The sequence below is a fragment of the Emys orbicularis genome, chromosome 12, assembly GCF_028017835.1.
Source record: "Emys orbicularis isolate rEmyOrb1 chromosome 12, rEmyOrb1.hap1, whole genome shotgun sequence".
NCBI classification, from domain to species: Eukaryota; Metazoa; Chordata; order Testudines; family Emydidae; genus Emys; species Emys orbicularis.
The window spans coordinates 8341566-8457540 of NC_088694.1; the positions used below are offsets into that span (position 1 = coordinate 8341566).

A 115975-nucleotide genomic window follows, 5' to 3' on the forward strand; every position below is an offset into this window, starting at 1 on the left:
AATGGGTGACATTTTTCTGGAGTTTATTCTATAAAGACTGATACAATGCAGTTTGGATTAAGTGTGCCTCTATAGCCTTTTTCAAATAAAACACTGATTTTTGCATAATGGAAATATTTTTAGACCTAATGAACGTAAGTTGTGATTCAGAATTAAAAGATTTCCCACCTGTACATCTTATTTATAAATAGGATTTTTAAAAATCAATCATATTACTATAGCATTTTTTCATTCTGGTGACTTTCTATTTATATGCATGTGTATTAAAGCAGCACTGTTAACAATGAACAAACTTAAGTATTTAGCTTAAACAAGTTTTATTCATGAAACATTACAAAAATGGCTTAAAACTTGAATCCCTTCACTGATAGCTGAGTACAGTGCTCCTTATGTTAACATCTACTTGCAAGAAAATTGAAGGGGCTTAAAGTATGTGAAATATTAATCTTTTAGGTTTAATTTTACAAAAGAGCTGATCGGAAGTAGTTGAAGTTGTCCATATGCATTAGTTATGCCTTATAAAAATCAGAATTGCCAATGTACTTAAATCAGGAGTGAATATTTTTTTCTCTAGCACACCAATATAAACAAGATCATCAAGACTAGCCTGCATGTCCAAAAGACTTCAAGGTCAACAAAGTTGATTGCTGACAACAGGATACAGTGATATGAATTTATTTCAGAGTTGTGCCTTAATTGCCTTGAACCTTCACAGCTTACCTTCTTCACTGGAAAAATGAACAAAATGTAACAAATATCAAATATCTCCCATCTTTGGGTGCCTAATTTCACATAAAAGAAATAGGTTTCTCTTGGATTTTGTTTATTTTTCATTTTTCTTCTAGCTGGTAAATGCACTTCAAAACCTAGTCTGTGGATGACGTCACAAGTACACATCCTCAAATGCATTTGGAAATCACACTGATTTTCATGAATACTCAAAGAAATGCTGGTGTTTAATATCAGCAATCTCTGAATGACTGTAAACTTATCAGCAACATAGCCAGTTTCTATTGGTTACTAAATTGAGAGCTTTCATAAAAGAATGAGCAACTATTAAAACTGGTTTAATTTCTAAACCTAATTGTTTAAGCCCCCTCCCATTCTCAGAAATGTACCACTTTGACAATTAACTCCATACATTTATAGATATCGTCAACTGATTTGTAGTGCAAATCATTCCAACATTTCGATGCCAACAAAAATAAATCTATTTTCTGACTGCAAGTGGTTACAGAGATTATACCGAATACCAGTTTTAAAATAACTTTAGTTACGCCACTTAGCTTTAAATGGATTGGGTTTTTTTTTTTTTTTTTTTTTAAAACAACATACAACCAGATGTTACCAGTAATGCTTCAGAACATGCACAAAAAACAAAATAAAACTAAAAACAAATAAGACCATCTGTGGATATATACTGAGTGCTTCCAAAGAAAAGTCAGTCTAGAAGCATAAATAGTGCCTAAGCTGCTTAAAGTAGTGCTGGAGTCCCAAGCCTCCTAGTGGTAGCAAGCAATATCCAATATCTTTATCTTACGCTGGAACCACAACTTCTATGTTTCTACAAATCTCTCTGAAGCTTTCTGTATATTAAGAGTAACATTTTACTTTAGAAAAGCAGATGTTTGTTAATAAACCCTTCCCATCCCCCAACACACAAGGTTTTATGTAATTGTTATCATAGGTATATAGTTTAAGTAATGCTCACAGTGCCCAAAGACAGAGACAATTCAGAGTAGCAGTTTTTCAAACTGCAGTAAGCCTAACATTCTGTGTTTTGTGTTTTTTTTCAAGCCTTTGAATTACTGAATTGTACTGAGACAGACCCGGAGCTCCAATCTCTTCAGCTCTGCTTACCGTTTGAAAACGTCACATACATCTCTTCACAGGGAATGCTGACTCTGCCCGATTTGATCATGTTTGTACCGTACTAATTTACCATTGTTCCAAGTTCTGGATAGTTAGATTCTTTAATGCTGTACTAAGTGAAGTAACAAGGATATCACTGCTATTTTTTCTCAGTTATATAATTAAAAGGGTGCTGTAAACTCTATTGGCTACAGCATACCTTTGGATGAGAAACAAAGACAACTGACGTCCCTTTTAAAACTTAGTGAAAACATGATGATTTCAGATGAAAGCTTTATGGAAAGAATGTAACAGCATTTAAATATCTGGCCATCAAAATTAGTGACAAATCCTTGATTGGTGAATGATACAATTTTCATTAAAATTTACTTTAGAAAAGCTGTTTTTTGCTATTAACAAAACCAGAATAACTGGCATAGATTGAAATTTAACAACTAGATGTCCAGATGAGATGGAGTGATGGGTTCAGAGATTTCAATATATATCTGGACAGTCTGAGAAATTTCTATCAAAGTATCCGCCTGAATATAACCAGTCTGAGGTTCCAGTGTATGGGTTATTGCCTTGATGAAACCATCTGTGAAAAGCAAATGAAGTGGGTAAGGAAACATGTATTAAAGGGAAAACAATTTTTTGCTTCTTTTACAAACAAGTGTAAAAAGGCACCTGAATTTCTCAGTCTACCCTATTCTTTCCCATTAGATATTTGACAGGGGGAGGGGAAGAAATCTAGTTCTTAAGTTATGTTTATCAAAGACTTTTCTCCATCCTTGTTTATATACCCCTTTCTTCTTGACCTTAGAGTCCTGGTTTTATCATTCCTGTCCCAGTTCATCAAAGAGAAAAATCTAAACATCAACATTCTTTATATTTTAAAATTGCCAACTCAGTTTTTGGCATAAAATATTCTTCCTCTTTTAAGAGAGTTTCCACACACAGGAAAAACAGTTCTGTTCTGTATTGCTGCATTTTGTACAGCATATCAGTAGAAACTCAAGTTTAAGCTGTTCTGTGTATTAATTGGTAGCAATAGTTGAAATCAATTGTATGTTCTCTAGAACAGTGGTTCACAACCTGTGGTGTGCAGAGCCCGGGGGGTCCGCAGACTATGTCTAGGGGGTCCACCAAAGGTTATTGTTACCATAGAACAGTGGTTTTCAACCTCTGGTCCAAGATTTCCGAAGGGGTCCTGTAGTGGGGCGGCTGCCCCACTCCATGAGAAGAAGGGCTGGAACAGGCCAGAGGGGTTGTGCAGACCAGCAGCCAATCAGCAAAGGCCTGTGGAGAGCCAATCAGGGCCCTATATAAAGGCTGCCTAGCAAAGGAGAGGGCAGTCTCTCCCTGACTAGCAAGGGAGGAGGACTGGCTCCTGAGGCAAGGAGGTAACACCTTGGACAGAGCAGTGCTGGGCAGGCTCGGGGGAGCAGAGGAGAACTCCGGCCCATTACCTGCCAGGCTGCGGCCCCTGACTAGAAGGGCCGAGAAGGTGCAAGGGGCCCAAGGGGAAGCGGCCCAGGGAAAATAGTCGGACAAGAGGGGAGAGAGGGAGGGCAGAGAGGCTGTTGCTAGAGGGTCCCTGGGTTGGGACCCAGAGTAGCGAGTGGGCCTGGGTCCCCCCGCTCCCTCCTTGCACTGCACCTGGCCACAGAGTAGTGTGGCCGAGACAGACTGCAACTTGCCCTGAGGTGAGGGGCTAGACTTTGGGGTTGTGGTTGGCCACTGAGGCAGGTGCAAGTCGAAAGACTGTCGTTTCCCCCTCTCCCCCAGAAGGGGGTGAGAATGGAGTAGTGGGCGCTGCCGGAGGGCAGTGTCCTAAAGCGAACACGGCCGAGTGGGGAGCAAGGCGGTTCCCAAATCAGCAGAGCAGACAACGGGCGAGACACCACATGCAAAGGGCGCTCCACAGCTGAGCGGAGCTAATTCCCGGAGCAACCAACAGGAGGTGCCAGTAGTGGTGAGTCCTGACCCGTTTACAGGTCCCCACTGCCATTTGAAATTTTTTAGGGGTCTGCAAATGAACAGAGGTTGAAAACCACTGCTCTAGAAGAGATTTTCAAAGGTATGAATGGGAATTAGACACCATTTCCCACTGAGTTTCAATGGGAGTTGGGTGCTTAACTGCTCTTTCTACCTTTGAGAATCTCCTCCTGTTGCTTCAGAATTTAATTTTAGCTGCTTACTACAAAAAAACAAAAACCAAAAAAAACACAAAAAAGTGCAAGAATAGCCTGGTTTCTTTTTCCGGTGTGCCTGTAAGGCAAGATTGTGAATCAGACCAATATAACAACAGATGCACTGTATTTCAAGATGCTTCTATTTTTTGTTGTAATTTTTGACAAGTGTTTTATTACTGAACAAGAACAAGGTGGTGCTGCACTATCCAATAGTTAGGTAAATCATTTTCCAATCTAAAAAGTAATACCTTTCCACAACTAAGACTTGATTGTGGGTTAACAGTAGGAAAAGTAAATACCACCCAAATCTTTCAGTGCTTATGCCTGTTACTACACTGAAACATGCCTAAATAGTAATAATCATAATCCAAATGTTCCTTTTCTTCCTTACACAGATGTATTCTTAAACTTCATTATCAGTTTCTTTTCTGTGGCCATATAAAATCTTGATTTTTTTTCAATTAAAGATTTTTTCAGTGATTTTTGTTTAATATTTAAAATGTAACTGAAGTGTTTATGTATTACAAGGACATTAACAGAGTGAATTCATGAGTGGGAGCCAGGAGATCGCCATTCTGTTCCCAAGGATGCCACAGAGTCACCGTGTGACCTTCAGCAAGTTACTTCACCTCTCTGAGCCCTACTTACCCCACCTTTGTAAAGAACTTTAAAGTTACCTAGGGATGAAAACTGCTTTAGAATTTTAAAGTATTGTATTAGTATTTTTTGGCGTTTGGTTATTTTAGGAGATAACCATTTGGGTTACATGTTCTTTACAGCAATTTGTTTCCCAGTAACAATCTGCACCATTGGGTGATATGTGTTGGACACCATTTGGTTGGCCCCATTTATCCTTGGGATGGCTGCTTTTTTTTGGTGCTGGCAGTACTACACAGGGAAATATCCACTGAACTCCACCTTCCACAAAAATCTCCCTCTCTTAAAACAACTCCTTTGGGATAGTCCCAAGGTTTTATTCATCCTGTAGTAAAAAGGCCAACCCCAGTAGGCAAAAGACTTTGGTACTCCCGTGGTGTTCTTGTGACAAGTTTCAGCCTCAACTTATTTACAGCAGTATGGGTACTTTGGGATGAAATAATCTACAATTTTGACTTCATGTTGCATTTTTCAAATGTTCTTTCCCCAAAAGGGCTTTAAGTGACACTATAAATTGTTCTGTAGTGCAAAGAGGAATCAAACAGTAAAAACCAAACCATTCGCTAACCTTAACTACATGCCCAACTTTCTTCCCCTCCTCTAATAGTTACCTTGTCCTCCATTCCACTTCATCTTTTGCACGTTCTTTACGAGCGGCTCTTTGTTTCTCTTCTAGTCTCTCTTTTTCTTTGCTAGCCAGGTCTAACAAACATTTAAATAGGAACTGGTTACATTGCAAAATAAAGACAACAAGAACAAAACATGGGAAAGGCTGGAGAGAAATAAAATTGAATTCACTTTAAGCACAGGAAAGCATTTGTTGTACACATTCTCTTTAAACCAAAACAGTCACCTCTGACCCCTTCTAGGCAGCAGCACACCGGAGGAGTGGATGATCCAAACAAACATACTGGGAATCCTAAACTTGGTATTTCATTTGTCAGAAACACTGTACTGGATGGGGTAAGGACTCAAACCGAATACAGCCAGAAGCAGTACAGGATGCATTCTTGTTATTCCACCCTACATATTTTTCCAAGCAAACTCCAGAGCAACAGAGAATCTTTCTGACCAGTTTCCCAGTATGTGCTTCCAACTGTGCTGTAACACAGGATATCTGTATTCAGAATCTACCATGGCCTCTTACACTGCCAGACTCTGCTGGCAAGAATAGTCATGTACACTGTTCTGGAGGGAGTAACATTCATGATCGTTCACACTGTGGTGATAAAAACAAAGTTACCCTGGAAATACAATTATCGCCCAGAATTAAGAGGTGGGTAAAAACCTTAGGACAGCCACCTCACCCCAAACCAGTTCTCTTCCATATTCCCTATGGTCAGGGGAGTGGAGGGGTGTAAAGAGAAAGAATTAACAAATACCAAATCTCTAGCAAATACACATACCCAGCTCTCCATTTTCCATGCCTCTGATATCTGGACGTAGACGACAATCAGTGGGAGCTAAAACTGCTTCCATGCCAGTTTCCAGCTCATTGAGACTCACAGCAAAACTGGTGAAATTGTACATCTTAAGACAGAATAAAGATAATACATATATAGTAAAGTTTTTTGTTTTTTTTAAATCACAGTAAGTGACATTTGATTCCCTTTCCTGGGCTGTCACAATGCTATTTTCAAAAGCACTTATCATTGAACCAAATCTGCTCTCACTGACTGTAGTAAGAGCAGGGTTGGCTAATGCTGAGCACTTTTGAAATTACCACCTTTAATTGTGCTGTGGACTCAGGCAAATAAAAACATCATACTGCAGTGATTGAAGAGTCCTTGCTACAGAGGATCAAGAAAGCTTGTTGCTCATAGGTTCTCCGATTCTGAGCTGTCTCAAAGTTATCGTTTTTATAATTTATTGAAAAGGACACACAAAACAGACACACTCTAAAAGAAACTTGCCTATTTTTCCCTCATATCAAAGGATGATTTTCTGGGCGTTTTTCAAATCTAGCTATAAGTAGGGCCCTACCAAATTCACGGCCATGAAAAACAGGTCACAGGCCATGAAATCTGGTCTTTTGTATGCTTTTACCCTATACTACAGGGATTTCATGGGGGAGACCAGCGTTTCTCAAATTGGGAGTCCTGGCCCAAAAGGGAATTGCAGGGAGGGTCACAATTATTTTAGGGGGGCCATGGTATTGCCACCCTTACTTCTGCGCTGCCTTCAGAGCTGGGTGGCCAGAATGGCAGCTGTTGGCCGGGCGCCCAGCTCTGAAGGCAGCACCCTGCCAGCAGCAGCGCAGAAGTAAGGGTGGCAATACCATACCATGCCACCCCTACTTCAGCACTGCTGCCTTCAGATCTAGGCGGCCAGAGAGTGGCGGCTGCTGCTGACTGAGGGCCCAGCTTTGCAGGCAGCAGCGCAAAAGTAAGAGTAACAGTACCGCAACCCTCCCTACTAACCTTGCAACCCCCATCCCCACAACTCCTTTTTGAGTCAGGATTCCTACAATTACAACACCGTGAAATTTTAGGTTTAAATAGGTGAAATCATGAAACTTACGATTTTTAAAATCCTATGACCGTGAAATTAACCATAATGGACCGTGAATTGGGTGGGGCCCTACCTATAAGAATACCATGTACCTAAGATGAATTACCCTTGTCCATTACGATAACGTTCTTGGAAAAGCCACCATGACCAGAGAGTTCTAATTTATTGAACTAGTCACCTGTGATGAGTTTGGTGGTCTAGAATTTATCCTCCAAAGCAGCTTACTGCCTGGTATGACTTGCACAGTCTCTTGGATCTCTGGCATATCATCGGCCTCATCATTCCCAGCATCTTCGCTCTGAAACAAAAACACAATAATTGATAGTGGAATAGAGAGAAATTACATACAGCTCTTCTGCCTAGCATTCTCTGGAGAGGACATTAAAAATTCTATCAAATTCAAAACCTTCCATTATCTCACCCCACCTGTATCTCTGCTCTCCTTTCCTCCTCCTCCTCCTCATTTATGCTCTTCTTCATCCTCCATACTGCCCCTTCATCTCCTCCTACTCTCGACTTCATGCCTTCTTCCACGCTACCTACTATGCTTGGAACAGCACCTATTTTCTATCTAGCAAAAGCACCTTCTGTCATCAGCATTCATGTCTTCCAGAAATCTTTTCTTTCTTGTTTACTTCACCCTCCCTTTTCTCGACCCATATCCTATTTTTCCTGTCTTCAATTATTAGCTCTTCTGCTGTGGTAATGCATCCATACCTATATCCACACTACACACCACTTTTGGCAACACGTAAGGTATGTGTAGCTACAGGCCACAGTGAAAAGCAAGCTGCCTTCACTATGGCGTGTAGCTACATGCATCAGTGAAAGGCACTAGTACGGGGGTGGGGGGCAAGGAGGCAGCTACCAATTTCCAGAACCTTTTGCTGCAGCGAGGAAAACTCTGGCAGCAGGGAGGCAGCAGCTGCCACAGTTCTTCCCTGCCGTGGGGAAAGGCTCCATCAGCAGGGCATTGGCAGAGCCCTTCCTCGCACAAGAGCCTCTTCCCGCAACAGGGAGACAGAAGGACACTATGTGACTAAAAACAGCAGTGTAGACAGGAAGACATGGCCTGGGCGAATAGAGAGCACATACTTGGGTACAAACCCACAACTTCAGGCACGTTTGTACTCTATTTACCTAAGCCAGGCTTCACCATCTACACTGCTATTTAAACCCACGCAGGCAGGCGGAGTACATACTCTACTGAGCAGTGTAGACATAGCCTTACGCTGTTATGTAAAGTGCTGCATACATTGGGAGCACTAGGTAAGCAATAAGTCATAAGACATCTGTACTCCTGAGTCTTGTGTAGTCACATACCAGATTCTGAGGGTTGGTTAGCAAGCTGGTATGCTAATGTTCCTTATGCCTCAGTGAAGCACACCAAGCACATACTTTCAAGAGTCGAACATTTTAGATCCTCTGACTACTTCTTTTTTTACCTAAATCAATCTAAAACAAGCCATCATTTTAAACCAGGACTCATGTCTAATACAGTGCAATACTGGTGCTTTCTGCCATCTATGCTGGCTGCCTAGAGGTCATTAAAGATTTCATGATGCTTTTAAAAAAAAAGATTGAGAACTTTTCCAGGATTCTAACCAACATTCCCACTCTCCATACAAGACAGACAGGTACTGTTGAGGTGCATATAGCTGTTGCATTTGCCTACACAGCCACTGCACTACCAGTCTAAAACTGATTGAAGGGGTCCCATCATCTCTTACAATCTACAAAGAGGTGGTAAAAAAATTAATACCTTATTCCAACAAAATTAAAGAACCTAGTTTCAGATATTCTAGGAACAAAATGTAACAATTCCTCTCAGGACGAGATTAGAAAGATTGAAAAAGAACCAGGCTTCACGAAGTGTAAAATGCAGCGGGGGGGAAAAAAATTCTTAGTCTAAAGTGAAGCCAGCCCATCAGTTTTTCAATCATTAAAACACAGGGTGTATTGTATGTGCTGCTTGTGCATAAGCCCTACCATATCAGGTAGCTCGATGCCTCCCTAAACAGAAGGCATGAAACCCAACAGTGACTATCCTTAAAGGATCCTTTCCTTTGGAGAAGGTGACATTGCGTGGAATTTTGTTTCATTACCATAAATAATATGTTTTAATTTTTTGAAAAGCAAGAGTAAAATACAGAAAGACAGGCTGTTTCCTCTTTCCTTTGTCCAGATATTTTATTTTTTTCCATTTAGAATTGGAAATGGTATGATTGCAGGTTCCGGGAAACCACCAATCAGACAGACCTCATCTGCTGGCCAAATTGGAATTAAAATACTCTACTGCCTTATAATAACGTGAGAGAGGGGGTAAGTTTGTGCTGTCAGAGGTAGTGCCATTATTTCAGTATCAAACACTCCAAAATTGTAAACAGAGGAAATGCAAGAAGTATTTTAGAATCATTACAGTGAGCTTTGGCACTACTACTTAATGCTTTACTCTCAAGACATACAGAGGAAAGAGACATTCAGGAATGGTATTATAAATTTTCACCCATTTTAAAAACTGTATGCAAGTCTCACAAGCCACCAGCAACAGTCAACCAAAAATTTACAGCCAAGAAACATCTGGCTACAAAAATGTAATATTGCATCACTGCATCTTTCACACAATAAGAATGAAATTCACACTCCCAGGGTGAAGTCTGAATAAATGGGCTTTGCAATCTGGGGTGAGGAAATATTCTTCCTCCCAAATCTGAAAACAGGATGTGTGCAACTTAACCACAGTCTCTGCCACCACCATCTTTCAGCTATAAATGTAGCTCACCCAGTGCGACCTTGCCCCAGATACTGTCTGTATTCAGTAGATTTACACAAGTCATGGATCATTGGGTCACCCCCCCGCCCCGTCATTCCTCCCCTGGCCCACCTTCAACCCTGCACTCTCACTTCTTGCCACCAGTCCCCTCTATAGTGGAATCACTGTGAATTGGGCCTTCCAGAGCTAAATTGCAGAGAGGTCAAAAGGATTTCATCCCTGAGAGACTACCTGAAAAATAATAATGACCATCAATAGGGAAGTCCAGTACATTGACAACCTAGCTGAAAATGTCACACAATTAAAAAACAAAACAAGAAATTGTGTCTATCTAGATGATGTACATGTATTTAATCCAATAATGTGCTGTTTGGTTTGATATGCTTCAGTTTGTGTAATAGATGAGTAGTATTCTGAATTCAAATCAAGCTCAAGCTTACTTTTCAAGCTTCCTCTCTAAAAAAATCCTTGTGAATGCTTTCCATTGGCTTCCTGTTGGGCAACTCCCCTTCTAAATGTAAGTTAATCAGAAAGGGAAGATTAATTTGTTTTTTTAAAAACCTTATAGCCCTCATTTTTAAGCTCTTCTCTGCAACATGAACCCTAAAGGCTCAAAACGCAGAAGGAAAATAAAAAGCCAAACTTTTAAAATCTTATATTTTTAAGACAATCGAGTGATTTTTCGTGCAGATTTTTAAATGCTTGAGGTTGGCAATAATGCCATTTTCCTTACTAGCAGACAGCAAAATGTAACAATCTCTAACAGTAGTCACCAAATATCAACCCCAATCTCCATGACCAATCTCTCTGAGATGCTGAATGCCCTCAACTTTCACTGAAGTCAATGGGAGTTCAGAGCACTCATCACTTCCTGGTATCCGGGACCTAGTTATGAAAAATATCCACCATTATAGCTATCAGTTCACCACAACCACATCAACGGATGTTCTTCTAACAAGAAATTTTTCCTTTTCTGAAGATGCTTCCTTCAAATGGGAGAGATACAGCAACCCCAGCTCTCTCCTGAACAATTATACTAAAACCTTACCGGCTTCAATTTCTTCTGGTCACCACCTCTCTTTTCATTCTTTTTAGAAGCATCATATGTGGCAGGATTGATACACCATAAGCATTCTGTCCATTTGCCATAGATCACAGAGAGCTTCTTCTTGCTATTTATAGAGGAAAGGAGACTTATTTTTGCTGCCCAATTTCTATAACTTCCTAGCCTAAATTAAAATCAGCATGACTTAATCCAGATTATATTCAGGTTTTCCTGTTTCTTTTTTCCCCCCTGATTACTACAAACTTCTGGGAAGCCATTTATCAGAACATAAATGCAAAGATGAACATTTTCAGTTTATCCCAACATTTATGGTATTCAGTCCTGTGCTTTGAATGCTCCCTCACTATTTAGCCATCAGTCTTGTGCTTGTTAAACGGATTATAGAAGCAATGAAGCTGATATTGTAGTGTATAAAGACCAAGAGCTATAGAACAGGTTGCATTTGGGGAATACAGCTGTTAGCATTTTTCGGTAAATATTTTTAAATGAAGACTAGAAGTCCTAATACATTACTAAGGAAAGGACACAGTCAGCAATTGTATTATTCTCTATGTTGTCTCTGGATACCTCTCCTTTAAATCAAGATTGCTGCACTAAAGTCCAAGGTGCAAATGGCATTAAAGCTTTGTTAATAGTGACTGAAATGCTCACTCTAAAACCAGTAAGTGTAATGCTCACCCAGAAAATAGAAATGAATGAGAATGGGAGAGTCTGTACCAATGTAAAAATTTAGCAGTCATGTTGAGCATGTGTCAGTCCAATAAGCTAGTGCTATAAAGAAAGTACTAGATGCCCATATAGTATAAGACAGACAGATTTTCCACTTACTTTTTGTCCTGAACGTGACCCTCTACTCTGTGAAGCTCTTTCCCAAACAGTCCACATGGTTTAAAATTAAGGATACATTTATCTCCAGTACTGCAAAGGGAACAAGCGTACCATTTAGAAAGCCAGCATCTAAATGTCTGAAGTGCAGTGTTCACTAATGTATTTACTTTGCTAAAATGAAACTAACACTATTTAATGAAATCACTTAGACCTGTGTTTAATATTAGATATCAGGTAGTAAAAGCCACTAGATTATTGAAAGTCCTTGTTGCTCTTTTTTATTCTAAGACAGGCATAAAAGGTAACACTGAGAGCTTGTTCAAACCAAAGGAAGACTTTAATGGGTGATCTCTGCATAAAGTGTGCATATAAAACTCACTGGAGTCATTGGGAGTTAAAAGGAAAAGGAATATAGGACTGTCCCCTACACAGGGTATTTCTTATTATATCACTATCAATACCCTGATGGTGAGCTAATCACATGAAGTTGACAAAGCTACTAAAGGTAGCTCACACTGTAAATGTGCACTCAAGTGCTACTGCCAAACTACGTTACAGCCAGACATCAAGCCAGGATTCCTGGACTAAATTCAGGAAACTGAAATAACTGTGGCCATTATTGACTAGCGGGATGGTGATTTATGATGTGTATGTGTTAAACATAATTCACTGCAGAGCCATTAAATGGCAATTCACTATCAACTGTGCGGGGTTTGAACCGGTGACCTGGAGTTGAAAGATTCTGTATCCCATCCAGTCTTCTGCATAATCATGTGTTATCATAGAATATCAGGGTTGGAAGGGACCTCAGGAGGTCATCTAGTCCAACCCCCTGCTCAAAGCAGGACCAATTCCCAACTAAATCACCCCAGCCAGGGCTTTGTCAAGCCAGGCCTTAAAAACCTCCAAGGAAGGAGACTCCACCACCTCCCTAGGTAACGCATTCCAGTGCTTCACCACCCTCCTAGTGAAATAGTGTTTCCTAATATCCAACCTAGACCTCCCCCACTGCAACTTGAGACCATTGCTCCTTGTTCTGTCATCTGCCACCATTGAGAACAGCCGAGTTCCATCCTCTTTGGAACCCCCCTTCAGGTAGTTGAAGGCTGCTATCAAATCCCCCCTCATTCTTCTCTTCTGGAGACTAAATAATCCCAGTTCCCTCAGCCTCTCCTCATAAGTCATGCGCTCCAGACCCCTAATCATTTTTGTTGCCCTCCGCTGGACTCTTTCCAATTTTTCCACATCCTTCTTGTAGTGTGGGGCCCAAAACTGGACACAGTACTCCAGATGAGGCCTCACCAATGTCGAATAAAGGGGAACGATCACGTCCCTCGATCTGCTGGCAATGCCCCTACTTATACAGCCCAAAATGCCGTTAGCCTTCTTGGCAACAAGAGCACACTGTTGACTCATATCCAGCTTCTCGTCCACTGTGACCCCTAGGTCCTTTTCTGCAGAACTGCTACCTAGCCATTCGGTCCCTAGTCTGTAGCTGTGCATGGGATTCTTCCGTCCTAAGTGCAGGACTCTGCACTTGTCCTTGTTGAACCTCATCAGGTTTCTTTTGGCCCAATCCTCTAATTTGTCTAGGTCCCTCTGTATCCGATCCCTACCCTCTAGTGTATCTACCACGCCTCCCAGTTTAGTGTCATCGGCAAACTTGCTGAGAGTGCAGTCCACACCATCCTCCAGATCATTAATAAAGATATTAAACAAAACCGGCCCCAGGACCGACCCTTGGGGCACTCCGCTTGAAACTGGCTGCCAACTAGACATGGAGCCATTGATCACTACCCGTTGAGCCCGACGATCTAGCCAGCTTTCTATCCACCTTACAGTCCATTCATCCAGCCCATACTTCTTTAACTTGGCAGCAAGAATACTGTGGGACACCGTATCAAAAGCTTTGCTAAAGTCAAGGAATAACACATCCACTGCTTTCCCCTCCATCCACAGAGCCAGTTATCTCATCATAGAAGGCAATTAGGTTAGTCAGGCACGACTTCCCCTTGGTGAATCCATGCTGACTGTTCCTGATCACTTTCCTCTCCTCTAAGTGTTTCATAATTGATTCCTTGAGGACCTGCTCCATGATTTTTCCAGGGACTGAGGTGAGGCTGACTGGCCTGTAGTTCCCCGGATCCTCCTCCTTCCCTTTTTTAAAGATGGGCACTACATTAGCCTTTTTCCAGTCATCCGGGACCTCCCCCGATCGCCATGAGTTTTCAAAAATAATGGCTAATGGCTCTGCAATCTCATCCGCCAACTCCTTTAGCACCCTCGGATGCAGCGCATCCGGCCCCATGGACTTGTGCACGTCCAGTTTTTCTAAATAGTCCCGAACCACTTCTTTCTCCACAGAGGGCTGGTCACCTTCTCCCCATATTGTGCTGCCCAGTGCAGCAGTCTGGGAGCTGACCTTGTTTGTGAAGACAGAGGCAAAAAAATCATTGAGTACATTAGCTTTTTCCACATCCTCGGTCACTAGGTTGCCTCCCTCATTCAGTAAGGGGCCCACACTTTCCTTGACTTTCTTCTTGTTGCTAACATACCTGAAGAAACCCTTCTTGTTACTCTTAACATCTCTTGCTAGCTGCAACTCCAAGTGTGATTTGGCCTTCCTGATTTCACTCCTGCATGCCTGAGCAATATTTTTATACTCCTCCCTGGTCATTTGTCCAATCTTCCACTTCTTGTAAGCTTCTTTTTTGCGTTTAAGATCAGCAAGGATTTCACTGTTTAGCCAAGCTGGTCGTATATCACTGTTTTGATATTTGTGTCAAACACAAAAAACTACTTAACCAGTTCAGAAGAATAAATAATTTAGACAGTTTTCAGCAGATCAACAGGAGAGAACATTTTGGACCTACAAGACCCATTACAAAGGGGAAGCCTTTTGGATCTGTGATTACCATTTATCAGTCTCTATAATGGCCAATGCTCATAGCTTCATAATGAGTAATATTACCTGTGATTTACAATTTCTATTGTTCCATACTGTTCTATCCACAGTTTACCTATAATTATGTTATGTACACAACAGGTTGGGTTTGTCCACGTGTAAGCTTCATTATGTCTGTGAAAGAAGTCAGAAAAGTGAAGTCAGATGCCAGGAAACTAAATCCACTTCTTGAACTAAAGATAGAAAGTGAAACAGCATTAAACTCTTATTTGCCCTGAATCTTGTAGTGGGATGGAACACTTAGTACCCCACTGAACAGTATCTACTTAGCTTTATTTTATTTTATTTATTTTTTTAAAGTATACGGACTTTCTTTGTAACCAAGGCAGTGTGTTCTATCTGAATCTCACTAGACATTAATAAGTGATTTAAAAAAAAAGAGAGAGAGAGAGAAAAAAAGAGGAAATTGCCTATGGAATCATCTACAAATGTGTGCCCTTTGATAACATGTGCTCCGGAGCAGGGCATCAGTAGCAATCAAGACATTTTCAATATTTTAATTTGTCCTTTTAAAGTTGTGAGAGAATCTGATGCTCACAAGAGGGTTTTGACTGACAGCCCTAGACGCTGAAGTCTATTCAGCCACAGGAAGCCACACTGTAACCTTCCCCAAGTAGCCCCACCACAGGCCACAGCCATGACCCAGAGAGACCACTTTGAAAGACAAGAAAGCAGTTCCCTCTTCATGACTATTTAATATGAACATCTCTGCTGAGGCTGCCATCAAGGATACTGGTCACGACCAGTTTTGATAGAGACACGGACACCTCTCCACTGGGAACTAGGCAGACCAACCCACTCAGATAGATAGGTTTTCACACACGCATCTGATGGTAAATGCTTTTGGGCCTAGTTTCAGAGATGTGGAAGTCAATGGGCTCTGCAGGTGCAGAGTACCAGTTTGGGGAGAGGGGAGAAGGGGAGAGGGGGAGACACATCAGGCCCTTAATCTTAAGTGAGTTCTGGGGGAATGAACTGAAAAAAAAATTGCAATCTTCCCCCGCAAAAAAAAAAAAAAAATGAAAAAGAAAAAGAAAAAGCCCTCACAACATGGAGGGACCCTTGAGGCCTGCACCTGCTTCCACAGAAGTCAGTAGGAGTTGTGTCATTAGTCACTAGAGCTCATACCTCTTTGATTCTACAAGCTATGTAATTACTGACACCAGAAAAATAACCTTCTTGTGTAGGGCTTATACTTGAATAGAATGCCAGCTCACGATCTGAAAAAAGAGATTTTTGTCACTGAGTCCATGACACTATTTTCAGTCTTTTTTAACTATGTTCACAATCTAATTTAATCCTTAATTCCATCTTTCCACTTCATCCCTATTTTATTTTTTTTACTACCGAGTTACTCTGAAGAAAAAAATCCTAGCACTAAAATTCTCAGCTTAGTTTTGTATCAAACATGCTCTGTAGCACCAACTTTACAAAGACAGTATTTGTTGACTCAAGTCTCCCCCGCCCCCCCAAAAAAACAAAGTTTCTAAAAATGGTCAAACTGTTAATCTGTCAACAACTGGATTCCTATTTTCACTGGCTTGGCCAAGTCATATTTCTGCCATGAAGTCATCTTTTATCCCTCTTTCAACACTGATGAAGCAAATATTGTCTGGATTCAGCACTGTAAGCAATTAAGACATTTTAATAATATTGTAAGTCAAACTTTTCTCTCTCAATTCTGTTTACACAGAGAACACAAGAAAAAAAATATTTTGATATAATGGCAGCAAGAGCAAACAATTAAAGCACCAACCACTTTGTAACCTTCACCTTATATCAAGAAGTGACTGAACAAAACTTTGCTTAATGTATCCGACTGGTCTGTCATTTTCCAGTACTGCATAGACACAGCCTTAAAGTTTGACTCCTTTAGTGACAAACTGCCTCCCACTGAACTTTAGAACAATAGTTGCATTTTCATACAAGGCTCACGTGGCATAAGAAATTAGAGCACTTTAATATTTCTATTCATCCTGCGGTTTTTGGGATGGCAACATTTCTTTGGCCCACAAATATAACAAGTTGAAGCAGCACTCACCTGTCCTAGTTTACCACTTGAAATGTAATTTAATATTGGGGTTAGTGAAAGGTGGCTGCTAATCAAACTACGGATGTTTTGAAAGTGCAGTCATGACTAACACAAAAGCAGCATGTATGTTTACTTACAGCGTAGTTTATTAAACACATTGGTTTCTAATGAATTCTTGCCCAATACTGCTGGTATGCTTACAGATCTAGTTAGATCAATAGAGTCTCTAGTGTGTTCACAGGAGAAGTACAGCATCGAACAGTTCAGAACCCTAAAAAACCTTGAAGTGAATGGCACAAAACCTCAACTTGCTTTTTGACTGATCAAACCACAAGAGGTTAATGAAACACTTTTCTCAATAAAGGCAATTTTTCCATTACTAGCTTTTATTTTGGTTGAATGTTTGTAGTCTACATTTAAAAATGTATTAAAATAATTTATCTACATACCAAGGAATTGGGGTATAGAGGCAAGCTGCCCAATTACTCTGTTTTCATCACAACACAGTTCAGATACCAAGCAGCTCATGTTTTATATTCCCCAGAAAGATCAGATATCATAGCATCGAGTTACAGTTAGACAAGAATCTCCAATAGAAGTGAACCTGTTATAAGGTAAGCAAGTCACCACCTTATTAAAACCAAATGTCTATTTAAAGGTTTCACAAAAGCAGCAGATTTCAGAACCACTTCTCTAAATCTACATCTGTTTAAGAGCTCTTATGAAACCACCTCAAAGTGCTCAATTCCAGAATGACTTTTATTTCACTATCATCCTGAGTGCACTCATTAATTCCTTACCGAAAAGTCTAGGGAGGCTTTTTAATTTAATTATAGCTCGGCCATGCTACAAAACAACTTATGAAATCACTTGCTTCGTAAGATATGCTCTCAGTCAGACATGAGCCTGGGAGTAACCTGGAAATAGAGATTTGGTTTCAATAAAGAGGCCTCTGTACACAAATAGGCGAGTTATGTCTAACGGTAGGTAGAAATTTACCTGAATTCCTGGGGTTTACCATGGCATACAGTATCTGTTCTGGAGAAGTTATATATAGTTTACACATACACACTGTTGACATTATCAAAACCACCTGGGGAATTTAGAGGCAAAATTCCCAATGAAATTAACGTGGCATCGATTATCTCAGCCAAAGTATTTTTAGTTCTCTTTTTTTAAGGCACCTAACAATATTTAAAGAACAAGTAATTTTAAATAGCATTTGGTTTCAAGAAATGCCAGTTGCCTTTGAATAAAATCAGGCCAAATTGTTACAGCTGCAAGACCATGGCATTCTTCCAACAAAGCCCTGGAATTAACCGATGAGCAATACCCATGCTTAAATCCCTAGTATCCCCTCCTTCCACCCACTCCAAGAAAAGTTTCATAATTAGTTGAATGCTTCTTCAAGGCAGTCATGGCCCAGATATATATATTATGGTCCTTTAGAGCATTTACTATATATTTTTTAATATAGTTAAGGGATATATGTCCAACAGAGAAAAAAGGTTTTGGTTATACTTACTTTAGAAGCTCCAAAGTAATTGTTCCACGGGGCTCTGCTTCTACACTCTTCCCCCAGAACTTTAATTTGGGGTAGATTGATCCATGAAAAACAAAGTCCTTATTGAGGCCTTCAGAATAAAATGCACTAACAGGTGGGTGGTGACTGACCTGTTCAGATATCAACCTAAATCCTAAATCCTCCCTAGGCAGGGGAAAAAAAGAAAAAGAAGAAAGAAAAAAAAAAGGTTAGGTAGTCAACATTTATCAAGAAGGAACTTATTAAAATTGCAATAAGAGTCAGATCACACTTTTTTTTAAAACGTGTCTGAGGATTTTTAGACCAAACCTGAACTCAGATCCCATAGTCTCCATAGTGAATGTAGGGGATCAATAAATGCTTACACACGTCCCCCACCATGAAAACTACATCACAAACTGAACACTATCAACCCGGGAATGCATATGAAGTAATTTCACTTGGGCAACTCCTGGCAATTCCAAAGCTTGCTGGGCAATAGTAGTACACTTCTGGGAAATTGGGTTCAAATATGATTTACAGGACAATTGACCAGATGAAAGGGTCTCAATCTACTCTCACACTAGGTCATCAATAAGGCACTTGCTACAGGGCAGGTCTACACTAACCCCCCAATTCGAACTAAGGTACGCAACTTCAGCTACGTGAATAACGTAGCTGAAGTTCGAAGTACCTTAGTTCGAACTTACCTCAGTCCAGACGCGGCAGGCAGGCTCCCCCGTCGACTTTGCGTACTCCTCTCGCCGAGCTGGAGTACCGCAGTCGACAGCGAGCACTTCCGGGTTCGACTTATCGCGTCCAGACAAGACGCGATAAGTCGAACCCAGAAGTTCGATTTGCTTGCCGCCGAACTACTGGGTAAGTGTAGACCTACCCACAGTAATTAAGAGTCTCTGGTCAGGAGTGGCTCTTGGGAAGAATAGAATATACACTTCACTGCCCTTGTACAATTCAGAAAATATGAGTCTACAGATAGAAATAAAGTTCTTATTCTAAAAATCACTATCTTCTCAGATTCCATATTGATCACTGGGGTTTTCAGCTAATTGTGGCTATAGAGTTTAGATATATGACTGGTCAGAGTGAACTGATTTTATCTTAGGGAATAAACTATTTTCCAATTTGCCATGAAGTCAGTTTAAATCACTAACCACCAACCATCCCTCCTCTTGAACGACATTTAAAAGAATTCAGTGTCACCTGATTAATTCATACGTTTCTCCTAGTAGAGGGTTAAATGGTTTGCCAGTTCTCTCCCACTGCGAAGCTACTGCAGAAACTGCAAAAGCAGCTACAGCCTGTAAACAAACACAGCAGGATGCAGTCTTCAGAGAGAGAGCTCCAGTGAAACATGTGCTATAGCAATTTTTAAAAACCCTCTATGTTCAGGAACTCTACCAACTTCTTCTTGTACCCCTGAGGTTCCCCCCTTTCTCCACATGCACCCAAACACAAGAGTGTGTGTCATTTTTTAAATCAGCCAGAGCAGTTGCTGTGTGCTTCTTAAAGTTAACACATTCTCAGATCCTGACAAACCCAAACTAGGAATAATGATCTATGATAAGTAATACGTGTGTGTGCGCGAGATGATGAATATTTCACTCCCCAAAAGCAATCATTTTCTCTGACAAACTTTTCCAGATCACACTGAGTACTCTCTGTTCCTCTTCACGCAGCTCTAAGAAAGACCTGGACTGTTCCTTTCTGCCCATCTTCCCCTTCTTTTGCCCAGTGACTGTGAAGTGGAATCTAGTTTAACATAACAGCAACTAGGCATTTCCAATGTCACTACGGAGAGGTCATTTTCACCAGTGTCCCTTGCAAAGCAGCACAGTTTTTATTTTGTTATATTTAATAATCCTGCTGCCAGGTATAAAGGACAACTGTAGCATCACACAGATTGGGCCTAAACTGTATGTATTTATCATACACAGTTTACCATGTGCTTCTTGTTCTCTACATTTCATTTAAGTAGAAATAGAGTTCCAGAGTAACACCTAAACCCTGATGTACACTAGTTCAGGCCCACCATCAACAAGTCTTTTAGCATGTGACTAACCAGATACTTACTCCGCTCACTCCAAAGTATGTAGGGTTTGGGGTGAGAGGGAAGAATGGGAAATAAAGTCTGTCTCCACCACACCACTCTTAAAAACTCTCAAAATGCCAGTTAGCAAATGGATTTGTTTGAGGCTGTTCAAAGCCATAATCGGATCTTCACTAAAAATAGTGGGGTTTGTGCAATATTAAAAACAGCGATTAAAAAGGTGATGGGCCTGGGCATGTTCAGTTCCTGACTGTATTCTCCTCCTCTTCCACCCACTGCAGTGACCCCTTCAACTATCTCAAGGTGATGTATAGACCTACTGCAGGGGTGTTCATCCTCCTCCATAGCATCTGGTATTGGCCACTGTCAGAGACAAGAGACTGAACTAGATGGACCACAAGTCTGATCCTTTAGGGCAATTCTTGTATTTCCTATAACCAGTCCACAGAGTGCCATACCCATCTCTCATCAGATGGGATGTCATCTTAAAGAGAGGTTTCAGAGTAGCAGCCGTGTTAGTCTGTATCCACAAAAAGAACAGGAGTACTTGTGGCACCTTAGAGACTAAGAAATTTATTTGAGCATAAGCTTTTGTGGGCTACAGCCCACTTCTTCGGGGCTGTAGCCCACGAAAGCTTATGCTCAAATAAATTTGTTAGTCTCTAAGGTGCCACAAGTACTCCTGTTCTTTTTTCATCTTAAAGAGAGACTTTGAGGACACGAGGAATCCTTTCTAAAGCCAAAGAGGAGATGGAAAATGTCACTTGCCTGCATTCTTTCCAGGGGGTTCGCATGACTGCTAGCTTTATGAATGAGGTATATGTGTTCCATGTATTCGGTTAGCCGCTGGAGGAAGCTCAGTGGCTCATTGAAGACAATAGGCATTGTAATTTTAGACAGCTCCTAGATGATAAAAGGAGAAGTCATTCCCTTTGACACACTTCTAGATTACCAACAGGCCAGAACAAGTTTCCAAGATGATCTCTGGGGTGGGTTGGCAATAGTGGTCTTCACTGACACACGATATGGCCAGCTCAGACCCCTGGTTCTGGTCACTAAGTACCATGGCTGGAAGGGATTAGAAGTACAGCAGAGGCCTAATGAGTATTGATAAAGGACTCCAAATGGAGTCTTATCTAGAACTGCAGCCAAGAAAAGATGGTAACTGCAACTCAATGCCTTGTGATGGTGCAGAAGAGGTTAAACTTTCCTTCCAACAGATGATGCATTAGCCAGTCATTCATAGCATAATGAACTGGATCCCTTGAAAAATCATCACTGATCATCTAAACAGTATTATTGCTGTAACCACCAACACATTCTCTACTGTACTTCGAAACACCTTCAAGTTTGTCGAGGGAACAGGATTGAAGAGGTTTTCACAAATTTTAAGTGACCCTATTTGTTATCAGTGCCCTACAAACAAGGCTAAACAGTGTTTCTTATTCTACTTCCTAGTTAGCAAATCATTGATTTTTCTCTTCGGTGGCCAAACTTTTTTGGTTCGGCTCATTTCAAACAAAAAATTTTTCCCGATTTTTTCCTCAATGAAACGAAAATGGAAAAAAAATGGTTTAGAAAATGTTGAATCAAAACGATTCACTAAATTTGAGTTGAATTCGCAGATAGTTTCGGTGCCCTGAAAAATGCATTTTTCAGATAATTTAGTATTCGCCAAATAAGTTTCACCCTGCTCTACTGCTGATATGAAGAGACCCATTGCTTGAGCTTCAAACAAGCAGATGTATCAGGCCCCAGGCTCTTTTGCTATCCAATGCCTCTTTCTAGCCAAACAAAGACAGGCCATTTTTGAAAAAAGGTGCATTGATAAGACAAGGATTCTCTCCTCCCATTAAGATGCAAGCACTGCAATAAGTGACTGCAAATTTTTGAAAGGATTAAAGAAAATGTTAGTGACTGACCATTAAGATTGGAGACCAAGTGTCCTTTACATTGGTATCTACTGCTAATTAGAGTTCTTTAATTCTTAGTGTCAACAATAATCAGGTGACCCAATTCAGATCATGCCCACTAGCCTGAGTTTACACCATGAACTCTCTCAATAGAGAAACAGGGCATAGGATAGATTACAAATTCCCTTATTCTGTCATTCAGTTGAAAGTGAAATTTCCTGGTGTATCACATCCCTTTAAGCTATGTGAAAGCCAAAATAAACCTCAAATTATTATATTTTGACAACTGTTGTAATGACAAATAGAGCTATGTAATTTTATATTCTTCAACCCACGTTTGAAGAATATAAATTGAAGAATATACCAGTAAGTTTGAAGAAGTCTGAATATAAGTTTGAAGAAGTCTTTTAGGGCATTACTTGTAAAATGGTAAGAAATCATCAGTTCGACATACACAACTACTGGGTCAGATAATGAAAATATTTCTTTAATGAATCTTTTCAAGCCAATATGAACAGCTCTGACAAAAATGTCAAATACCATATTATTCAAAACTGTGTTTATCAATCCTCAGTTTACTAAAGGACACCAAGATTAAAAGTCAGAAGTTAAAGAGAGTTCTGACATAAATTGTTACCACCATCTTACCTTACAGAGAATTGTAAAATTTTTAAATTTATGCTGCTTACTTTTGGCATTTCTCAGCTTGAGCAATAAAACTAGTCAATTTCACTTTTGTCTACCATCACTTTCAAGTTCTTCAGCACCAGCAGAATACTCCACTGTTTGGGTGCCTTTGGTTTTGCATTTTTGTACTTCCAAACTTAATCTTCCTCCCTTTAAGATAAACATTTTACTAAGAATGCTGGGGAATCAAAGCTGGGTCTCCTCTGACTGCAGAGAATGACTTACCAGTCCAATGCATTTTTTTAATATACTCCACACACTGAAATCACTCCTAGAAAACATCGGTGCAGGTAATGATGTTCTGTAGGGTGAAAAAGCCATTAGAATAATTAACAAATACCTTATGTATAACAAATTTTTCATCTACAGATCTCAAAGCATCTTACAAAGGAAGGTAAGCCTCACATTGCAGAAGAGGCAAGGGAGGCAGGGAGGTGTAGTGACTTACCAAAGGTCACACAGTGACCGAGCTGGGAGTAGAACTCCGGTATCCTGCCTTGCAGCACATTGAACTATTCAGTGAACTAAGTAGCCTCCTTAGCTAGTGTATTTTATGTGTAACATGTACACCCACACAAACAGAATCCTCCTTTCAAACACACCAAAGGACAGACTGTGTTCCCTTCGGGTATGTCTACACCCAGCCGCTAGTTTGGCGGCTGGGAATCGAAGTTCTGGGTTCGACTTATCGCGTCTTGTCTGGACGCGATAAGTCGAACCAGGAAGTGATCACCGTCGACTGCGGTACTCCAGCTAGACGAGAGGAGTACCGTGGCGTCGACGGGGGAACCGCGGCGTCGACGGGGGAGCCTGCCTGCCGCACGTGGACCGAGGTAAGTTCGAACTAAGGTACTTCGAACTTCAGCTACGTTATTCACGTAGCTGAAGTTGCGTACCTTAGTTCGAATTGGGGGGTAAGTGTAGACCAAGCCTAGAGTCCCTCCCCTTAAAGCAGGATGATCCAGGCAGGAGAGAAAGGGAAGGGATGGGACCCAATGATAATGCGTTCAGTTACCAGGTTAATGAACATGCTACAAATACCAGGAAGCTATGCCCTGATTAACAGAATAAATTAGATTCAACCTTTCACTGGGCCAAGTCATCCCCACCCCCTTCCATAGAAAGACCTGCAGGAGATCTCGGAGAAAGTCTCCATGAAGATCCCCAAATCCTTCATATTGTCCTGCAGCCCCCCACATAATTCCCAGAGATCAATGGGATGCCCCACATCTCCGCAGTGAGTAAGTTCCCTGGAGGACACCCCCGCTTCCCAAACCCTGGCAACACAACTCCAATGAAGAACCACTATCAGACACACCTCAAAATCACAGCAACCTCCACATCAGGAGAGAATTGAGACAGCACTACAATGTAGGACTGTAGCATCTTTTCTAGGTATTCCTGACTGGGCCAGCTAAAAGGTAACATAAATCCTCCCTAGCCAGCACAGCTACCTCCCCCTTGCCCAGAATGGATCCTGTTCCCTTTTTTTGGGGGGGGGGGGGAGGAGGAGGAGAGAGAGGGTAAGAGGATGGAATGCTGCTGCAGGCGCATCTGACCTGACTTCCAGAAAGCAGCATACATGGCTCAGGCATGGACCTTGGGAAGGGGACAATCAAAGCCATTATTATATGGGCTGAAGTGCTACTCTGACGAAGCTCTGGAGTCTGTCAATTTTTATTTTCTTATAAGGGATGATGAGTAAGAGGGACGCATACTGAGGAGCCAGTCTGCCTAATGGAAAGGCTCTTGTACCAACTGGTTACAATCAGGCAAAGTGCTCTGTGAAATGCTGCACTTGAGCCAAGAAGTTAAGCTTTTGAAAGGCAGCTATTTAACAGGGTCAAAGGATTTCCTTCTCCTTCCTCAACAACCACCTGCAGGATGGGGGAATGCAAATGTATGCCAACAGCTATTGTGTGTATTGATTTTAAGGCTACTTGGGGCAAATGGGGATGGGGAGCGGTCCGGGATAGTCAATTCGAACACAGAAGAGCAAACTTGTTTCCAGAGCCGTGAGGGGAAAGGGAGATCTCTCTCTGGACACAGAAGGAAGGGGGTGACCAGGAAATGGTCAGAGAGGGGACTGGTTTCAAGAGATGCAAGTCTTTCTTTTCTCTGTAACTAAGCTAAGAGGCACCCCCCCTCACTGGGTTTTGTATAACATACCTCATCTGAATACACTGCAAACAGTTTATTTTGTTTTATTAAATTTAAAGACAGACTTATTGGATAATTTCACACAGACCATCCCAACGATACCTATTAGCACTTCTACATAGAGGTTCTGATAACTAAGTGCCTAACATTCCACTCAGTCTTGATCAACAGGCATGGCCAGAGGTGTCCTCTTCCACTGGGATGTGTTGCAAAGGGCTGAGGTCAGACGCGCACAAGGGGAGAAAACCAAAGATGTCAAGAGTTGGCAGGGGTGCAGGTGACAGGTTCTCTATAAAAGCAGACACTGTGATTAGCATCTGTCAGAGATACTGTATGGCAAAATCCTACAATATCCTTGAAAAACCTTATTGTATTAAATGTATGTATTACTGTGGGCTTGGATTGTATGCAACTTCTCTAGGTGGGAGATGTGAGAGATGTAAGACCTGGGAGTTGAAAAGCCTATACTGAAGATGTGCCAGACAAGTATGGACTTTTGGGACAACAAAGGTTAAGTGGATTTCTTGGGGAATCCCTAGGGAGAAGCTAATGCAAAGTCCCTAACTCTGGTGATGCAAAAAGCCAGCCTTTCAAAACTATTTACTAAAGAAAGGGCCATTGTCTGCTGATTACCTATTACAGAAGGCCAAGATCAAAGACTGAAGCTGTATAAAGCAGCAGCTAATCTGTCCAATCTGAGTTTTTGTTCTGGATCTAAGACGGATATGAACTTGTAATGATGGGAAAACCCAGCTGTGGGTTTTGAAGGACTAACCTATCAGAGCCCTAGGTTGGAATTGGGGGTGACCTCTGGTAAGTTTTTTAGCATGCTTGTAGGAATTTTTGTTGTTTTATTATGTTTTCTCTGTAATGCTTAAGAATAAAAAAGTGCTTGCTTAGAAGCAGCTGTGTGGTAACTTGTAAGTGCAGGCAATACACTGGTCATAGCCTTCACAGAGAAAGAAATGCGCAGACATAGGCCTGTTTAGGCAGTCTGGCTTGCTGGGGATATCACAGTGTAAGGCAGGGAGCCGTGCAGCCTTAAAATCCCCAGTCAGAAGGGAGTGAGATGCAGGTCTCCGCACAAGTGAGGTGACAGCTGGGAGCCAGGAACCTTTAAGTGCGTGCCCTCAAGCAACCACATAAGGGTAAAATACAGGTACAGTTACCCTGAAATTGTAACTGCATCTACTGGATAGGTTTCCTTTACCGGTTAGCATGCACTCTGACATACCTACCTGTGTTTCTTAATTCCATTCTCATGAAGCTGCCTCTCTCCATTATGTTTTCCAGTCCTATTGCTTTGGGGTGGATCCAGATCAAGCATTTCTGCAACTTTATGATTTGTTTCTGAAAAGTCTCCTGAAGAATTGTCGGACTCGAAGCCTGTTTACAACAAGTACAAGTCAGTAACTTTCTCAAGAACTTTAGGACTCGACATACAGTACCTGCTTACACTGCACACCTGTTAGTAATATACTAGCAGTATATACACTTACCTTAAAAACCTAGACATACACAATGCATTTTACTATGTAATATCACCAAGTCCAGAACCTTTGTTATATGATCTAGTTCCCAAGAGCATACAGAGCCAAGTATCACTTTAGTATCAAGCCCCCTCAACCAATTTTTTCATCCTACCAAACATAATACTGTGAATTGCTCAATAGCTTCTAATCTGATTAAGTCTACGGTCTTCCCTACTTCAGAGCTGCAATTATAATAATTTTGTTCAACTACATGATTTTGCATGTCCTGCCTTAAGTGCAGGGGACTGGACTAAATGACCTCTCGAGGTCCCTTCCAGTCCTACTCTTCTATGATTCTACTTTGTCATAGGTCTTCTAAAAGTGAAGATGACCTATTTATACAAACAGTTTTATTACTAAGAGACAATAGAGAAACAGACATTGCTAAGTCAGAGTGAACTGGCATATACAGAATTGAGTTTTAAGTCTATTGTGTACAGTTTCTTTATAAAATGAAATGATACAAAGAAACAAATGCTGAAATAAGGAATACACCATTTTTTTAAATCTAGTACGATGACATGAAAACAAGAAAAGCATAGCTCAGAGAAGACTGGATGGCTGACAGGCTGGTAGCATCAGGGAACTGATACCCAGTTATACACAAGCAAGTCTCTCTCTCGCTAGAAGCAGGGGGTAACAAGGTGACTCACAGACCTAGTCCTGGGCACCCTGAGAACCATCGCACCATACTGGAACGGAAATTGACCAGATTCCCCAATATGTGTTCCCACCTCACGCCCAACCTCTATGAATAAGCAAGCGACCTCTTTGGTGCCATCCACATCTATTACCAAGGGGCATATCCTCAGCTGTGGCTCAAGATGTCTCATACTGCAGGAGTGAATCCACTAACAAACACACACAATTTGCAGCAATATTTCACAAATTCAGGGTATATAGGATGCTGTGATGTAACAATTTTGAAAGAGTGCTTAAGGAAGTGCAATGAAGCAGTGTAAATTATACAGGGTCTTTTTAAAGACTTTTTAGACTTGGCTCTAAATTGTGAGATTGGGAAAAGTAGGTGCTCTAATAATGGGGAGGGGGGAAATCTGGATGTTGATCTCCATTTTACAGGGAAATAACAAAAAATGAAGGCACTTTAAGTGCATCCATTGATCCATACTCTACAAACGCAAGTCAGATAAAAACACCCAAAATAGAACTCCTGAATTTGCATGACAGCCTGTTCTACAGGATGTTTGCCAGCAGAAATGCTTCACCTATCAAGACTTTTACTTCCTTCAACTCACTAACCGATATTTAGGGCATCCGTATTAACAGAACCTCTCTCACATCCCAAATGCTTTCAAGATTAAAGCATCTGTCTTTTTCAGTGACTAGAAGAGCACACTTAACTGATCAAGCGTCCTTCTCCAGTTAGGGCCACCAGACCAGGAGCTCATTGGAGATGAAAACCAATCATGAAAACTAGAACCCATGCATCACCCAGTCTCCTTTCACCAGTCATGTGGTCTAGGACTAAAAAACCTGCATGGAGGAGTCAGCCAGAGACAGACGTTGGCAGGAGCAGCTGCAGAAGCAGTGCACTAATGCCAGAGTGCTTTTTGTAATTTCCCCCCTTGGCCTTCTCTCCCCTATGCCAAGTGGCTATTCATTCCTACCCTATCATGTTCCCCCTCCCTCTTTTGTCTCTTTTAGGTAACACAACTCCACCCACAAAATTTAAAAACAACACCACCACCACTAATATGACACTGGAAAGCTTCACTCTGCTTATATGAGAAAGAGTCCCATTAACTTTAGATCAGGCTTTAGGAATAAGAATCAGGTTATGACAAGGGTAATTCAGCTTTTAACTTGCTGAGTTTAGTCCAACAAGGGGTTTTAATACTAATAAACTAAGGGAGAGCTATTATTTTGATATTATTAAAGCAGAAGTTGTATTTTTAGCTCCCATGAAGTGCTTTCATTCTATTAGTGAAATTCCTTTCAGAAAGCTATACAATTCTGAAACAAAAAATTACATTCCCAGCATGCTAATTTTAAGCAATCTCAGAAGCAGAGGGAAGTATCGGTGGTGTGATATTATTTTATAATTAGCATAAGGCACAGAGGATGAGGTCACTCATTAATACCTTCTGCTACACCCCAATCTCCCAGGTGCGTAATTATGTAATGACAAACTCATCCCAATGGGATTTAACACTTAACTGGGAACAATAATAGATGTAATATACAGATGATTAAAATAAACACTACTTTGGAACACCTGTCTTGAACACATGCTTATCATTAGCCAGTCCACAGTAAAAGGGACATTCATTTATAATAAAAAAGTGTAGTTAAATCTCATGGAATACTATCATTCTTACCAGCTACTTCCAGTGAGTTAAACATGCCTTTAAAAAAACCCTGAAAGCTCCATAAAAGGCTGAGTCAGTCTACAAGGGTATGATTATCAGACAAGCATCTCACTGTGGAATTATAACCTTTGATTGTGCCTAGAACCTTGCAATTTCTTTGAGGGAATAATTATTTCAGAATAACTGGAAAAGTGTTCCAGTGTCTACATACCAATCATTCTATTTCACCTCAGTAAATGAGTCACTCATGCTGTTCTCATACGTCAACATGTATTTAGTTCAGATGGAAAGGGTGATTACACACAGAACAAAATATAATTTCATCCGGTCATCATCAATGACTATACAATACCAAAACAAATATATTCAAATTTTGAGGACAGGCAAAAAACCTTCAACCCCAACTCCGGTAGAACTTATCTTAAATACATCAGAAATAGGTAAATCTGCTCTGTTAGGAGCTTATTTTCACTTAATTTTATCTACATTTTAAAATAGGAAGCTCAGGTAGATAATCACTAAATATGGCAACGACTCCACGTGCACACTCTAAGCCAGTTCTCAGAAGCTGTTAAGCTTATCTACTGCAAGTCAGCTGAGAAAGTTTTACAATTGTTAGTTAGCCAAATTTTGTCTCTGCATGTAATTTTGAATTTTAAAAAGGGAGTAGAAGACTCTGTAGGACTGCTTAGAAAACCTAAAAGTGGCTTTTTAAAAAAATCCAGAACATGTTGCTGAGAGGGGAATGATAAACAACATTTGAGTGGGACTTTTTGAAAGAATAAGGTCTTCTAGGAAATCTCTCTTCTTTGGACATCACTAAGTAATGCCTCCAAAATATAGAGGCATTCACCAGATAAAGATTAGTTACAGGATAGTCACACCGTAGTAAAAAGGGTCTGAGGTATAAACCAGCTGTGGGGTTTCGGAGCGGGAAAAAAAAGAAGATTGTGAAGGCAGCAGTGGCAAAGTATCAACTTAATCCTCCAACACAACTCCCAAACTATATGTTTTAAAGGTGAACCAAATGCTTTTTTAAAAAGTACAGATCCAAAATCATTCACACAACATATATTTAGATGTGGTCATAAATTAATCCATTTCAAGAGTTTAACGAAAAATGACTTACCAGTGATTCTGTTTTTCATAGTTCTCTTCTTCCCCATCCTGCAAAGGAAAATCAGCCCATTCAAACTATGCTATACCTCTACCTAACAGGAAGCAAGGAGGTAAAGTATTCCATGAGTCACAGAGTATATACGACATAAGACCTCCCCTTTTATCAGTCATCAGCTTCCTAAGCTTAAACTCCAGGTACTAGTCACTAGACAGGAAGAAAATCAAATTCATGATGTAACCTATCAAGAGCCTACAGCCCTAGAGAGGGCAGGTGGGAGAGAACCTGACTGGCAGACCATGATAAATACAATTGATGGTAATTGTATTTTGTCAGAGGTCACCACTCCCCCATCCTTGGAAAGAAAACCAGTTTTTACAGACTGCAGTTGTATTGAGCCACTTTCAACAGGAGGCAGGGCTTACCTTTCACAAGACAATTTGAACACACAATCAGAGGCAGAAAGAGCGGATATAGTCAGATCCAGATGGTAAAAACCATGAATTAACCAGCAACGGAACAGCTAATGCTTCAGTTCCTCCCCCGCCCCCAAGAGAAATGACCTAAGTTGAACAACAATTAACAGTAAGAGGGGAAGAGCAACCTGCTCAGGTACATCCCAGGCTGAGAGATTAGTGCTTGCACGACAGCTGAAGGAGGAGATGTCATGGTATTCAGGATTAACCCTTGGAATAAAGGTAAGAGCCCATCAACAAGACCATTTTTGTTTTGGCAAAGATGGAATCATTGCAGCAACTAGCCAGGAACTCTCCTCTTTCTATGGCAATTCTTCCACTCAACACATCTGATCCATTCACCTGAAGTCTGGCAGAACTGATGAAGGGAACAGAGTCTCACCACAGCAGGTCCAGATGGCACAGAAGTCCTTAATGAGTCCAAGACAAGCTTGACAGAGCCAAGAAGCACAGTAACCCAGGCAAGAAGTGAGTGATCAAAGTAACCTGTTCCCTGACCTGCATAATTTTCCTGAAGAATCTCTGGGCTTGTCTACATGGTGCTTTAGTTTGCACTAGCAGGGATGTAAATTCTAATGTGCACCAGTGTGTTGTGCACTAACTAGCCCATGTGGATCCTACTGGTGTGCATAAAAGTTCCCTAATGTAGTCCCTGAATGCAAGGAAACTATTCTCCACCCAGAAACACAAGATAGAAAATTTGTGCTCCAAGTAACAAGCTCTGGGTTCCTTGATGCCTGCTCACATGTGCAACAACCATTCATTTAGTGAGGATGAATCAGGACACAGGTGCCACAAAGAGGAATTCTCAAAATATGCAAGGACAAGTAAGCAACACGCAGTTTTATCTCACAGGTCCCCGGTGAAGTGTCTGTTCCCCACTGAAAAAGCCTAGACAGAGAAGTAGATTCCCCACCCCAACAGATGGGCATCCATTCTTGCACAGAACAAGTGTCCACAGGGGAGAGGATAAGAGACAAGCACAGGCAGGATGTCACAGTCACCACTGCAGAGAGGCTCTTGCTTCCTGTGAGTTTAGTACTAGTTCCTCATATGAGGAGGAAGGACAACATAACTTGGGCTAGTGAGGAACTCAAGTGTATCCCAGTCCTCTTAGGCAGCAGAGTGGTCTACAAGATGGGCATCTGTACATCTGCAGGTCACATCTGCCCTTTTAGTGGCAAGATCAGTGGAGAAAGAGAGCATATCCATGGAAAAAGCAGACTGCTGGTTCTGCTAAGAGCATCCAGCTTTGAGGGCCTCAGGTCCTACAGAATCCAGAAATGATCACTTCAAACTCATCTCAGACTGGACACTCCACAGAAGGATCAAGATCCAGAATCTGACCATGCACTCCTTGGAATATAGATCTAAATCAGGGACATGTGGACCAACCAAGAACCCTGATAGGTTGGCTAGAATCAGGACCCACCAGAACCTAAAGAGGCCCAACAAGGGGAGTCTGTGGCAGGTGCATACTCTGCAGGGCTGGGAGCAGCAAAAAGAAGGGCAAGCACAAAGAGGTGAGGTAGACAACTGCAGAAAGACCTTAGGGCCTGTTCCAAACACTGGTGAGACACCACCACACCAGCCGGTGGCTCTAAATAGAAGTCCTGGGATTCACTCCAATGCACTACAGCAGTGGTTCTCAACCTACTTACCATTATGGGCCACATATGCAGCTCTCTATGCGTTATGTGGACCACATCCACCCAATAAATAGATAGATAGATAGATATTGTGCTGATTGGGCCACAAATGGCCTGCGGGGGGAGAACCACTGCTCTACAGGGTTTGGGACAGGCAGTACAGACTAGCAAGCTGGAAGGTTACCCTGAGAGGGCAGCAGGCTACAAACCACATGGCTAGATGGGGGAAGACAGTCTGCTACTGGTAAGATAACACTGGGGGGCGGAGTGGGAGGGGGAGCAGGAAAACCTGCCACAGAAAGTCAGCACTGAACAGGACTCCCTATCTAAACCATGCCAGAAGTCTAAGGACAGGGAAACTTATACCAGAACATTGTACTGGAGGGAAAGACAGCAGCCAGTGGGAGAAGAGATCTGGGAGCAGCAAAACCCACAACAGGAAAAGCCAGGCAGCCCCAGCTCCCTGAATCAAGAGAGGCAAACTTTGAAAGCACTGTGATTCCAAGCCCACACAAAAAAGCAGTTGGATTTGGAATGGGGCCTCATCCCTTTAAAGGGCCTAGGCCTGGCCTACGCTTAAAAATTAGATTGACCTGGCTACATCACTCAGCGCTGTGAAAAGTTTCATAACCTGTATGATGCAGTTAGCTCAACCTAACTCCTGGTGCAGACATGGCTAAGTCAACAGAAAAATTATTCCATTGACTTAGCTACCATTCCTCGGAGAGATGGATTAACTACAGATGGAAAAACCCTTTCCATTGATGTAGGCAGCGTCTACACCACAGCTGTGCTGCTGTATTGTAGACATATCTTAAGACCTGGAGCTTCCTTTGCCTAGACTTTTTCCTTCTCCTCCCTCCCATCATCTTTCTTTTTGCATAAGAATAAGATAAGCACAGGGTTAGAGGGGTTCTCAGGTCCAATGCATGACTCCACACTTCCAGCAAGGAGGGAGCAAATCACCGGAGTCAGCCAGCTTCCAATATTTCCCATTCCTCAACATTTGGAAAACCATTCAGGAAGTTGGAGGTTAATACCTTGGGATCTTTAAATGTTTTTTTAAAATATAAAATTTATTTTTGAAAAGCATTTCAGTTCACCTTTAAAACCATGTAAGGCTATCACAAACAACCAGTGTTCCTCATTAGTTCAAAGGAAAGTACTGTGACACAATGTTCAGGTGTCAAGAGGTTCATGTTTGCTTTTCTGAGGGCAACACAGGAGAGCAAAGATTTTGGCTCCTTACACTAGGAGTGTTGTTTTATATTAATGAATTTCTAACTAGAAAACACTTTCCACTTCAACACCGTGGGACAAGTTCTCCACTGAAGTTAAAACAACACTCAGCACTTACGTAACAGTTTTCATTTTCAAAATGCTTTATAAACATTAAGCCTCACCAGTCTAGTGAGTTTATCCCCATTTTATAGATCACGAAGCTGAGGCAGAGGGGCTAAACCATTTATTCAAGGCCATAGGGAGAGCCAGCATTAAGGAGTTCCTAGGCCAGGCTCAAACCAGCAATAAAAGGATTCCCTTTTCTTCTCTTCAAATGGTTTTCATCACAGATTGTAATAATGGTGCTTGATTTCCTAACAACAGATTTTATACTCTGGCTTGCCTCAAGCACATACAAACTGTAATTTTATTTTGCAGTTTGGCTTTTACTCACCCGTAACGGCATCAAAGAACTCCTCTTCACTATTCATCCTTCAGTATGAAATCTTTGAACCGCCAACTTGGCTTCCTCTAATGCATCATTTTGCTGAATTTAAAGATTAAACATTTTTGTGGAATGGAATCTTCCTTCATAAATACCAAGTCACTTTAGATGATCTATTTGAGAAGATGGGGGGAAAGACAGAATATTAGTGCTTTCACATTGCTTATTTTGGGGAAAAACCTTACAAAACCCATATCCTCCAGTTTCCCCATCCCCGACAAGTGAAAACCTAGGCACTTGAATCCTTATGTTTATATCCACTGGCATTTAATAACAGTGGGGGGGGGGGGGGGGAAAGAGATAATGAATATAAATCCAAAATAGGTTTCTTTGATAAAAAAAAAAAAAAATCAATCAAATCATTCCAAAGATGGGCAATACAGCATCATCTACTACTGTAAGGAATGGCAGAACAATTTATCCACACTATCATTTTCTATATATTTATACTATATACTGCCCACTGGCTTTAATTTGTAAAGCTTTTGGGGATTATAGTCTATACTGGAGACTTTATACTAAGAAAAATAATTGCGAAACTGTTTTTGAATTTACTTATACTTGTATTTAAAATGAGGCCTGCAGCAAAGCTAGGTGTCATACAGTGGATGGAAGCCAGGGCAGTCAAGTAGCAGCAAAGGGAGAGTGTTTGGTAGAGGAAAACTTGCCCTCTTAGAGGGCAAAACAGATTACCAGCACACTTACCACCTAGGGGGGAGGGATAGCTCAGTGGTTTGAGCATTGGCCAGCTAAACCCAGGGTTGGGAGTTCAATCCTTGAGGGGGCCACTTAGGGATCTGGGGCAAAATCAGTACTTGCTCCTGCTAGTGAAGGTAGGGGGCTGGACTCGATGACCTTTCAAGGTCCCTTCCAGTTCTAGGAGACAAATTAAATTAAAGGAGATATCCTATTTATTTAGGATCTACTCTGTATGGAGCCAGGGAGGGAAAGTGACTATCAACCCTGAATGTCACCTCTGCAGAAAAGCATGGCGGCACCACGTAGCTATTTCCATTCTGGAGACCTGGAAAGTCATACGCAGTGCAGGCACTCAGTTGTGTCAGCCACTGCCAGACTCAACTCTTGCACCAACTGGCTGCAAGCCAAGATAAAGCCAGCTGGTGGTTTTGTTTTTGGCAAGAGTGAATAAGGAAAAGAGATAGTGCCACTTTCTCACACACAGTGCAGCTAAATACACTACAAACAAATTGCATGAAATCACCAGGTAGGCTTGATGCACAGGCTAGATTTGATTTATTTCAGTTGCTTGGCATTTATGTATCGAAAACATTTACACTTGGTTCAGTTTCAATTTAGCCAAAGCAGAAAAACCAGATACTTAGTACTATATGCAGTTTCCAGAATACTGAAGGCTTAAAGATTCAATAATTAATCAACCATGCATTAAGTTAATACATTACACTAGCAATGAACAACAACAACATAATACAACTAAAACAGTACTAGAAGTCCTGACTATTCGCTGTCACTAAAGATCCCACTTCACCTGCAAGAGGAGGAGTTTTCTGGGGGGAAACTAACTCTGGCACTTCCACTTGGATTAACAAACACCATTGCCATTCTATCCTTCACCTGTAATGTCTTGGGATAGCTCTGTTTTTCTTATCCAGTTTAGCTTCTTGCTGAAGTGACTCCAGCTGTATTTCAAATCCCTTTAATTTTTCCTCCAGAACAAAAACCATGCGACTCCCGATACAAATGCAACCTTCCTGCTCTTCATTCAGACAGGAACTTCCACAGTGGAACATTTCAGTTTGTTTAGTACCATTCTATAGCCCACTTAAGTTATTACACCTCTACCCTGATATAACGCGACCCGATAGAACACGAATTCGGATAGAACGCGGTAAAGCAGTGGGGGTGGCGGGGCTGCGCGCTCCAGCGGATCAAAGTAAGTTCGATAGAACGCGGTTTCACCTAGAACGCGGTAAGATATTTGGGCTCCTGAGGACAGCGTTATATCAGGGTAGAGGTGTACTTCAAGGCAGGCTCCTAAGTCACAATCGGTCAAGTACATCTATACAGCCAATGGCTGCCCACAACAGCAAGCCTCCGAGCCCACGTCAACAGACTCAGGCTTGCGCTACCAGGCTGGACATAGGTGTCTAGACAGCACGGGCTGTGAAGCCCCTCCCTAGGCTTCAGAACCTGAGCTGCAACCTTGACACAGCTATTTTTAGAGCCCTAGACAAGACCGGCAATGCAAGTCTATTGACCCGGGCTCAGAGGCTCAGTGCTCCGGGTTGCGTAGGCATACCCTCAAAAACCAGGAACTTAAGTCTCTCCCTCCCAGAACTTCCTCCGAACTCCCCTTCTTTTTGCTGAGTTATATGCCTTGGTATTGGTCTCAGCACCGCCCCTTGTTCATAATCATTGCTCAGAGCCTCCACTCAGCCCTTAAGAGTAACACACCCATAGCAACAGTTCTTATTTACAGTCCCTCACCCCAAAGTCTAGAATTATTTGCCGCTGCTGCTCGTGAGATGTCTACAGGAATGTAGCAACAAACTCAGTTGGTTAATGTTTCCTTCCTTTTTTCCCTGGGCGCTACTAGAATCTGTGCAGTTATCGACCTTTATACCTGCTTCAGCTCCACTAGTTATCAATTGCTCACCGCTACCAGCTTGCTCATCTGACTCACACACACTTTTCAAACAAAGACACCCCACCCCCAGCAACTGTTCCCACTTTCAGTGTTGTGGAGGTGCAAGAAGGTACATAGAGGAACAAGACAGCTAGAACTTAAAAAAAAAAAAAAAAAATCAGAGGGCCACTTAAAAATAAAAATTTTGTTTCAAGCTAATCATCAATAAGTGTTCTGCCCTAGAGGAGGGGACAAATGAGTAGCAGGCTAACATAAGCTAAATATGGGCATTTGTCCCCGATACCATTCGGGATTACTTTCTAGTGTAACTTCGTGGGTCAAGATGAAGAACTGGCTCCCTCTCAAGTCCATGGCAGAGCTACCAATATTTCAAGAATACCCTGGCCATAATTCACCACCAGCAGAAGCAACATTGGAAGCAGTAGCACTAACAGTGCCACAGTTCAGGCCAACTGCACCTGAATTTCCCCTCCATGGTCCAGCAAAGGCACTCACTCTAGGCTCCCAGCTTCTCAGCCCAAAGCTTTCTTGGGTGGAGACCTGCATCTCTCTCCCCCCTCTGAGCAGGGTATTTCTAGGCAGCATAGTTCCCTGACTATACTATGATATTCCCAGCAAAAGACAGTCTGCCTAAACGCAGGCCTTGCTTCGCTTCTCTCCTCTGAGATGGTACACATTATTACGGCCACAGTCACAAATTACCACACAGTTCTTTCTAAGCAAGAACTTTTATTCTTAAGATAAAAGCATTACAAAGAAAATATATTAAAAACAATAAAAGAACCTACATGCATGCTAATAAACTCAGCAGAGATCACTCCCCCACTCCAACAAGGGCTTTGGTTAGCAACTAGTCCTTCAAACAGGGCTTTCTCCTGTGGTCACAAGTTCACCACTGCTTCAGCTCAGAAGCAGAGGTTAAAAGAAAAAAAAAAAGAAAAAAAACTAGGCATGTTTAGTCTTGAGAAAAGACCACCAAGGGGGGGACCTGCTAACAGTTTTCACAGAAGTTAAGGGCTGTTATAAAAAGGAAGAGATCAGTTGGTCTCCATGTCCACTGAAGCCAGGACAAGAAGTTATGGTTTTAATCTGCAGCAAGGGAGATTTAGGGTCAATATTAGGAAAAACTTTCTAATATAAGGGAGTTAAGATCTGGAATAGGCTTCCAAGGAAGAAAAGGATGCGGAATCCCCATCATTGGAGGTTTTTTAAAACATGTTGGCCAAACACCTGTCAGGGGTGGTCTAGATTTCCTTGGTCCTGCCGCAGCACAAAGGGCTTAACTTGATGACTTTGAGGTCCCTTCCAGGCCCGTATTTCCAGGATTTACATTTTGAATACAATGAATTCCTAAAAATAGAAGATTTAACTTAATTCAATAAAAAGTTTGTCCAGAATGTTGCAGGATATTGTCACATCTACCACAGACAGGTGTCAACGTATTTACCATTGTCGTCTAACCCTTAGACAACCCAACTGAAAACATGCCTTGAGTCCACTAATGAGAGACAAAACCACATTTCATCAAGGCAGCCTGCAACATAGGAGTTTTTCTGAACTGTTCAACACCGACTGTTGACATAGCCATATCTGTAAGTAACAACTTCTGCCATCTCCAGCTGGCTAGAATGCCCTTGTAGATGACCACCTGTCCTCTGTGAAACACACCTTTCTTGCTTCCCATCTAGACGGCAGTAATGTAGGCCACTTGAACTTGAAAGCATCAGCCTTGAGAGAATTACAACTGGTTGAGAAAGACTGGGCTCTAGGACCTGCCCACCGCTCAGGGTCCTAGAGCCTGGGCTGCAGCCCGAACGTGGAAGTCTACACAACAATGAAACAGCCCCACAGCCCGAACCCAGCAAGCCCGTCAGCTGGCATGGGCCAGCTGCAGGTTTTTCTTTGCTGTGTAGTCATACCCAACCAACCACCCTATGGGTTCCTTTGGTTTTTCTCAGGGTAAGGGGGTGCGCTAAGAGAGAATATATTTCTTTGCTGTAAATTTAGCAGTCTGTTATTTAGTGTGGTTTACACTGAATATTCTCTCTGTAGCTGAATATATAGTGTTTGTAGAAGATATAGCTCTCAGACTATTCTCCTGCTTTTCCATGTTGACAATATCTAAAAAGGTTTTGCATTACATTCCTAACTCAAGAAGTTACCTACATTCATTGAACACAGAAATATTCAAAAGGCAAAAAAGATTTTATAAAAAACACTGTTAAGAATGTTTATTGAATTAGTTATTTCACACTGTGTGGCCTACACAGGTTTCACTAAAGCCAATTTTTATTATACACATGCACACACCAGGGGAACCAAGAGCAGAAAATAAAGGAAAAAAATCTGAATTTCAAACTAAACATTCTATATGCCATGTCCACACCTTGTTCATGATGACCTACTGAAAGCAGAGTTGTAGGTCATTGTGCTAAACACGTTAAAAGTATGTGCTTGTTTTACATAGAAACAAAATCTGCGCATCTAGAACAGTGATAGCAAACATACGGTATAATATGCCAGTTTTAAATGGCATGCAGTTGTACATATAAATTGTGCTAATTTTCATGTGCAAGACAGGGCTTCTACCCAATGAAAACATGGCACGTCCACCTCTTCCCTTACCCACTCCCAGTTTGTGTTCTGTTGAAGGGGCAAGAAGGAGAATTCTATTATTTAGAGCCAATATAGAAGTTGTAGTGATGTGTACTTCAACATAAATGTCAGTGTGTAAAAAAATTGTGAGCCATCAAACTTTTTTCCATCTTGTTGCATTCGTAAGCAGGAGCAAAGGTTGGACCAGTTTTCACTCATTGTTCAAGTAACGGACTGAAGTTTTATGTAACACTTTATGAAAAGCAGACTCACTTTAAAAAGCAGTCTTGTGTATTAACAATGTTGAAAGCCTGAAGTATCCCTCAGTTGCAAGCTTGAGACGAAATTACTGTTTATCTGGAATAAAACAAGATAGAGAGATCATCACTTACACTTCATACAGGACTTTCAAGTACAGCAAGCTCTCCTGCTGTGCAACCAAAAACAAAGACTTCAATAAAAAGAGCTGCAAAAGAAAAATACAAAAATGTTGTGGGAAAGGACTGGACAGCTCAAGATACCTTAGCACCTTTTAACTCCAGGTCAAAAGTATGCATCCAGTTCAGAGATATAGTCACTGGAAGTTGGGGGTCACTGGATTTATTTGCAATCGATTATTAGAAATTTAGACAACTGTCCACCAAGAACCAGACTGAGATCACAATCCTCACTGACAACCAAGCATGGAATGGAAACAAAGGGTGAGCTACATCCCACAGAGGAAACAGTTTCTCTAGGAAAGGCTGAGACTTTGACAGAAAGCAGTGTATGCAAGTTTGCACAGCCTGTGCTCTACCTGTTCTGAGTAGATAGGATCTCAACCTCCAGGGCTGTCCAACTACAGCTTTTTTTTTTTTTTTTTTTTTTTTTTTAAGTAGCAAGAAAGTTTTTGGTTTCGCTACTCCACTGCATTCTCCCATCCACTGAACTCTAGGACATTTTGAATTGTTCTGCCCAGGCTCCCCTCTTGACAGTCTTCTGCGGGGTCTTAACCTTAGGTTTAATCTTGATTGTACAAAGCAAAAGAAGATTAAAGCAACTTCTCCAGGGTCACACAAGAAGCCATTCCAATTCCTGTTCTCAGCTCCCAGCTGTCTCATTTTTGTGATGCCAGAATTAACAGTCAAATGTGTTGTCGGGGTTAATAAACTGGTGAAAACAAATTTCTGGGATGCAGATTGATAATGAGTAAGTGAACTGGAGCCCAGATATGTACAAAAGTGGTTTGGTCAGTTTTGAAATAGAAAACAGATAAGACAAGACAACAAGGCCAAACTAATGGTTTGATATAGTGTTACTCTCTCAAAAAATCAAAAGATGATGATCTTTCAGAACAAAGACTGTGCTGTGGCTTCAGCTTGCAGGTTAAATGTAGCCTCTGATTCAGATACAACATGTAAAAGGAAGGGTAATCCCTACTGAGGTCAACGGAATTACATCAGCACAAATGAGAAGCAGGTCAAGAATAGGGTAAAAGAGGAATGTTAAGCTGATAAAGTTATTTTAAAAAAAAAAAAAAAAAAAAAAGTTTGAGCTAGAACTACCCATGGCTGGACTGAAGTTACAAATCCTTTCGGAAGGCATTGCCCCCTTCGGTTACCTGCCAAAGCCAAATCCTGGGTTCTGCTTCCCATGCAGCAGCCAATGACATCACAAACACCTATATAGTGCTGGAATGTGCTTCCTGTTCTATTTCAGGAATCCGACTTTATCTGGTGCAAGGCTAAATGCTGCAAAAACCAAAACTATTCAGAGCCAAAAGTTGAAGCTAAGCAGGTTGGCAACTGGTGATTGGAGGAACCTCACAAAAGAGTTCAGACACTTTAGAAACAGAGGTTTTAAACGTAGGGTTTTCACCAGTATCATATGCTAATAATTTCCCCTCCCCCACTGTTGTTCAGTGACTCAGTTTATTGCTGCTGTCCATTCCCAATGGTGGCTGAATGATAAGTATGTACAGTAGCTCTAAAGCACTTTGGGAGCCTTTCAATTGAAAGGTTCGATAACCCATATGCAGCAGGGAATTTTGGCCTTTCGGCACCTTTGTGAATTTAGCTTAGACACTTACTGCTTTTAAATGATCTGTGGTTTAATTCCTCTTCGTTCCTATCCTCATTACATTGTGATGGGCTAGTTGTTCAGAACATCTCAATGGTATCATATTTCCCAAATCAGAGTGGGAATAATTTGATGCTTGTGTCACTTTTAAAAGACCAGGCTAGCGACAGTCATGTGGTCTCTCCCATACAAACCATCATAGTATTGAATGGATTCCATCTCTGTTTGCCAGAAGTTTACAGGATGTTACGGTATCTTCTGATCAGAGGATTACCGTGTTGGTCCCACTTAAATAAGCCTTGTGCTTTGATGGTGTTGTAAAACCAACTACAAACAGGTTAAACAAGGTATCACAAATATCAAACTACCCTAGAGCACGGTTTAGTAATGCAAACACCAATCTTGAAATAAGAATTCTAGTGCCAAGTGACTAAAAAATTAGAACATTTAGGGGACTGAAATCAAATTCCAAACACCAGTCATGTAGTCACAAACTCCATTCAGTATTACATTTTTAAAGGTTGATACAGGGTTTAAGCTACCTGACTCCCAATGATCAAAGCAAGGTACACAACTGAAATGCCAATGCATTTCCAGCAATTTATCTGGGAGTTTGTACACTTTAGCATAGCCAGGTACCTGTGGACGTACCTCTGGGCAAGGCAGTGTAAAGCCATTAAACATGTAGCAATGTTCACAATAGAATGGACATTTCAAATAATTTGTTGCAGTACGCACTGCACAAAAGCACCACTCAAGCCAAAAAGGCACATGCAGAAATTTACTCAACAGAAACTACAGGTACTAATACTTTCATATCCCCTGTAAGGAAGGAAAGTTTTAAAAAGAAAAAAACACCTCATCAGTAGAATAAGCTATATGACTGGAAGGAAAGCCTTTGAAAGGCTTGTTTACAAAAACAAAAGACCAAAAAGAAAAATCGAATAGTATCTGAATATGGTACTCAACTTTTACTATTGTTATTGTACAATAGGAGACTTCCAGCTTTAATTTAGTTTCTTTAAACACTACAAGGCAAAGTATCTGGATAAGAAAACCTCCCTATTTTTTACTTAAGACACTTGATATGGCAAATAGTTTATAATCAGCAGGATAGAAACAGTAATACGCAGCAATAGGTACTGTATGCATTAGTTATTCTGTCTGTATATTCCTCTGTGCATTAGACGATTATGTATTTATCTCAAATCATACAAGAGGCTTGGCTCCTTGGCTTTCTAATTTCATCTTCAGGTTTTCGAACTACCATAACTGTGTCTCCTAATTCCCCCTTTTCATGGTAAACTCAAGGCACTGGGTTTCTTTCCCCGACTCTACCAGTAGCAACTACTTGAATTCTTAGTCAAAGCATGAATATCTAGCAGATTGCACTGCTTTTTTAGATTCTTCTAATACTGCAACTTGTCCCAAGAGGCCAGACCACTGAAATCAACTGGCATAAGTGAAGTGCAGGGCTCTGCCCATGCAAAACAAGTTGCAAGATCAGTGAATACCCTTTTCCAGTGAATAGCTTCACATTTATTTAATCCCAAGTTTGGCTAATGTACTTTTTCCTTTTTAGAAATAAGGATCAAACCACTTTTAAAGAAAATAAAAAAGTTTTAAAAGTCACATTAAATCCTAGACAGGTATTTTTTTCTTATTCAACCTTTTGAGTTAGAACATAATCATGGTGCCCTGTTTGTAGAGCACATCACATAAGGAAAACAGACACCTAAAAAACCCCTAAAGACACTCCACAAGCCGGAAACACAATATTTAAGAAGTTAATTTTGTACTTCATAGATGTAAAAAAGTTAGCTAAAAAAAGTCTAAACAGAACTGTCAACACTTCTACCAAGTGTCCACACACTGAATAGTTTCCCCCAACATGTCTTATATTTCATTATTTGTTACTGAAACTTACTGAATATTTAATTCTTCATAGAACAAATTGCCATTTTCCACCTCTCTTACCCAAGAGTGTTAAAATTAATCTCACTTTACAGCCAAGTTAAAACCCTAAAAATATGCTGCAATATCTAGTGTGCCTTTCATGAAGGTATATGGGACCTGATTTCCACACAATTGTTCCTGTACATGCTTGCACATAAACCTTGCACTTGCAAACACTTCTACATATGTGTTCGCATTAGCACTCACACAGCCAACTGGGCCAATGCATTCCAGGGGAGCAAATGCTAACAACTGCATGTATGCAGGTATCAAACTATTTAGAGGCGCATGCAAGCATTAACATTTAACAGGTATTTGCATCTGCAAAGTGCAGGCAGAGTTTGTGGACACCAAGTACTGGTACTCACACAAGTGGACTCCATGTAAAAGTCTAACTGAAGATCTACATAAGTGATCTCTAGCGGAAACAGGAAATCAGCATGGGGGGGGGGATTTTTCAAGTGTTGCACACATTTTAGCTGTATAATTCCCCTTTTAAATTAATAAATACACCAGTGGGAGTTTAACTACTATGACTCCATGAGTGCTTTGAACGTTTACATCCTGGTGCTCATTGTAAGATTCTCTATACAGCTGGAACAACGAGGAGTCCTTGTGGCACCTTAGAGACTAACAAATGGGCCACTCTCATTACCACTTCAAAAGTTATTTTTCCTCCCTTGGTATCCTGCTGTCAATTGAATTCTCATTAGACTGACCTCACACTTGATAAGGCAACTCACATCTTTTCATGTATTTATACCTGCTCCTGTATTTTCCACTCCATGCATCTGATGAAGTGGGTTCTAGCCCACAAAAGCTTATGCCCAAATAAATTTGTTAGTCTCTAAGGTGCCACAAGGACTCCTCGTTGTTTTTGCTGATACAGACTCACATGGCTACCACTCTGAAACCTGTCTATACAGCTGGAATATTTTAAAATCAAATTAATACACAAAGCTATTTTAAATGTGAAACATCGTTTATGAAACTGATGCAACTATTCTTTTCAAGGAAAGATCTAAACAAAGACAAGTAAACACAACCTCCTGACTGAGGTGGAATTAGAAGGCTACCTTATAAAAAAGGGAAACAGTGCAAAATGCCACTTTGCCCTAAAATAATTAGGCATGATCAACGTCAAGGGAAGACCATTTGTTCCTTAAGTCAGCAGTCCAAGAAGGCTACAAAAAAAAAATCACTTGAAATAAAACTGGGAAAGATGCTAAGGTTTAAAAAGAGGGGATATCTGATTTAACACTATAAAGTGAAAAAAGGAACCACACAGAACAGAGCCACAGGAGTTGACTTAACACCACGGTCCATGCTTTAAGTGTCACTAATTAAAGACACTTGCATCCCCAACTGGTCAAGACATCAGCCCTTTATCTAACCCTTACTACAGGGGGGGTTGACATCAGCCAGAGGACACTTTAGAGGAAAAAGTCTCCCCCCGCCCTTAGGCCTAGGCATACATTGCTATTGTAATAAGAATGCTACTTTATCATTCCTCTCCAATGCACGTCGATCTTCATTTGGCCAGCTACAAGTTCTCTTAGCCCTGGTCTACACGGGGCGGGGAGGGGGAGAAATCGATTTAAGTTACGCAACTTCAGCTACGTGAATAACGTAGCTGAAGTCAACGTACTTAGTTCAACTTACAGTGGTGTCTTCACTGCGGTGAGTAGACTGCTGCCGCTCCCCCGTCCACTCTGCCTGCGCCTCTCACCGTGCTGGAGTACAGGAGTTGACAGGAGAGCACTATGGGGTCGATTTATCGCGTCTAGACTAGACACGATAAATCGATCCCCGCTAGATCGATCGCTGCCCGCTAATCCGGCAGGTACTGAAGACATACCCTTAGAATTGCTGACTGATGGATAAAATATTTGGATGAAGCTGCCTGTGGTTTATGCCAAAGTCTGCCAAACATATGCCATTCTGACCACCTTATAGACCGTCTAGTGCAGCAAATAGCTCAGCACAAGTCAACAGAGCTAAAGCCTCTCCAAGCTCTTTCCAATTTCTCATGTTTCCTGTTTGAATTGGAAGCAAGCAGCCAAGTAATTTGGGTAGATCATTTTCTTTAGAGGTCATTTGTATCAAAATGCCATAGGCCTTCCTGGCAGTTCCCATTTCTTGAAAAATCAGTTTACCTCTATGACCATCTTCCCAGCCCCAGTGCAGAATATTACCAGTAGGCCAGGGTCAACCTAGAATCTAAGTATTCAGGGCCGCCCAGAGGATTCAGAGGGCCTGGGGCCAAGCAGGGGAGTGGACATGAAAAAAAAAAGGCACCACCCGCTGCGGCGCTTGTACTCACCGGGCGGCGCTCCGAGTCTGCAGCGGCGGGTCCTTCACTCGCTCCGCATCTTTGGCAGCGCTGAAGGACCCGCCGCCGAAGACCTGGAGCGACTGAAGGGCCCCCCGCCGCCGAAATGCCGCCAAAGACCTGGAGTGACTGAAAGGCCCCCCGCCGCAGACCCAGACCGCCGCCGGGTGAGTAAAAATTAAAAAGGCGCGTCTAGCCCGATTCTCGGACAGGGCTCGCGGGGGCCCCTGAGGGTCCCGGGGCAAATTGCTCCACTTGTCTCCCCCCCCCCCCTTCTGGGCGGCCCTGTAAGTATTTATACCACATTCACCACAGTGGCACTTAAGCGCCTATGATAAATGGTGTATGATAAAGAAAGTTTTATCACAGCTATCAGTCATCAGGTTATGACTAATGCCAAAGAGAAAGAGTTAAGTACTGCACAGCAATGGATATCAGATGATCTGGCGACTGAAGACACGTTGCCTTCAAACGCCTAATTCTTGTACAGAGCAAAAGAATATTTTAAGAGTGTCTCTTTTCAAGAATATGTAGAAGAAAACAGCTCTCTCATCACCACAGATCAAAAGTTGTCTCTTCTTGATCTCTATAGACCATTTCCCCGCCCCACACACTTAATTTAATTATGATAAAATATTGCCAATTTAGTACTGTGCAAATATGACCTGTAGTTTATTGCAAAGTATCTGATTTGCACTGTTTCAGACACAGTACATGCTGGCTCAAGGGTCTACATACACACATCATCACAGGATGAAGAGCTCTGGAAGCAGTCCAGACTTGGACCAAGAACCAGTGGGGCAAGGGAGACGAAGTGAGGGGAGATAGATTTGATGAAGATTCAGAGTGCAAGGGGAAAAAGTGGGGCCAGCTGGGCAAAGAGACTGGGACAAGGAGCCAGTGTAGGGGAGACAACAGTGACATGGGACTAGGAGCCAGTTGGGAGAGGGAATGTGAGCGGGGTTTAGCAACCGGAGGCCAGGGTGGAGAAAAAGAGATCAGATGAGTAGCCAGCAAGGGAGGGAACTGAAACTGGCTGGACAAGACAACTAGAGACAAGGAGCCTCAGTGGAGGTAGACTGGGACAGAGAGTTTGGAGGGGAGAGACTAGGACTTGCTGGGCTAAAAGATTGGGAATGGGATAAGAAAAGCATGAGGAATGGAAAATGGGACTGGCTAGGTGATGAGAACAGGATGGGACAAGGAGCCACGAGTGGGGAAGAGAGACAGGACTGGGACACGGTGGACTGGAGAGGGCAGATGGGGTCACGTTTGGAGGGAATGGGCATGAGAGTTCCATCCAGTACCTGGAATGTAGCCCAATATTCCTAAATCTGATGTCAGCAAATAGCTCCGGCAACCTCCTCCAGCTGCAGGAAGCTCCAGGGCTGCTGCCCAGCCACGGAGCTTCCTGAAGCCCTGGGAGGTACCTGGAGATGTCTGATCTCCCCATGAGGGGCCGTGCCGGGGAAGAACAAGTCATGACCCCCACGGTTACACCACCTTGGAATTTCAGATGTAAACACCTGAAAATGTGAAATCGACTCATTTTAAAATCCTATTGCCATGAAATTGACCAGAATGGATGGTGAATTTAGTAGGGCCCTAATTGTAAATCCTAGAGAAAAAAAAACAAAACCTTTATCTCTAACAGTACAGGATAGGTTTCAGAGTAGCAGCCGTGTTAGTCTGTATCCGCAAAAAGAACAGGAGTACTTGTGGCACCTTAGAGACTAACAAATTTATAACAGGATATAAACTTTTCCCCCCTTTGTACTTTAAGTTCCTGACATACTCAGCATCTATAAAAGAATCTACAAAAAAGCCTTAAAAGCAATTTGAAAGAATGTCTCCAAGAAAAGCAGAATAGTTAACCAAAACAAGTTTGTTGTTAAAAAGGAGTAATTTATGTGTCTATGGAAATGTCAGTACTGACAGCAGGAGTAGCCATAGCTAATTTGAATGGAATGTAGCTCACCAAGATGACTTTTGAAATTTGGTTGACTGACTATATCTGTTGTGTCCTTTGCCTGAGGAACTTAAAAGTTGAAGCCTTGCATTATACACAAGTGCTGGAAAACTAGCAAATTGCTACAGCACCCAACTATGTTTAAGAATCTGTATTCTTCATTTTAAAGACACAGATTCCAGCTTTGTTGGGCTGTACAGTAGGACCTCAGAGTTACGAACACCTCGGGAATGGAGGTTGTTCGTAACTTTGAAATGTTTGTAACTCTGAACAAAACGTTATGGTTCCTTCAAAAGTTCACAACTGAGCATTGACTTAATACAGCTTTGAAATTTTACTAAGCAGAAGAAAAAGCTGCTTTTAACCCTCTTAATTTAAATGAAACAAGCACAAATGGTTCCTTTACCTTGTCAAATCTTCGAGTCGTTTATGTTTAACACAAGTGCAAGGATAAATTGAAATGTCATAAAGGAATTATTTTACTGGCATTTTCATTAACCTTCCTGAAAGACCTGGAGAGGTCTTGCTAGCCCAATGATATCATGGTAATGTTTAAGACAAGGTAATAAAGAAGGCTAATAAACCCAGAAAACGAATGCTTGCAAACAAAGAAAAGAGATGGGGACAAAACCTCACTTAATTGCTTTTTAATCACAAAGGCCAATGGAAAAGGTTCTGTTAAGGCTGATTATTTCGTATAAATACTATGTCCGTTATTACTAAAATCATGTGACCTCTGGAAAGATGTGCTGTTTTTAAACTTCTTTCTCCCTTTGTTAATGCAGCAAAAAGCCACCATAGTAACAAACTGATAATTTAACAGAAATAGTTTGGTCAGGCTTTAAAGTTCCACACAGCGTTGGCCAGCCTAAACACGCCATAAGAGTTACACTGCTCTTAAAAAGCAGTTTTTCCACCACAAACTGACAACCCATATTTATAAAGTGCAACTGCAAGGGACACTTTTCATGCTCATATAAAGGCTACCAGGAGAACGAAGAATAGGAGTCAGACAACAGGATTCCTGGAAAGACAGCCGGGGTTCAAATTCCTGCAGATTCCACTTCAACCAAAGCATACCAGTTGTATTTCAAGGAACAGAAATAAATGTTCATGTCTGTTTCTTACAGCTCTCCTGAAAGTGCCAAAACCTAGTGTTTTCATCTCTAAATGAAAGCTTCAATAACTATTAATCTTAACCTAATTTCATAAATCAGTTGACTATCAACAACAGGTCTAAAACAGCATTACAAGTTCACCGATTAAAACGGACTACACCTCTACCCCGATATAACGCGGTCCTCGGGAGCCAAAAAAATCTTACCGCGTTATAGGTGAAACCGTGTTATATCGAACTTGCTTTGATCCGCCGGAGTGCGCAGCCCCGCCCCCCCGGAGCACTGCTTTACTGCATTATATCGGGTTGCATTATATCGGGGTAGAGGTATGTAAGAGGTCCGGACTCACCCCTGCGGCGCCTCCTGCTGGTCGTCCAGGGAATTAGCTCACCAGCCTCTGGAGCGCCCTCTGCAGGCTGGTGATCCGACTCGTTCTCTCCTTCTCGGCCCCCGTGTCCCTCCCAGGACCCCGGTGCCAGGGGGCAGCACCCAGAGCAAAGGGCAGTACCCACACACTAGGTCTCCCCTCCCTGGGGAAACCCCCACCCACTATCCCCACCTTGCCTCAGCACTAGGCCACTGCCAGTCACCAACTAGCCCCCTCTCCCTGGGGCAGACTGCAGTATAGGCCACTCATCACTGGCAAGGGGGGGTTGGACCTGCTGCCTTGGCCTAGCCCTGGGCTGCCTTCTGCAACCCCCAGTACCCCTTGGCCTACTACTAGGCCGCAGCCTGGGGCTATCCAGGCTGGAGCTCCCCAGCTCCTCAGCCTTTCCCCAGCCCTGCTCCACCCAGGTACTCTGCTCTAGTTCCCTGCAGCCAGGCCCTTCTCTCTCTGAAGGCAGAGAGAGACTGCTTGGGCTCCTGGCTCCGAGCCTCCTTATACAGGAAGGGCCAGCTGGGGCCTGATTGGGGCGTGGCCCAGCTGTGGCTACTTCCCCAATCAGCCCAGTAGCTTTTCCCTTTGCCCCAGCCCTCTGCCAGGGCTGTTTTAAACCCCTCAGGCAGGAGCGGGGTAGCCACCCCGCTATAAGGTGTATTTCAATACCTGCTGCTATCATCATGCTCTCACTATTCTTTCAACCAGAAAACAGCAATACAGATATCTAGTGAAACACTACAAGAGGAATTCTTCAGCAAGTTAGACTTGTTTCCTCTCAAAGTCTGACTACAACAACATTCTCAACCAAAATCTGCACTGGAGAAATTAAACTCCCTCAACAGGCAAGTCCAACATGGAGAGCAAGGCAAAGTGCTTCTGTGTGTTTTCTATGTATGCTGCAGAAGGGGGGGGGGGAAAAAGGTTTGGGTGAAGCCCAGCTGAAATTTTGGCCCTCTGCCATTTTTTAATCTTTTCTGAAGGCTGCATTTATTTCTATTATAAAATCTAATCTTCAACCTGATTTGTTATGATTTTTGATTAGGTACTCCAGGCCCTTCATTTTTGAGTGCCATACAAATGGAGTGTGTTATTAAACTGATAATTTAGGTCACAATCTCCTCATTTCTAGAATGCTTGATGTGGTGGGTGGCGGTGACACTGCTAATACATCTCTGCAAGTTTGGCGTACAACACATCAGCCAAATATATCTACAAACACACACATTACCAAATTCTCCTTGCAAACATCCTTCCTCCAACCATGCAGTGAGAGATGGCTACGCTGCATAAGCGCAAGAAAGTTCTTGCTAACCAAAAGCTCCCACTCCACAATAAACTTGTTCACCCGTCTCACACTCATCTTAAGTCCCGCCAACCATTCTGAGCAGCTGGAGAAGCTCTTCTGTATCTAACTTCAACCCAGAAGACACCTGGCAGATGCTATGGGCAGGCTCTGATGTAAACAAGCACCTCATAGATGATCCCACTGTCGAACTGCCTGGTTTCTTGCACCACCAAAAACAGCGGACAACCATCAACCATGTTAGGATGTTACATGGAAGATGCATGCACTTGATGCACAAATGGAGAATCAAGGATTCGCCACAGTGCAAAAGCAGAGACCTCCAAACCATAAAACACATTGCCCAACCTTTTCATTTCCAGGAGGTATAGCAAAGGTGCACTTCTGCATCCCCTGAAGCCCTCCAATGGATTTCAAATCTTTCTATCGACTTGTAAATGTTGCTATTTCCATACAAAAGATGATGATCAATTTTTCCTCTCCTAGGTATGCAGACCTTCAGTAATATTTCATCAGAGAACATTGCTGCCCTGTTGCTTTTGAACCTTACATTCACATTTACTCCTTTGTCATCTGAGTCCACCTGAAGCCATACTGTTTTGGGATTATGCTAACTTTAACCTTACCCTATGGGTTTCCCTTGAGAAATAATCTAGTGTTGTACTGCCCTCCCCAATAAGTGTTAAAGCCCATGATGTTACTTTGTTTTTTATATTCACAAAGCCCCTAGTGAACACTATTTTCAAGGTATACAATGTTACACTTATAGCAATGAGACAGATAAACCAATCCATCATTACTGATTCTGTAAAAAAAACACCTCACATTTCTTCACTAAATTGTAAAATTCATGGTCCCTTATTGGTTCCTAGAGGAAATTATCTTGTTCATTACCCTTTGGGGGAAAATGGTTGCTAATGGGTTAGTAGTACAATGAGAGTTGGCTAGTAAATTCCATTAGAACAAGCCTAGTGTCTATACATGTGGCGTTATCTTTGAGCCACTTGCAGGTCATATTAATAAAGAATTTCCCTAGTATGGCAGTAGTGAACCTTAATTTGATATCTTTTCTTCCAGTTCTACTGACAAAACTTGAAATTTAAATTTGTTTCATCCTGTCGCAAATCATGCAAGTCTTTGGTTGAAGGTAAATACCTAGGAAAATCTTGCAATGTCTGTATTTAGTTCACAAATCCACAGCCAAATTACTCCCCACATATCTTTTACAGCAAGAAATGTTCATTTGTTCCTTATAAAGCAATGAACAGAGTACATGATCTTTATCTTGAAGGCTTTGCATGGTCTAGTGCTAGCTCTTGTCTGACTGCCTTACTTATAAAAGCATTTATACTATCCTTCCCCTTCATAGAGAGACTCTCTCGGAAACACTAGAAATGCTGCTGGCATTGTTATACAATGCCTTCCTCCCATTCCCACCTCACCAGGGGATTTAAATGCCAGAAGATCTGTTCAAAAGTATGGCTATAATTAAGGTTAATATTTTGTCTCAGTTTCTTTTACTAAAAGTCACGGACAAGCCGTGACCTGTCTGACTTTTACTAAAAATAACGGGGGGGGGGGGGGGGAGAGAATGACAGCTGGAGCCCCATGGGGGGGGGGGGGGGGGAGAAGAGAGGCACGGAGGAATGACAGTCTGAGCCTCACCGCCGGGGAGCAGCAGAGCCCCGGCCGCAGCTGGTGAAAGCCGAAGCTGAAGAAATCACGGAGGTCTGGTAAAGTCACTGAATCCGTGACTTCCATGGATCGTATCCTTAACTAGAATATTATCCTACAGTCTGAAATGAGCCCTGAACATTGTCTTTTCCCCCCAAATAGTTGTTTAAAAAAACAGATATAGAATTAATTCGCTGACTGTGAATGATGCTGGATTGTTGTAAACAGAGATGGAAGCAAGTAACATAAAGCAGTCAGTGTTATTGAAAGTTTCACCAACTCACTCGTAATGTCATCAGTGTGATTCAACACTGACTTGCAGAGACCATATCTGATGTGAGAGGGCAGTTCAGTCTCAACGCCAACCTGCCCTAGATTTATATACCTTTACTAATCTCACATGCTACTGAGTCCCTCCTTTAAGATTTTTTTTAAAAACACACAACACCACAGTATTTTTAAATGCACCAAAATGTACAAAAAAACCCTCCAAGTTTGCCAACCCACTCCTCCGTGTCAGCTAAAACTCCCTAAGAAAGAATCATAATAATGACGTCTTTTAAAAAAAAAAAAAAAAAAAAAAAAAAAAGAACTTTATTTTCATAATGACCATTTTGGGGACAATTTGCTTATAGAGGACAAATTAAAAAAAAAAAGAATACTAGATCTTTTAGCCTAAGCAGAACAGCACTAAGCAATTGGTACATGAGGTATAATAGCAGGACTACCCACCCATTTTGCTGCAGTACGTAAGCACCACACTGTAAGCCCACAAGAATCCTGAGCTCTTAGCAACAGGCAAATAATCCGCGGGATGGTTTTGAATACCACTTACTCTAGCATGTAAAAGAGAAAAGCAACATACCCATTTGCTCACATATTTTGCTAACATGGCACCATGCCTAATCATACTTAACATTTTATGACCAACGCCATTACATGACCATTAAAATTTAAGGATTACAGGATCAGTTACTGTATATAACAGCAAGGCAGAAAACACAGAACAGTAAAGAGTAGTTACAGGTTTAGTTTATAGGCATCAGCACTCAGAAGCATCTTATCAAGCATAATGCCACTGCTCATCAATTCTCTTCATACATATCCAATCATACATTTGTTCTGTACAAGGTACCCCACTATCAGCCATTTCCATGGAGACCTAATCTTGAAGCGTCATGAAAATAGCCACGAAACAAAACAAAAAAGTCAGCTGTTGTAGCCCTAGCGACTTATCAACATAGTGCAAAGTGCTACCAGTAAACAACCATGCTTTTATATACATCAGCAATTACTGGGACAGAACCCAATTGTGCAGCACTAACACATGCAAACAGTCCTACAGACTACTTACTTAGGGCTTCATGATGAGAACTTACTGAAAATTAGTAAAATCAGAGTTTCTACTATGGTGCCATCTCTTCAAAAGCAATATTCATAGCACAGATGTTTACATAAACGGGAATCAGTCTAACACGTTTGTGGTCTTCAAGAATTTAAGTATTAAGAAAGTTTAACTTCTTGACCTAGGATATCTATTTCTAATAAAATGTTAACAAAAAAAGCTGTTCCTCTTACTGTTAGTCCACTTTGCAACAGTGTCAATAGCCCTCAGTCACTAACGAATGTATTGTAGTTTCGTTCGTAACTCTAGAAGTACAGTAGACAACATTCTTGTTTTACTATAAACAATTGTTTAGCAACACTTGGTTTCTGAAAATTTCTAGGAAAACCACATTGTTCAAAACAAAACTCTCCTTTCAATACATATATCTTTACCAACACTGCTGAATTAACAACACAATTACCATCAAAGATATCTAACATCTGAAACCTGGATTCCCAGATTTACAATATTGATAATGATAAGATGGAAAGGGCCAAATTCAGAAGTGCACGCCCATTTCTGCAACTGCATGCACCGTTAGCCACATGTGCATGCGACTGCTGTATCTGCAAACACAACAACAACAAAATCGAGGTACTCAAACTCATGTACATTTTGTGGGTGAAAGTGGTCTTCTACCCGCTGAAAAACTGGGACAAAAAATAAGCTTATTAACACCATAAGATTTTTAGACAACTTTAGAATTCCTAGTGATCTTACCTCCTACTGGAGTATTTATAACAGGTGATCAAATGAAATGCTTGTACACAGTGAAATATATTGAAATACTTTGCAGAATTTGCCAAGGCCAGGTATTTGTTTTCTAAAATAAAAGGGAAAATAAAAGTATGATTAAACAAATTTAAAAAACAGGCTCAGTTTATTCTTATACCTGATTAATCCTGAAAATTAAGACATTTGTTTTGTACAGCTGGCTCACCGTGTATTTTTAAAAGCATATCTGAGACCAAGATTAAATCCCATTTGACACATTCTAATTGTTTAGTGTCTTAATACAATTTGCTATGTTGAGTCTTTTAGAATACAGAGAAAAACTATTCTGTCCTCACACTCTCTTTCTGGAAGTGAATTATTTAAAAGGGTGAAGGTTGAGGGCAATATCCTACACTGCAGAATCCACAGCAATACATGCCAGAAGATTTTAAACAAGATATGTTTGTAGGATTTTATACAATCAATTCTTTTACATTATGCTCTGGAAAGTATTTAAAATACGGCATCTTCCAATAAACTCTGTCTACAAGCAAATTTGCCAATTCTCTCATTGCTCACAATCCACATTTCTTTCATCCAGATGAGGAAGTTCCTGTGACAAGCTTGTCATCAGCCCATTTAATTTAGAAAAAAATCGTGACTGTTCTGAATTACAAACGTAAGGCAGATTTCTAAGTATACTTACCGCATGTTTTGGAAAAATATTAATACTTCATGCAAAAATACAGAATGCAGATCACACATACTAGTTATTTTGCAGAGAATATGACAAGAATTGTAAACAAACATACTAAGAATCTGTGACACTATCGTGTCTAAGTATCTAGAGCAGAAAATTCTTTTCAAGAGGTATTTTAATAAATCAGGTGACAAAATCAATATCGATTGAACTTCAGGAAAAGAATGCTGACGTGTAAGAGGAAGTTTTAAATAACAAGGAGTTTGATGTAACACTAGAATGTTCAAGGGCAAATTGCCTTACAAGACAAATGCAAATGAGTTATTCACTTAAAACTTCAGAGTACTTATGTGCAAATCCTGGTTTCAAGCAGTTATCTGTATGGAATACATTTATATCTGTGCAAAACTATTTAAATACTATACAGTATCTTAAGGCCAAAAAGATTGCTGGGTGTGCTTTGAGACACTGAATGAAAGATATTGGGAAGCTTATTTTCTATTTAGCTTGAGGAGTATGAAGTACACATAGTTACATTCATTTGAAAAAAAGAGACACATGCAAGTAGCATTAAGTTTTATTTATAAAAGCTGCCAGCTAAGGTAAGAAATTATTTTTAACTGCTGTGGAAAGCTTCTGAGAACATGGTAATTGTTCTTAAGTATGAAACTAAGAAAACAAGTATAAATATCCAACAATGAAAGTGACCCCGAATGGCTACAACAATTAAACCAAGTACATTTATGTAGCCAGTAATGCACACAATTAAGCTTTTGGATCAGTCTCAAGTCTCTCATCCTTCACCTATTTTAGGAGTCCAATCTACAGTAAATTACTCCAGAATAACGACTGTTCTTCAACTATTCCCAGGGATGGAATCTGTAATCTAACTAGCTTTTTGTGCCTTTAACTTCTGTGACCTGTTTATGAAATTGCATTGGCATGTCCAAGGAATTAATTTTGGAAAAAGAGCATGTTTTCTGCTTCATGAAATACATGCCATATGTATTGAGAGCAGCTGTTTCAATATTTCCTTTTCAGAATTCATCATCAGATTGCCTTTTGAAGTTAAGTCAATTGAGGTGTGCTGATGGGCAGCTTCCCTGAAACTTCCCTCAAGAGTCAGAAGGCAGCTACATGTCAGTTTCTGCTCAACTCTCTCACTGTACAGCCCAGAGAACAACTCATTAGTCTTCCCAGATTCCGGACAGATTCCGGACAGATTCCCAGATTCACTGTCCATTATGTTCAGCACACCTTCATTTAAAATTCAGGTGCTATAAAACTTTATTTTGCTTTTAAGTGAACAAGAAGATACAAAGGTTAACACATTTCCTATTAGACCATTACAAAAAGAGTCACTCACACAACTTGAGTGAATAATTATTTTGAGGAAAGCTCTGTCTACACTAAATGAAAAGGCACTGTAAGAAACAACAGCTTATAATGCCTTGTGCTTCAGTGCTACTTCAACCAGTTCTCCCATCACTATCCCTGCCTCACAATGCCTCAAATTTGGAAGTTGCCAAAAACTCCTGCTTCCAGAAAGCGCACTGTGGAGTTTCAGGTGTCCCAGAACAGTTGTAAGATGTGATGCATGTGGCTGCCCCCAGGTGTCAATGTGAATGCCACAGTGTAGATGTGCTCAACCTTTGCAAGGACCAGTAAAAGAAACAGCCATTCATGCAATCAGTATCCCTGAAACATTTTCCTTGGGGGTGTAGACAATGCTGAAGAAAGGGAGACATGTCTGAGCAAGACAGATGGGGAAAAAGATGAAACAGTGATACTCTGATCCTAAATACACTGCAAATCAATGTCCCTTTCACTTCTGCTACTTGAAGGTTTAAACAAAACATGTTTTAATCAAGAAAACTGATAAGGGTGGAAGGTAAATATCGATTAGCATTGTACGTACATTTGCAGATATTCATTGGTGGAGCTGCAAGACTGACACAGGCACACACAAAACCATGTGCTTCTAGGCATGCAGTTTTCAAGTTCTGGCCCGTAAGTGTTGCAGGAAGACAGACCATACCCTCAAGGAGTTCACAAGCTAAATGAATAGACAGTATAAATAAGATTAAAACCTATGTTAGACAAATGGCCACATACTTTACTTTTTTATTAACATGCCACACAAACCTCTGTGAAATATAAAAACGGCCTTTTTCCACAATTTTCCAGGTTGCCTGCTACTTTTCAGAAGCTCTGCAAGAGGGGGATTCTGGGGACAGCTGGAAGAATAGCGAATCAAGGGGTATGTACTGACAAGGGCTGGGAGTGGCAGTTGGGGGAAGACAACTTCAAGCAGGAGGCAATCTGCACCCCGATGCTCCTGAATCATGCTGAAACCAAGCTCCACTTCTGCATATTTTAGGAGCATAGCAGACTCTTTTCCCTGCCTTACTTTCCTTCCCTAAGGCCTGGTCTACACTAACCCCCAAATTCGAACTAAGGTATGCAACTTCAGCTATGTGAATAACGTAGCTGAAGTCGACATACCTTAGTTCGAACTTACCGCGGTTCAGACGCGGTCCACACGCGGCAGGCAGGCTCCCCGTCGACTCCGCGGTACTCCTCTCGCCGAGCTGGAGTACCGCAGTCGACAGCGAGCGCTTCCGGGATCGATTTATCGCGTCCAGACCAGACGCGATAAATCGAACCCGGAACTTCGATTGCCAGCCGTCGAACTACCGCGGTAGTGTAGACCTGGCCTAAGTCACACAGGAATGGAGCTCTGTTCTGACTAGACATAGGATGTCAGCTGTTCTCCTTATAAAAGGTTCTTCAGCACCTTCTGCCAGTTCTTGTTTCCAACTCCTCCAGATTAGAAGCCTTCCAGTTTAAAGAAGAATTTGTAATGAAACACATTGCCCCATATGGTGGTAAAACTCAGTGCATCTCTGCAATGTAAATTAGGGGCAAAAGGATCTAGCCATTCGATTTAGATCTAATGTAATTTGTTCAGCTTTACCGCCTTATTATATATGTAGCCCTAAGACACCAACCAATAGGCAGCTATACGAAGCCCCTTCTGCCAGGGAAGGGAAAGCAGTGACCCATCATACCGGAGCATGCAGACTAGCTCCATTTCTCCTGCGTGACTGATAAGCTCCCCAGGGAGTGCACCTTGCTCTTTCCCCTCAGCCCTCGACCTACCTTTCAGGATCTTTTCTACCCCTTTGCCTGCAACAGAAAGTGGCCTCACCCAAACTGACTAATCAGTGCCTCCTCCCCCGCATGCTGGGGGTGCTAAAGGGGCTCCCCACCAGGGTAGGGGTCCCAGTCTGGGGGTCCCCCTCCCAGGGTAGCAGGTCTGATCCGGGGCTTCTCCCCCATTAACCCCTCAGGGAGAGGGTGTCTCCGTTTGGAGGGCTACCCTCCAAGTTTGGGCATCTCCCTTCCCCACCCCAGGTCTGGGGTCCCCCCCCAGGCGGCGGGGCGAGGGGCCGGACGGCGGAGGGTCTCTGCCCCGGGCTGAAGGAGCCCAGAGCGGGGCCTATTTTTCCCGGGCGGGGGAGCCTTAGTTACCTCCCCCTCCCCCGCCGCTCCCCGGGGTCCCACCTGGGCCCCGGCGGCAGCCCCGGCTGCGGTGGTCCCGCCAGGGCGCAGGCCGCGGGCGCCTTATCTCACCTGGTCCCGCAACAGCCCCGGGCCCAGACCCGCTGACACCAAGGCGGAAGTGCGGCCCCCAGCGTTCGCCGACTGACAGCCCAGACTGCCAACGGGAAAGCCGGGCGAGGCTATGGCAACCCCAAACTGCCTAATCAGTGCCGGCGGGGCGGGGCACATGCTAATTTGATGCCAAGCCCCGGACGCAGAGGCCCGACCATCACTGGTGAGCCTGCTGGCCAATGGCGTTCCAGGAGGGCGTGTCTATGCAAATAAGGGAGGAGAAAGCTGGCCTAAGCTTGGTTGCTACGGCTACGCTTGTAGGAAGAGAAACACTATTAAATGTAAGGCTGCTTATATTGCACTGATGTACATTTTACATCTAGTGCTGCAAATTCACATGTCACTGCATCTATTATCTTTACTACACTTTGCACATAGTGGCATCTGGCATGTATTATATACCCTGCTTTCAATGTGTGTGTTGCTTATGAACTTTGTCTAGTTTTGCATACTCCATGTATTTGGATACACTGTATAATATTTTGCATATATTAAATCTCTTGCCTAATTGCATACTATGACACTTTGTGTATTATGTCTTTCATGTATCAAATGTATACAAATACAAGAATGTATATTACATAAAACCTGCATATTTCATTATTAGATATATTCTTGTGTTACCCACTTACAAGTATTCAGTATAACATTCTAACTTTCTTACTGGTGCTAAATGCTCAAACTGCATATACTGTATATTCTTACCTTTGTTATATATTCTTCCAAATATATACTTATGTACATACAGTATTGTACATTCTTGTATATATCATATTTCCTGTTTTAGATATACATGCACATATACCCACAGGTTTTTATATTGTTTGTCTCTTCAGGCCCTAATATTGCCATCCCTTATGCCTGTGCTTAACTTTGTGCAGATAACTCACTTCAAAAGAACTACTCCTGTTCTTTAAGTAATTGGGACTGTATCGAGTATTGCCAACCCCTAACATTCAAAATCATGTCAGCACTCAAAAAAAACAACACACATTTGACTTAATAATCATGAGATTTCTTAAAAATAATACGTATTAGGTTCATTTTATTTGCCTTCTGATTTCTGAGCCCTTAAGGTGCACTTGACTTCATATTTTCAAGCTTTTCTCCACTCCCATTAGGGCTAGAAACTTAGGTTTTTTTCAAAAGGAAAGCAGAAATTCTCGTGCATTTCATAAATCCAGCATCTAAGGAAAACCCCAAATATCACATGACTTGCAATAAAAATCACAACACTGAGCAACATTGCTTTATATAGCACCGTAACTGTACACAGAGCTATATGGTACCTTAACTGTGCCAAACAGATAATGTCTTTGTCCTGAAGAGCAGACAACTACACTAGTGATTAAATCCAGTCAGGCAACAGTCTCTTACTACAGCAGATTCACAAAACCTGAACTGCAACAATATAAGTGAGTGAAAGGGGGAAAGAGCAAGAAATCCACAGCTTAACCCAATGACCTACCTTTAATGTGCCTAAACATGTGGCACGTTACAGCAAACAGATAGTGATCTTCTGTCACCAGTTTTGATAAATTCTGAGACAAGTTATGCTCACAATCAAGCCTTATTTGCAAGCATGGCAGCTTTGAGCGTGACCTGTGTGGGCAAACTTTAGCACCTGCCAGCCAGACATTCTTTTCAGCTGGGAGAGCTAAGCAAGCCAAAGACATTTCCACTTATCCGGTAGGTGCTCCTCCAGCTGCTGCCTGCAATTACTCTGCAGCATTCTCCACCTGTGGCACTTCCCTCCCCTGCTCTGCAGCGGTACCCAGTGCAAGTACAGTCTTTCCTTACACAGAGGGTAGATCTACATTGCGAGCTGGGGATGTCAGTGCCAGCTTGAGGAGACATACTGACACTAGGTCTGATTGAGCCAGGGCAATAAACAGAGAGTGTAGCCAAGCCATGGGAGGGGCTAGACACCCTGAATACATAGCCCAGGGGTCTCAAACATGCAGCCCATGGGCTTATTTCCTGCGGCCCGCCAAGCTCCCCTCCCCACAACGTGCCACGTCCCCGCTCCTCTGCCTGCCTCCAGGCACTTCCCACCTCCAAACAGCTGTTTGACCATGCTTGGGGCTTTCCAGCGGGGAGGAGGTAGAGAAGAGGCGGGGCAGGGTGGGGATTTGGAGAAGGGGTTGGAATAGGGGTGGGGACTTTGAGGAAGGGGTTGGAATGGGGGCAGGGTGGGGGCTGGAACCTCATGGAAGGACTGGAGAGGGGGTGGGGGCAGGGAGGGCTTTTGTATCTTTATATGAAAAGGTGTCGATGCTGCCCTCGGGCCAATGTACTAGTCCTCATGTGGCCCTAATGGTGATTCAAATTTGAGATCCCTGCCATAGCCCATCCAAGGCACTAGGGACGGCCTCCGGGCTGCTAGCCCCTCCCGCCACTGAGGATGCTGCAGCTACACGCTATTATACTAGGGTGATCATAGGTCCTGTTTTGGCCAGGACAATCCCTTTTTTAAGCCCTGTCCCGGCAGTCCTGACTTTTTTGGCAAAAGGAGGCATTTGCCCCATTTGTTCTTGCCAATTTGATCAGTTGTCAAGAGCAAACGGGACAAATGCCTCCTTTTGTCAAAAAAGTGGGGTGTAGTGTGGTCAGAGGAACGTGCAGAGATGCCAGCCCCGCACGGGGGGACGCAGTGCTGGGGGAGAGGGGGTAGGCTGGGTTCCAGCAGGGTTTGAGCGGTCGGTGACAGCCTGGCACCGGGGGCCCGCAGGGTTTGAGTGAGCGGCCGGTGCCAGCTTGGGGGGGGTGAGGGGGGCAGGCGAGCAGCCAGGGCCAACCCTGGGGTGGGGAGGGGGCCTTGGGCCAGCCCCACGCAGTGCCCCATTTTCCCTTTGGGAAATATAGTCTCCCTATACTCAATCAGAGTTAGTGTGGGTATATTGCCTCAAGTTGGGAATTACACCCCTAGCTCCTTTGGAATTGCCTGATGGCCTGGAGTGTTATAGCAAACAATGAGGCAAATCCAGGGAAGGACCAAGCACCTGCATCTCCCCTTCATGTCCATGAGAACTGCAGGTGCATAGCATCCCACAGAATCTGGGCTGAATGCGCTGGGTAACATAGATTGTCCCTCCCGCATTAAGCCATATTAACAATCCCTCTGTTTCCAAACAGTATCAGCGCATAGGAACTGAAGGACCAGATCCCCAAAGGTATTTAGGCACCTAACTCCCACCGATGTCAATAACAGCTAGACTTAGACCACAGACTCATGCTGCCCTGCCCAGCTGCGCAATCCTCTTCCTTCCTGCACATGCTGTCTAGTTCACTTCTCTACTGAATAGATATCAGGTGACCTGTTTTCTGTTGCAGTCTGGAGAGGCTATAAGGTACCACTGGCATGCCACCACAGTGCCTTCTAATTTATTTGCTGACCATGGATGATACTTTATATTCTATTCATTTTTTATTTGGCAAACTTGACAGCAGGAGTGTCTGATTTAGAATTAATAGGAATGTCTGGACTTTAGCCGAGAAGAATACTGCCACATGGTAAGTTATCATTGGACCTTGGACCAAATTCATCTTCACCGAAGTCAATAGGGTCCAACCAGGGATTAATTCAATCCCTTATCTGATCCTGCCTTTTTGGAGACTAAAGTCAATAGAGGTTAATTGCAGTAGTGTAGTTGAGGGGAAATGCAGGTAAAAAGATTACCCACTTCTGATCTGGGAATTATGGAGTTTACTTTTGGTTAGTTTGCCCACTTTTTTTTTTAAACCACTGCACCATTGGCTAATTAGATACATTAGATCAAGTTCAGATATCATGTGTAAAGTAGTCAAAGTTACACATCAGGAAGTGGGTCTGAGAAAGCCTGACTGAACGTATGAGAATTTAAACTCATAATTTACATGCTGGGGGGGCCGGAAGAAGGTGAAAGTTAAAACACACACACCTTTATCCAGGCTATACAGGCTAAGATGGGGTACACAAATCTCATGCTTCATGGTATTAAGTGGTCAGTTTAGGGGTCAGGAAGGAATGTTGCCCTCATTTAGAGCATTGTACATTTGGCTAGGTACATGGTGGCAGAGAACAGGAGAGGCAGTTTCACTTCCACTGCAGTATCAATTCACCATTGCTGGATAGAGAATATTAGACTTGATGGAGCAAAGACTTGCTTCACTATGGCAAAGCTTGCATTCCATAAAGGAAGGAGCAGTTAGAGGAAGGGAGGAAGAGTGCAATAGATTTTAAAGTAAAAATAAAAACATGAAGAAGAGTAGGGTTGCCAGGTGTCCAGTTTTCAACCGGAACATCCGGTCGAAAAGGGACCCTGGCGACTCCAGTCAGCACCGCCGACCAGGCCGTTAAAAGTCCAGTCGGCGGCACAGCAGGGCTAAGGCAGGCTAGTCCCTACCTGTCCTGGCACCGCGCTGCGCCCTGGAAGCAGCCAGCAGGTCCGACTCCTAGGAAGGGGGGCCATGGGGCTCTGCACGCTGCCCCTACCCCAAGCACTGGCTCCACACTCCCATTGGCCGGGGACCGCTGCCAATGGGAGCTGGGGGGCCAGTGCCTGTGGGCGAGAGCAGTGCGGAGCCTCCTGGCCTCCCTGCCTAGGAGCCAGAAACTGCTGGCTGCTTCCAGGGTGCAGCACAGAGCCAGGACAGGAGCCTGCCTTAGCCCTGCTGCGCCACTGACTGGGAGCTGACCAAGGTAAGCCCATGCCCCAGCCCCACGCCTCAACCGTCTGTCCCAGCCCTGAGCCCCACCAAACCCAGAGCCTCCTCCTGTACCCAAAATCCCTCATCCCCGGTCCCACCCCAGAGCCCGCACTCCCAGCCCAGAGCCCATACCCCCTCCCACACCCACTCCCCTGACTCGTCCCACACCCTCCTACATTCTGAATCCCTTAGCCCCACCCCGCAGCCTGGAGCCCCCTCCTGCCTCCCAAACCCCTCATCCCCAGCCCCATTCCAGAGTCCACACCCCCAGACAGAGCCCTCACCCTCCTCCTGCACCCCAACTCCCTGCCCCAGCCCTGAGCCCCTCCTACACCCTGAACCCCTCATTTCTGGCCCCACTCTTGAGCTTGCACCCCCAGTTAGAGCCCCCAACCCCTCACCCCAGCCCAGTGAAAGTGAGTAAGGGAGGGGGAGAGCACGCCACTGAGGAAGGGGGCAAGGCTACCACGTTCAGTTTTGTAGGATTAGAAAGTTGGCAACCCTAATGGAGAGCTATTAAAGCCTAATGATTAATCATGATTATTTTAAATTCCATTTGTCAACACATGGTGGGAGTTGTTTCGACAATTTCCCTGCTGAGGAAAACTACCAGATTCTGCAGAGATTTCACAATGTGGCAAAATTTCCTGACGGGTTTAAAATGTGACCATCAATCCATTTTCACAGCTGATGTCAGGCAGAATTTGAAACTCATGCTCCAGGTGAAATGCTTGTGCAGTAACCTACTGAGCAACTATAAAGACCCCATCATGCCAGTTATGTCTAAAAGATCCTGGAGAAAATTTGACATAATCCTAATTGAGAAGGGATTAAGCACTGAACAAGTCTTTCAGGAGTTTGTAAAATATCCAGCGTCAAATGAGTGCATTAAGTAGACTGCATTTGTTCACTGAGTGCTTCTGAAGTGACTGCTTTCAAACACCCATGAATCCTGGGAAGTAGATTACACAAAATGACTAATAATATTCTCTGCTGCCACGGCCCCTTTCATATGAAGATCACAATTTACATTACATTACATTAATTAAGCCTCACAACACCCTTGAGAGGTAGGTGGGTGCCATTATCCCTGTTTATACAAATAGGGGAAGTGAGGCAGGGAGATGTCAAGACCAAATGTTTCTAAGCTGGTTGCCGAAAGCTTGTCACCTAAAAAAATCCATAGTTAAACAACTAAATTAAAGTGGTCAGATTTTTAGAGGTGCTCTGCTCACTCCACTCCCACTGGGTTTCCATGAAGGAGACTTCAGTGGAAATTGCAGATCCTCAAAAACTCTTAAAACCAGGTCTGTTATTTAGGTACCTACGTTCAGGCACCCAAGTTTTAAAATTTTGGCTCCCTGACTTGCCCAAGATCATGGAATATAACCCAGGAGTCCTTCTGACTCCTACCTATGTCCTCTAAAAAGATGGGGTGAGGCGGTGATATTTCCAGCTGGGCCCAATTAAGCTAGAAGTGGGTTCAAGGTTGGACTCAACCGCACCAAAGTCTAGCAAGCTGCTCTTCTGAGATTTTGGCTCCAAACACTGGAAATCCCATCAGAACCATTCTAACAGTGTTTTTGCAAGCGCAACGTTCCAACTACTTCTGAGCCAGAATTGGAAAATAGGCATCTTTGGTTTGGGGCACAACCTGGAGCCAAAATTACACAGCCAGGGGCATCTGTGGAGATTTGAGTCAGAAAAAGCGCACACACGTGCACACGCACCCTTGGAGTCAAGGTTCCAGTTTCAATCCAACTCTCGTCCCCAAGACCCTCTTTAGGGCAGGAGTCCCTGAAGTTGCTCCTATCCTGCCACAGAAGAAAAATGCTTCTGTAGCAAAACATGCACTCAGGGTTGTGGGTGTGTCTACCTGGCCGATAGTCAGCATTACCAGTGGAAATGTAGTTTTGCCTGGATGCCAAATGATACAAACAAAATATACCATTAATGTAGCATCTTTGACCAGATGCCAGGTTTACCTGCAGTAAACAACTATCTCCTCACCAAGTGGTTCCCTGTGTCACTTTCTATGGGGTGTCATGGTGAGGTGCATTTCCCTTTATCACACACCTGTCCTTTGAATGACAACCTCTGCTTGCTGCATGGCTCCTTTCTTATCCCGTGGTTACTCACTGAAGCATCTGGGGGCTTGCCTTGGATTAATTAGTAATTGAAGAAGCATGGTTCTATTATATTCCTACAATCCCAGTTGTGCAGTGGGACCTGGCCTGGAAAGTTTAGAAGGCACAGGGCTGTTTATTGATGCTACGCCAGTTAAATGTCTTTAGTCAGTGAGGTTATAGAAGGCACATCGTGAGCAAGGGATTTGTTAACTATTTGTTCACCTTATTCCACAGACTGGGGCTGGGGTCCAGAAGTCAGGATTCCCGGTTCTATTCCCAGCTGTGCCACAACTCTCAAGGTGCAAAGTTCAACCCTGAATTCAGTTCTAAACTTCTCAGAAGTTCAGGGTCAGAGGCTTTGGCCTATTATAGATACAGACCTATTGCAAATTTAAGATCCAGATGCAAACTACTCCAAAGTGCTTAAATATAGGGGTCCAATCATCCCCCTGCAGAATACAATAACTCCTATGGGAATAACTAATGTAATATCTGGGGATGAGGGGGAAGGGTAACCGGGCCTTTGGACTTCATTCATCAACACTGCATATTACCCTGCTCAGTGTGTAGAACACCCCATGCAGTGCAGAATGTGGAACTTAAACATAGCAACATATGAGTCAAATACAGCTGCTAAAGGCTGTGCCCTTGGTCAGTCTGCAAATCGATTTCTTCTTTCTGTTTCAGAGACTTTATCACTGTGACCCCCTCTGAAAACATCTTGATTATGAACGTAAGAGGGGAGGCACAGAGATGGACGACAGTAAAGAGGACAAGTGGAAGAGACCAGTGGCAGAGCTAAAACTCAGCTGGCTTCCAGTCATGGTCATTGCCCCCAAAGGGTACGTCTAGACTGCAGTCACTGGCTGTGATTGCAGTTCAAGGTGATATACCTGAGCTAGTTTTAATCTAGCTAGCTTGGGTCATGGAGCAGCAAAGCCATGACAGTGCAAACTTCAGAGTGGGTTAGCCCCAAGAGTGATTAGCAAGGGTTCTGGGCAGGTTTGTATAGCCACGGAAGCTCATGCAGCCAGCGTCACTGGTCCAGGATTCAAGCTCCCTTTATAATCTGGTTAGCTCAAACTGCAACCACACCCAGTGATTGCTCTCGAGACACATCCAAAGGCTCTGGAACGGATAAAACCACAGAGCTGAATAGGGTGATAGTTTCTTTGTGCATCCGATCTTCCTGCTGGCTGGCTTGTGCCAAGATCATGTGGCCAAATGATTCACACCGAAATCTGCAAATTTACACCAAGGGTGAATTTAGCTTATGATGTCATTCTCCCAGAAGGCAGCTTGTCCACCCTACTTCTTGGAGAACAAGTGACCCTTGTTCATCTCTTTAACAGACAAAGAGGGATTTATGGGTGTGGGGGAGTCATGTATTCTAGGTAGAGTTGCCAACTTTCTAACTGCAGAAAACCAAACACCCTTGCCCTTCTGAGGCCCCACCCCTTCTCTGAAGCCCTTGTCCCTGATCACTATCCCCCCTCCTTCTGTCACTCACTTTCCCCCACCCTCGCTCACTTGCTTACTTTCACCAGGCTGGGGGAGGAGGTTGGGGTGCAGGAGGGGGTGAGGGCTCTGGCTGGGGGTGCTAGGGATGAAGGGTTTGGGGTGAAGGAGACGGCTGGGACGTGGGAGGGGACCTCAGGCAGCTCCCAGGAAGTGGCCAGCATGTCCCTCTGGCTCCTTGGTGGAGGAGTAGACAGGGGGATCTGCACACTGCCCAGGTGCCACACGGAGCTGGGTACAGAGCCTGCCTGCCCTGTTGAGGCCAACCGGACTTTTAGTGGCACAGTCAGCTGTGCTGACCGGAGCCACCAGCGTCCCTTTTTGACTGGGCATTCTGGTCAAAAACTGGACACCTGGCAACCCTAATTCTAGGGTGTCATTAGAACTTCTCAATGGGTTTTTAGCTTCTAATTCACAGCGGTCGTTGTTTATTCTAGGTACCTGTAACTGGGCCAGAGCCCTACTGAGCACCCCCATGTGGCCAGAGGTCACTCTGTAGCACCCTGACTCTTTAGTAAGCAGGTTGGCAAGGCCCAGGCCCTCCAGCCCTTAAGGTACTGCAACCGGGGAACTTTGCTACTTATGGAAAAATCCTATAGATTGAATAGGGATAAAACCAATTCAGTTATACAAAAATTTAATAGGGTTTTGGGGAAGTTAATTGGAGTTTTATAGAAATTAACATAGAAAGGTATAGTGCTCTGTAATTTTTTTACTAGTCCAAAATTTAAATTTAAAAAAAAAAAAAAAAAAAAAAATCAGTGGGCCAGAGCTCTCCTCAGCCAACTCCTTTAAAACTCTTAGGTACATGATTTAAAAATGTTTATCCCTAGTAGAGGCTGTCTAACACCTTCCTCGGTTACTAATGGGCTATAAAGTACTTTATCATCCCCGTGTGATATGAGCGCAACATCCTCCTTTCCAGATACAGAACAGAAATATTTATTGACTATTTCTGCCTTTCTTGCATTATTAACAAGTTTACTACCTCAATCTAGTAATGGGCCTACACCCTTGCTAAGATTTCTTTGGTTCCTAATATACTTAAACTCCTTATTGTCTTTAGCTCTGCTAGCCACAGATTTTTCCCTGATCTCTTCAGCTTCCCTTATCAATATTTCCACCTTTTTCTATTTATTATATATTGGAGGCGTGGGGGGGAGGGAATTATGGCTTTTTGGCCACCTAAAATTTTCCTAATGAACTCCCACTTTGCATTCCCATTTTTCTGACTACATTTTTTCTCTAATCAGTTTCGCTTATAATTTTCCTCAGTTTTGGGAAATTAGCTTTTTTGTGTTAGAATTTTTAGAAATGCTAGATAATTTTCTAATAATTCTACAGGTCGGTTTTAAAAAAAACTAAAGAAAGGTTCATTGTTAAATGCTACCGGATTTTTTTCCACAAGAGCAGGTAGAAAAATAGATAAGAAATATGGGCATGAACAAAAATCCCAGATTCAGTCTCTCTTTTACTTGAAGAAGTTTGGATCCAGATCTGAAGTTAGCAGCATGCACCAATTATTCTTCCTCGATTAGTTTCTATGTTACAGCTGACTGTATTTACTTTTAGCCCAAAAAGGAAATTTGGAGCAGAAGGAAAAGAAAAACCTTCATTGATATTCACAATGATGTCTCACAAGTCCAGCATTATTTTTGTCTAAGAGAGTTGCTTTTAGAAAATGTGAGAAAACAAGTTATTAGGTAGAAGAATGGCTGTCAGAAGTGAAGAAAGGACTCTGCGGAGAGGGGGTATTACTATATTAATTAAACCATCAGGAGCCATTTAGATTGCCATGTGTGTATCCGGTGCCTGAAAAGTGAAATTGACTGAGCCAGGTCACCATAGGAAAATGTAATTTGGAATTTTAGCTACATTAAATGCAGAATCAAATGGCTAATAATCAAGGCAGGTAGATCGATTTTGCAGTTGACAAATAAGTAACAGCTTCCTTTACACTGTCACTGAATGAACAAATTCTCTTTGTCCTCCATTTTCAAGCCAACTAAAACTTCCCCCGGCACCCGAATGCCCCAATAAAATCCCATGATCCCCTAAGCTCTATTTTAGAAAATGCATTCAACATTCATTAAGCTACTGTCACCAGGCTTTACAAGGATATCTCCACCCTAGTATCTACATGGCTAGATTCAAAGCAAGACTATTTCCTCAAGCATAGGGTACAAATACGCCATCATTCCAGGCAGCAGCACTTGCCCAACTTTAAAAGCAGAGACAGGAGAATGCCTTGCCAGTTGGCTGTGTACTAGGGGTATACAGTAGCAAAAAGCCTGAACAAAGGTGTGTTTTACAACACTGTCTGAATGTTGCCAGCTTCAGGCTTAGAAATATTCTTAGTGGGAGCTAATTCAATGGGGGGGGGGGGGGGAATTAGATTTGTTTTTTGTTTTTGTTTTTTAAGTCAAACAAAGCCAGATTTTTCTTCTCACCTCAGCCTCCATGGTGGCATAACACATCTACATTTATCACACATACAGTTCTGGAAGCTAGTTTTGAAAGTATATGCTCATTTACAGATAGTAGGAATTTTTCCTGGATAATGGAGGTTGAGATTTTGGCTTAAAACCATGTTGTTTACATGAAAGCGATTAATGTTTGACAATACACAATTCACAGGAAGCCACTAATTGACCACAATGTGGTTCAGTTTCAGGCCTGCATTACCTGAATTAAATCATCAAACAAAATAAAAGGTTCAGAAAGCAAATGCCTTAGTAACCTACCTCCCACGAAGGAGAAGGTTGGAGCTTAGGTTGCAGACCATAGCATTTTCAATGCTTTTACAGCTACATTTTGCTTTTGTGATAGCAGTGAACAGACAGAGGCCTTTACCTGGGCCTAGAGGAAACAGCATCATGTGCTACTACTGCATTCTGTACACAACTACTCAGCCTGGGGGCAGACTGTCAAAACTAATTTTTCAAGTAAATGGTCTCTAGTTGGGGAAATCAGTGACTGATGAGGAAGGGACTCCACCATGCACTCAATGAGGATTTCCAGCAATGGGGAGACAAGTCAGGGATTGCTCCATTGAGGGAAACCCCTTCTCCCCCACCCCTGAAAATAAATACTTAGTAAACTGCTAGCGCTCGCTCCAGCGCAGCTTAGGGATGCACAACCCAGGATGGGCCATGGCTTATGCCATCTGATCTTCCCAGCTTCAGGTTTCTGGGCTGGTCCAGGGGCCAGTGCAGTCCCCAGCACAAGTAGAGCATTTGTTGAATATGTGACAGCTGCCCACTGCCACCAGTGGGCTTCACTGCAGGTCGGAAAAGCTGGAGTGCAACATATTCTAGCTGCTCCCATTCCTACCCTCCCATGCCCCTAGCTGGTGACTGCCTGGGGATGGTGCAGGGCTACCTAAACCAGCCTTGTGCTACTCCATATGCCAGGCGTTATTCCCCAGGGACCAGTCAAGCCAAGTCTGAGACCTGTTTATGGTGAGATCACAATACTCAGATGTTACTTACCTGTGACTCTTCCTTTAAGATTTAGTGGATCACTCTTGTAGTTTGTCTGACAGACACCAATACTGTTTGTTCAAACTGTGGATTAAACTACTGTTCTGATCTAGTCTAGGTTCTTATCTCTTAGGCGCATCCCCCCAGGATCTGTATTTCCACGTTTTGATGAGGTGCCTGGACACATGTACTGAGAAGTCAAGCCTGCCTTTTTTAGTTATATAAACACCACATGTATTTAGCATGTATCAGTCACACACTATAATGTAGAACTGAGAGGAGTAACTAGAATCCATTTAACTTTTATAGGCAAGAGACTCCAGGCCAGGCCAGGCTTGCCCTCAATTGGATGCCATAAGCAGAGCACATTAGCTAATGAAGTTTTTCTATGCCAGTCTCAGACAGGGACCGGACTACCTCAGTCAGCTTCCCCTGCAGAATAAATCATTAATAGACAATCACAGGCAGACCCCAGAGTGGGAGTTCTAGTCTAGGCTAATTAACATGTAGGGGAATAACTAGATTTCATTTTAGTGGTTGTTGTAGTAAAGAGATCTGACACCATTAGGCTTTGAAGGTAATCAGAGATCAAAGCTTGCAGAAAACACTTTGTCTGCTATGTGTTATGCCTGACCTGAACTTTACTGGCATGAGTTGTGTCTTTTCATGTGACCGACTGCATATACAGACGCACAACAGCGGAGCTGTAACAAAAGGCGAATGAGATCTGGCAGATGCTTAGGTAGCACCCGATCAGCAAGGTTAGGAGAAAATAGGCCTTTAAGAGGAGAAATGGGCTAAGACACAGAATCCAGATCTGGATTTCTAGACTCCAAGCATTGAGATATTTGGGGTGGCAGAGGGGGTGGGTGTGTATGTAGGTATAATTATTAGCAACCAGTGACTTCACTTGCCTCTCCGGTAAAAGGTAAGTAAAACTTGTGTCATTTCCCTTTGTTGTGCCTGGTTCAGTTCACTGACTGTTTGACCTTGAAAGGGGGAAATAGCTGCAGCATCACATATGGGGTATCTATATATATTGTGGCAAGGCACCTTCTCAATCTCAGCCTCAGCTGCTTTTTGCCTTGCTGAGACAGGCTTGGGGTAAAACAGTCCCTCTTGGCTGCACAGGGGCAGTCCACCCATCTCTCAGCCAGCGTTTTGGGCTTGTTTTTCTCCCTTATGGGAAGGAATGCAGTCTCCCTTCCTGGAGAGCCTTATGCCCTTGCTACTACTCACCTACTAGTAGCTTGACTCCTTCCTTCCTCTCTCCTCCCAACAGGGGAGGGTTTAAAAAAAGGTCTCAGGCAGCCTTTAGTTGGAATCAGCTGATCCTACTTGACCTCAGGTAACTCCCTCTCAGCTGATCCTAATTGACACCCCTTCAGTTGATAGGGAGGAGGGCCTTTTAACCTTCTGGGACAGTTTTCTACCCCTCCCCCGCAGCTGTCTGTCCTGAGTGTGTGGGGGTGTGGGTGTGTGACACCCACACACACCCCAAACTTGTTGAAATAACTTTCCCATTCTTGATTCTCAAATACCTTCCCATCCAGGGCTTAAGTCTCAAATGCTTTGTTCTCCATTCGGTGATTTCCTACACTGGAGTTTAAGTGTATGCTTCAATTTCTTCAGAGAGCAGTTTCCTTTCTGTCTGCTATATGCCCCCAGGCTGCAAGAGGAAAGCAGATAAAAGAGAGCAAAGTTCTTATACACTCAAGGAAAAATTCTGGCAGGCAGGTTTATCCAGCTTGCTGTGTTATACAGGTCAGACCAGACTTCTGAGGTTGTTTTTTTATGAACTGTGTATTTTCCATAGCAAACATCTCAACATGTCAGACATTCATTGGGCTGCCATGTGACCCACAGCAGGTTCTTAAGCCCTGGTATCTTCAATACAAAGTACTTGTATGATTCCCATTTCAATGCACATTTCTCTTTGTCACCCCACAGCCTTAAAGATCTGCCATGCAAGACAAGCAAGCACTGACACCCAGCTCTGGAATAAAAAGATGAAATAATTGCAGTGTGGATTTCAGTGCTGCTCACATGGTTTAAAGGAATGTGTTAAATCACAGGTGGGCCTGAGTGGCAGAATTCATAGCTGGGCCTGGGCCTTCTCAGAGCTTGGGGGAATTTGGTTCGGATGCTTGGCTCTGTGCATTATAGAGATAAGGGACAGCAGTAAAAAGATTGTCTCCAGACCCAATCTGAACTTTTTCAGCTTTGGGGGGTTTGGGTTCAGCCCATTAAGAGCCTAAGAGGCCATTTGTAAAATCCCAAAGTGGGCTCAAACAGCCCCAGAGCCCACAGCTGTTAACATCCAAGACCTTGGGTCAGGCCCTGAACCAAAGTGTGATTAATGTCCCTTATAACATGATTGCCAGCCCATTTTAGAGTCTGCTCTACACAGGTGTCACCCTATTTTGAGGGCCTTTATGTGTTTCCTGAATTTGTCATAATTGATTGAAGAGGAAGGAGAGGGACGGATAGATTGGACTCCAGTGGCTACTAGGTGCGGAGTATCTGAACCTCCAATTTACAGAATTGGGTCCTATATCCTGCAGTCCTCTTCTGCGCTACCTGCTGCTGATCCGGTGCAAAAGCATTAGTGAAACTATTGGTGGCAGGCCAAGGCAAACTTCATCTGTGTGGACATGTTCAGTTTTTCCAACAATAGAGATCATCTCCCGTTCCTGCTGCCCCAGGGAAGCAGAGCACAGAAGGGCTTTCCCCCTCCTTTTGTAAGTGCAGCCATTATTTCATGTAAGAGTGCTTACCAGAAAACAGAACAACCACTCCCTGGGTAGTTTTAGAACAATCGAGTGCTTAAATTATTAAAGTGATAGTAGCAATGCTAGAGTTAAGGATGGGCTACTATTCTCATGGCAAGAGACTAGTTTTAGGGCTTTCAAACTCTGCCTCAGAGTTTTGCTACAGATAAAAGTGGAGCTTGTTTGTTTTTTGCCTTGAATGTTGTAACTAGTCAGACAGCAGCTTTTTTGCACTCCCATTGCTGGAGGGGGAAAAAAAAAAAAAAAAGTTGCAAGTAGTAAGCTTCCTCCTGACTTGTGATACTATAGCTAGCACCAGGATAATTGGTTGCCTAATGCGTTTGCTCCGAGACCAAAAGGAAGTGATGCAACCACTCGTTTCCTCTGATGACAGCCCCTGACTGGGAAATAAACAAATCTGAGAGCAGTTGTACAGGCTCTGATGTCTAGAGGGCTCAGGGAAGTTCTCCAAATTTGCAGAGGAAACCGTATTGTTTATTCCCCATAGCTATTTTCCCCATCTATTTTTCTTGATGTGTGTGGAGGGAGGTGACGTGTGTGTGTGTGGGGGGGGTGTTAACGTGATAGTTTGAGGTTTTATGTTGTCTTTTCCGGTGTGATACTTTAAAAATCACTTTTGTAATACCTACATGTATCAAAAAACAAACACAAATTGAATAAGATCAGCCACAACAGAAAAGCAGGAGGAGCAGCATTTCACAGGGGAACATCTGTGCCCTGACAGTCAGATCCCACTATCTGGGACTTCTCCAGCCCAGTGCATGCTGGGGTATATTGGGAGTGGAAGGGTGTTGTCAGAAGGCTTGGAGTTTTGGCTGTTTGAGGCTGCAGGGCAGCCCTGAGATGGCTATGGTATGCCCCAAAGGCTGCTCAGCTTATGCCAGAGGCCAGTCAGGCCCAAATCATCCAAGCCCAGAATTCAGGACATGCCAAGGTAGGATAATGTCACCCCCAATCTATACAACATGGAACAAATATCTGCAGGGGCACGAGGTGGTCAGGAATGTGTCATGTTTGCCCAGAACAAATGCTTCACAGAAAGGCTTTACCTGCCACAACAATAACCCTAGGCCAGGGAGGCCCTACCAGCCTCAACCCTAGGCCTTGGCAGAGGAATCTTACTGGCTGGAGTCCTAGCTCTTGGCCTCAAAGCCCTCCCACCCCTACCCTAACAACAAACCTTGGAGCTCCACCAGCCCGCAACCTGAACACTAGGGAGCCTCACCAGCTGCAATCCTAACCCTGAGCCAGGAAGCCCTCCAGGTCCCAACCCTAACCAAGGTCAGATTCATCTGCCTGCTCTCATTTCCCCATCTGTCAACATGAGGAAAGTAATATTGACTCATCTCCTAACATTGCTAAGATAAAGTTTATATTTGAACCGCTCTGCGTAAGAGCCAAGTATTATTGCTATGCATCTGAAAACCATAGATTTTGTTTCTGTATAATTTAATATAACACTTTCAACTAGCCCTGGTTCCCCTCTTCCGCCCCCCGCCCTCACAGTCCTTGAACTATTCTACCAAAGATGGACCTTAATTTCCTTACTTCTATAATTGTCCTTCCCCTGAGGTCATCAGCCTGCAGTTGTGCTTGAAATATAAAGATTAAGGAGAATGGAAATGCAATTTCTTTTAAAAAATGTCTTCATTTTCAACCAGCAGCAACAAAAATTACATGAAGATCAAAGGGAAAGGACACTCTACTTGGGAACAACTCAAAAAGAAAATTGACAGTTGATGCACTATTCCACAATGTAAAATATTGCTATACCATGGTACAGCTCCCCCACATCTGTACCAGAGTAATTGTGGAGAATATTAGTCTAGAAAAACCTAGCTGAATGCCTGGGTAAAATTAGATCTAAGGCTTTTGCAAACAGCCCCCCAATTCAGGTCATTGATCTTGCATCTAAAAGCACTTATTGAAAAATAGACTATGCTTTTTAAATTTAATCAACTATTAAGGATTCTGGTCTCCTCATTCCATATGTTCTCAGCACCTTTTTTTTTTTTTTTTTTTTTAAATAAAGGCTAGGTAAATAAACAAAGTTCCCATTATAACTTGCTTAATAATTATTCTGGACACACTGACAAAATCCTAGATGTGAAGCAAAGCAAAACAGACGACAGCCTCTTATTAATTTTGCTGTGGCTGTTCTTTAAAGTCAATATATCACAATCTGGTACACAATGCTAAGTTCATTCACATAATCAAGGTATTGTCCGTTATCTGGACATAGCTGCGATATGCTGCAGAGATCAGCCCACTTCAAAGTGGTACCTAAGGACTCCCTTTATCTTTACCTGCTTTTATGCACCCGTTCCTTTTCTGTTACAGATGCAGAAGTGTTTCTCTCTGCTGAGCAGTAATGGAGAGTACCCATCTATGGGGATTTACTGGCATCAAGATTTCACTTGTTCAGAATGGTATCAAATAGCAAAATACCATGAAACTAGAATACGGAGACTAGGACAGTGCAGCTCACACATGGGCATAAATCAGTTCATTGTAGTTCTTTTATTCCTTTTGGATTCTCTGAGGACAAGGTGTCCAGATCCTAGACAGCCTGTGAAGTCTACAAGCTTCATTTTATTTTTCCTCCAATATCACCGAGTGCATTTAAGGCTCACAAGAGTAAAGGATTTATAGTCCCAGCTTGGGCCCGACGGATGAGGAGGGCCTAGGGGAAGTCTCTCACACACAGCTCTGCCAAAGCACATCTCCAGCACAAATTGCTGTCTTCCTATCCCCGTCCTGGGCCCCTCCTCAACCCACAGCATTACTCAGGCCAAACGGAGCAGCATTTTTGTGCTATTCAGTCCTGTAGACTAGGATGAGTCCATCTCCTTCATTTCACTTGACACAAGCACAGCTTGGGGCTCCAGCAGGTGGTGGGAGACTCGAACAGAGATTGAACTCGCCATCTGCTTGATCCAGTTAAGCATCTCCACACCTGGTTGTGCACCAGCTGAACTACATTTAGAGGAGTGGAACAGGCAGCCAGCCTAAGCATTAGAGCAAGGTTGTTTATCCTGCCTAAGAGGTGTGTACCTTGGAGGCTGGCTCTGGGGAGGAGCTTTGGGCAGAGGGGCAGATACTTGTTCCAGACTGGCCTAGGCACTGCTGTATATTTTGCAGTGTTTTGAAAAAAAGTGATCCCTCCCCCCCAAGGTCCCTGAGGCAGAGAGAAGATGGCACAGTGCCATCCCTTAATGAGCCCTGCTGCTGTTTTGGATGCTGGGGGCAGATCTTTGGGATTGCCTGCTCTTGCATCTCCCTAACTGCTAAGGGGAAGAGGGGGCAGCAGAGTCCTGGTGGTAACATTGAGGATGGGGAGGACATGCCAAAGTAGAAGAGTGCTGTTCCTGTTGATCAGAGTGGATGATGAACATCACTCTGGGCAGGGCACAATCTCCCTATGGTGCAGTAACAGGCATAGCTTAGAGACCCAGCACAGTATCTGAAACACGGCCAGAACCTCACCTCCCACTCTAGCTGTTTTGCACCACAAAGCAGTGGGAAAGATACCCTTAGTGGCAGCTAGGAATGCTGCTGCTTTAGGGGATTCTCCAGTTGGTGTAACGGTAATGTAGCCAGTGCGATGAGGCACACACAAGCACTCTGATAATGGCCCCGCTCTCACCTGTGCCGGGGGGCTGACCTGGCCCCAGTTTGCAGGGAAATGAAAAGCTGATGTTAAAAGCTATCGTTTGTCACTCCCTTGGTTGCTGTAGTGAGCAGAGCTCAGCTGGACCATGTAACTACAGGCCTGAATCTCAGCAGGGTCAGCTCAATCTTTCATCACCAGTCAGCTCAGTTTAATGGGTGGGGCTTTTTTAGATGAAGCCTTTACAACAGAGATTCCGCGTTGCAAATGCTCATATGCAGTAAGCATGGCACTTAGAGAAGGGTTTCTCCAGGTCCTTGTCCCCCCACCCCTGCCCCCCCAAAAAACCTTCTCCCCCCCCAGTGTTGTGCAGACTTTCACAATGGTGAATGTCCATTTGCCCAGACAGTTACTGTGGTTGTACATTCCTGGGCACTTTTTACTCTGTGCCTATGCGGTGACTGCACATGCAGCCATTGTAATGAGGTATAAAATGGGTGCACCCAATGCAGGAAATCTTGTCCCAGTTATCTACCAAGCAGTTGCTTTCCTATGCCCATCACTGGCCACATTTCAGGGATGCTGTGGAACAGACCCTGATGAAATCTAAATGACTCAAAGGAAGCAAAATGCGTTGAGATCCTTACTGGGAATCACAGCCTAGGGTCCCTGCTCTTTCCAAGTGATCAGCAGAATGAAAAAGCTGGAGCTCCGCCCTAGTAGGAAAGGTGTTGATTTGACCATGTCAGAGTACAGTACGCAGGCAATCCAGGCAGTGTGCACTAGAACACTGCTTTTTTCAGTCAGGCCCTAATGCACCAAAGAGGCTAATCCTTCACTCTTCCATAGAGGGCAGTGTTGTTTGGACTACTATGCTTTCAGATAAAGACACAAACATTTCAGTAAAAACAATGAGCAGTCCGGTGGCACCTTAAAGACTAACAGATTTATTTGGGCATAAGCTTTCATGGGTAAAAAACCCACTTCTTCGGATGCATGGAGTGAAAAATTGCAGATACAGGCATAAATATATATTGGCACATGAAGAGAAGGGAGTTACCTTAAGGTGCCACCGGACTCCGTTATTTTTGTGGATACCGACTACACGGCTACACCTCTAAAACATTTAAGTGTTACAAATTAAATATTTTCCCCAACTCCATGCTAATTCAATGCACAACGGCAGATAATTACAGCTGAGCAATTACAGACACAATCCTCTGTCTCTCTGTTGTTCCCTGTCCATTTTTCAACTGCAAGAGGCTTGCCGTGAGTCTCTGACATGGGGTGACCCTAAGAGTAAACACAATGAAAAATGCCACCAAAGAGCTGCTTGAAGCACATTGCATGAAACCTTTATCAAAGAAACAATGCCATAAGCACAGGCCATGAGGAAGTTTCACATTCACGGCCGAGGCGTCTGAATGACTGCAGTGCTACAGCAGGGTCAAGGGAGGTCAGCTTAATCTAGTTAATGCTGTTAAAATTAATTTCTTTTTTTAATCTCCCTCATGCTGCTTGAATGAAAATGGAATATGGAATATTCTGTCTGGTTTCAAATAGAGCCAGTGACTGGTTGAACTTTTTCAAATTCTTGCCTCCCCATATGGCAACTGTGGCTTTTGTTGAACTAAACTCCCCCACCACTTTCATTCTTTTTCGCTCTCTGCCTTAACCTTTGGAGTAGATTGCATTAGGATTGTTAAACACAGCTGCCATATTTGAACTCCAGCAGTACCAGCATTTCGAGGGTACAAGAAGCAAATCCTATATAAAGGGATCAAAGCAAGAGCCAGTGGGTGATCAGCTCAGCTGATCATAGGGATAGAGTCAGAATCTCCTCTGTTCTTATTCCACTAAATCACAAGGTGGACTTGAGCCACATTTTCCAAGAGTGGTCACTGATTTTTGGGGCCTTATCTTTAGACATCTCAGGTCGGATTTTCAGAAATGCTGAGCACTCAGAATGCCAGTGAAAGTCAATGGGAGCTCAGCACCTGTGAAAGTTAGGCCAAACAGATCGCATGTTGGATACCCAAAAGCTGAGGCACTTAAAAAAATCAGTAGCCATTGTTGGAAATGTTGACTCTAACCTGTGTCCACACCCCCAACAGCGAAACTAATGATACCCACCTCAAAAGGATGCTCCCGGAATTATACAGTTTAGATCCAATTTTCAATAAAATGTGCACTTTTACACAGCTAATTTGGATATGCAAATTCCCCTCAGTGTAGGTGTGTAGACACCCTGACTTAGCTGTGCAAATTCACCTGGTGTGCATGCACAAGGCAAATGTGTGCAAAGGGGTGAGCACACTTTTGTATATGCAAACCTGCTCCTGACTTTTAGAGTGTGCACTTTGGAACAGTCAGAGTGCTGTAAAACAGCAATGCAATTTTATTAAGTGTTAAATAACATTTCATACATCATCACTGCTTCATGTCCTCAGCCTGTCTGCATACACAAGAGGGAGCTGAAATCACCAGTCTTGGGCATTGGAAATATTAGCTCTTCAAAGCTCTCTCCATAATTCATTACTAGCAACCGCAATTATAGATGTTATTTCAAATAACCACTCGGAACAGATCCCACTGCCTCCATGATCCGTTGTTTGCAGAGTGACAGCTTGTAAATTGATTCAGACAATTCAGCTTGTACCTGAACAAACAAAATTAGTCTTGATGCTCTGCATTTCTTATCATGTTACACTGTGGTGTGGGACAATGGTGAACATGGTACACCACAGAGTGGGGTAAATGTCATCAAATATTGCAGATTGTGGCCTTCTAAAGAAGCCATATGCTTTATCAACTTGAAAATTATATCAAAGCAAAGGGAAATTGAAAAGAGGAGTCAAGGGAGGAGGATATTTACAGCTGACATTTGATGTCAAATGGAGGCCAAATTCATAGGTGCTCTGCATGGTGGCAAAAGCTGCACAGTGGTAAGTGGGTGGAGAAGGTAAAGCCGCAGCAGGAACAGAATACATAAGATTTATTGTCTGAAAGTAGATTCCTAACCTCCTGGTACCTGCTTTTCCTGCTACAACCCCCATCCTTTCCACATCCTCTGCACGGGACTCATCCACAAGCCAAGCTGTAACTCATATCATTTGCATCACTGGTAAATTTTACCTAGAGAATTCATATGAAGATGTGAATGACAAGGAGACTTTTCCAGGTAATAAGAGCAGAACGGAGAAGTGGCAAGACTCTGTGGAGACACCAAGAGGCGGCAGGTGCTAGATCCTGCACCCACTGAATACCAAAGCGCTCATTGACTTCAGTGGCATGGGATCTGGGCCTAGATAAGCAGAGGGAGCAAGGAAGGCAGTGAAAATACCAGGGCTATGAGGCCGGCTGGAGTAATTCAGTGCTGGGCTTTAGAAGCCAAGGAGGGCAGCTGGTTCCCTGCATTGTCTGCGATAGGCAGGAACTGACAAACTTCATTTAGCTAGAGACATACACAGGCTGCATTCAGGAGGTTTGTTCGTTCTTTCAATCTCCTCTTGCACTCTTGGTTGTGTTCTCTTTCTAGAGCTCTCCAGCCATCATTGTTAGAAGAATGGGAGGAATTCAGGGGAAGGGAAGTATGTCATTTAAAGTCACTAGCCTCTGAATTGTCCTGCTTTCACTTAGGCCTATTCACGACCAATGTCCTACAGCACTGGTGCACACTCCTATGCCAAGGAGCATGGCTTAGGCATTAAAGCCTCCATAGGTAATAACCCAAATATTCTGTCACTCCTGGAGCTCCAGCAATTCTGTCCTACAATAGCCCTTCATGTCTCAATCTTCTAGAGCAGTGTTTTTCAACCACTGTTCCGCGGCACACTAGTGTGCCGCGAGATGTTGCCTGGTGTGCCGTGGGAAAAAAATATTAAACCATGCTTGAATGTCGGAACTGGTTACTAAAATTTTTGAATCCCACCACTGATGTTAAGGACTATAAATAGCTCAGAATATCAGCTTTGTGTTCAGCCAAACAGGCCCAGGTTGCACACTGAATAAAGTATTTTATAATTTTTCATATTTCTGTTTACTTACTATTTCATAATAAAGTAATTATAAAATACTTTCTTTGTGTTTATTTGATTCCTATTCAAGAGAATTACTTTATATATAGTCAATATAGGCACAGAGTTAAATTTTTTAACATTTTCTAATGGTGGTGTGCCTCGTGATTTTTTTCATGAAACAAGTGTGCCTTTGCCCCAAAAAAGGTTGAAAAACACTGTTCTAGAGAGCCACCAAAGCTTGTCTTGGGAAAGGGGAAGTAGCAGCCTGCTGGTCACATCAATACCTTCTAGCCTACTCCCCCATTCATGTACAGCCTGCTCATGGCAGGGCCATTCCCGTGCCAGGGGAGAATCCCAGGGTTGTTTTGCAAGTCATATGTCTCTTATTATTCCCTCACAAAAAGGTGTTTAACCATCCGTGAGGTATTGCATGTGATCTGGAGACCAGAGCAAGCCTGCTTCCCTCCCCATAGAGCCACTCTGGGTGTGCTTCCCAGGTTTGGATCAGAACCCTCAGCCGCCACCATTTGCTATTGTTTATCTTCTTACTGACATGTTTCACACGGCAATACTCTAAGGGCCACCCAGCAGACAGTGACTCCCTGCCTCTCCTGGCCCTCATCAGTTCTGCAGCAACAGAAAAACTTGCATTTTCATAATTGCCAAATGGGCCTTTGAAGGCTGCCCCAGGGCCATGAGATATTGCTTTCAAATTCTCTGGCTTGATATCAGTCAAGAAGCAGGTCTTTGACTGATTCCAACCCAGGCTATTCTCTTCTATTTCCCAAATGACTTATCAAGCCAAAGGAATTCTTTACCAGCCTGACACTGATCCAGCCTTCATTAGCTGATGCAGCCAATGTAAATTGTGCACCTGAGTTTTGTGTCTGTATGATATTAATTCCAAGCCTGCCCTTGTCTCATGTGTCCTGTGGAAGAAAGAAAAGAAGAACAAAAGAGACAAGTGGGGAATTATTTCCACCTCACCATTCACTACTAATAGGCAATGTTCCACACAGCGCTGACGGAGCGGAGACATAAGCGAAATGACAAAATAAGTGGAACTTGTTTATAATGGCCACAATCTTTACAATAGGTGGCTGGCATCACTGATGACTGGCCATAGAATAACTCCATACATTTTAATGTTTGCATTTGCTGCCTTCCCCTTGCCTACTGCATTAAATCATTGGACCAGGGAGAAAGTGGTATGCAGGCTGTGAAAGAGTCTCCTTTCCTTTTTAATGGAAGGGACAGGTGCCAGTGGAAAATGCCTTTGCTCTCCTAGGATGTGCGTCTAATTCAGTCCCTTCATCACACCACAGATTCAAAGTCTCTTTTCAGACAGCAGTGCTGTCCCATGACTGGTCATTCAGGAGAAGAAGGAAAATAAGCAGCCCTAGGCATGTTATCTCCAGACCACCCCCAGCCTGGCCGAGGGAGGAGGTCAGCAGTCACTTCCAAACCCCCCCAACATGGCAGCATAGTGTACTGTGGCCTGACCAATGGACTAGCAGATTGGCTACCAAAATGGGGCAAACTTTGTGAGCTGGTTGAGATACTTAAATGTTTGCAAAGCAATTGGACTGACATGTTACCAAGCATGGCAAATATGTCTTCTTAGGCCTTTCCTGCAGCACTCAGATTTCAGCCACCAGCGTAGCTGCTCCAGAGCAAGCCTCTAATGTAGACTGAGTACCATGCATTTTACACCAGAGTAAGGTCTGGTCTACACTACGAGTTTAGGTCGAATTTAGCAGCATTCAATCGAATTAACCCTGCACCCGTCCACACAACGAAGCCATTTACTTTGACATAAAGGGCTCTTAAAATCGATTTCTGTACTCCTCCCCAACGAGGGGAGTAGTGCTGAAATCGACATTGCTGGTTCGAATTAGGGTTAGTGTGGATGCAATTCAACGGTATTGGCCTCCGGGAGCTATCCCACAGTGCACCATTGTGACCGCTCTGGACAGCAATCTGAACTCGGATGCACTGGCCAGGTAGACAGGAAAAGCCCCACGAACTTTTGAATTTCATTTCCTGTTTGCCCAGCGTGGAAAGCTCCTCAGCACAGGTAACCATGCAGTCCGAGAATTGAAAAAGAGCTCCAGCATGGACCGTACGGGAGGTACTGGATCTGATCACTGTATGGGGAAGACGATTCCGTGCTAGCAGAACTACGGTCCAAAAGACGAAATGCCAAAACATTTGAAAAAAAAATCTCAAAGGGCACGATGGAGAGAGGCCACAATAGGGACTCACTACAGTGCCGCGTGAAAGTTAAGGAGCTCAGACAAGCGTACCAGAAAACTAAAGCAGCAAACGGACGGTCCGGAGCAGAGCTGCAGACATGCCGCTTCTACGCTGAGCTGCATGTAATTCTGGGGGGCGGGGGCCGCCACCACTACCCCACCCCTGACTGTGGATTCCGATGAGGGGTTACTCTCATTCATGCCTGAGGATTTTGCGGACGGGGAAGAGGAGGAGGAGGAGCTGTGGAGAGCACATAGCACACCGTTCTCCTCAACAGCCAGGATCTTTTTCTCAGCCTGACTGAAGTACCCTCCCAACCCTCCCAAGGCGGTATCCCAGACAATGAGGCCATGGAAGGGACCTCTGGTGAGTGTACAGTTGTAAATATAAAACATGATTTAAAAGCAAGTGTTTTTTAATTATTAATTTGCCCTGAGGACTTGGGATGCATTCGCAGCCAGTACAGCTACTGGAAAAGTCTGTTAACGTGTCTGGAGATGGAGCAGAAATCCTCCAGGGACATCTCCATGAAGCTCTCCTGGAGGTACTCCAAAAGCCTTTGCAGAAGGTTTCTGGGCAGGGCAGCCTTATTCAGTCCTCCATGGTAGGACACTTGACCACGCCATGCTAGTAGCAAGTAATCTGGCATCATTGCATGACAAAGCCTGGCAGAGTATGGTTCCGGTGTTTGCTGGCATTGAAGCAACATCCGTTCTTTATCTCCGTGTTATCCTCAGGAGAGTGATATCGTTCATGGTAACCTGGTTAAAATATGGGAATTTAATTAAGGGAACATTCAGAGGTAGCCGTTCCTACTGGGCTGTTTGCCTGTGGCTGAAAAGAAATCCTTTCCTGCAGTTAGCCAAGCGGTGGGATGGGGAGGGCCCCATTGGCGCTCAGCTGTTCACGTTTGGCTAGCAGGGATCTAGTTTGGTTTCTGCTGCTGCTGGTTAACACGAAAACCGCAGCACTCAACAGGCTTTGCTTGGTATGTGGGAAAGGAGGGCGCTGCTTTTATGAAGGGTGCAGAAGCTGAAAGACAATGGCTTACCATGGCTGCATGCAAGCCAAATTCTGTTTCCCGGACCTGCGTCTGTGATCTTTAACACCAAAGCCGCAGGCACTCAATATTAAGATGCAAAATGCGACCTTGTACCGAAATCACATGTGCTATGTAACGTGAATAGTGTTGTTCATCGTGAAAGAGTATAAGCATTGTTCTGTAAAATGTATCTTTAAATACTTTTCTCCCTTTTTTCCCCTCCCGCAGCTGCAAATTTTTCAAGCCTCCCTCCTCCATCCAGAAGGCTATCTCAGATAAGGCGGCAGGGAAAAAATGGACGTGAGAAGAAATGTCCTCTGAGATCATGGAATCGACCCACAATGAAAGAGCTCATCTGAATGAGTGGAAGGACACGATATCACAGTACAGGAAAGCTGCCAGTGAACGTGAGGGATGCACGTGAGGCCAGGAGGGACGAACGTGAGGAGAGGAGGGACGCTCGAGATGAGAGGTGGCGGGATGCAACGCTGGGGCTCCTGCGTGAGCAAACGGACATGCTCCGGCGTCTGGTGGAGCTTCAGGAATGGCAGCAGGATCACAGAGTGCCGCTGCAGCCCCTGTATAACCGCCCTCCCCGTTCCCCAAGTTCCATAGCCTCCTCACCCAGACGCCCAAGAATGCGGGGGGGGGGGGGGGGAAGGCTCCGTGCACCCTGCCACTCCACCCCAGTGGACAGCCCAAGCAAAAGGCTATCATTATTTTGACCTGGCCTTTTCCTTGCCTCCTCCCCAATGCCACCCGGGCTACCTTGTCAGTTCTCTCCCTCTTTTTATAATTAATAAAGAATACATGATTTTTAAACGATAGTGACTTTATTTCCTTTGAAAGCAAGCTATGATTGAAGGGGGAGGGTGGGTTGCTTACAAGGAACGAGTCATTCATCAAGGAGAAAAACAGAACTTTCACACCATAGTCTGGCCAGTCATGAAACTGGTTTTCAAAGCTTATCTGATGTGCAGCGCTTCCTGGTGTGCTCTTCTAATCGCCTTGGTGTCTGGCTGCGCGTAATCAGCAGCCAGGCGACTTGCCTCAGCCTCCCACCCTGCCATAAACGTCTCCCCCTTACTCTCACAGATTGTGGAGCACACAGCAAGCAGCAATAACAATGGGAATATTGGTTTGGCTGAGGTCTGAGCGAGTCAGTAAAGTGCGCCAGCAACCCTTTAAACGTCCAAAGGCACATTCTACCACCACTCTGCACTTGCTCAGCCTGTAGTTGAACAGCTCCTGACTACTGTCCAGGCTGCCTGTGTATGGCTTCATGAGCCATGGCATTAAGGGGTAGGCTGGGTCCCCAAGGATAACTATAGGCATGTCAACATCCCCCACGGTTATTTTCTGGTCTGGGAAGTAAATCCCTTGCTGCAGCCGTTTAGACAGACTAGTGTTCCTGAAGATGCGAGCATTATGAATCCTTCCCGGCCATCCCACGTTGATGTTGGTGAAACGTCCCTTGTGATCCACCAGTGCTTGCAGCACCATTGAAATGTACTGGCTGGGCCCTGGTGCTCCGGTGCCAAGATAGGGATGTGGGTTCCATCTATCGCCCCACCACAGTTAGGGAATCCCATTGCAGCAAAGCCATCCACTATGACCTGCACATTTCCCAGTGTCACTACCTTTGGTAGCAGCAGCTCAGTGATTGCTTTGGCTACTTGCATCACAGCAGCCCCCACAGTAGATTTGCCCACTCCAAATTGATTACCGACTGACTGGTAGCTGTCTGGCGTTGCAAGCTTCCACAGGGCTATTGCCACTCGCTTCTCAACTGTGAGGGCTGCTCTCATCTTGGTATTCTGATGCTTCAGGGCAGGGGAAAGCAAGTCACAAAGTTCCATGAAAGTGCCCTTACACAAGCAAAAGTTTTGCAGCCACTAGGAATCATCCCACACCTGCAACACTATGCGGTCCCACCAGTCTGTGCTTGTTTCCCGGGCACAGAATCGGCGTTCCACGGCTAGAACCTGCCCCATTAACAGCATAATCTCCAAAGCGCCAGGGCCTGCGGTTTGAGAGAATTCTGTGTCCATGTTCTCATCACTCTCGTCGCCGCGCTGCCGCCTCCTCCTCGCCTGGTTTTTCAGGTTCTGGTTCATCATAAACTGCACGATAATGCGTGAGGTGTTTACAATGTTCATGACTGCTGTCTTGAGCTGAGCGGGCTCCATGCTTGCCATGGTATGGCATCTGCACAGTTCACCCAGGAAAAAAGGTATGAAACGGTTGTCTGCCGTTGCTTTCACGGGGGGGAGGGAGGGGCAGGGGGAGGCTGTACCCAGAACCACCCGCGACAATGTTTTTTGCCCCATTAGGCATTGGGATCTCATCCCAGAATTCCAATGGGCGGGGGAGACCGCGGGAACTATGGGATACCTACCCACAGTGCAACACTTAGGAAGTCGACGCTCGCCTCGGTACATGGATGCACTCCGCCAAATTAATGTGCTTAGTGTGGCCGCATGCACTCAACTTTATACAATCTGTTGCCAAAAATCGAATTCTGTAAATTCGGAGTAATCCCATAGTGTAGACATACCCTAAGAGTCAGCTGCCTCCTCTCACAGCCAGAGGTCATGTGGCAAGGCAACACCTAGCTTCTGTTTCCACCTAGGGGCCCCTTACTGCACACAGGCTTCTCTCTGGGTTACCATCACCCCTGCCTGGAGCTGGCTTAATAATAGAAATTCTGCCTCTTTGTATCAGCCCAATCAGTTAATGAAATCTAGGCCAAGGGCGCAGCATGTCAGTGGAGCATTAACTCCAAGCCAGATTGTCAGAAGAGCTCAGTCCGTGGGGCCCAGGAGTCTTAAAAATCTGGAGTGGGCGAGAGGGAAGGTACAGGCCTTCTAGGAAGACCTGGTGTGGGGAGAATTCTTAGTGTGAAAAACCATGTCATTGTGTGCTAGCTGATGCACACTGAAGGTAAAAAGGGCATTTCTGGATGCTCCGTGGCTCTTAAATAACATGCTTCCGATAGAGGGACATGGCACTCCTCTCCACCCCCCCACATGGAACTTCCCCCTCCCTAGAAAGGTGCACTTCAATCCAAACACAAGTAAGTCAGAGGTGGTTTGTGCAGTGTCTAGAGAAAGAGGAATTTGGTTGCTCTTTACAGCAGCATCCCCTGCTGGCCAACAGGGCTATCATTACATCACAGCAAGCAGGGGATGTGTTGTTCCCAGTGGAAGGAGGGCTTCTAGGAAACCAGAAGAAAGTATCAATCAACATGGACTAGAATATTCGGTAAGTAGTGCTGGCTTTGCCTGCATTGAGCTGAGGTTTCCAAGCTGCCTGTTATTTCCTCTCTAGCATGTTTTTGTAGCTAGATACCTGGTACTCTCTGTATTAGTCTTGGCCACCATGCAATAAACATCAAAGGAAAGTCTGATTAGATGAGGAATCAAAGATCATGACACAGAGCAATAGCTAATAGAAAAGAATCCATTAGCCAGGCAGAGGCTCAATGAAATCATTATCCATCTGCCTTTATTAGATAGATCTAAGGGCAGGCTTTGTATTGTCATTAGCTGGTTGAGAAAGGGGCTTCTTTAGAGAAGCTAGCAGGCAGGAAAATCCCTGGTAGGCCAGGGTTTTTAAGCTAAATGGGTTCGGACGACGGAAGAGAATAAGGGGCTGTTCATGTTCCGAGCAGGGAATGGAAAGGGACTTGGTTACAGTCTCTCACACACACACACACACACACACACACACCAAGCGGTTTTGCCCTCTGAGAAGAGATGCAAGGCATGAAGCCAGGGTCACAAAGCGAATCACTGAGGGGTGGAAGAGATAAGGAATCCAATAGAATCAGCAGGGATAGAAATAAGAGACATTTTAATACTACATAGGAGTGTTTTTTCTCATAGTAGAAATTTGCTTTGCTAATGAGCCATAAGCGCTCATTGACTGTCATTTTCCAAACGTCGGCTGACTTGGGCTCGGGCCACAGCTGCAGGGCTATAAAATTGCAGTGTAGAGGTTCAGGCTCAGGCTGGAACCAGGGCTCTGGGACCCTCCCCGCTCAGAGTCCCAAAGCCCAAGCTACAGTCTTAACATCGACACTGCCCCACAGCCCGAGCCCAAGTCAGCGGACATGGGCCAGCCAGCTGCTGCGGTTTCATTGCAGTGTAGACATACCAAGATCAATCAATCAGGGTAAGTCCTATTGAGCTGCATAGCCACTCTGAGCTCCTGCAGGTATTTGATAATTACATCGAGCAGCCTCTTTAGTGACTACCATCTAACCTGCATGCTGGTTCAGAAGACAGGAGGGATCCCTGTAATTATAAGACATGTTTTATAAAAGTTCTCGGCTGCAGTCCAGGGACTAAAGCCCACAGCACTACTCTGCCGGGGGAGGGGTGCAAAGGCAGCGGTCACAGCAGCACCAGGATTGTCCAGTGTCAGGGAGCACCCACAACCTCCATGTTCCTTCAGTTCCCTTTCCAACAGGGCAGCGGATTCAGAGTTTATTAGCATTTTGCCCTCCCCCTCTGGGGCAAAACAAATCATTCTTCAGCACTCCCGTGACAGCAGCAGGCCTTCCCCCCTCAGTCCAGGGGTTTCCACACCACCTCCCTCATTGCACTAGAGGGACCTGTACCCATCTTCCACTACAGCCTCCAGCCCTAAATTGTGGGCAGCAGTCTACTCTAAACCAGGATTACCCCAGCTCCATCCTTTCTTTTGGCTATTACCTACAGTGCCTGTCACTAACCAGGACTTCTCCCCGGGCACCCCCATACACAACCACCTCCCTAGGCTCCTTTTGTATCTCCCCTCTAGGCCTCCTCTCAGGCCCTTCCCTGGCCTGTTTTCACACCGTTCTTCCCAGGCTCTGTCAGCAAGGAGACAGCACTAGTCCAGCCCTGGACTGTGGCTCTTGGAAGGGCTTCCAGGAAACAGCTCCTCCTGACAGCTCTTACCCCATGAGAACACGCTGCCTTTTATTCCCTGGCAGGCCTGGCTTTCAGTCACACTCTGTGAAAGATTGGAAGGGACCCAAGCACAGGTCCGAGTTGGGGCAATATGGGACTTAAGGCTCAGTTTACCCACTGACAGTAACATTAAGCCAGTTTAAGACTCTTAATTCAACCAGATTAATTAGGCTCCATCAGCATCCAGCTCTGGGGGAGCACAAGTTAACAGTGGGTGAAATCTTTAAGTCTATGCCGAGAGGTTAGCCTGTGAGCTGAGAAAGGACTTCAGGATTTAGACCAATGTGTCTGCAGACTCATAGACGTCACCCACAAGTCACATGCCTCAGTAGCAGCTTATCCCCAGAGTAGAATTTGAAAGGCATGTTATTGTCCATTCCTGAAATGGTTTAAGAGCCTCCACACTCAGAGAGAATCCAAACCAGGGCTGGGTCCATGAAGCATCAGTTAACCCCTTCCTGGCTGTAGTAAAGATCATAGCCTATTCCTAGTGTAAATACTCAGCTCAAAGATATAACCAGAGCCAGCAGGGGGTTCAAACTCTTTCCCCTCCCCCCCAACCTAGGTAAGTTGTCAGAGGTTCATTCACTGGGGGGGTTGGCCCTCTCATAGCTGGGCACAGCATAGCAGCCCCTCTGTCTGTCAGGCACAGCTCGGCCCACTCAGCAATCTGTTCTTTCTTGGCCTCCAGCCCTCCAGACAGGCTGCTTGGAGTCACACCCCTTCCAGGTGAACAGGAAAGGAAAACAAAAAGCCTAAAGTTCACTGCCCCTACACCAGGTCTTTGCTCTCAGTCCTACCACAATAGTCCTTGCTCCTTTACTCTCAAGGTTTCCACTTCCCACTCTGCAGGGGGTAGGGAACCCAGACCCACACCTCCCCCTGGGTTCCAGCCCAAGGCCCTTGCACTAAACAGCTAGGGTTCATTTCTTACACTCCCTCACTGATTCCCTGGGCAGCTTCCTACCTTGGCCTATTTGCAGGCACCTGTTGCAGAAGTCCATTCTCCAGTCCCCTCTCTCCCTGGAGGTTCAGTTCTCCAGGCAGCTTTCTCAGGGTAGCTCCCAGCCCCTTTAGCAGAGAGCCTGTTCAGCTGGAGCTGGAGCTGCAGCCTTGTATCCCAGCTGTGGTTAACCTGCTGAGGAGGTAACTGGCTGGTCTAATAACCCCTTCCTGGTCACCACAGTGTGGGGTCTATATCCTGGGTAGCAGGGAACCCACCTCCTGAGCTAGCTTACTTGCTTTCTCACTTAGAGAGCTCTGCAATCCCTTTGGTGCGCCCCACTGCTCTTTTATAGGGGAAGCAAGTGATCCTTCCCAGGTGTGCCTGTTTTGTAAGTAAGGTGGGCTGGTCTCAGGCACTTCAAGGGGTAAGTCACCCTGTTCACAGAAATGTACTGAATTGACAGCCCTGGAGACTTCAGTCCTTTGTTTATCTACAGAATAGATGGCAATGCAGGCTTCTGGTCACCACCCCAGCTCTGCACCGCATTCCTGATCTGCAGAGACCACCTCTGTGTGTATGAAGAAGGGAGCTCAGTTTCCATGTTCATTCAATCCTTGCTGTGACTGCCAGCAAGGATGGTGGATTTTGCAATGTAGATAGCTGTCCACTAGGAACTAGATAGATTCTCATCAACTTGTTTCACATAGACCTCTGGATTGTTGGCATATTGCTCCTCTATTTCCATCTCAAATTCAACCTATATAGCAAGTGCCTAATGGTCCTCTCATATGGTATATGCTGGTATAGGTCAATAGGGTTGCACCACTGTATGTGAGATGAGAATTTGGCCCACAGATTTGATTGGCAGCAATAAATTAATCTGAGTTAAACTTTCATATGTATAAGAGATACGTGAGTAAATATAGCAAATAATATGCTTAATTAGTTCAGGAAGTCCTTTAAATATTTTATGAGGCTACCAATGAGCTCCCTGCTCCGGGGCCCCTGTGGTATCAGAACCAGCAGGAAGGTGGGAAGGTGACATTTGCAAGACTTTTCCCATACGTACTTTCTACTGGTACTAAAGAAAACTTCCAATTACATATGTGGGAGTTAAACTGCAGCCCTCCAACTGTTGAGTGACATTGGATTTTGTGAACTTTGTATTAAACCTTGAGTGACAGATTTTGCTCCTGCTTACAGCAGTGTAAATCCCGAGTAACTCCACGGACATCAGTGAAGTTGCTGCATTCTTACATCAGTATGAGAGCGAAATCTTCTGAGATCAGCATCTATTTAGTCCTGATAAAACTCCCCTATTTAGCCTCTAACACACATAGCTTAGCTTCACTTGGAGTACCAGAAATCTAAGCCCAGCTCTGCTTTTTGAAATGGCTCCTAAGTGGAATAACTGGTGTAACTAGAAACAGTTTAAATAGAAATGGGAAGTTTGCTCCCTCAGCATGGTTACCTGAATCGGGCAATGTTTTCAGCAGTAGGAAGTGGCCCCTATGCTTTGTTATTCAGACCTTGCCTTCCCTTTTTGAGAACATTGTTGGGCTTAGCGGCTGACACAAAACCCTTCCAAATAGATGGCTGCACAGAGGATATTATTGTTACTGTTGTTATGCTCTAAACTGTGTATTTAAAAGTGCAGAGCTGACCTGGCCTTGACTAGTGGTTTAAATACTGTTCAGTATTTCCCCATTAAGAACCATCTCACATCCTAGCACTTCCTGTCCTGTGGAGTTTGCATGCTCCAGAGATTGTGAACTCAGCATATTAATAACAGCGCAGTTTGTTTGCAAGAAACAAGAAACGTGACCCTACCTGAAGACAAGTTGATTTGTAATTTTAAAGATTTAGTTTCCAAAAGGCATGATCCCAAGCCCACTGACATCAAAGGAAAGGTTCCTAGTGGACTTCAATGGGCTTTAGATCAGGCTCAAACCCAAACACAATCTTTCTGTGCCAAATGGTACATTTCTTGGCATTTTTTTGTGTCCAGATTTTTCAGGTTACAGCCAAAACTAGGATCATTTATTTTTTGGATCTCTCTGGCTTTCACCATTGTTTTCTACAGCAACACCCTACACCTCAACTTCTTCCAGTATGGCTGCTCAGTGTATCTACAGCTGCTGTAGGAATCCTCCCATTCGAATTCAACTCATACACACTAGTGACTAGTCTGTTGGGGATGGAGAAGTTTAAGTGTCCTGAACTCTTTGGTTCTTCATAGCTAGGATCCCCCCAGTTGCCTCTTCTTCAAAACATAGTCACCATCACCTGATCCTTCTTCCCATGAAACTAACTGGCTGCTATGATGCAGAGTTCTCTAATTGCACATCCTGCATGCTGGATTTCCAGGTACAATTACTGTGAGGATTCATACAGCCGTGGTAATGGCTTGTGAACAGTTTACATAGACAGGCAGTTACGAAAATCTGGGCCAGGCTTTGGGCCACTCCTTGGTCAGCCCTGGGCCACAGAAAAAAAGACTCTGAAAAGGAAGACAACAGCATGGACTTGATCCCCCTGCGTCTGAGGGTATGTAGAGGCCTTGCAAGTACTGGAAGACTCAAGCCTTGTGACATTTAATTCTAGACTTGGCAAAACACTAGGAAATAGCAACTTGCAATAAGAGAGGGATGGATGAATAATAATACCATATGTACTTACATAAGAATTTCCATCTGTAGATCTCAAAGTGCTTTACAAAGAAAGCTAAGTAGCATTAGCTCCACTGTACACAAAGGAAACTGAGGCACGGAGCAGTGAAGTGACTTGCCTGCGTTCAGTTCAGTGGCAGACCTGAGAATGGAACCCAGAGCTTCTGGGCCAATGCTGTATCCACTGGATTATACTGCCTGGCTTGCCACCCCTACACCTCTACAACTAAATCAGCAGGCCTCATGGGACAGTCAGTCCCCTTTGAAGATGTTAAAAATACCACTGATGTGCTTGGATAGGAGACCATGCCCCAGCCTGGGTATCTATATTCCTGATTAGGCATATGTGGGTCATACCACTGTGCGTTGCTGCATGTTACATCTGCGGCTCTGTGGGAGGTGCTGGTTTGATGCATACAGGTAAATGCTGTTCTTAGACTCACAACATGGGACATCATAATTTTGAAAACCCACAGAGAAGTTTGTTATATTTCATGAAGGGCTGCTCTTGTCATTGCCATATTTGTCAAGTGTTAACCTTACTGTATAGAGTATCTTGGAACTTGGCAAGGAAGAAACGCATTCTGACGCTAATAGAAGTTGTTCTGACACCTGGTTGAAGCAGAGAATGAAGCATGTCCAATGGCTGATTTCATTGCGTTCCATCAATGTTTGGATTGTCATACTGTTTCCCTTACAATTTTTCAATCCTAATAAATCTTAAAAGCTCCGTGCTCATCAGCCAGCTTTTTAATAGGGAAACACATTCAAGAATAGGCATTTCTCTGGAAAAGGCTGTAACATAAAGGGAAATGTTCCTGTAGCATTTCCTCCTGTTTCATCCTATTCTCCGATGGTATATTTAAAAGACTCTTTTTCACATTTTGATTCTCTGTTTGTGCAGGAGCAGAAGCACAATGGCCTGGCAAAGCCGCAACTATAAGGTTCCTCTTGGCTTCTCATTCTGCTGTAGCTCTGGGAGTGCTCTAACCTAGTCCAGTCACACGTGCTCCTTAGCATGTGGCTGATAGCTTGTTCAGATGGCTGCCGAGATGGCTGAATTTCTTAGAACCAAGTACGTTCAGACAACGACGAAGGGCAAAATAGCTCGTTGTTTGAAATAGGAAGAAAGAGAAATAAAAAACAGGATGGGAGTCATAAGTACCTGTGCAGGTGCCATTGTAGTTTGAACTCCCACCACTAGCGAAAGAAGCACAGGTGGTTTTTTTTAACCATCTCTTGCTCTAAAGTTTGCTTCACGCACACCCCAACTTCTCAGGAGACAGATAAGGAACAGTAAAACTACAGCTCACTCATCGCAAGGGGAACCTCTCTCTTTTGTTTTGAGCAGAGATGGCTCTGCTCTAAACAACATGTGCTTTGTGGCTTGCCGTCCAGGTGGTTTACACTCAGGGCCCAATCCTGCACACCATTAATCACCTGAGTAGTGCCACAGCAGCAGGGGACTCTTCAAATGAGCAAGGGTTTGCAGGATCAGACTCGTAGTTAGAGGAAGGGAAGACACTCATCAAGGAGAGTGACGCCAAGAACCTCTTTATAGGCCTTTGAAAGTACTAGCAATGCTAACACCCCTTGATGATTCTCATGTACATTACATTGGTTTCTGGATGTTGTACAGGGCTCCAAGCACATCAGCAGGTGCTCACTGTATAAATGCAATTACAATTATTGGACCAAATCCCACTTCCTGTGCACAGCCCAAATAACAAGGCTATACACACAGGGGAGTTCTGCTGGGCAGGCCAGAATCTTGCCTTCCCCAGGCTATAGAGCTGCAGCAGAGTTGTACAGACATTGCTACTGCAGTCTTACGGCTGCAATAGCCTCTAAAGCTACTGAACCAGCAGGACCATCCCTTCCCCTGCCCTATTGCACAGAAGGGGAAAGGTTGGCTGGTGGATCCACTTAGTCACAGATCCACTCTCCACACCCTACTCCTTTCCCATCACCCGATGGCTCTGTGTGCTCCTCCCATGGAGCACAGCTCTGTAACAGACAAGAGGGTTGCCCTCCCAGCAAAGACTTCTGAGATCCTCCTCCCACACAACCGAACTACTGCATTTTCCCTACCTCTTCGGCCGTCTGTGTCTATGGCAGAGAGAGGGTTTCCACTGGTTATTATAATGACCACTGCCTTCACCATGCATTTTCTAGAGGACTGCTTCAACTTTAAATAATGGCAACAAGTTTCCCCCACTCTGCCCTGGGCACACTTTCACTCATTAAATGTGTCCCATAGTTTTGGTATTGGCTACTCACAACTGCCAGATATTGAGTTTGATTGGCTGTGATCCCATGCTTGTTTGTAACAAGCCAAACACCATAAAACTGGAAACCATTTTAAAATTGGCAACAAAGTTTAGTTCTATGAACATTTAACAACAGATGAATTTAGAGTGGCAGGCAGTGCTCAAATGAAGTCAACACCATGCCCCTTACTTGCTTCAATCCCACTTCCGCCTGTTTAATAAATCAGCAAGCCAACGTGTGAACTCACTAGTGAAAGGAATGCTGAAAGCTTTTCGGAGAGAACCGCTTTACTTTTACCTGTACTAATTTGGAGCAGCTGCCTTTTTTAGAGCCATGTTCAGTTTATATACTGCTCTGGGTTCCGTTACTTCAGGAATAGGAGGAATTTCAATCTCTGTTTGAAGGTCTCTCCCATTTATTCATTCATGAAGGGGGAAAAGACACCATCACTAGAGGCTGGACTACATTACACGCGTCTACAGTTTTACTGATATAACTATGTTGGTTAGGGGTGTGATTTTTCCTGACACCGTTATGCCAGTGTGGATGCAGTTATATTGGTATAAAGGTGCCTTATACCCACAGAGCTTATTTTGATTCCCTAATTGGAATAAGCTATACCAGAATAAGCACTTTTAAGTGTGGACAAGCCCTCTGAAAATGGAATAAAATACCGGGATGAAGTTAAGCTGCAAAGTTCTGACCCAGTTCCATTACTTCCCCACACTGCAAAGTTTGGGGTTGTTTGGATCTAGAATTTTGGTTCAGTCCCATTTCTAATTGTTGGGTTGTGATGGGTATGTGAGTGTGAGAGGTTTCAGCTCACACATTCTTTAAGAAAAACTGCCTGGAGAATATGCATACTAAGATGAAATCAGAAGTGGTTTTAGTGATCAAAGCAGGGCTATCATATTGTAGGAGAAGCTGTCCATTTAAACAACAATACTTGAGCTGTCAAGATAACAAGAGATGCCTTTCTGCTCTATGATTATTGTGCATAATAGATATCTCAGAGCAAACATGATGCTGTCTGGACTTTAGGAACAGTCCCTTATCTATTCCTCAGAAGGAAAAAGGGTCTCTCAATGAATAAAGTCTAAGTAGATTGTATAAATATGATATGATATAAGTTCCACTTGAAGCCAATGAACACCACAAGAATATTTTATTGGATCCTAAAGATGATCACAACCCAAAACCCTGGATCTGAATTTCTTAGCTGGTCCCAATGTTTTTAACGAACCTAACAAATCTCTGGTGCTTAATTTGGGATATTGAGATTCTGCAGACAGGTTTCACAGCATGAACCCATCTCTGCATCTGACACCTTAGCACTGGTAAACATTCTGCCAGAAGTCTTCATGAATTGCAAATAAATGAAGGAGATAACAAACAGCACCGAGATGCAATAGAGGCATGTATGTTGGGCTCAGAAACCTGGTATGCATGAATGCATAGAGCCTGTAACCTGAATGGCTTCCTCAAGTGATACTATGACAACAATAAGAACAGGAGTACTTGTGACACCTTAGAGACTAACAAATTTATTTGAGCATAAGCTTTCGTGGGCTACAGCCCACTTCATCAGATGCATAGAATGGAACATATCTGATGAAGTGGGCTGTAGCCCACGAAAGCTTATGCTCAAATAAATTTGTTAGTCTCTAAGGTGCCACAAGTACTCCTGTTCTTTTTGCAGATGCAGACTAACACGGCTGCTACTCTGAAATATGACAACAATATTATCTAGGTTTCAGAGTGGTAGCCGTGTGAGTCTGTATCAGCAAAAACAACGAGGAGTCCTTGTGGCACCTTAGAGACTAACCAATTTATTTGGGCATAAGTTTCGTGGGCTACAGCCCACTTCATCTGATGAAGTGGTTTTAGCCCACGAAAACTTATGCCCAAATAAAAATATTATCTAGGAGACTCAGCAGAAAGCTGGGGATTAAATGGGACTCCAAGATGGTAACCACTGGAAGCAGGAAGAATAAGAAGCACTATCAAAGAATCAACCCTGGAGGGGAGAAGAGATTTCCACTAGGAAGGATGGACAAGCAGGATGAACAATCAACACTGCCTCAGAGGATAATCAGTCGTCACTTTTTTATCTGAACGGGAATTGTGTTAAGCACAAGAGCAACTGCAGTGCCTGCCATGCCCAGCACATATGTCTGTGTGCAAGTCACAGCAGAGATCATGAACATGATTGATGCTGAGCAGAGGAAGCATGTCAAAGGCAACTTAAAATTAGTCCCTGCAGGATGTAGGAATGAATACAGAAAACAGAGGAAACAGAGAGGCTGATGGCAATAAGCTATGTACAAAACTATGAGAGGGCATGACTACAGGTTCCCAACCGCAACCCCAAAGGCCCATGGTTGTCACTACCAAACAGCGAGGGAAGAACAGCAGTGTTCAATGAAACTAAAATTTAGACATGGGCCTAAGCCACAGATCTGGGATCAGTATGTTGGTCCAAACACTCTCAAAGTTTGGGGGTTGGATCCAGGACTTTGATTTGTCCCAGTCTAAAGATAGGGGCCAGTTGCTACATGCAATGTTTAACTTCCCTAAAAATCAGGGGAGTTGGGAAGCCGTTTCTCATTTATACTAAGGGCTTGTCTACATGGGTAAATTAACTGCAGTAGCTATTCCTTAATAGCTCCCTAGATGGACCTTCTTATTTCCAGCACTTTAAATTCATACCCTACCTTGATCCAAAATAACTGTCAAGTGTAGGAGGGCTTAGGGGCTTGTCTACACTGCACTTTTAGTGTAAAGCAGTCTTAAAGGGCACACACATTACATTTGCATCCTCTTTAAAAATAGGTGCCAGCTGCAAAGCTCATATCCAGAATGAGAACTGAGCTCAGGGGAGTTGCTATCTGAGTTAGGGCTCATGCCCATCTGACAGGGTAGCAAATTCAAAATGGATAGAAGTATAAAATAATTCTTCAACCTGTGGAACTCACCACCTAGGGAAAATTTATTTAACGAGGTTAAATATTTATTGGTGAAATGTACCACTGTGCAGAAAGCCCACACAAGGAAGGCCCTATGCATCCCTTAAATCCCACTTTGGACCCTTGAGCATACGTGGGACTTAAGTGGTATATAAGCCCCAAAGGCCTAAGTGGCACTTAAATCATGCATAGGACCAGCATGGACCTTCTGAACAGTGTTGAATTTCACCCTATATGTACATGTCTATGATATGCACTAGATGGGCAGGTAGGTCAGAAAGCTAGAAGTTCTATTAACCCTCATGCTTCAGGGTTTAATCTGATCACCTGTGGGGGGCAGGAGGGATTTTTTTTTCCTACTGCCAAGATATTTCACAGTTGTCCCAAGCACATTTTAAGGCATTTCTTACCTTTCTCTGAAGTAGGAGATAGAGGTCATTGCTAGGGCAAGATAGTGAACTACACTGATAGTCTGCTCTACTATGGCAACTGTCATGTAATTAATACTGCAGGGAGAATTAGTCAGGGTTAGCCATAGTTATTAAGAATTTAGGCCATATTTCAATTTGCAAATCATTTCAACCAGCTTAAATTACCTTAATCACCAGGTACTGTTTCTGCTTCCTGATTGGATGATGGAAACTTTGTGAGCAGGAGAACACCAAGTGATGAATGGTCAATAGTGAATAACTAATAACAGATCATTAATAATGCATTCACAGACCCAGACTCATTAGGAGATCGTAAACATTTTCATGAATACCCAGTGGCTGCCTGAATATTTACAAGTGACGAATAATATGACCCCTCAAATGGCAGCAAAGTGAAGCTGGCCTGCTTGTTCATTAAACAGTTTATGATCAAACACTCACAGGAATCTGAAGATCCACTCACATTAGTGCCAATATAACACCCAGCATTGAAAAGGCGATCCCCTGTTCTAAATATAGCAGCAGATCTATTGGAACATACTGATATTCAGTCAAACTTATCTTTAAATCTGGTCTCCTCATAGCTTCCCTGTAGTCATGCATGAAGTTATTCGGAGTCTAACTAATGCACAAATAGCCACCTTCATCTGCGGTTCTGGACTATTTCAGGTAGCAATATTTTTATCTCACATATGGTGCATTTTCTCTGTATTTTTCCCGCTTTGCTGTTAATCTGATTTATTCAGTTTCTTGTGCTGGTGGTGACAAGCACACAGTGACATCCTCTGACAAAACTGTGAAATGACTCTGGGCAGAACCCTTCTGTTCCCAGGCTTTGTGGTACTGAGTTGAATCATTATTTCCTATACATATGGGGAAGCTTCTCTCACTACTGCAGACCCCAGGAAGAAACAGAAGCAGAACATTTTGTTCACTCATGAACATTGAAGATGTTTTGTCTAATATCTTTGAGCTGCCTTTCCCAATCTGTTCTTCAAATACAATCCACATAGTATGCAAAGTCCAAACTTTATCGTCCAGTTTGTTTTTTAAATGCAGAAAACAATCCTGTAACATAAGCTGTGACCCAATAAAGAATTTAAGCATGCAGATAGTCCCAGTAATGTTAAAGTGAAACACATAATTAAGTTCTGTGCTGGACTGGGGCCATTAAGATCAGCTTGAACCTTCTTCCTAGGTTTGATTGCTCCAAAGGGTTCCTCCCTCAAGACTGCTCAGCCCACACCCTTGATCTCCTTTCTTCAGAGAGCTACTTCCACCTTCATTATATCCAGGCAAAGCAATGAGTCACATTGTCAGCAGAATCCCCTTAGTCCTTTCCCAGCAAGATCAACCACTGCTAATAAGGTGGTGGTGGGTTCCCAGGTGAACTCTGCCAGCCATCACTATGTGAAAATATGTTTTTGAGTTATGAGAATTCCACAAGTCTCCTACAGCATTAGAATCATGCATGTTTTAGGGTTCACAATGTTTTCTAGTCTTAGTCCTTCATCGCTATTCTCTAACAATTTACATAATATTTCATAGTTAAGAATTTTTCTATAGAATAAGTGTTTGTCCAGGGCCCTCAGCCAATCATTTCCTGCCTCCTCTGCAGCATATTAGTTGCCTCTCTGGCTGGCATCCTCTCCCTCAGAGGTGGCTGCATTTTAGTGGGCCCAATCCAATTCCCCACTGAAGTCAATGGAAAGACTCCCAATGGGAACTGGATCAGATCCTCTGCAAATAGGTTTTACTGTACTTGGTGATTCTTCTGGGATGAAGATACCATATAGTAGACACTAGCAGAGTAAAGATTATTCTTATTATAAAGTGAAAAGTGTAACCTGGAGGAATGATGAAGCATTAAGCTTCTATCTTTCTAATGAAAACGGACCTTCTAAGAATGTTCCAAACTTGGTTTTAGAAAGATTGAGAATAGCCAACAATGGAGCATCCAGTATCACAGGAAACTTAATGTCCTTCTCTCCTGCTGTGTGGGTAATGCTTTAGTGGCTAATTCTACTAATTCCAGAGGAGTTACTCCTGATTTACACCTAATTAAGAGAAGAATCAGGATGGATGGTTCTCATTGACACTACATGTCATTGTGGCCAAGAGCATGGTGGGATTCAAACCAACACGAGATCTTTCTGTGGATTCAAAACAACATGGGATCTTTCTGTGGCTATTGTGGACATCCACATTTACATTCGGTTGGATTTAAAACATTAGAAGGGTTATAAACCCTCCTGCTTCGGGGCATTAGAGAACCACTTAACTGAGAGGGGCAAGTTATTCCATAATTGTCCAGCCTTCTTGCACCTTCCTCTGAAACAGATGATAGCCACTGTCAGAAAAAGGATACTGTACTGGAAGGACCATAAGTCTGATCTGGTACAGCAATTCCTACGCATATTGAATACGGAGCATCCCATTAAACCCCTGGTATTTATTACACCCTGGCAGGTACCTGTCTCCTACTGTTTGCTCGATTCCATATATTTACAGTGTGGGACCCTGTGGGACTCAACCACGGTGAGTGGGAAGGGTCAGATAGGATGTCCAGTGTCACTGATCCTCCAAATTCTTAGTGAATTATTTCTAAGCCTGGATCCGTTCCTCATGAAAATGGGGCCAGTTGTTTCCTCCGAGCACAGAAGCCAAGCTCTCGGCATTGTCTCCTCAGAGCCAGGGACACGGAGTCGGAAAGAGGGCGAAACAGCTGGCCGGAGAGGCTGAACACTCCGGCCAATAACCGCGTGGCCTCTCGCTGGGTCCTCCGCTCTGCAGAAGCAGTGGAGCGTTTACACTGGAAGCAGCGCTTCGCTAACCCAGAGTGACTGCGGTGTGATTCCTGCCTCCCACCGCCTGCTCCTCCAGCCACGCCGCGCTTCGGGACTCGGCAGCCAGCGGGAGCACACGGATTTAGGCTGGTCAGAGCATTACGAAGCCACTCAGGGGAGCGGCGGGCACCGAGCCCATCCCGGTGCAGTAGGCGCGGAGAGAGATCAGGTACTAACCCCTCGGGAGTGAGCCCCCTTTGCTCCTTCCCCGTCCCTGCAAGCGGAGCGCTGCGGGCAGAAGCGCTTTGGTTCCTTTTGGCTGATGCCTCTCAGGGGCTCCAGAGAAGGGGGGGAACAAGGCAGCCGCCGCTGCCTATTGGGCTGCGTGTGACTCTGCCCAAGAATCAGGCCCCGTTGGCAAGCTGGATCAGCCCCCGCCACCGGGATGGTGCGGACCGGTGCTGCCGCCGCCTGAGTCGCTGAGCGGCGTGGTGCTGAAATGGACAGCAGCCTGCAAGACTGGCCCCTCAACGCCTCGGCGGCTGAAGGCAAAGGAGCCGGCGACCAGCTGCTGGGCAGGTTCGGGGCCACGTGGACCATCACCTTGGCCGTGCTCATGGCTCTGCTGATCGTGGCCACCGTGGTTGGGAACGCGCTGGTCCTGCTGGCCTTCGTGGTGGACTCCAGCCTGCGGACCCAGAACAATTACTTCCTCCTCAACCTGGCCATCTCAGATTTCCTAGTAGGTAAAGTACCACGTCGGTTTCACTTTTCCCACCCAGCTTGGGGTTCCCGGGGCCAGCAGACTCAGGAACAGCAAGTCGGACACAGATTTCCCCGCTGGGCTGAAAGTTGTGTGTGTTTAAAAGGTAGCAGCAAAGATCCCAGTAGCTGGGTTTTATTTTAGGGGCTGCGATATCAGCCACTCCAGAGAGAAATAGGGGACTTGGTCAAGTCATTTCCCTGTGGCTCAGGTCAAAATGGTCTTCCAGGCAATCTTTGCAAATGCGTGAGCTCCCGCTGTTCCCTTGCAAAGGGTTGTCACCCAGAGCTAACCGGTTTCAAACATCAGAACAAATGTCACTAATAATGTGGGCAATATCAACCATGGGTTATTTCCCCTTTCTGAGTACTGGACTTCAAATGGAAATTATCTACCACCGCAGCTTCTTTCCACAACGTACTCTAGATACGGCTGTACACACCGATCGCTAAGGCAGATACCTTTTACACGGCACACGTACTTGCCTCTGCAGTCTATTCTGGAAAGAAGATGCAGTTTGAAGTCCAGTTATTTACACGTTTGGTGATGCCCAGTTAACATGGCAACATTGATATCAGGCCGGGCACCAGGGCATGCTACTCGGTGAGACGTGCATTGTTAAAAGAAAAACAAGAACCCAAGGAGGAGATTTGTTCTGTTAGTTACGTCCGTGGGGGTGGACAGCGAAATGAGCACTACAGGAACTGAGCACTTGTTTCTTTTTTCTTGTCTTGCAAGGGGTTATTTAGTGGTGATGCATGTGCAGTGGAAGTAACCGCGCAGACTTGTAGCTAGCCAGATGTTTGGAGAACAAGTTGCATGCCTCACTAAAGGAGAAGGGCGCCCCGTCCCATTTCTCTTGCTAAGTCAGAGAGCCGGGTTTTGTGAAGCTGAAAGCAAAGGGCTGAGTTCAGATCGGCTCTGAATGCAGCCTTGACCAATCCCCTGAGCCAAAGATTAGTGGCTGCGACACGCATCTTCGTGGGAGGGGGATTAAGCAGGAGGAACGGTGTGGATTTCTTTATTGATGTTTAGCTCGAATGGATAATGGTCCCAACTCCCCAGAAGGATTATAGGCCATCAAAGCGGTGAGAGATTGCTTTAGCTTCTAGACACACACAGTCAGCCAGCCACCCACCACCCTTCAGATTTACACTTCGGAGACACAAGAACCGTTTTTTTCTGTCACAGTCACACTGATCAGCAAGGACATTATTAATGTATCATATGCAAAAATAGGAAGCCAGAGTTACTGAACTGTGCTTCTATGTGGTTCAGAATGTTAGACAAATTAGGTAGTGCCTCTGAACATCCCCTGGTTTAGAGCTAAGCTGCAAAGCCCAGGAAAACCTTGATTCAATCTTTCCCTGCTTCTTTGATACACAGATGTGCTCAGTGATTGTTTTCAAAATCGATTTGTATTTTGACAGAACTATCAAACCCTCACTTCTGGCATGTTGCTGGAGAATTTGGGCAAAATCATTGGAGAGTTTGGATATGTTAACTGTGATAAGGCAGTAAATTGAGATTCAGCTTTCCCTGTGGGCCAATTGCAAGGAGAGGGTACTCATCTTCCCCTCCCCTTCATTTAGGGAGCAGAGAAAACAGCAGCTCAGGTTGCAACCCGAGTACCTAGTTCTGCAAACACACATGCACTGGAGTCAACTAGCCACCCACGAAAATTCACTTGTGTAAGCTTTTGTAGGATCAGGCCTTCAGATGAGAGCACTGTTGAGCCCCTCCAAAAGAACTGACCTGGGTCCTCCAGCAAAGAGGAGCTCCGGTCAAAATACAAGCCAAGGAAGCTTTGATTTTTAAAGGAAGAGCTGGGAGGCTCTCTTTATGCATCGCCTTGAGGCAGTAATGGGTAAAAAACCAAATTGTTACCTTGCTTTACAGCTTTCCTTTAAAACTCAGATTTCAAGCTTTTCCTGAGGCATTTGGGCACCCAATTCCCATTAATTTTCATAGGAGTCATGCAGCCAAAGCCCAGATCCTCAAAGGTATTTAGGTGCCTATCTCCCACTGAAATCAATGGGAGCTAGGCACCAATGTCTTTGAGGATCCAGGCCCCAAATCCCTTGGGCCGCTTTGAAAATCACAGCCTGGATGTTCATGGGCCAGAATTCTCACCTAGTGGGCTCCTTTCTATCTTTCCAGCCTATGCTGCTGCTGCTGTGTCACAAGATTAGCTTTTGAAGAGACTCTCACTGGGAAATCACTATCTGTGACCCAACCAACACCAGCCACAAGCTGGCCCATACACAACATGGCCATCCAAGGCCACTGAGCAGACTTGCAAATGACATCACATACACCAACAGTTATTCTCAGCATTCATTTGAGTGAGTTACTTTTTTCAAGCACCTGCGCATGGTGCAGAAGCCCTTTCAAATATAAACACCTCTCATTGCAGGTGCCTTTTGCATTCCCTTGTATGTGCCCTATGTGCTGACAGGAAGATGGGCCTTTGGGAAAAGCTTCTGCAAGCTCTGGCTGGTAATTGATTATCTGCTCTGCACCTCTTCAGTCTTCAACATTGTACTGATTAGCTATGACAGATTCCTCTCTGTGACAAGAGCGGTAAGTACTGACATGTCAGAGATGAGAAAAGCCTTCCCCCTCACTTTATTGTCTCGAGTCATCTGTGCTAAATAAAAGCTGTTTGATTCCTTGGGAAATTATGAATCTTTTAGTCTGGTGATGGGAAAGAAAAATTCCTGGGAAACATACAATTCACTTGCAAACCTTGACTTCAGGTGTGTGTGTTTTTAAACAATCAAATCCTTTGAGGTTCAGAACCCAGGAAGCAGATTGTCCCTCAAACGCTGACGGTGAAGGTGTTTGAGTGACAGCCAGTCAATCCAAGTGAGGTAAACAGTTTATTACTAACTTGCAATGGTTATTTCCAGATTAAACAAACTGATTTCAGTGGGAGTTACAGTCAGTCTCACTCAGGAACTGGCTCACAGGTTGCAGTGGAATCTTGCAAGGTGCCAAATGTCCTAAATGCACAATTATTACAATGGGAATTGAGGGTGCTCAGCACCTTATAGGAGGGGAACAGCAACTCACAGGCTAGAAGGGTTCCAAGTACAGTACAAAGCGACAAAGAGTCCGGTGGCACCTTATAGACTAACAGACGTATTGGAGCATAAGCTTTCGTGGGTAGATGCATCTCATGCATCTGACGAAGTTGGTATTCACCCACGAAAGCTTATGCTCCAATACATCTTTTAGTCTATAAGGTGCCACAGGACTCTTTGTCGCTTTTTACAGATCCAGACTAACATGGCTACCCTTCTGATATTTGACAAGTACAGTACAAAATATCTACAGAGGGGCCCAATGCATAAAGTTCAGCAATCCAGGGCCAAATTGCAACAAAGCTCACATGTATTGGACGCAGGAGTTTGGCGTGGGCCCCTCTAACAATTTCAAAGTGCATTCAGGGAGAGCATAGGCATGTGGCTGGGGCAGTGGACTAGACATTGAGGCTCCCTGGATTCTATTCCCAGCTCTACCACTGACTCAGGGTGCAGTCTTGGACAAATAATCTCTGTCTGCCTCATTTTACCCATATATGAAATGGGGTTAAAAAGCAGATATCAAATTTGGGCTGAGCTATGTATCAAGAATGATTCATTGACATAAAAGGTGAATATCTCCCTGAAATGTACTGACTCAGTTCAGGACTGTTCTAAGCCAATCATGAGCCAAGTTTGATTTGGAGTTAAAGGACCAGGTCCTAGCTTTTCTCTGTGGGAGTGTGATTTATCTAGTGATTGGGTCTGCTGTCTCCAGCACATGGATTTGATACACTGCAGAGATATTGTATAGCAACTTTGCCAGAAATTTTACAGTTTGTAAAACAGTCTAAGCCAGTTAATGTATTTGGTCATATCTAAGAAAAGATTTTTCCCCTCCAGGTCACATACCGAGCTCAGCAAGGTAATACCAAGCAAGCAGTGCTGAAGATGGTAATGGTGTGGGTCTTAGCTTTCCTGCTCTATGGACCTGCAATTATCAGCTGGGAATACGTAACAGGCCAGAGCATCATACCTGATGGGGAATGCTATGCTGAATTTTTCTACAACTGGTATTTTCTCATGACGGCCTCCACGCTGGAGTTTTTCACCCCCTTCATCAGTGTATTGTTTTTCAACTTGAGCATTTACCTGAACATTCAGAAACGCACCAAAATCCGCCTAGATATCTTCCACGAAGTACAGAGCCAGTCGTTCATGGAGGAGCTGGAAATGAGTCCGGAAGGAAAGCTGTCCCTGAAATGCTGTAAGTGGGACCAGAAAGAGGCAGCCAAAACCCTAGACCTTCCTAAATGTGAAACACAACAAGCAGCTGCCAATGCCAGTCAGAGTGTGAAAGACTCACAGACATCAGACTCAAAGAGCTCCGGGCCCTATAGTGGGAAATCAAAGTCTTTCAACAAGAGGAGCTATAAACACTCTGCGTCTACAATGTCTTTAGAGAAACGGATGAAGATGGTCTCCCAGAGCATCACACAGCGTTTCAGGCTCTCCAGAGACAAGAAGGTGGCAAAATCACTGGCAGTTATAGTGAGCATTTTTGGGCTTTGCTGGGCACCATACACCCTGCTCATGATCATCCGAGCTGCTTGCCATGGCCACTGCATCCCTGATTACTGGTATGAGACTTCCTTCTGGCTCCTGTGGATCAACTCTGCTGTTAACCCTGTCCTGTATCCCCTCTGCCACTACAGTTTTAGAAGAGCTTTCATTAAACTCCTGTGCCCCAAGAAGTTAAAGATCCAACCTCACAATTCCCTCCAACCCTGCTGGAAGTGAGTCAATCCAGCCATGTATTTGAGGAGCTGTCTTATCGCTTTGTCATATTTGGCAAAACCACAGTAGTTCATTTCCTGTGAAGAATGTGATGATAGCACTTTCGGGGGGCAAGGGTGTTCAGTATTAACTTCTCATGCTCTCTCTGCAGGGACAAAAATGGGCTGAATGGACAGATGTGTGTTAATCCCATGGCACCTATGTCTGTGTTCACCCCCCTACACATGCACAGAAGAGCTCTACTGCCACCTAGCCAGCCAACATGGGATTGGTACTTTTTATAAAAAAGAAGCCCAAAATGTAAATCTAATCTTGCCCACTGTAAGTAATATATAGTTTAACCCGGAGGTTCTCAAACTGTGGTCTGTGGACCACGAGTGGTCCACAAGCTCCGTTCAGGTGGTCCGCGGATAGTTCCCTCTAAGGTGCGCGCCTGGGCGGCTGCACACAAGAGAATGAAGGGCCACCCACCTAATTAGTGGAGCCGCACAGACGTGACTCCACTAATTAGGTGCCTGGACCCTGGAGAAGACGCACATGTAAGGTGAGGTGGTGGCCTTGGGGGGAATAGGAGGTAGGTGGGAGGGGGCAGTGGGGTGAGAAGAGGGGGTGCCTGGACCCTGGAGAAGACGCACATGTAAGGTGAGGTGGTGGCCTTGGGGGGAATAGGAGGTAGGTGGGAGGGGGCAGTGGGGTGAGAAGAGGGGGTGGTGGGAATTTGGGATGTGCAGGGCTGCGGGGGCCAGAGAAAGCGGCGACTTTCCCCAGGACCATGGCTGCAGCTGCTGGGGAGCTCTGTGGCTGCTGTGGTAGGGGAGAGACCCCCCTCCTTCCCAGCCCTAGCTCAGGGGCTGCGGCGGTGGGGGAGAGACCCCCCCTCCTTCCCAGCCTCAGCTCTGTGGCTGCTGTGGCAGAGGAGAGAGGGCACATCCATCGCATTAGAAAGGTAAAACTACTGATATGAAAATATGAGTTGTGTGCTTTTATTTGTAGAACAAAAAAAGTTAATTATTATTAAGTTTTTTTATATAGCGCTTTTATTCAAAGCGCTTTACAATAGTTAGCTAATGATACAAACAACATTTGGAAAGCTCATTAAGTGGTCTGCCGAGACCCTCAGCAATTTTCAAGTGGAAAAAAAAAGTTTGAGAACTACTGGTTTAACCCTTTACAAACCAGATATTTGCCATGAGTGTGAGGTTCTCTTCTCATAGCCAGTGTACTACACATGCATGGGAAGGAGCAAACATTTCAAACACCGCCCATGTATAATTATTTGTATTGTGATAGCGCCTTGGGAACCGTATCACAGACCAGGACCCCACAGTGCTGGGCATTGTATACACACACACACACACACATACAAAAAAAGACCTTCTCTGACCCAAAGAACTTACAATCTAAGTCTCAGACAAGACAAGACAAAACAGATGTGGGGAGCACAAGGAAGCAATGAGACAATATTAGCATGAAAAGCAGTGACCACAACACTCCAGCTGCCTATTGTAAATAAAAAGTATGTCTCACTCTTAGAATGGTTAACGGACAAAATTAGCCCCACTAAAGTTCACACGAACAGAACAAACTACATTCATGCATCAGTTCACTATTGCCCTATTAATCTTGCATGATTCTTGCTGAAAAACTGATAGAATTTCCCCACCTACAGCTATGATTGACTCCATGGGCCTGGAGCCTCTCTGCTCTGAGCCCTCCGGCATCCACTGTGCCTTTAAATCCCGCCATAAATCTCACCTCTACAGGAAATCCTTCCTCTCTTTTTCTCCCCCTATACCCACCACTCCTGAAGTGCTGTCCTGTGTCTGTCTTTTCTTATGTAGACTAAGCTATTTGGCTATATCACATCTCTGTTTGCAAAGCACCATGTTGATTTACAGGTGCGCTCTATAATAACCATCATAATAGACTTGCATAACAGTAATGAGAAATACAGCAAGACCCCAGATTGTTATGGGATTGCGGGACTCAGGTCAGACTGGTGGGAACTGGGCAGTACCTCTATACTTCATTGAACTATAGCACGAGTCAGCTACTAACTTCTTCACACTCACAGCCCCCAGTGTGAGCAGACACTGTTGGGTGAGGCCCAGTGAATGGCCTAAGCCTCTTCTCCAAGATTTTAGAAATACTTTTTGGAATTGATTTATAGAATGGCAACCCCTGGAATAAGGGAGTTTCATGGCTGTCCATTTCAGTAAGTCCCAGCCTGCAGCCCCCTGCCAGGATCACCCATCACCCACCTGAACAGAAATCCTGGCTCAGCTGATGCAAGGAACAAATGTAAGCATTGAAGAACTTTCTATGCAGTTTTGTGGTTCAGTGGATAGAGCACTAGTTTCAAGAAACCTGGAGAAATCTATCCCCAGCCTGGTGCATGACCTTCCCCAAGTCACTTTACCTCTGCTTTCCCATCCTATCTGTTGTCATTCTTCCCTGTTTAGATGGTAATATTTTTGGGGATAGGGATTGTCTCTTACTATATGTTTGTACAGTACCTCCTGATCCCAGGCAGGGCCTCTTGGTACTATCATAATAGAAATACATAATCATTAATTACCACAGCAAGAGCTCAGGTTTAACAGGTCTGTAGAAAGGAACTAGAGTTCAGGACCCTGGAAACTACATTTGCAAATAGGAACCCAAAATGTTGAAAAGTAGCCCTAAAAAAAACCTGACATTGTGATTCCCAATTACACTTAGCTGCTGTGAAGATAACTGTGTTTCTTGGCCTTTGCTAGGAATAAAAGAAATGATATAATCCAATCATTCCAGTGACATTTGTTGATTAGATAAATAGTGCCATTTCAAGTCAATTTTTATTGATGATGTTCTGTTTTGTGTCTACAGTATTTGGATCTGTAATAGTTTCGGTTAAGTGACTATTACATACTTGTTTAAAATGTATCTTCAATCAGCATAACAAGTGTATTAAGACCTGTGGAGTGGTGTATTGTGAAGTCTACTTGTAGCTTTCCTTGTGCTGCAGAGAAACTCAATAAAAGTTATTTTTATATAAAGTGTGCTGAATGCTCTATAGAAAACAAGGTGTTAGTAAAAAGTACAGAACATGTTTGAAAAGCAATGAGTGCGCAGTGATCTGCATGGGGAGACAATTAAGCCCAGCTGTATCATAGGAGAGACAGCTCCTGAAACAGCCGGATTTCTTTTGCCATATATTAACAGGAATTGGAGAGCACATAAGGTCCATAGAGTGAGCACACCGTACATTTCTTTTTGAAGTCCAGCTGTTTTACAGCACTAGTTTCATGAAATCAAGGTCTGAAAAGATTGCATTAACATTAGCTCTCTGGGTCAAATCAAAAACTGCATTGGTCTCCTTAGAGTGGAGAGAAAGTACTCGTGTGAACAAAGTTACTAGCCTGCAGCTGTGATTACCTTATCCATGATATTTTAGAAGCTCTGTTATAACTTAAGGGAGAAAAAGGGTTTTTTTTGTTTTGTTTTGTTTATACTTCATGGTATCTAAAGATTGCCTAGATTTTCCCTCACTTCCTTCTCCTGCCTCCCAAAAAAGAGTTTTTGTTTTCTTCTTTTTTAATCTTAGAAATATTGGGAGTGTCATGTCTGATCTACCCTGGCTTTGCTGGAGGACTCATTGGGGTTCTCTGCTGCAGAACACAAGATCTCACCTCAGAAAGGATGTCCTTTTCTCCCTGCCCTCACTGTAGCAATTTAGTACATTTGCATTTTCATGTGACTAGGTGGTAGAGTGAAATTCACAAGCATCTTGTTCTCAGTGGGAATTCCAGAGGAAGAATCATGAATATATGGTGCCTGCTCACAAGAATCAGACATAACAAGGGCATGTCACACAGCCTCCAGACAAGTGTCAGACGAGTGACTGGAAGCCTTCTGCTCAGAAGGCAGAATTGGGACCCAGTGCAGGACAGAAAAGCTCAGTAAGGGGCGCTGCTGTTGATCCATTTGAAAAATAACGTGCATTCGGTGGCAAAAGCAGCAAAGGGTCATGACCTGATGTATAGCCTTGTCTCCAGTGTGACACACATGACATAGCTAAGGTTGTTCAGAAAGAAAGAATGGGCTACAGGCAGCCCTGAATGGCACGAGAAAGCAAAGTATCCTCACCCATGGTGTGGTGATGGTCTCCAATATTGAAATGTTCAGCATAGGAACGACAGCCAGGACAACTGCTTCCTTTCCTTGGGCTGTCTCCTACCTGACTGCTATCTTTTTAACCATGCTGCTCCTCCTTCTGATCCAGAAGATGACGACGATGCTGACAACGAGGCTGAGCTAGTTCCTTACTATGATAGGCAGGGTCAAATCAAGTGGAGAATCTAAAACACTGATAAAGAATCTCTGATTATGGATCCTTCAGCCCCAGTCCGGAGTTTAGAAACCTGGACTTTTTGGACTGACTAATATGTCAGACCAAGTGACAATTAAAATATTGCTAAACTGGTTATAAAACAGAACTCATAGGCCCTCACTTCAGCTGGCCTCCACTCAAACAAAAGATGACACTTTCCAAGAAGCTTCAGCCAGGATCCTAAAATAGTGCCCACAGCTTTTGGGCCTACATTCCCCCATATTCACAAACACAAAAGGGCATTTTCTTGCACAAGTGGGATAAATAGCCATCTGATGGCCTGATTTCTACACACAAACCCCATTCCCAAGTGCAAATGTATGTTTCCTGCATGCAAACTAGTGTGCACCAAAATGGACAAGTTAGAGGCTATTTATGAAAGCTTGGTCCATGCATTTACTAATAAATAGCTTTTGCCAATGACATCTAACTCAAAACAGCCATCAGTTATGTAATTTAACAAAACCTAACACAACTGTAGTGCAAGACATCCCAGGTAGCACTCCTCACTGTCACACCAGCAGGCCTTTAACGATTTCTACATTCAGGAGTGGGTTTGTGAAGCAAGCGTAAGCTGAGCAACATTTTTATTGGCATAGATGTTTCATCACCCAGATCTTTAAACAGCGAGGAAAACTAGGACAAAGGATATACAAACAAGCTGTCTCATCTGCTTGTGGTCAATAGATAAATCTCCTGCAAATTAATTAGATGCATGAGATTGCTTCCCCCACTGTATTTCTATTATTGCTAAATGAGTAAATATAGAACAGAACAGAATCAGGGAACACTGAATAGAGTGCTCCCTGGACTTTTCATCCTACAAAGCGTCTGAGCCTGAATAAGAGCTGTGGGATCAATGGGACTTTGCCTGAACCAGTGCGGCAGGATTGGGCTCTCTATCTATTTAAAAAACTAAAGAGCCTAGAGAGATTTTTCCTGCGCCATATTCCCAGACACATTAAAAGGTTATTAAGCAAGATCCAGGGCATAGCAACAGAGAACATAAATAGGTCACTTAAGGATTCTTCTTCTGTAAAGTGCCCCTTCCTGGGGGTTTGAATTTATTGAGCTTCTATTGAATCAAATAAAAAGCATTAGTGTTCTGAATCCCAGAGCCATTCAGTTACCTACTGCACCTGACAAACTAAGCAACCAGTCAGTTAAATAGAAGCTAAGCTTGTACTTAGGGTAGGAATAAATGGTCAGTTTTCAATGTGCAGAGAGGTAAATAGTGGCACCCCTCAAGGATCTGTACTGGTACCTGTGCTGTTCAACATATTCATAAATTATCTGGAAAAGGGGGTGAACAATGAGGTGGCAAAATTTGCAGATCATACGAAATTACTCAGAATAGTGAAGTCCAAAGCTGACTGCAAAGATTTACAAAGGGATCTCACTAAACTGGGCAACAGATGAAATTCAGGGTTGATAAGTGCAAAGTAATGCACTTGGAAAAATAATCCCAACTACACATACAAAACGATGGGGTCTAAATTAGCTGTTACCACTCAAGAAAAAAATCTTGGCGTCATCATGGATAGTTCTCTAAAAACATTTGCTCAATGTACAGCGGCAGTCAAAAAAGCGAACAATGTTAGGAACCATTAGGAAAGAGATAGATACTAAAACAGAAAATATCATAATGCCACTATATAAATCCATGGTACGACTACGACTTGAATACTGCATGCCGTTCTGGTCACGCCAACTCAAAAAACATATATTAGAATGGGTGTAGAGAAAGGCAACCAAAATAAATAAGGGTATGGAACAGCTTCCACATAAGGAGAGATTAAAAAGACTGGGACTATTCTGCAAAGAGATGACTAAGGGGGATATGACGGAGGTCTGTAAAATCAAGAATGATGTGGACATGGGCAGCGCGTGAACCAGTGGTTTGGGGCGGCTAGCCCCTGGCCCCACCCCCACCAGAGCCCCACCACCACCATGACCACTGCCCCACCCCCAATCCCCCTTAGCACCCAGCCCTGGAGCATGGGGCGGGCAGGAGGTGTGGCCCCCAGAGCGCTGAGTGGGCGCTCCTGATTGAGCCCCCGAGCAATTCAGGAGCAGGGGAAGATAGGCATTTGGCCACCTAATGCAGGGCCTGATCCAGTAGGTGTGCTCAGAGGCTGCCTACTGGATTGGACTCCTCAGGCAATTCTCAACTGAGTGCCCTACCACTTGGCTATAGAGCAACTAACTCTTTCGCCGGCCCAATTAATATTTAATTATTTAATTAAAGTGGAACAACTTCAATAGAAGACATTGAGGAAGCTCCACATCAGAATATTCCATAGCCCAATGGTTAAGCACTCATCTGAGAGGTGTCCGATCCCTGTTCAACTTGCTTCTGCCCTGCAGGAAGAGAGGGGATTTGAACCAGAGGTCTCCTATATCATGGGTGAATACACCACACAGTAGACTAAAGGTTATAAGGGAGGTCCCCCCACTCCCTGGTTGTTTTGTTTTGGGCCTGGAATGCGTCTTAGGGTTTTGGCTGCCTATCCTCCCATTTTATGGATTGCAAGCAAAGATAGGTGCCTTCCTGCAGCCTGGTCTACACTAGAATATTAGGTTAGCATAACTACGTCGCTCAGAGGTGTAAAAAATCCATCCCCCTGAGCAGCATATTTAAGCCAACCTAAGTTGACAGTGGGGGAGATCATGGACGTTCTCGTCCTAGAGCAGTTCTTACAGGGCTTCCCCGGGAATATAAAGGTGTGGGTGAGGAGGCGCCAACCGAATATGGTTGAGGCAGCTGTAAAATTTGCAGAGGAGTACACGGAGGCGGATTTCCCCAGGAAGGAGGGACGCCCGAGCAGGGACATGGAGACCGGGAGAAGGCCCAGAGGGGCTGGGGAAGGGCCCGGAGAACAAACGGGAGGACACCAAAGGGGCTCCCCCAGGGTCCCAATCGATGGTCTGTTGGCAGTGTGCAGGGCCAGCTCCAGGCACCAGCGCAGGAAGCAGGTGCTTGGGGCGGCCAATGGGAAGGGGCAGCACGTCCGGGTCTTCGGTGGCAATTCGGTGTCGGGTCCCTCAGTCCCTCTCGGAGGGAAGGACTGGCCACCAAATTGCCGCCGAAGAATGTGTGGATGACCGGGACACAAGAAGGGGGACTGCCCGCACATACTACAGAGAATTCTTTCCTGGGTGCTGGCTGGTGAGTCTTTCCCACATGCTCAGGATTTAACTGATTGCCATATTTGGGGTCAGGAAGGAATTTTTCTCCAGGGCAGATTGGCAGAGGCCCTGGAGGTTTTTCGCCTTCCTCTGCAGCGTGGGGCACGGGTCACTTGCTGGAGGAATCTCTGCACCTTGAGGTCTTTAAACCACGATTTGAGGACTTCAATAACTCAGACATAGGTTAGGGGTTTGTTACAGGAGTGGGTGGGTGAGATTCTGTGGCCTGCGTTGTGCAGGAGGTCAGACTAGATAATCATAATGGTCCCTTCTGACCTTAAAGTCTATGAGTCTACATGGATTGCGGGTGGGCGGAGTTTTGTGGCAGGGCAAACGCTGGAGGGCAGGGAAAGGGGCAGAAACTGTCCACCATTCCAGTGATGGTGGGGAGGAAACCCCAGCGAGGCCTGGTGGACTTGGCTTCAGCCTGCTCTCTAGTACAAAGGAACCTGGTAAGGCCACACTGATGGATTACCATTGCGAAGATGGACCTAGAATGTGTCCACAAGGATAGGAGGCAAAACCCTGTGACCCAGCTGCCCTTTGAAGTTCAGGGCAGGTTTAAGTGGCAACGGGTCAGGATAGTAAAGGGCCTGCCTTATCCCGTGGTAGTGGGTATGGACTGGGACCCCTCCCCAGGAGGGAAGGTGGGCAGAGGGAGAAAGCCCAAGACAGGGAAAAGGGGAGATTCCCTGAAGAGGGGGTTAGAGACCCCCAAGCAGAAAACCCCTAGACAACAGAGCCCAAGAAGGGAGAGGGAAGCTATGAACAAAATGTCCACTCCAGGGTCCTTGACTGGAAAACAAGACTGGGTGGAGGCCCTTATTAGCGGACCCCAGGCCTTGTTGGATGAGCTTGAGGGACAGGAAACCCTGAGTGTCCAGGAGGGGGCTGGGACCAACCCTGAAACCTTCATGGAAAGGAAGGGGGGAGGGGAAACAGGGGAACACGCAAGGGGCTGTGAATGGTGCAAGGACCCGTGGGTCACAGCGGAGCTGTGGGGTCATCCACCCCCCACACAATGCCATTTCTGTAGGTGGGGGATGAAGGAAACCCACACGGAAAACCCTGGGATTGACCCGAAAGAGGGGAAAGGACTCCCCCATAGAGCCCACTTCGGGAGAGGATGTGGAGGGGTGAACCTGGTGGTTCGAGAACCGGGGGAGATGTGTGACAGAGTGCTGGGCAAAGGGTTGCAGATTCAGCCCTCTGTCATGCCTGCTCCTTATTAGGGGAGCCAATTAGAGCAGGCTGGAGATAACCTGGCCCTAATTGGGGAGGCGGAGACAGCTGCTACCTAATTAGCCTGGGGCTGCATAAAAGCCTGAGGGGAAGGAGGCCAGGGAAGAGCAGGAGGAAAGGAAAAAGACAGGGAACGGAAGCAGGGAGAGGTATCTCTCCCCTCCCCCTGCCAGCAGACGGTGAAGGGTTACTTGTACGTGGTGAAACGGTGGTGGGAACAAGCCTGAAAATAAAGTGCACCAGTGGTTACAAAACCCAGGGTCTCTGAGTGACTTTGTGAACCTAGCAAGGGGGCCCTGCTACACCGTCCCATCAGAATAGGCAGTGTTTACACTGAAGCACTGCAGTGGCTCAGCTGTGCTGTTGTAGTGTTCTGTGTGTAGACAAGTCCTGAGGCCCTGAACTCAGAAGGGTTGGGGCTTCAGACACATGCTTTTGGTCAGCATCTCTCATTGGCTAGTTTAGGCAGCTC

At 43.9% G+C, this 115975-nt stretch overlaps 2 protein-coding genes across 4 annotated transcripts; one reads left to right on the forward strand and one right to left on the reverse strand.

The window, feature by feature from the left end:
* Positions 1–334: 334 nt before the first annotated feature.
* On the reverse strand, positions 335–58584 carry OSBPL2 (oxysterol binding protein like 2). 3 transcript variants are annotated; one of them, XM_065413910.1, is made up of 18 exons: positions 58509–58584; positions 56791–56928; positions 54179–54281; positions 39553–39636; positions 34008–34171; positions 30220–30257; positions 26467–26614; positions 23294–23369; positions 21237–21371; positions 19622–19719; positions 18404–18586; positions 14853–14960; positions 11882–11971; positions 11036–11159; positions 7393–7512; positions 6110–6233; positions 5315–5405; positions 335–2449 (listed from the first exon to the last, which is right to left on the reverse strand). In XM_065413910.1, exons 6-18 carry the CDS (start codon positions 30254–30256, stop codon positions 2347–2349), a joined length of 1437 nt encoding a protein of 478 aa, XP_065269982.1. In that variant the 5' UTR covers position 30257; positions 34008–34171; positions 39553–39636; positions 54179–54281; positions 56791–56928; positions 58509–58584; the 3' UTR covers positions 335–2346. The 3 variants fall into 3 exon arrangements, with proteins under 3 accessions (XP_065269982.1, XP_065269980.1, XP_065269981.1); XM_065413908.1 differs by lacking the exon at positions 30220–30257; XM_065413909.1 differs by lacking the exons at positions 30220–30257; positions 39553–39636.
* Positions 58585–101613: 43029 nt separating this feature from the next.
* Positions 101614–106703, forward strand: HRH3 (histamine receptor H3). The gene is made up of 3 exons (XM_065414769.1): positions 101614–101860; positions 104294–104460; positions 105807–106703. The coding sequence occupies exons 1-3, from the start codon at positions 101614–101616 to the stop codon at positions 106701–106703; spliced, it is 1311 nt and encodes a 436-aa protein (XP_065270841.1).
* Positions 106704–115975: the final 9272 nt, after the last annotated feature.

Bases quoted from the DNA above. Each gene is read 5' to 3' on its own strand.
- HRH3 (XM_065414769.1), top strand. From the start codon at position 101,614: ATGGACAGCAGCCTGCAAGACTGGCCCCTCAACGCCTCGGCGGCTGAA. The intron at 101,861-104,293 runs GTAAAGTACCAC...CTCTCATTGCAG, and splicing joins CATCTCAGATTTCCTAGTAG to GTGCCTTTTGCATTCCCTTG. The intron at 104,461-105,806 runs GTAAGTACTGAC...TTTCCCCTCCAG, and splicing joins TCCTCTCTGTGACAAGAGCG to GTCACATACCGAGCTCAGCA.
- OSBPL2 (XM_065413909.1), bottom strand. From the start codon at position 34,044: ATGAATAGTGAAGAGGAGTTCTTTGATGCCGTTACGG. The intron at 26,615-34,007 runs GTGAGTAAAAGC...TGTTGTAAACAG, and splicing joins GTTCTTTGATGCCGTTACGG to GCTTCGAGTCCGACAATTCT. The intron at 23,370-26,466 runs GTAGGTATGTCA...TTCACCCTACAG, and splicing joins AATGGAATTAAGAAACACAG to AACATCATTACCTGCACCGA.